Source organism: Pezoporus flaviventris, unplaced genomic scaffold, assembly GCF_033815535.1.
Source record: "Pezoporus flaviventris isolate CSIRO_AGI_PZ_B2104156 unplaced genomic scaffold, CSIRO_AGI_Pfla_v1 ptg000030l, whole genome shotgun sequence".
NCBI lineage: Eukaryota > Metazoa > Chordata > Aves > Psittaciformes > Psittacidae > Pezoporus > Pezoporus flaviventris.
Window position 1 is genome coordinate 5,019,646 of NW_026892578.1, and position 115,804 is coordinate 5,135,449.

Genomic DNA, 115,804 nt, shown 5'->3' on the forward strand with positions numbered 1-115,804 from the left:
CGTGTTTAATTAGTTATATGACAGATGCTGTCTCCTTTAGTGCTGTCCTCTTTCTTAACGTTGCTGCCTGGCTGTTTCTGAAGGTATTTATTGGGGTTGTCTAGTTACAAGAGTATCTCTTCGAGACGTTCTCTTCTGCTACTGGATCTGGAATTGTCTCTTGTCACACATAGTTTTGTTTAGGAGACTCCTTTTTAGAAACATTTCAAGATGACAGCTATGTAAATCCACATTTTTATTTATATGCAGACCTTTTAAACATGGTATTTATGCAAACTCCTCAACAACCCTCAAAATCTGCTATAATTGTCTGCAATTACCTTTAAACGTTTGATAGTGCAGGGCTGAAAGTTTACATTGATAGTGCCGTCATTTGTAAACCTCTTAGAGATGAAAAGCAGTAATTTGCCCTGAAGACCTAGCTCTTAAATCTATGTGAACCATTAAAAATTCCTGCCTCAAGACTGCCTTATGTTTACTCTCACATTCAAAATTAACATTTATAGTATAATGAGAGCATTATACCACCAAATCTTTATGGTATATCTTCAGGATATACAACCTACATACAATATAATGCATATCTTTAGGATATAAAACCTACAGGCCTCACAGCAGACTACAGGTATGCAGTGCACTGCTAAGTACGTGTAATGCTGATAAAGTTGTAAAATAAAAAGCAGCTTGGCAGTAACAGGCTCTTTACTGTTTTTATTGCATGCTGCATAGTGCTGGGTAAAATCACTAAGGGTATGGTGGCTCTTTTTAGAAAGACAATTTCCATGTGTATTGTAATTTCATCTACCTCTCAGCTGAGCCCCAGTCAAGGTCTTAAGTTACTTTCTGCAAAGTCTTCCACCAGTAACTTCTGGTTTAGCTTGCAACATTCTCACAGTTCACTGTGCTGTGCCTGTTCCTCTCCAGCAACAGTGAGAAAAATCCAGGCAATTCTTTCAATAGTTAAGCATAATAATCCAGTTTTAATTATTTTTATTTTGTTAGTTTTATTTTTTCTTGCTGATCTGTATCATTTGTGGAGGAAAGCATTCATCTATAGTTTCACGCGTCAGTGCTACCATCAGGTTTTAAAACTCTTCATTCACACTTTCTGGTGTTTTCACTGCTGCCTTGCCCTTGTAGTCTGCACAGGCATCACCTTGTCCTAGGAACACTTGCACTGAAATCAATACTTCAGTAGGTACCATCTCAAAATCTTATTCCTGAATTAAAAAAAAAATACTAAAAAAAAAAAATCTTTTCTCCATTGTTGTGCACAAAATTGGGCACAACTTATCCTTACTTTGGACTATGTGGATGTAACTAAAATACATACACAAACTGGTGATGGGAGTATAATCATTTCTGTCCAGCTAGGGCAGTGATGCTCAACTGTTCTGTCTAATGTGTTGTTGCCAGGGAATTTGGTATGCACAGTGTGTTTGTTCTATACAGGCAAAATTTTGCTGCCTCTTTACATTCATGGATCAGTATCATGTTGTATTGATAGTTAACTCATTTAAGCAGGATCACCTAGAGCATGTGATATCAAATAAGAAAAAGCTAACAATTCGAGCTTGTCTCTACATCACAAGGCTGCATCCTTGTAAGCGAGCTGTGTTCGCAGAGCCCAGTTCCTTACAGCAGTGTAGATAGCAGATCGCTGTGGCATTTTCAGTCCATTAGAAACATCAGTGATTTCACCTCCAGGGGTAGCTCCGTTACTGTAATAGCCCTGCTGTTATTCTGTGCTCTGATCTTTTTCTCCCAGCCTCCACCTGCTTTCCCAAGCTGTTCTGCACTAAACCTTCTTCATGTTCTCTACAGGTGGAACCCGGATGTTACCTTTGCCTAGCAGCCACCACATATGTTGCAGAAGTCAGCCTGGCTGCTGAGCAAAACTATTGTTTTGTTCTATTCCTGCTTTCCTCCCATTTGCTATTTTTCATCTGGTCCCAGGCAGCCGTCTTTGAACCGCTCACTGTTTGAAAGGGCACACTTGACACGGAAACAATGAGGTGTGCTCAAGAAGATGGAAAGCAATGTCCAAGTGGGATCACAACAGACCTATCAAAGGCTTAAAACTAAAGCTATGAGATGGCACTGAAACAGAGCAAAGGACAGAAGTTAGCCATTCAACAGAGTTCAGCCATACCTGGAGGGATGCAGGAGGATTTTGGTATTAAATGCTAATAAACGTGCATTTGCATAGAGTTGATAGTTGACTCACATGATTGACTCGCACTAGTCTGATCAACACACCACAGAGAAAGATATGGATCAGCCCACCCCATTCCTTTTGCCTACCAGCCTTCTCTTATTAAAAAGTTAATCCTGCCAGAACCACCATCAGATAGTCTGCTCAGCATTTTTATAATTTCCTTTGTTATGGAAGCCATCGTTATCATGAACTGAGACATACCTGAGGTTTATTCTTGTTCCCAGAGCTGACTAATATCATGTCAGGCAAATGCAAGGTCCTATTTTCAAGCCCTGTTCTGCCTCTGAGCTATTGGCAGTAGCGCTGTCCATGCCTTGTCAGTAACACTGAAGAGCTTGCCCTCAATCAAGACCTTTTCTGTATCACACATCTCTGTTGAGACTGGCCCTTTGTGCTGATGCAAGCAACAGTTTTGAGATTTTCATTGATCTAACATGCCATTGTAGGACTGGTTCTGATAGGGAAAGACCTCACAGCTGCTTGTGCTTATAACAGACTTGAAAACCAAACAAATCCCTATCTCAATATGTGGCATGTTTATGCAGCTTCCCTTACATGCTCAAATGTTCTAGCACATTAATCTGGAATGCAGTAGTAAGTTGATTAGCAGACAGGTCAACCTTGCATAGCAGCTAGCATGTCAGCTGCTCTCCTTACCATCTCCCTCTTTCTCTTTCCTTCCCTTTTAAGCCAAAGTGTCCCATCACTGTGCTTTAAAATGGCAACCCATTTTGAACTGCTAGCCAGCTTCCAGCAATAGTGGGATCATCTTGTAGGCTACTCTCCCATGTTCATGTAAGATAGCCCTACACCCTGGGATCCCGCAAAATACGCCCTGTTGCAGATGTGAGTTTAAAGACAACTAAGTCTTCTGCAGTAAAATTATGAAGGACATGTAATATTTTTACTGTAAAAACAAATCTGCTTGAATCTCCAGCTTGTTGGAAGTGCCAGCAATTGTGACATATTTCTCTGTTAGTACCAGTTCTGCAGAGGTGTTATATATCCAAGAAAATCTCAGAGCTTCCATTTTCCATCAGTGCAAATGCAGAAACCAACAGTAGCCTTTCTCCTAAACATGAGTCTAGCTAGAGTAAAAGTAAAAGCTGCTCTGTGCTATTTGCAAGGTGCAAAAGTCACTTGCTGCACAGCCACATCTTACAGCTTTTATGTCATGGTAAACTTTCAAAGTGTCTGAGAGGGATATGACTAGAAACGTTATCTACGGAAGGGTGCTCTGCCGTCTCCCTCATACCCAAACATACTGCTTTCCCTTTCTAGCTGTATGTGATATCAGGAAGTGACATTCTGCAAGGGACAAAGCAGGTTTTCTCTTATTCCTCAGAAGGTGGCTGTTCATTACTCTTTGCAGGTGCAAATTGTGGTTATGAATTTCAATGTTATGATTGCTCAAAGAAGCAGCTAAGTGATCGCTGTTCTCATTACTCATCACTCCCCACCACATTTGCCATGAATTTTTAAACAAGTGAATATCTGAGTGCTGCTGCTCCACTTGTGCCAGAAGAATCTGAAAAGTTCTGAGCAAGTGAGCCTCAGTTGAAGCACTTGAATTATCCTGCACAAGATAAATCTTGTCTAGCCCTATGAGGAGTATGTGAACATCATCTGAAACTGCAGTCATGCACACAGGTGCTCTCTCATGGTCAGCTGTCAGGTGGCCACTACCAGAAAGAGTGCCTATGGAAGGTTTCTTTGAATGTAGTTCTAAAGTACAACGAGGAAAGATTGGGAAAAATGTGGGTACAGTGTTGTGGCATCGAATTTCTTATAAATTATTTCTATTCTATATTTTCGCAATTATTCCAAATCTTTTGACAAAGCTCTCCTGGAAAAGCCTGCAGATCTCTTCTTGATAGAGTAACAGAAAGTCAAAATGATGTTTGATGGAATCTTGATTACACTCAATATGCTATTTCTGTAGGCATTGCATAGCCTAGAAAGTGAATCGTTACAAGTAAAGTTATGCCAAGTGTCTTGGCTTTATCTGAATTAGGTAGCCCAGAGGCATGGCTAGGTATATGAAAGAAAAAGGTTAAATCTATCTTGATAGTGTCTAGAAGTACTTATTTTTGCTCTTGTTCCGGGGGGGGTTGGGGGGGGGGGGGGGGGGGGGGTGGAAATCAGGAAACTATTTTCTTCTACAGGAAAACGAATCCCTTCTACAAATATTAGATCTGAAAACATACACAGAGAAGGACACTTGGATGATAAATGGCTCCCATCATGCTGAACACTGCTCCGTAGCTTTGAAAGAAGCTTAGTGGTTTATCAAGAAGATGTAACTTGCCTGCCATATTTCCATAGACACTTCTTATGCTGAAAGAGCTGAATTATTACCAATATATTAACAAAGTCAATTTGTATAATCTAAGCAATCTCCTGCATAGATAATAAATAATTTATGAAGAGAGTGACAATAAGAGTTAACTGGCCAGTAACCATAGGATGGATGAGGTTGGAAGGGACCTCTGGGGGTCATATGGTCCAATTCCCCTTCTCAAGCAGGGCCACCTAGACCCATCTGCCAAGGACCATGTCTAAATAGCTTTTAAACATCTCCAGCAATGGAGACTCCACAGTCTCCATTGGGCAGCCTGTGCCAGTGCTCAGTCATCCTCACAGTGAAAAAGGTTTCCTGGTGTTCAAAAGGAACCTCCTGTGTTTCAGTTTTTGCCCTTTGCCTCTGGTCCTACCACAGGGCATTACCGAAAAGAGGCTGGCTTTGTCTTCTTTAGACCTTCCCTTCACGTATTTATATACAATGATGAGATTATCAGTGTATGATAAAATGAGATTAAATTATCAATGATGAGATTATGAATGTAATATCTAGTTCAGTAACAATACTTATCTCCAGAGTTTTCCAGACTGGCAAAAGTCTAGGAGAATGGTCCATCAGAAGGATGTGAACAATGTAATTGTAAATTCTTATTACTGTGGAAACTAAATAACTGATAGACTGTTACTGCTGTCATTTTGCAGGATCTGCCAAATTGTGTAGGAAATTTGGAGACATGTTTTTCAAAAGGCTACACAAGCTGCCAGTTCCCCACAACCTGGGAGAACCCTAATCAGGGAGGCAGAAGGGGCTGCCTAGAGAATCAGACAACAGTGCAGAATAAAGCAGGTGATGTCAGTGCTGGGAGTTGGTTGGGTTTTTAATAAGAATAAGCAAACTCAGGCTGGTGAGGGCAGTGTGGTTGGATAAGCTCTAGCTGCTGATGGACCCTGGCTAATACCAGTAGCACGCTCTAAGGGAAAACATGCTGGGTCCAACAGTTGAGCCCACTCACAACAGATCTGCATCTCATGGAAAAATTATGATAGTAGGACTGAGCAAGTTGTGACAGGATGTGAAGTCTGACAGGTCCCTAAAAGCGTGCCTATTCCAGGTGGAGATGAATGTGGGTGGTACAGATAAGGGTGTTACTGGCCAAAGGCAAAGAGGAGAAAGACACCAAAAGGCTTGTAATCAAAAGATAGAGAGCACTTGTCAGCTGCTTCAAGATACAATCAATATTATCTCAAACTGTACCTCCAAGATAGGAAAAGTCCAAGGCAGATACATTAGTGGAATCAGCATCATGGTAGTCAGGTCGAACACAATCCACCACTCGTAGTATTGTCTTTCACTGTTTGTTCCTTATTTTAGTGGATAAGATAGTTCATTTTATAAAGCAGGCTTTTCATGCTAACATTATTTGCATATTTCCAATTCCTCATCCTTCCCCACTTGTGTACTATTCAAGATAAATCCCAAGCTCGGGCAACAGAATAGATGGGGCAATTTATTGTGGCGTAGTTATCTACACGTGTACAAAGTGGGGACATCTAGAGGCCAAAACAGCGTCTGGAACTGCAGTCAGTACAAATTTATCCACTATTTGTGGAGTATTAGAGCATTTTTCAAAAGCAGCTTAGATAATAAGTACATTGCATGACCTCTAGTGGTATGAAGCCCAAGGCACTGTCAAAGTCACTCATACCAGTCTGATATGATTGGGAAAATGCCAAGGTTAAAGAGGAACCATCACACATGTGCTAGTTCTATGCTGCTGTACCCCACCTTACTGCCAGTGTTACTGCAGCCCAAATTTTGTCCCACTGCCACGATAAGATTGAGAAAAGTTTTTAATTCAGTAGGAATACCAAAGAGGAGAGCAAATGTGTTGCAGTGATGTTTTCATTGACAACTGATCACACATGGTCATTAATCTTTCCTGCTATCGTGGTTTAATCTATCATAAAAGTGGTAAAAGTGGGTAAAAATGAGAAAACTCGTGTTGAGATAAAGACAGTTTAAGAGGTAAAGCAAAAGCCATGCACACATGCAAGACATAACAAGAAATTCATTCACTGATCCTTATGGGCAGACAGGTGTTTAGTTGTCCCCAGGAAACCAGGGGGCTTCATCACACATGTTACTTGGGAAGAAAAACACCATCATTCCAATTGTTCCCCCTTCCTTCTTCTTCCTCCAGTTTTATGTGCTGAGCATCACGTCATGCAATATCCCTTGGGTCAATTGGGGTCAGCTGTCCCAGCTGCGCCTCCTTCCAAATCCTTGTGCACCCTCAGCCTACTCGCTGGTGGTGTGAGGAGCAGAAAGGGCCTTGACTCTGTGTAAGAACTGCTCAGCAGTAATGGAAACATCCCTGTGTCCTCAACACTGTTTCCAGCAAAAATCCAAATTATAGCCCTATACCATGAAGGAAATGAACACTACCCCAGCCAAAACCAGCACATCTGCTATTGTCTTCATGTAGACAAATAAAAAACCCAGCAACATCAGTGCAAGAAGGGACAGCAGTGAGAACTGGGACATAAAATTGTCAGTCTTCTCTGAAGTGACTTAGAAAGTCAAAGAGGAGTTAAAATTTTCTTTCAATATCAGCAAAAGAATAATGTTCTCTTTCCCTGGGTTTGTGAGTCCTATTCCCTTGAAGAGGTGAAGCTGTCATTGCTGACAATCCCCTTAGAGGGTCCAAGTCCCAACAGCAGGAGAAGGAGGGTAGGAATGACCTGCTGCCTGGGACACTAACTCTGGTAGCACCAAGGCTTCCAGAAAGAAGTTACTGGCAGAGATGATGTGGAAATGGCAACAAAGAGGACAACAGAAAGCATTGAGCATGACTGTGTGATTAGGAAACCAGTCTTTCCCACAGGACTGGTAGGAGATGACCGGTGCTCTCATGGGGAGTTGCTGGTGCTGGCTCTTGGCAGGACAGCCAGCAGATTGCAGGACACCCTGAGACAGACAAGTTTCCCATCAGTGGAATGTCAGTTCCCTGCCACAACTGAGCAATATGCATAGACATTTTGACCAAGTGTAATTGCTCTTTTTTTTTTTTCCTATTTTTTTTTACATCTATTTGTATTATTTTTACATAATTGCTCATTATGTAAAATATGCTCATATTTTTGTTTTACCTGTTTGGTTTGGTTTCGCTCACAGTCTGGGGTTTGGGACGTTTCTTTAGTGCACTTCTTTTACGTTCATGACACCTGGCTGTATTTTTGATGTTTCCTAATTATTTTATTGTCATTTTCTGTTCTTTGTTCTTTAGTCCTTTGGTGTGTAAATAGCTGTGAAATAGAGAGAGGAGCTTCAAAGCCAATTATTTTAAAAGGAAATAATTTTAAACAAGAAATATAAAAAAATTGACCACAATCCATCTTAATCCATGAAATCAACATTGTGTTTGCCTTATCTTACAAATGTATTTAAATTGGAGCCTCTTTTTGTATGCCTGAATAAGATTTGTAATGGATTTCTTTCAGGATATGATCCAGGGTTATTTACTCAGTATATTTATCTAAATAAATACCTCACCTTCATAATTAACATGAATATAATTTAGCCAGTTGCTTGAAGCTGATTTGCTGTAACAGGCACCTCTTCAATGTGTGTGAGGTCATTTGGTTTAGTTGCTTTCCAGATGTAAGCCCTTTCTGGCATGGAGTATGGTTTCATTTCTGCAAAGCACCTATAACATGAAGAGAACTGCTGGAAATAATCAATGATAAACAGTTCTGCATGAAAAAGTGTGATTTACCTAAAACAGCTTTGGAAGGTCAGTTTTAAACAGCTGAAGTTTTGATGTCCGTCTATTGTGTTCACCATTCTTTGTTGACCTTATAGTTATCAGTGAAAAACAGACAGTTGAGATAGGTTGGGCAAGCTACTATTCAAAAGTGCTTATCTGAGATGAACTGCCATCCCAAAGCTTTTTTTTCCACTGCCTACAAAGAGATTGCTCTAGGTGACAAACTCAGGGTTACATATCTAACTACAACAGGGCTAAGGAAACTTACCCTCAGATCTAGTTTGTTTGATAGCAGTAGACCCTAGTGAGTGCTGTGAAATAAAAAAAAAAGGGACTTTTTGGTAGTTTGCCTGCGCTGAAGACATGCAGTCACTTACAAAAGTAGAGGAGAGAGACATTTTTCCTTTTCTGATTAAAACCAGAGACAATTAATAGACTGTTCTGCTGGGGGCACAGATCCTGCTGAATAGGTCTGACCAGAGTAAAGCTAGAGTCCCAAAGTGAGCCATCATTATGCATTTTGGGTACTTTTCATTTATTTGGCTTTGTCCTGTTACCTCTCTCACTGAAAAATTTTTACAGAGGTTACTGCAGTTTGAGTAACTCCTGAGTTCCTGGAAAGAGAGGGACTGAAATGCATCAAAACAGTACAGGGTTGAATGAGGAGAGACTTCATTTGCCTTAACTCAAAGACATTTCCCATTTTCGCATTGCTCACCAGCCAGCACTGCTCCAGATTCTCATGATGTGGCTGTGATTCCCTTCTTTTGACATATAAATCAAGATTGATTTGCCTAAACTGTATGTAGGCTGCATGGACTGTACTTACCCCTGTACATGATCATGGAATTCCTTTGAGATTTCAACTTACAATATTAAAATCTGTATTTCTATCTGTCTGGGCTCAGAGGAAGTTTTTTCCACATGTCAGATTTTCTAATTCATACTTCTTTCTGGTGAATTGGTCTGTTTTGCAAGAGAGTATGTCTTTCATTCCACCCCATTTCCTTTCTGTCTGACCATCTTAATTGACTTCTAACCTGAGCATTTTTGCTCCTCCAGTACAAATTACATTATTTGAAAGCCAGTCTTAGTGCAATGAGTCTTCCTAACATGCAAGCAAGCTTTTGAGTTTAAACTCTCACGAATAATAATTACTTCTTTATTATTTTCTTTCCATCTGCTGTCTCTGCAGAATCCTTTGCTATTTTATGTTATCAACAGTTTAACTAATTGATTCCTCAGTCTTACAGTGACAGCAGTATTTTCAAAACCAGTGTCTAGAATGTTTATTGAACATTCTGCTGAAAGACAGGGAAGAAAAGGCAAAACAAACGGAATCCTGTTTGTTCGTTTTAACAGCAAGAGGTTTTTACAGTTAACACTGAATATTTAAAGGAGTAGTTTAGATATGATTCACTGGCTCATTAAGATGCTGATGACGTTTGATAAAAATCTTGACCTGTGTGGGGATTGTTCAGTTACAATGTAATTCCCTGAAGTTAATATAGGCAGAATCCATCACTGCTGCAGCCCTTGATTCCACCAAGGACCAGGTAGGTAATGTCTCCTACATTTTTGTTGGAGATCCTGCTTTTCTCACTTTTTGCCAGTCTCCCTGGGAGCACTGTTCTCACCCACAAGGACAATGTGCATGGCAGGTTGACACTATAGATAAAGCCACCCCACAAAATCAATGTTAAGAGCTTGAAATTGAAAGAGGACTGTGCCACAATGTAAAATAAGACTTCAGATGATAGACAAATTCTGATGAATTGTGCGATAGCAAATTAACATGTTGCTACCTCCAGCTACCTGTTTGTGATGGTCTGCTGCAGCCGAATGAAGAGGACAGTGTCTACCCCAGGCCTCAGCAGTCCCTCTCCTATGCCACAGCAGCAGCTCAAACTAATGGTGAAAGAGGGTTGATACTATGTTAGACACTAAGCAAGGTAAAAAACCAAACAAAACCTTCTACAGTCAAAAAGTTATCTAGGCTCTAAAATTGGTAAGGGAATAAGAGAAAACAAACTTTACTCAGTGAGCTTTTCTCTTTTCCTGTGACAGAGCAAAACTTTCTAAGAGCCCACGTTCGGAACAGTGCTCCACAGAGCACCCCAAGTACTAGAGACCTGGATGTACTGGAAGCAAATGCTGGCAGATTACCTTGTCAACTTTAATGAGGATACAAAGGGAATTGGAGTGCCTCTTCAGAAGAAAACAAGTCCTGTAAACTTAGGGAAGAAAGTAAGGGCTGCTGGGCTATGATGCAGGAAGCCATTAAAGCTCATCTCAATTTTAACTACGTGCCTAACTCTTTGCTCTTGATTAAATCCCACTGAAATCTGTGGGTTTTAGCACGTGCATATATGCCTTGCTGAATCAGCACTGTAACTTGTTATCTGAATTGCTGCACTATTAAACATAAACTGCAAAAGATACGCTCCAGAAACTTCATTGTCATTACACTGCATTTTCATTTAACATTAAACTGAAGAACCTGTCTGCCCCAGCTAGAGGCTCAGGTGGAACACCAGCTTTTCTGGCAAACTGGATGTTGGGCAACACCCTGGTTGTGGCAGCTGTCTTCATATCACCAAAAAGGATCTGGGATACAGACTCTTGTGTAAGATCTATGAACCTGTAATTGCTAAGCAAGAATGTGCTTTATAGACAAAAACTTAATTGTGCTCTATTTGAGTAAGTGCACTCATTACACTAGCAGCCCTTAAGCAGATTGTGATCCTCTCAGCCACAGAATTACTTCCACAGAGATGGCTTGCGGCGAATTTCAGAATTAATCTGGGGTTTATATCATACATTATGCTGTCTATTATGCTAATATTAGGCTATATGCATTAATTATACAGGATAAAATATATTATAACCTACTTTCAAATGATTCTTTCATTCGTTTGGCCAAAAATATTTAATTTATGTCTTTTTAAAATTATTGAACTATTTAGATTTTCAGGAAAGAAAAAAAACCTTCTGAAATGACTTGCAGTTCTGTGTCTTTTAAGAATCATTTTAAATAGTGTGCTCTCTGTCTGCGTCTCATGTACTGCACAGAACTCTGCTGATCTTTGCTCCAAGCACCAGCAACAGAAAAAAGGTGTGTGGACATGATGTAACTACTTACAGGGAAGTTGATTTATAGTGGGAATATGTGGAAGGTCATTTCTGAGCAAAGCAAATGTGAACTATTCAGTTTTACTGTTTGTGCTTTTCCTTGTCATATGGTGTAAATTCACAGTAACTTGAGACACAGTCACACTTATCCATTGTTCCCACTTAAATAATCCCAGCGTTAAAGCTGTAGATCACAGTTAGACTCTATGCTGGGAACAGCTGTCAAAAAAAAGCATTCCCTTGCTGACCAACAGTAGTGTGGTTCATCAAAGTTAGTGGTGACCAGGGCTAAGTTCTATATGCAAGGAGGTGCTGGAAAGCCATATATTGCTTGAAAAACAGGAGGACATTAGTCCAAAATCACCAACAGCAATGCAAAATAGATTCTAATACATTTTATCACAAAATTAGCCATATTATTTGTTCTACCTGGTCTCAAGCTCCAGACTAGCTTATGTTGGTGTTCAGTCTGGCAAAACTCTTCAGCACTAGAGAATCTGCTAGAGACATCAAAAAAAAGGCAAGCGTGATCCCAGAGCGTGTGATGAGCGCTGTGTGAAAATGCTGTTCAATATATTTGTTATCTACCTCTGCAATCTCTAATTCACAATTTTGTATGAGTATAGGTGAATCTAATCTTAACTAGGAAACCTTTTCAAAGCATTATACCAGTCCTAGATAATTTGCCAGGATCTCAAGTTCGGGATTTATAACCATTCCTGATACAAAATATGAAATGAGCTTTTAGAAAATATTTACATTCTTTTGTCGTTTTGGTTTTCATGTCTTAGAAGTGATATTTTCAAGACCTTCTCTGTAAAAAAAAAAAGAATTAAAAAAATGCTTTAAACAAGACACCCTTCAGGTTTTGTCACAAATATGTGATTTCAAGAGCTTTAAGAGACATGCACAGAAAACAATGAATATTGTAAGATGAAGGTTGTGAAAGTTTGGCTTTGTGTGTTTTGGCAAGCACTCAACACCACAAAGCAAACCTGATTCTGCCCTGGTTTAGAAGTGCAGATGCACACACAGTGAGCTTTTGCTTCCTTACGCTATCTGTTCCGCACTTGAGCAGACTTCCAGCTACTGATGCTTGCTGAGAACATCTCCCTCCCTGTGCCTCTGGGGGGATGCACAAGTGTGTCAAACAAGAGAAGGAGGAAAGGGAGTTAAGACCTTCTTCCCTGTGGGGAAGGAGGCACCTCAAAGCTGTGTGGGGATAAGAGCCAGCTCATACAGTGACACAGCTCATGCACACGCTTTGCCCAGATGCCTGAGAGAGACTTTTCTCCTGCCAGAACAGAATCACTGCCCTCCTGAGAAGGACAGCCGGAGGTCTGAGATATACATATGCCCTTGTGAGCTGCATATGACCAGAAGGTATGGATACAGCAAGCCTCTTTCACCAAATCCTTTAGAACATAACCTTTACAATGAAAATGTTTTATTTTTCAGTTACCTAGAAACTATTGTCTGGGGATCACAAAGCTCTGTATTAGACTGTAATTAGGTATGTTTCACAACATCCCCACGAGGTAAATCACTAATTACAGCAGTTTGTTGAAATTAAAGTAAGTGGTTGGTAGTGACTATGCAATCTTGTATTATTACACTTCAGGCTATGATTGTATCAAATCTCAGAAGCCAAAAGGGTTGGGTCTGGCTGGCAGAAAAATAGAGAATGAAAGATTGAACTAGGCATTTGCAATTTTTTAAGAAGTCATGTGCTTACAAACACAAATCATGTTAATCTGGTCTGGAATAAATATCCTGGTGCTTTGGTGTCAGGGGGAACCCTGGAGCTTGAGAGGCTGTATTGTGACAGACAGATAAATCCTACAGTCTGTCCTGATCAGCTGTAGCCATATAAAAATCCTGTATTTTTATTGAACTGATTGTTTTGCAAGACAAGTATATTGGTCATGGCAGCATGGAAAAAATCACAACTCAGAAATTTACATTTGCCTTGCATCTGGTCACTGCAAATGTACAAATTACTTTATTTTCTTGCATTGAAATACCTTTGTGATGTACTACTGACATCAATGATGAGGTATCACAGTATCACAGTATTACAGTCCCCCTGCTGGAGAAGGAACACCTAGATAAGGTTACACAGGAATGTGTCCAGGCAAGTTTTGAATGTCTCCAGGGAAGGAGACTCCACAACCTCCCTGGGCAGCCTGTTCCAGTGTTCCGTCACCCTCACTGAGAAGAAGTTTCTTCTCAAGTTTAAGTGGAACCTCTTGTGTTCCAGTTTGTACCCATTACCCCTTGTCCTATCATTGTTTGCCACTGAGTAGAGCCTGGCTCCATCCTCGTGACACTCCCCCTTTATATATTTGTATACACTAATAAGGTCACCCCTCAGTCTCCTCTTCTCCAAACTATAGAGACCCAGCTCCCTCAGGCTTTCCCCATAAGGGAGATGCTCCACTCCCTTAATCATCTTCGTTGCCCTGCGCTGGACTCTCTCCAGCAGCTCCCTGTCCTTCTTGAACTGAGGGGCCCAGAACTGGACACAATATTCCAGATGGGGTCTCACCAGGGCAGAGTAGAGGGGAAGGAGGACCTCTCTCGACCTACTAACCAACCCCCTTCTAATACACCCCAGGATGCCATTGGCCTTCTTGGCCACAAGGGCACAGTGTTGGCTCACGGTCATCCTGTCGTCCACTAGGACCCCCAGGTCCCTCTCCCCTACACTGCTCTCTAACAGGTCGTTCCTCAACCTATACTGGAACCTGGGGTTGTTCCTGCCCAGATGCAGGACTCTACACTTTCCCTTGTTATATTTCATCAAGTTATTCCCTGCCCAACTCTCCAGCCTGTCCAGGTCTCGCTGGATGGCAGCACAGCCTTCTGGCGTGTCAGCCACTCCTCCCAGCTTAGTGTCATCAGCAAACTTGCTGACAGTACACTCAATTCCCTCATCTAAATCGTTGATGAATATATTAAATAATACTGGTCCCAGTACTGACCCTTGAGGCACTCCACTAGTTACAGGCCTCCAACTAGACTCTGCCCCATAGACTACAACTCTCTGGCTTCTCTCCTTCAGCCAGTTCACAGTCCACCTCACTACCTGATCATCCAGACCGCACTTCCTCAGTTTAGCCGTGAGGATGCTGTGGGAGACTGTGTCAAATGCTTTGCTGAAGTCAAGGTAGACCACATCCACCGCTCTGCCATCATCCATCCACTGTGTTATTTCCTCATAAAAGGCTAAGAGATTGGTCAAGCATGATTTCCCCTTGGTGAAGCCATGTTGACTGCCCCTCATAACCCTCTTATCCTTGATACTATATATTTTTAATGGATGTACAGAAAAAGAGCTTAGTTGCCAAAAGACTGCATATATTAGATTGGCAATATTGCTAATCTAATGTAATAAATAATTGTATAGATTACACAGTGGTCTGGAAGGACTGTTAGACTTAAATAGCATGAGCTAGAAGAGGTGAGGGTGTGTCAGACTCCCTGCAGTCGCAAACTGCCTCCAACTGGCCTAACTGGACACTCCATGGAAAAACCTGGAGCACAGAGGACTCAGTGAAAGACTAGGATCCAGCCAGCCAACGGCTGACAATTCAGATGAGTGGCTCATAGGGTAAATCCATCTGGTAGCTGAGATGTAAACCTGTACTTTGTGTGGTAGTGCTGGCTGAGCTGTTGACTTGAACTACAGCATTAAAATCTCAGAGCAAAACCTGCCCAGGCGTAAGGTTTCACAGTTCAGCTGATGCCACAAAGGGTGTCAGCCACCCCCTTCCTTAGCAACTATTTCTAGCCAATTGGTCTTGCTTCCTCCTTTCTGCTGTCCCCAGGGCAAACCTTTCAGTCTGCTCAACCAGCAGGGAACTTCTCTACTTCTTTTCTGGGGCTTCTCCTTTCTTCTTCCTCTTCTGCTTCTACAGCAAGAGTGTCATCCTTTATCTTATGCAAAAGGCCTCCGAAGTATTGTAAGTAGCTATGTACTGCGTGTAGGTGGCTATGTGCTAGGGGCTGCAGGTGTGGCTGCTGTGAGGAGAGGCCAGGGGTTGCCACACTGGACACAGCCACTTCCAGATAGCTCTAACAGACCCACCACAGGGCAAAGCTGAGCCCCTCAGTGACACCAGTGACACTCTCTACCAAAACATGCTTGAGAAAGGGCAAAACCACTACATAGCAGTGTGAGAGAGAGGAGTGAGGGGTGAAAGTGAGGAACAACAGTGTAAACACCAAGGTCAGAGAAGAAATGGAGGGGGGGTGCTGGAGCAAGGGTTTCCTTGCAGCCATGGAGAGGACAACAGTGGAGCATATATCCACACTGCAGCCCATACAGAACCCCATGATGGAGCAGGTGGATATTTTCTGATGGAACAGCAGCCTGTGGAGAGCCCACACTGGAGTGCTTCTTGAAGGACTGCCGCCCATGGAAGGACCCAGGCTGGAGCAAAGCGTGAGGAGGAAGGAGCAGCAAAGAGAAGCAGGGACAGACTGATGGCAATCCCCATTCCCCAACTTCTCTGCACTGCTTGAGGTGTGCTGGTGGCTTGTAGGGGAGTCGGAAGTGCATGTGTGAAGTTGACCCAGGGAAAGTGTTGTTTTCATTTAGGCTTTGTTTCTCACCACCAAACTATTTTTAATTGGCAAACAATTAATTTTCCCCAAGGCAATTCTGTTTTTCCTGTGTCAGTAAATGGTAAATGATCTCCCTGTCTTTATTTCAACCCACAAGCTGTTTCATCTTTTTACCCCTGGTCCTGTTGAGGGGGGCAGTGACTGAGTAGATTCATGGGCAGCTGGCCAAGGTTGACCCACTACCAGGTAACAGAGCCTCAGAAGCAGTGCTAAAGTCTTTCCCCTCTACCCCAGGAATCAAATCTGCAAAATCTTAGGGAAAGTGTCTTTGAATGGTTGGATGGTCTGATAAAATCTGTGATTTTTTTTTATTATTATTATCTATTTTTTGAATTCTTTTTTTTTAATTTGGGGAAGGAGTAACTCCAAACAACAACCCACAACCCACAAAGAAGGCCCAACTACTTGCAAAGAAAGGTGCAGAGCTATAGGACAGTGTGGGTTCTCATGCTGCCACTTGCTGCTGGTACTTTGACACATTCACAAAGAAGCCAGGGAAGCTGAATCTTCTGGTGCAGTCCCCTCGGAAGCACTATCAAGGCAGCTATAACCCATCCAGAGGGTGAGGCACCTGCCTACTGGACGGGTTGCACCGGCAAAAGATGACTTGATGGGGTGGTTGGTTTGTATTTACATGCTGCACCTGACATTTTGCTTCTGGTTGGAACTAGATGATCTTTAAGACCCCTTCCAATCCAAACCGTTCTGCGGTTCTGCGACGTCCATAGGGGAACCCGCGCACGGCCTCAGCTGAGACACGGGCTCCCACGGGCTCCCACGGGCTCAGCCGTTTCCCCCCGTTAGGGCTGGCGGTTCATGAGCGGTTACCAAGCCCTCAGACCCGGTGCCGGGCAGGTCGGTGCCGTTCCCGCGGGACGGGTGTGGGGACACCCTCACCGCTGCGGGAGAGGGGGCAAGCAGTCACTGAAGACCCCCGTTTCCGGCGGGCCCCTCAGCTCGGCGCGGCCTTCCAGCTGCCAGACACGGCCGCGGCACTGCCTGGTGGCGGCTGGGGCAGGGCGGGACGAGCCGGGGAGCGGGTGGAAGTGTTGCGGTCGCTACGGGAGACGGCGAGAAACCGGAAGCGAGCGGGGCGGGGCGGCGAGGAGCTGCGCTGGCGCGGGCTCCCCCGCTCCCAGCCTCTCCTCGCAGGCCGGTCGGGTGGCGGCGGTGCCAGTGCCGTCATGGGTTGCTGCTTCTCCCGCCGCGGCAAGCCTGCCCAGGACCGGCAGCAGCAGCAGAAGCAGCAGCAGCAGCAAGAGGCGCCGGGGGGAGCCGGCCAAGATGAGGCGGCTGGAGAGGAAAAGGCGCCGCAGTACAGCTGGGACCAGCGAGCCAAGGTATTGCACCGGCTGTTGTCCCTGCGTTGGGCGGGGGTATCGGGTGCCGGGTAGTCGGGCAGCCCCTTACTCTGTTCTGCCGGCTGGGGTAGGGGAGGTGTGGGGCTGTAGCCGTGGCGGGGCCCCGGCGCCGGGCGGTGACCGCTGGACACAGGGCGGGAAGGGGGGGGGGGAGCGGTTAGGGGGTTCCCCCGGTACCGCTGTTACGGCTCGGTCCGCGCAGTTAAGTGCGTTTGTTAAGCAATTGAGAAGTGTTTAGCTTAAGGATTTTACCTTCGGTTTCGCAAGAGGAGAGGGCAGTGCTTTGGCCCCTGTGGCTCGCCTGTGCGCGCGGAGGTCCCGGTCCGGCTGAGCTGACCGCGGCGGTGTCGGCGGCTGCCGCGCCGACCCTGCTCCCCCGGGGTGGGACGCACCCCATGGTGGTGGCCGTCAGCTTGAGCTGGGACAGGCGTTGCGGGTGATGGGCCTGTGTCTGTCGGGCAGTAGCGGTCTTTGCCGGCCTGAAGTGAAGTCCCCGCTCCTGGTGCTTCAGTGGAGGTATAGAACTTGTGCCCTGGTTGTCAGTAATGTTTATTCTTCCTGCTTGGGTTGTTGGGATCTTTCTGTTTAGGATGTGTTTTGGGGGTATTTTTGGGTGTGTGTTTGTTTTTGAAAGCGATTGGAACTAGAATTACCCTATCAGTCACTGAAGTGATACATGAAGATAAATCCATCCCCGTGCTGTTTCTTGACCTGTTGAAGGCAGCAGGAAGGTTCAAGCAGGAAAGCACTGAAGTGCTGGACTAAATGTATTTCTCACCACCCTCATTTCAAGTTTCACTTCCTCATATGACATTATAGCACTGCTAGGTCTCCCCTCCTCTCCACCTGCCTTTGGGGTGGCAGGAAGGGGAAAACAGCTGTAAACTCGATGTGGTTTTAACAAACAAAATCCTCAAACCTTTAGGCCTCATTTTGCAAGTGTAGAAAAGAAAATGCGTTAACTTATTTGAATGCTTAGCTTGTTTGGTTTTTTAAACATGGCTCTAGGGTGTCCCTTAAGTCTTCCAAGTAGCTTAAGACAAACTGAGATTGAGAGAGCATGCACATGACCCTGGGGAATTGGTTCCTTGAGGATAAAGATGGTTGATCTGTGTAGGGCTTGTTGCTTTGACTTGCTAGTGGATATTTGCAGTGCAGCACTGGATAGAGAAGAGGAGCATGGCAACCTGTTACTTCTATGGAGGCTTCTCACAAGGAGTGGGCTGCATTGAAAGCCTGTCTTAGAGCAGAAGAAGAAATCTTAGTCCTGTGCAGAAGTAATTTACTAAATCAGCATTTGAAATATTTTATTTATTTTTTATTTTAGAGCAAATTCGTCAGCTAAAGCTTGAGAGATATGAGACTTTCAGTCCAATCTGCTTATATGGTGCTAACTTCTGAAACTAGGAGGAGGAAAGCCAGGACATAGACACACTTGATTTAGAGAACAGTCAGCCTTGTTGCTAGGGAGATGGCCATTGCTGATGTGCTAGAAGTAGGTTCAAGCTAACAGACAAAGCTATTGAAGCACCAATAATCCATTTCGGGGGGGGGGGGGGGTGAGCAAAGCATGTAATATATTGCATGTACAACAATTTCCTCCTTTCTGTAAAAGACTCTTAGAAACCAGAAGAATCTGTGAGCCTGGGCTGTGCTACTGAACTGGGAAAGCTGACAAATTAGCTGCTTGATTTAGTACTACACAGCTTAAGAATGGCTGTTTTAAACCCATTTTCTTTTGTTGTTTTCAGCTTTATCTTGCACTGGGCTTTGGGGGGCGTACGCTTAGTATATTAAACCAGGAAATCAGTTCTGATACTGTAAAAGAATGCTGAACACTTAGTGTGTTAAACATGTTGATCCCAGTTTCTATTAAGTGTTAGTATGTTAATGTGGTAACTTTAAGTATTGTCTCTGATACTTTTAATAACATATTGATGCACCATTAGGGTTGGGAGTGTGTTTCTCGTTTTAGGCTCTCCTACCCAGTGATGCAGTTCTGGTTATATAGTGCAGTCCTTCAAACAGGTCTGGCAACTGCCTGCTGTTCTTCTAAGCTATCCTCTGTACATTCTTACTGGTGGGTAAGCCTTGCTACTCAGACATTCCAGCTGTCTTCCTGTAAACTAGTGACCTGCTGAAACTCTCGCTGTAGTGAGACTGCTAGCTGACAGCTGTGCTGTAAAAAGCTCTGAACCTGAGTAGTTCCTCCAGTGAAACTATTTCTTCTGCTTCTGAAGTAGCTTTGCTACTGTAATATATTTTAATTATGTTCTGATGGCAAAAGGTTATTAGTATTGGTACTGTTTGCTAGCGTAGACCTAGCCAAAGAGTAATATGACGATATCCTAGTCATATTATGTATAATGTAACATATAGTCATATGTATGTATGTATGTATGACTATGTATCCATATATAGTCAAACAGTCTCCAGAGAATGTTGTAACTTAGTGCTTAAGGGCACCAAACCCATGCAAGTATTACAAGAGATTGTCCAGAAGGACCTTGACACATAACTCCTGTATAATAGTCCCGAAAATTGACCATGCGGTAGAAAACTTTAAATACAAAATATTATAAAGTGCTGATAGTTGAATTGAAATAAAGGCAAGTATATGAATTTGCATGGCCTTTTCAGATTACTACATGACCTCATTTAAGTGAGGACAGAAGCCTGTGTTTTTAAAGTATACAAAAATTAATCAAGTTTAGGTTGCAGTGCAAGTCTGTTGAGATCTCTGTAATGCTTGCTGACCCATGGGTTCGGAGAACTGAGTAAAGATTACTTGTGGTGCAGTGGAAGAATCAAAGGATCAGATATCTCAAACAGAAGGGAAAAGGATGAATATTCAGTTTCTCTGGGATTCTTAGACCAGGAGACTATGTACAGCACAGTTATTAGAGTTTATTGTTACTGCATTGCATTCTGGGGACTTGCTGCGTGTTGATGTCATTCAGCTGTTGAGAGAGTCTCCTTCTGACCAAGTGTGAGAGGAACTAGGTGGTGCTCAGCCCTCCTCAGTCTTCAGCTAGGTTTCCACCTGAAATGTAAGATTTTACTTCTGCTCCTGGACTCCCTTTTCTTTTCCTACCTGACTACCTTCTCTGTGACAAATGTTGTTTACATGTATGACCAGAGTGATGACTACAGAACTAACTGAATATGGGTACATAGAGATGGGAACGGGGGTTCATGTCTTATTATGGCAGATATACCCAAGTGCTATGACCTTTTCTGCATGAGAAGAAACACAAAAAGCTTCATAGTCTTTTTTTGCTGTTGTCTCATGTTCAAAGAAATAGGATTAGGATTGCAATGGTATTTAAAGCTTAGAGGGACTTTCCCTCCCAGATAATTTTTTCTTTCAGAAGGAACAAGTATGGTTTTGTTTTTTGTCAGTTGACTTGCAACTTGACTGCTTTAGTTGATAGGAAACACACAGCTATCATTGCTGCTTATGATGGCTGTATTTAAGCAGTTTTAAAACCTCAGAGGTTTAACTTTCTATATAAACCATGATCTTTTGTTATTAACCTTATGTTCGAGGACTGTGCTAAAATGGTCTGAGCTGATGTGGGCATTGTGAACTACCTAGATCTCATTTAGGTAGCTGCTTTATATCTTGTTTTGGAATATAAATAAAGTCACCTTTTTTTTTTCCTGTAACTAAACAAATATTTTGTCCTTAAATCCAAAGCACCTCCCTTATGCTTCACAGTGCACCAGAACTGCTGGTGTGTTTCTCAAAATGTAGACCATCAATTGAGAAAAGGTCTGTAGGTTCATATTAAACAATATTTCCCATGAAGTCAGATATAGGCATGTGGTAGCTTCCTTTCTTCTTCCTCTTCTATTTGCTGTATTTGGCAATGGTTTGCTGCTCAGAAAAGTATGAGTATGACCAGTTTATGCTATTACAGGTACTCTGGAAGAGAGGGAAGATTACAAAGAGTTGAATGAAATGTGCATTCAGACTGTTATATTTGCCATGTTTGAAGTCAGGGTGTGCAGGAGATGTTCCAAGATTAAAATCTGTATGCTAGTGACTGGAACTTGGACATGCTGTCCCTCATTCCACCTTTTCTTGTTGCATAAGAATCTAGAAATCTGCCAGAGGTGAGTAACTTCAACAGTCTCCAGAGAATGTTGCAACTCGGTCCTTAAGGGCACCAAACCCACGCGAGTATTGCAAGAGATCATCCAGAGGGACCTTGACACACTTGAGAGGTGGGCCAATGCCAGCCCCATGAAGTTCAACCAAGCGAAGTGCAAGGTCCTACACCTGGGTTGGGTTAATCCCAGGTGCAGCTACAGGTTGGGTGGAGAAGACATTCAGAGCAGCCCTATGGAGAAGGACTTGGGGGTGTTGGTCACCAGAAACTTAAAATGAGCCGGCTTCAGTGTGCATTTGCAGCCCAGAAAGCCAACTGTATCCTGGGCTGCATCAAAAGGAGCATGACCAGCAGGTCGAAGGAGGTGATCCTGCCCCTCTACTCTGCTCTCATGTGACCTGACTTGGAGTATTGTGTGCAGTTCTGGTGTCCTCAACATAAAAAGGACATGGAACTGTTGGAACAAGTCCAGAGGAGGGCCAAGAGGACGATCAGAGGACTGGAGCACCTCCTGTATGAAGACAGGCTGAGGAAGTTGGGGCTGTTCAGCCTGGAGAAGAGAAGGCTGCGTGGAGACCTCATAGCAGCCTTCCAGTATCTGAAGGGGGCCTGCAAGGATGCTGGGGAGGGACTCTTCATCAGGGACTGTAGTGATAGGGCAAGGGGCAATGGGTTCAAACTTAAACAGGGGAGATTTAGGTTAGATATAAAGAAGAAACTCTTTACTATGAGGGTGGTGAGGCACTGGAACAGGTTATCCAAAGAAGTGGTAAATGCTCCATCCCTGGTGGTTTTCAAGGCAGGGTTGAACAGAGCCTTGGGCAACATGGTCTATTATGAGGCATCCCTGCCCATGTGTGTTCCTTTATGTTGAGGGAGACAGTTTTACTTACTTCCATCAAAACAGTACAGGAACAGTTACTTCTCTTCAGAAGGAGAAGTTCAGAGGTACCAAAACTTACAGATTTTTTTAAAATTTGGCACTTAAGCATGTCCTTCTAAACCGCTCTGCTATAAAACGCCTCTGTAGCAGCAGTAGCTTGTCCTACACAGTGGCCTTTTGTCGTGCTTTAAACCCAGTCAGGTAACTCGTTCACTCACTCCCCCCCTTCTTTCCCTCCCCCTACTCCCAGAGGGATGGAGAGGAGAATCGAAAAGAATGCAACTCCCATGGGTTGAGATAAGAACAGTTTAGTAACTAAGGTATAACACAAATCACTACTGCTACCACCAATAATAACAATGATAAAGGAAGTAACAAGGGAAGAGAATACAACACCTCAGCACCAGCCGACCGATAACTCGCCCCCCCCAGCCCGACCAAGCACCGACTCATACCTCCTCCAACCCTGCAGACCCAGCCCTTCTGGATAACTCCCAGTTACATCCCGGGCATGATGTGCTGTGGTATGGAATACCTCTTTGGTCAGTTTGGGTCAGGTGTCCTGTCTCTGCTTCCTCCCGGCTTCCCCTCCTCCCTGGCAGAGCATGAGGCTCACAAAGTCCTTGGCCAAACCAAAACATCACTATCAGCTCTGTTCCCAGGCCGAAAGTCAAAACACTGCACTGCACCAGCTACCAAAAAGGAGAAACATGACTGCTACTGCTGAACCCAGGACACCTTTATAGAGATGTATGAAACTTCCCATCCACCTTGCAATTTTATTTAGGCCTAGGTGAAAAACATTGTTTAGTCAGCTAACCACAGCTTACAGCCAGTTTCAGATGAGAGCGCTTGAGAGAGTAGTAGTTGAGTTTAATGGTAAGACAAATAAATCAGCTTATTGCCAAAATCAGGAGCTCAATTTTATTTCCCTGCCATGAGCTGGGTCATGCCCTGACACGACTCTTACATCTCAGTTTGTTCACCATGTTAAGGAGTTTGCTGAATGCAGGGGAATGGTCACTTCCCTAGTCCTGCTGGCTATGCTATTTCCAATGCAAGCCAGGATGCCGTTTGCCTTTTTAGTTCATGCTCACCATCTCTGAAGTCTGCACTATCATCAGCAGGTTAGTATTAAATCCTTGTGTCCACCTTCCTTCCCCTGACAGTCAGCGCTAACTGCTTCTTAAGCTCTGTCTTTGCAGCGTAGCAAAAAAGCAGGCTAGAAAGACCAACACCAGCAGAAGAAAGTAACCTCTGCAGCCTCATATAACCACAGTCAGGGCTATGTAGATATCTCTGTCTGTTCATCTGGGCAACTAATGCTGTAAAATCATAAGCATGTGGCAGGTCAGCAAAAATCATCTATTTATCCTTTGCATTTGGATAAAGCTTCAAAGAACTTTGTCCAAATCTACCCATCCCACCCACACAGTTGCTTTACTCTCCATCCCTCAATACATTCCAATGTCTTTTCCTCAGGCTGGTATAAGTCCAAATGATGACAGTATTTATAGAAGCAACTTTCAATGCTTTCAGCTGAATTTAAGGAGTTTTTAGAGTAGATATGAGTCATGCAGTAATAGATATGGGCATAGTTCAAGAGTTGAAACCTTCTAACAGAAGTGCTATGTGCAGGTTCAAGAATTACTCCATAGAGGGACCTAAACTAATCAGATATGATGACGAAAAAGTAATCCCTGCTTGCACAATATTCCTCCCCCTCGACAGAGGTATTCAAGTCTATCTTGGTTATCAGCAATGTCACTGGTGATAAATTTGTTATGAAGGGCTGAAGGACAAATTGTAAGGAGCAGGGATTTTAAAGAACAAAGAAGGGAGAGAAGTGAAGGCAAAAATTTGTCATGGTTGCTTTGAACTCTAGGAAGCTCTGCTGCAGCAAGTGCAGAGTGTATTAAGCAGCTTTCCTTCCTGTAAACACTTGTCTTGCAAGAAGGTCAGAGGCCATACATGAAGGCTGTAGATAATGTACATCCCTTCAACCACCATTATGCAATTTACTGGCACTAAGACTAGAGAGCTCCCATTTGGAAGATGACTCAGAAGTACTAGACCTTCACAGTTACTGTACTTAGAATGGCTGAGGATCCCAACAGCTTCTTGAACTCTTTCTGGTACGGCTTCATGTCTTAACAAGACTTTTTCACTGGGTCCATCAGAAAAGGAGTTTCAGTCAGCAATGATATGTCACCACAAATATGAGAAGTTACTGCTGTACTTAAGGGATTATGGTTTTCCCCTAGTCATCTCAGTCTAGCTAGCTGAGCAAACAAGAATTTGCAGAGTCTTTCTAAACCATTTACAGGAAGGTCTTCTCTTTTAAATATTGTTCTCAAAAAAGTAATTCCCTGTCTGTTTAAATCACAACAGATGGTGGTTCAGCTTTGGACTTATATACAGCTGATGACATCCAAGAGTCAGCTGCTGACCCAGTGACATTAAAAGCTGCAGCTATATGGTAGACACACAGACTTAAGAGGCTTTATGTGCTATTTTTGTCAGTAGGGGAATTAACAGAAAGAAAACAAGCAAGAAAAGTGCATTCCCAGGCCTAGACACTTCTGCATGTTCCTACTTCATAGAATCATAGAATGGTTTGGGTTGGAAAGGACCTCAAAGCTCATCTAATTCCTAATCCCCTGCCATGGGCAGGAGCACCTTCCACTAGACCAGGTTGCTCAAAGCTCTATCCAACCTGGCCTTGAACACTGCCAGGGATGGGACAAAACTAATACAAATATCTTATATATGGATCAAATGTAAAACATTTCATGAGACTTAAGACCTTAGAGGGTCGGAATCCTGCTACATGGCTATCCTACTATCTGTACTATGTGGCTGTCTCCATGATGCATACCTTATCATTTGAGCCTCATAATTTTGCTTGAAATCCTTCCAACTAGCTTTCCTGGATGTGTTCTAGTGATATTAAGTATGATTGAGGGGAGATTCCTAGGAAGCCATCTTCATTGTCTCAATTTGCATTTTATTTGGAAGATTCATCAGCTGCAAACTGTCTGGAGGTCAGGTATGTTGTATATAAAGGAGTACATTTTAGAAGTTGGTGGAACTAGTATCTTAGCTTCCATTAGCTGTGCTGGACTAAAGCTTCACAGGCTGAGCTGGTTTAGTGGATGTCTGGCACTAGCCCATCCTGGTTCATGCCTTTTTTTGGTCTTGAAATCTCATGCAAATGTTTGAAATTCTGGGGAGGAGGAGTTTTTTTACAAGTTAGGCTATACAGAAACTTTTGTAATACATTAACACTGATTATCGTGCAGCAAAATTTAGGGCCCTCAGGCAGAAAATCAAAAGCAGGTTTGTGAATTGGTTTTGTGTTAAACTAGTTCAGGTACTTGTATACTTCTAAATGCTATTTTAATAAGCTTTCACAAGAGGGCAGAGTAGAATTTGCTCTGGGAATTATAGTTGTCTTGAGACTTAGGTCTATCTGGAAATGAACCAGCTCGGATTCCTTTGGTGTTACGACAGCAGGGGTTGTATTATTCATGCTCTCCACCTGTATTGCAGACCATCCTGGGCACCATGTGGCTCTTCAGTCCCTGCTCCCCAGTAGAGAAAGCCACAGCCTTTCTCAAGTGTCTCTCCTTGGCAGTGGGATGCTGGAGCATGGAGGAGGCGATGTCAGTAAACATGCCTCTGCACCACCACTGCCAATATTTGCCTGTTGGTTGTAGCTAAAACAATCACGTAGCTGTTGTTAGCCCAGGAATCCTGTCGTTGTTAGCACAAGATAATGCTGTGGCACAGATAAGTGAGGTCTTTGTAGTTTGCAAACATAATAAAGAAGATGCTGCTTGAAAGCAGCAGGGTTTCCTTGCATCATCTTGAGATGTGGTAAAATATGACTGAGAAAGCTACTTGAAAAGGGAATACTGTGTATCTGTATGAATCTGTAAGTTTGGCCATTTCATTTATTACAGTTATTGTATATATGAATATATATGTCTATATGAATATATATGTATATACATATATATGAATATATATGTATATATGAAACAGTTTAGAGGCCACAGAGAAAACTAGCTGCCCCTGCCTTCATTCTGTATTAGAGGACAAACTGAGTTAGTTGGGTTTCTTCCTGGAGCATCTCAGAAGTATAGTTTCAATTCTTCATTGTGCATTCTAGTAGTTTAGATAAAAGATCTGCTTCTAATCTTTCATCACTCTTCAAAGAGTTTTCTGGCAGGTTATCCTGTACAATTCAGTGCTACCTCAGTTAATACAAGTGAATTCACATTTAGCATTATAATAGTCTCTGTATGGGGAAGCTTTCATGTTTTCTGTTTTTTTTCTTCCTTCTTCAGATTGACCCCAAAGATTACACATTTTCTGGACTTAAAGATGAAACTGTGGGCCGGCTGCCTGGAAAAGTAGCAGGGCAACAATTCATCATTCAGGATTGTGAGAACTGTAAGATCTACATATTTGACAATTCTGCTACAATCACTATTGATGACTGTGTAAACTGCCAAATCTTTTTAGGACCAATAAAGGGCAGTGTGTTTTTCCGTGACTGCAAAGATTGTAAATGTATAGTGGCCTGTCAACAGTTTCGCGCTCGGGACTGCAAAAAGCTGGAGGTATTTTTGTGCTGTGCCACCCAGCCCATTATCGAGTCCTCCACTGGTATGAAATTTGGATGTTTCCAGTACTATTATCCTGAGCTTGCTTTACAATTTAAAGATGCTGGACTGAGTATCTTCAATAACACATGGAGCAACATCCATGACTTTACCCCTGTGTCAGGAGAAAATAACTGGGGCCTTTTGCCTGAGAATGCTGTAGTCCAAGATTATGTTCCTCTGCCCAGCTCTGAGGAGCTGAAAGCTGTCAGAATTTCTACCGATGTTACAAGGAGCATAATACCAGTAACTCGAGGGCAGAGACAGAAAAACAGTGATGAATCGTGTTTGGCTGTGTTTTTCGCTGGTGACTACACAACCGCAAATGCCAGGAAGTTAATTGATGAGGTGAGCAACCTTTGTCTTCATTCAGCTGTTTGAATTTCTAACTGAAGTTGCCTCTAGACAGCCTCTGGTGCTCCCTGAAGGGATAACCCAGAGGCCCTGCTTGTCTACTAACCATACTGGTCAACTGCACTGTTTAAAACCTTAAAGCAAGGTAAGAGACTGGATCTGATCTGTTGTTTTACATCTGACATTCTGGGACTAGCACTTCTATCCTGTAATAGTTCCAGTGTACTTTTCTGTTATGGCGCACACCAAAGCTATGTTCTGAAGAAAATGCTTAGTTGGTTTGGTGAACTTGGCCAAGTGTAGTGAGTGATAGGCAATGCCTGTGAAAGGCAAAGAGCCAATTAACTTGTTAGCTTGCTGCCCTGAAAGTCACAGCTAACAAAACAGCCTGGCCTGAAAGTTTCACCAGTACTAACAGGAACTTTAAAAAACCCCCAACGTGTTAAATTGTATTCCCCCTGCCACCCAGTATTGGATTTTTTCTCTGGAAAAGGCAGTGAGTGTGTGTCACAGCTGATCAGCTGTCTTCCATTACTGAAATAGCTGGTGCTGTCTCTTCCTTTTTTTTTTTTTTCTTTTTCTTTTTTTAACTTCGAGGCAGCAGCTCCAAGCTTGGCAAGATTTGGGGCTTTCCTGGGGCTAAAACCTGGGAGTGGCTGGCTGCTTTTAGCACCCTGGAGTGCCAGGGATGACAGAGCAGAACCAGTAACCATGAGCTACAGCTTCCAACAGAAGAGGTATCTGCAAAAGCTGCAGATCCCAGTGCTGTATGATCAACAAAACAACCGATGGAGTTCTTTCCCTTGTGTTTTAACTTCAGGGAAAGAAAGCTGTGGGGAGTTTCCATGCTCCTCCTTCCCCCCACTGCTCATTTGTTTTTTTATGGAACTGAGCTACTAACAGCTACTTGAGTGAAGGGAGATAATGATACTTAGGGTATCTGGAGAAGGAATACTGTAGTAAAGAGGATAATAGATGTGTTTTCTGTTAGTAGTTCTTTAGAAATTAGAGTTAAGACAACACTAAAAGCCTAGTTAGTGAAATTCTGTGGAAATCTTGCAGCTCTAGGTTAATGGACGCTGTGGAAGTACAAATACAGTTGCTCCTTTTCCACATGCTTTTAGTTTTGTATCAGATTTAAAGTAAAAAGCTGCATGTGTTCCAAAGTTTGTAACTATTTTTCCAAAATGGAAAACTGTAGCAGTGGATAGATGAGAGTTTGAGCTAACGCTTAACTGAACTATTGCACACTAATGAGAGCTAACTGCTTGACTCCAGATGTTGAATGCTTTTAACTTCCATTAGTTTCAACTTATGAGAGATTGTGAGGCAAAAAACACAACCCTGGGCCATCATATAAACCAAAACCATTTGCATTTACTCCTCTAGGTGCACTAGGCCAGAGAAGAAAATCTGGATGAATGGAATGAAAATAAACAGAAATCTAGAAAAAGCAATGGTTTATGAAAAAAAAATAAAAAAGGGACCCTTTCCTCTGTGGCTTGATGTGTGTGTGTGTGAAAAATAATCTGGATATTTGAGCTGAACTCTCTGCCTTAAAAGTATTTTTAACATGAATTCTTTCTCTGTTAACAGATGATTGGTAAAGGCTTTCAGCTGGTACAGACTAAAGAAGTTTCCATGAAGGCAGAGGATGCTCAGAGAGTTTTCCAGCAGTGTGCATCGGAATTCATTTCACTCCTTGAAAAAGGTGAGTTTGTATTATTTGCTTTCCCTTGATACAGGTATCTAGCTGTCACTAGGGAGTTCTGGAGAAGAAAGAGGAATGAAGGACAAATTTGTGTTTCAAGGGCGTAGTGTAAACCCAGTTGAGATGAGTTTTGGAAGCCTCAGTGAGGTCCTAAACTAGCCAAAACTCCTGAAGGCATCAGAAATGAGCTGTTCCACGTGTGATTTGTGGCTCTGCCCCCCCTCTAGTGGTGCAACCATATAGCTCAGGAGCAGTGGCACAAGCAGATCTGTCGGGAGTGGTGAAAGCTCACCCTTTTAGACTATTTCTAACTTTTCACCATTGCTGCTCAATACCCAGATGTTCAGTTTTTCCGTATATATATTAAAGCAAATAGGTATAGATATGTATAAAGCAGGCAAGTGTTAAATTCCTGGTTTAACTAGTGTACTGTCAGAGTATTTCAGAAGCCTTTTTATTGATCTGACCGTGATTGTTTTTTGTCTTTTCCTGCAGAATTACCGACATCTTGCCATCTGTTATATGCTAAAGCTCAATATATGCTCCCAAACTTAGTAACAACGTTCAGGTTTTTTCATAGTAACATAAGAGGCTTACGATGCTCATTGCAAGAACAGACCAAAAGTTACTGTACTTATCAGATGGCAGTCTAGTTTAAAGGCTATTTTGCACCCATGTGGGAAGAAATAACATGTTCAAAATGAAACCAGAGAAAGGGGATCTGCAAATAGTGGGTGAGAACAAGTCTAAAATTCAGGCAGTTTGCTATCTTGGGACTGAGGCAAAAATGCCTGAATGACTCAGTCCTACTCCAGATGTCAGTGAAATGGCTCACTACTTGAGCAGTATAATCTGACTCACTTCGATGATGCCCTGCGCTCCTTAGTGGTTTTCTGCCATTGCTGCTGTTCAAGGAGTAAAACTGGAATTCTGCCAGAATCTCTGCAAAAATGAGCATGGAATTGCAGATATTTTGTTTTCAGATAACACTATACTTTGAAGCTATGGTTAAGTGTTTTTAATTCTTTATCTTGCATTATGGCTGCTCAAGCAAAAACCATAAAATACCTCTTGCAAGCTTCACAATTCCCTGTGCATTGAAAAATCTACTGTTTCAATGCCAAGCTTAAAAGTAGTATTGATTCTAGATGAAACTATCTTCTAGGTCCAGTGATTGCTTTGGAGTTTAATGGAGATGGTGCTGTGGAAGGATGTCAAAGCATTGTAAATGATGTTTTCAGTGGGACCAAGGTAAGCTGTTGTATTGCTTTTTTGGCAAAAAATGTCACAGAATGTCTGGGGTACTTAATGGAAAAGCCATACTGCTGACATACTGCATGGTCTTTTTAGGTTTCTAAATAGTAAAACCTGAATATCTTGTTTTTTGTTGGTTTTTGTGGATTTTTTGTACTCCAAACTCAAGTTGATTGTCAGGGACAAGAAAAATTGCCCTTGAAAGAGAGTACTAAATCCCCATCATAGCAATTGAAGAATAGAAGATTTCCACTTCAAACTATTATTTCACATGATAGTGAAAACAAGTTCTATAAATATAGCAGGGAAAAGCTCTACTCCAAGTCTTATGCTGAAGTCTGCGTTGTGATGTTCTAGTCTATTAAATCCTGACAAAGATAATATGATGGGATTTCAGGATTTCATCCTTTTTCAAGGTTTACTTTTGCAGTGTAGGATATTGCAGAATGCCTTCCTTCAAAGACACCACACCTCCTCTTTGCTTGCTGTCCCCATTTCTCTAAATGGCAAAGGTTTTGAGAAAGTTTCTGGAAATGATTAGAGCACTCTTGGTAACAAGAAAGTGACAAACCCTTTGCTGTTCGAAGAAGACTAGAATGTCTTTGAGACATAATGTCCATACAGCAACTTCCTGTCTTTTGATTCCTTTGAAAGAGTTACTAGGAACTAGACAGCCCAGTTTCTGGAAAAGGAGTTATCTTATAATAAGTCATCTCAAATGCAGCTGATGTTTTTGCTTTTTTCATGTTTGCTATTGCAGCAGCAAAAGCCTGATGTGTAGCAGGCTTTGATTTGGCTGTCAGTCTGGATAATCCTAGAACTACATTCTGGGCAATTCTTCTGACTCAAAAGTTATCACTGCAAATTTTACCATAAAAACGGCCTCTCTAAAACAAGAGCTTACAGTGCTGGGTTTTTTTGTTTGTTTGTTTGGTTTTTTGTTTGTTTTTGTTGTTTGTTTGTTTTTCTGTCATATGGTTAGCTTGTTTCCTTTTTCCATACAGAACAAAGCTGATACTGGGTAGGTAACTCACTGGTTCTTCTTGACCTTTTTCTTGACTCAAAGATTGAAGTGATATTGATTACTAGAACAAATAATATTTCATATTTTCCTAATTGGAAATGACTGGTGTTTGTTTATAACAACACTACGTCCTGACCTGAAAACCAGAAACCTCAGCCTGTGTACTTCATGCTTTGAAGTAACCATTGTTCTTGGAGGTGATTGGTAGTGTTGGGGTTTGGTTTCAAGTATGAAATTACTTACTGCATCTGGATTTAAAACTTCTGTTTACAGCCTGGTTACATGGTAAAATCTGCCTCACTTATAAAACACTTGCTGCACTGAATTAAGAAGCAGAACTTTAGTCTTCCTGAGAAGTATATATCTTTCTTTAGATAAAATGTAAGTCCAAAGCTTCTGATAAAAACTAGGTTTGTGCATGGATCCCTAGATAATGAAATATTATGAGTATACATTCCTTAAAAAATGCATTTCTTCCTTGGGGCACAATCTAGAAACAATTTAGGGATTAACAAACTTCAGACTTATTGCTACCAGAAGGTTCAGGAATGCTCTGTAAAATGGTTTCACTTCATTCTTGGCTGCCCTTATCATGTTTGGGAGTTGTTGTAGCACTCAGAAAGAATTATAGGTATCCTTGATCAAGAAACAACAACAAAAGCTCTTAGGAAGACATGTATCCTGTAAGACTTTGCAGGAGCTTAATCTGTTTTTAAGCAGGTGGCTACATTTGCATTTGAAAACCACAGTTAAAAAATACCAATTCATCAGTTAATAACCTTAATTTCACCAGGTTTTTGTTCCTGAAATAAATCCAACTTTAGGTACTCCAGTAAGGGTAGAAAAGTTCTTCAGCAATAGTACCACCACAGTTTTTTGAGCTGTTTGCTAGAAACAACATGTTACAAGGAGAACTCTATGCTCTGCACTGAAGTAGACTTTCTATTTGTGTGGACTGGGAGAGTCTGCACTCTTTACCTCTGACATTCTTTCTGGTGTGACTTTTTTGGCATGCTTTCTCATATTGTTCCTCCATCTCATCAATTCTTCATAAAATACTGTGCAAAATGTAAATCACAATATCCTGGTATTGAGGGGTGCTGAAACAAGATATTTAACTGTTGTGACTATGGTACTGATTGCTGTTCACCAAACAACTGCCGAATAATTAGTAGGTATTTTCAAGTCCTGTCAAATAGAAGTCTACCATGCATTCAAGCAGCAGTCTAGGAAACTCCTTGCTTTGTGGTGATTTTTCTTTTTTTTTTTTTTTTTTTTTTTTTTTTTTAATTTCATTTAGAAATTTACTGGGCAACAGGATATTCATCTTAAAACACAATTTAAGTATGAACAAGTTTCAGGAATTGTCATCATTTACAGTCACATGGTGTTCTGAGCTGAAGCAGAAAAGTGGTGACTGCTGTAGCAGAGTCATCTGGAATGACCCATTCCTGCAGTCCCAGATCACTTTGAAATAACTCACTTGGCTCTGCCAATGCTAGTGTGCTCAGACAGTGATGATTTTCTCTGGAGGTATAGAAAATATAAGATAGTAAGAACTCCAGTTTTTGATTGAGGCTATCACTTGCATGTACAGATTGAGGAACAGCCACAACACTGTCTGTTACACTGAACTATTTGGGCATTGCCTAAGGCATTTTTAGTAGGTACGCTGAAAGCTTTCAAAGATGACTGTCATGGAGCTTGGACTTTCACATGTGTTGATCAATTCTGCAAAAAGCAAACGTAACTGAAGTTATATAAAAACAAGTAATCATCTGACAAAGAAGCAGCCAAGTTTTTGAGAGGAATAGAGTGCAAAGGAGTCTCTTACAAACCCTGACTTCTTGTTAAAGGAAAGCGTAATGGTAGTCTGAAGTTTTTGTATGTTTGTTTTCCCCGCTCTCTCCTAGACAGAGTTTGAATTTACCGAGCAAAATACATCTAAAAGGGGAATATCTGAAGCTGTGGCCCCTGAATAATCAAGCCCAAATTTTCTAATTCTCATCATTGGAATGCTAGGGTTACTGCAGCTAGCATGTCGGTAGGAACAGGTGACAGTAACAGTGTGCATGAGGGCTGAGAGAATTCTCACACTATTCTATCACACAGTGGAACCCAGCCTCTCGAGAAATGCACATATAAAAATAACAATTACTGGCTCCAAATGAGCAAAAAGTACTTGAATGTGTTTATTAGTGATGTGTAACTATTTCCTTGTTTAATAAAACAGGTTTTTGTGTCAGAAAGCAAGGCATCAGCATCTCAAGATGTAGACAATTTCTACAACTTTGCTGACATGCAGATGGGAATGTGAAGTTTAACATGAAGGTGTTCACGTACGGTTTGTCTCAGCACTTGGATGTCACTTGGCTTGAATGTTGCAGTAGTATCTGAGAAGTTTTGTCATTTGGTTTTGTATTACTTATATATCCTTTTATAAAGCTATTGGTGGTTGTCATACCACATTACCTGAACTGGAGTAAATGGCATAGCTTCCAATGTGTGTTGTGTTTGAAACTTACATTTCAACTCCAGAGACAATGGAGGTTTTCTACTAACTTTTTACAGTGATTTCTAAATTTCTGTTGACGCTTAAATATTCCTTATCAACATCTAATGGTAATACACACTTGAGAAGTGCAGTGCTCGTACAAATTTGATGCAGTAGTAATTGTTCCCTTTAATGCAGACATGTTGTTTAGAAAGTGCATTTATGTGAAACTCGCTGCTTAAAACTCCCACATGCAAATTTGTCTTCACTGGGGGCCAGGGAGGAAGCTGTAGTCGTTGACTTTTTCTGAATGCTATTTTGAAATGAATTCTCCTTGTAGCATGCTTTCAGAAGCAGTGCATGACTTATAAAATGTACATCTGTATTATTCTGCTTCAGCATCTTTCTTGAGTAGTTTGCAGCAGTATTTATGCCGAGAACTATCATAACAGTGTTGTGGTAAGTGAGCACTTGGCAGGCTCTTCTGCTTTGAGATGAATTCTGAGCATGAGTGCTCCACTGAAGATGCTCTAAGGTCCACTCAGGGTCTCTGGTGACACGACTGCCTCCGGTATTCCCAAGCCATGTATGGAATATACATGAGGTTCCTTGGGACTTGGAGCATGAAGTTTCTGGTACTGTTGTTTGCTAGAAGGGCCATATAGCAACCAGGAGTCAGAGAAGGGCTCTGATGGCATTAAAATAACTCTTTCTTGCTAGACCCCCAGGGGAACAGTGTTACACTCAGTAGTAGTACTGAAAATTTGGCTGCAAAGTACTACATACAGCTGTAGGGTTTATTTTGTGTTGATTCTTAAAACAGACCTGAGAAGTGCTACTAGCATTTTGGGAGATACATTTGTTCTGTAAGGGTGTTTATTGCTATATAGTACATATTAGAATGCAAACCTATATGAATATTAAATACATGATTGATTTATTTTTGTACATTACATCCTTACTGATTTTTCTATATGTACTTAAAGTTTATGTCAAAGTTTACAAGCCCTCTGTAATACTTGAACAGTTTGCATGTGCAGACACACAAAACCAAATTTCTTAATTAAACCAGTAGCTTGCCAGTTTATGTAGCCTTTACAATCCATTGAATGGACTGGGGCTGTATTGAGGTGCTAAAGCAATCATTTCCTTGTTATGGTCATCTGTCACAAGGGAAGATGTTGTGCATCTTAACTGAAAATGAGTTTTGACTCCTCAGTTTGTGCTCAAGCTCCAGAAGCGGGTGGCTAAAAACACATCTCTCTCTTTCACGTGCTAATTTTTTAGAATTAGCACGTGAAAGAATGTGTTGTTCTGAAGTCCATGATTGTCATGCCCAGGAGATGTTCTGAGCTGTTGTTTTATTGCTACTAGGCAAATGCTTTCCATTAGTTTATATATCAAGAGTATGTCCTTGGGACCTCTTGTTCATGTTATCATAGATGAAATAAGGAAGAATATCTCCTGAAGTCGATAAACCATTGGTGTACTGAAGATAAGAAAGATACTCACTTCTGGGAGATGCTTTTATTTGACAAAGCAAAATGAAATCAAACAGCCACCAGAATTTGACTGGTAGCAGAAATTACCACTTTTTTGCCCTTAGCCAGCCAGGATTTAATTTTCTTTATATATGTGTGAGCAAAGGCTGTGAAAATACCTAAATACCTAAAAATCTTAGGTCAGTCTCCAAAGTACACCTCAACAAACACTTGCTGGAATTAATCTAGACACACACAGTAAATGTATTTTTTTTTGTATGGACAGAACATTGTGTCATGTACTTCAGAACTATCATTGTGTAAGTTGTCTAAGCAGTGCGTATTGGACCACCTTGGTCTCTAAATTTCTACATATAATACTTCCAAACTTATATGCTGACGCATGGTTATATGTATGTTCATAGTTTATTTTTTATATCATCAACCTGCTCTGGAAACAAAATGCCGAATTGATTTTTGTGACTACTTTTCCTGGGGGACAGGATGGTTAGTTAAAAATTAATCTAGGCTAGAATCAGTGGAAAAAAAATTTAAATGCTAGGAAAGAGCAGGATATTGCTTTTTTAACTTTTTTATTACCTTGATAGCCTGCTTACCAATCTGAAGTTTTTAATTAAAAAAAAACTAAATAATGAAGGACTTTCTTAATCCAATTATTTATCTTTTGGTTTCAGTTTCTTGCTAACAGGTGTTAAGAACACTTCTAGCTTAAGCATCAGGTACTGTATGCATTACAGAATGGTACATGCTCCATGTAGTCTTTATATGTTTGTTGTATAGCTTTTTATGTAATTTGTATTGCACTGTGAATGTGATTCATAATAAACATTGTACATCTAAACTCTGGATTCTGGAAGACTTTTTAAAGTTATAAAATATTGCAAACCGTAATTACATTATATTAAGTTTACAAACTGAAATCTGTGTTTAAGTGGGGACTTCAAATAGATACAGCTAATTGAAAATAAGCATTAACTCTGCGGTCAGCCATCTTCCAAAAAAGGTGAATTCTTGACAGCAGAGATTTCCCCCCAAAGTCACTGAGGATGTGATTAACTTTACACTGCAGTTTTTCCTAATAAAATGTGGAAGAAGGGTTTTGATAGCAAGCTGTAGAGAGTCAAGTAGAGAGATTCGTGGCTGGAGACTGTTAAAGTGCTTCTCCCTGATCTGTGTGTGCATGGAGTTGTTTCTTTTTGGTTTGTTTTTTAGCTTGTAAAAGTCTTGTGCTTTTAACCGTGCTTATCTCTTCGGTTATTGCATGCATGCGAGTGATGTGCTCACAGCAAAAACAGATTGTGGTGGTTATACTGGTAGAACTATTCATTTAGAATGCAGTTTCTTTGTAAATCCCATTTAGTGTCTGAAAACAGGTAAAAAGTCCTGAAAACAGGTAAGCACTAAATACATTCCCAAACTTGGCTTTAAACTGGTCAACATATATGAGAATCTTCTGTCTAGAGGTGGTCTAGGGCAATTTTATCATAGATCATTGAATGATTTGGACTAGAAGGGGCCTTAAGACCATCTACTCCTCTGTCATGGGGAGGGACGCCTTCCACTAGACCAGGTTGCTCAAAGCCACGTCCAACCTGGCCTTGAATACTGCCAGGATTGGGCAGCCATGGGTTCTCTGGGCAACCTGTTCCAGTGCCTCACCACCCTCACAGTAAAGAACTTCTTTATATCTAACCTAAATCTCCCCTGTTTAAGTTTGAACCCATTGCCCCTTGCCCTATCACTACAGTCCCTGATGAAGAGTCCCTCCCCAGCATCCTTGTAGGCCCCCTTCAGATACTGGAAGGCTGCTATGAGGTCTCCACGCAGCCTTCTCTTCTCCAGGCTGAACAGCCCCAACTTTCTCAGCCTATCTTATATGGGAGGTGCTCCAGTCCCCTGATCATCCTCTTGGCCCTCCGCTGGACTTGTTCCAACAGTTCCATGTCCTTTTTATGTTGAGGACACCAGAACTGCACACAGTACTCCAAGTGAGGTCTCAGGAGAGCAGAGTAGAGGGGCAGGATCACCTCCTTTGACCTGCTGACTGTGCTCCTTTTGATGCAGCCCCAGAATACAGTTGGTTTTTGGGCTGCAAGCACACACTGCCAGCTTATGTTAAGTTTCTTGGTGACCAACACCCCCAAGTCCTTCTCTGCAGAAGTTCACGTCATGAACTTGCATGAAGTGTAAATGTTTGCTAAGAACATGAAGTACTGTGTCAATATAATTTTTTTAATATCTAGAGTTAAATTGTGAAGCTTTAAAGAATCAAAGATTTTTGTTTAAACTTAACTGTTATTGTCTGATTTTACAGTTTAAAAATAATCTTATACCCCAACTGGATCTGAGTTGCCTAATAATCGGGTTTTTTTACATAGCATGTAAGTAATAGCAAAGCTGTCTTAAGTATTTTCACAATTTTTACCAATCACATCCTCGAACAGTAAGATGCAGAAGCTTTGTATCTGTGTCCCAATTGCTAGGAAGACACCCACTTTCTTGTATCGTACCTCATAGTCATGCATAAGATGCACGGATTTAAAAGTAAGCCACATGCCAGGCTGCACTTACATAACTGGGACAGATGCTTTTTTCATTCCAAAAAGCAGCCGGAAACTTTTTATTTCAAAATATGTGTTTCCATCATTCTGACTAATTGGAAAAAAAAATGAGTTTTACTGACTTAAGTGTGAGCAAGAATTCTGTTGCGCAATATTTTCTCTTAAATGTTGGCTTTTGAATGTTTAGGGTTTATTCATACAGCAGTCAGCTTTCTGTACATATTGAAATGAGCATTGCTGATAACATAGTCTAGAAGATACTGATTCCCCAGGCTTTTTGCCTAAAGATTTAATAAAAGCTGCTGAGAAATGACTCTTTCAAGACCTAGTATCAGCCCCGGTGCTTAAATGAGTAGCTCCTAAACAGTAGGATTTTTGCCATCAACTTCCTTGTTGATTCCTTGTGACCTTTGTGCCATTTCTTTTTTAAGTAATGAGTAAGCCTTCTGAATTCATAAGGATGACAAAGGCCTTCGGAGGTTTGCAGAAACAGCTCTTCCAAGGCATGTTTAAACCTGACCTAAAACGTGTACATCCTAGTCCACCAGTACTAAAAGCTGTGAGTGATGCTCATAAGTAATGTCTCTAGTAGGGATGGATCTGAGTGGGATAATGCAAGCAGGCTGTAGCACTTCATTAAGTTGTGTGTTGTAGGACTGCTTTCTTGCTGCAGTATATGCTGGAAGGAAGCTCTGCAGTGGTCCATCCCATTCCCTGGACCTGTGAAGCTTGCAGTATAAATTATAGCAATCTGCTGAGGATAGCGTTTTCTGGAAAATAACAACTTGCTGTATTACCAGCCTGGAAGCTTTTCTTAAAACTATCTAGTCTGAGCTCTGTCTCTCAACACAACCACCTATGTGTGGGAAAACCTTACAAGCACCCAACCTGGTAAAAGCAGGATGTACTGGAGGTGTTACTGCATGGCTGGGAGTCACAGTGTCTCAACAGGCCAGACATTAATGTCTTGGTGTCCACTTTGATAGAAGAATGCTTTTTACTGCTTTCATCTCTCCAGAATGCCTGGTTGCCATAAGGCTGTTGCTGTTAATATTTGTGGTCATGCAGTCTTCCTGGTGCATATGTAGTCATTGCTGGTTCTGAGTAAGAGAGAAGAAAAGGAGGGGGAAGTGAGAGGATCTTTTGAAAAAGCTCTGAAGTTTTCTGAGTACATGAAGAAAAATGTGCAACTGCTCATTCCTTTACTTTTTCTGCAGCTAATGATAATCCCCAGCTATGTCCAATGTCATGTCTAGAGTATCTGAGTACCGTCCCAGAATGTGTTAAGCAATGTGACCAGCATCTGTCAACTACGAGTCATCCTCTTTCCAGTTAGACAAAGCTTTAAACTTGCCAGTGTTGTCAGGGGTCTAAGAGGTCTTCCAAAGACATGAATTTTCCTCACATCCTTCTGTTAAATCCACTATAAAAAGTTTGCCCTTAAAAGGATCAGGTAAAGCTGATAGGCAGGAAATGATGGTGAGGTTAAGAGGCTCTTGGACAGTGTTTCAGTGAGTGAGTTTCTGACATTCCCAAGCTGCACAGGCTAAAAGCAAAGCAATGTGCTACTACAGGTTCTACCCACGTGATGAGGCTAAATTTAAGGCTAGGCACTCCTGCAGTACTGGGAGCTCAAAGGACTCTGTGTCTGCATGCCAATAATGTGCATCTTTTTGCTTTACCAACTTCATTTTATCAGAAGTGTTGTGGTGATGAAGTCCCAGCTCATACAGTCACGTGAGAATCTCCATTTCATTTTAGGTGCCTTTTGTCCTGGTCATAGTGAAGAAAACTTACAACCACTTTTTCACTATGCAGAAAACTTTGTGGCTGTTTGAGCCATTGAACTTCTGTGTCTCAAAATTAAAAAGACAGAAACTTTGGAGGGGTGGGGAAGGGTGGAGCAGCCACTGACTTGTGATTTCTGGGCAGTGGAGAAGCAGCCTCACTTCCCCCTACTCACATGGATGCTGGGTACTGTAGGTGGGATCTTCCCCCAAAACTGCATGCATGTCACCACAGAAGAAACTAACTCTCCAGCTCTTTTAGGCAAGGTACAAAATTTGTTCCCTCGCTAATACAGGCATAAGATACATTTTTTGATTCTTTTTTTTGTTAGGTACTTACCTGCTTGAGTCTAAGTACAGAGCCATAGTACCGATAGGGTTTGAAAGCTGCTGGCAGCGCTCTCCATTCTGTGTTACTATCTTAGAAGGAGAAAGATAAACCAAAGATCTCCTACAAAACTTTGAACTTGTCAGATCCTGGGAAGTGAAGCTGGCACATTTTGCTCTATAGAAAGTAAATGCTTCACTATTGTGGAAGTACTGTTTTTTTCTGAATGTGCTGATCTTTCTATGAGGGGAGACCTTACCCCACTCCCTCCCCCCCCCCCCCTTTTCCTGAAGTTCCTCCATGAAAACCGCTTCAGGGGCTTTTTTTTTTTTTTTTTTACGTGTTCTGGCGATTAAATGGAAGGGCTGTGCGATGACCTGAGGACGTCTTTTGATAGCTGCTCCAACAGGCGCTAAAGGACTGGATTCAAGTGTTAAAAGACCATCTTTTGAAGCTCTGAGCACTCTTTGCTTCTATTTCGAACAGTATCAGAAACAGTTTTAGTCATGAGAGAGTTTAAAGACAACTAGCCATCCTTAGATGAGATTCTGCTTTGCATTTTTTTCCCACAGATGAATTAAAGTTACTCTTCAGTGATAATCAGCTCATTGTGGAAAGAAACGAAGGGAGTTTAAGCTGTTGTGTCTCTCGCTGGTAGCTGACAATGCTTCTTCTGGTTTCAAGGACAGCGTATCAAGATTTCACCCATGGTACCTGTTCTACCGTTGAAGTGAGTTTTATGCAGCTCTGCAAGTTTCAAAAAGAGTCAGTGTATCAAGTGTTGGGATCTGTGTATTTTAACAGAGTCAACTAGAGCAGATGCCCATGAAAGCCTCTATGTGCAGGCTGGGTATGCTGCAAACACTTGGAGGTAAGCAGCATGAATTAATCCTCCCAGGCCTTTCCAATTCTTATTTCTTCTCCAGGATACCATGGCATGTTTGTTGTCTTTTTCTTTCCCAGCATCTGATCTGAGATAGCAGATTTAGTAAAAAAAATGCTTTTGTCCTGAAATTCACTGCCATACTTCTAGGTATTCTCAATTAGAGATGATGCTTCTGGGACTCCAGTCCCTAAACTCTGTGTGACCCTGCTTCTCAGATGTTAAACATTACTTGACTGTAACTTTCTCAATGCCTTCATACACTATGGGCAGCCTTTGCACAGCTGAATAATGACCTGGTTCAACTTGAGTATGGTATACCTGTAAACGTTATTTTATCTTCACCATATATCTTATACTTCTAGTTTCCTGCACATTCCTCCCTTGGGAAGACTTCATGTTTGTACTATATTTTATCAACGTGTTAACATCTGGCTTTGTAAATTCTTTATATTCTCTAGGTGCATAAGAGCATCTGTAGTTCATCCTTTCCCAAGAAATGTGGAAACTGTCTTGCATATGTCTCTTAAAAACACAACAGTGTACAATCTGCTTCTTATTTATTCATCTTGCTCCATGTTCCTTCCTATAGAAATGCATCTGAATGCAAATACAATTATGTGTAAATTATTATCAAGTTGTAAATAGTTTACCAGGACTTATAGGGGATCAGATTAAAAAAAAACCAAAAAACTATTTGCACATAAAAGCATTTCTTGAAATTAGAAGCCCCACAGTCTTTCTGCTGCGAGTTTTTCCATGTCACCTATGTTTTAGCGCTGAGCCCATCATGTACAGCTGCGGATTAGAAATAGGGATTTGGATGTCATCTTGTCATCTTCTCCTGACATATAACAGACAGTGCATGAGGAGGGGAGGAGTGGTGTGTGATTCCAGGCATGGGAAATGAAGATAGCTGTGCAACACCTTTTGTGGGCTGGGCTGCATCTGCTCCTGATAAAGTCATTGCGTATAAAGTAATCTGGCAGGAAACTTCTCATTGGAATGTTTCCTTCACTGATGGGAATGTACATTTGTCATTGTCCTTCAGAATGACAGATACTTTAAATGATGTAAATCTCCACTAAGCAGATTCATGGACATACAAGAATAGAAAATACAAGTGAAGACATTGCTACTTGAAAATAGTTTCTGTTTAAATCAATCAGGCTTCAAATTCCTTTTATGATTAGGAAACAGATCTTTTTCTATTGCACATAGACCTGGTTTTATCACTCTGAATTCTCTTAATTTTGAACTTAACATCTGTCTCATGGCTCTATTGCCTTCCCTGCTGCCTGGACCATCCGGTTTGATAGACAGGATTCCACAAATGATGATGATCAGAGGAGTGTTCTTGGTGTTTTACTTGAGACTGTGGTTTTCAGAAGCTGCTCAGAGTGGTTTCCTGGCAAGTATATATTAATGAACAGAAGGGTGATCACTGGTGCGTGAAGGAAGTCACACATGTCGGCATTGCTGTTTGGTTGCAGTCTAACTGTATTTGTAAAAAGCTACACTATGTATTACACACAGAAATATTAACCAGATAGTCAAAAGAAAAAAGAATACTGGGTCGTTCAGGGTTGTTTGTTTTTTGGTTTTTTTTTGTTTTTTTCAGCAGCAAAAAAAAGGACTTCTATGGAAGTCTTTGGATTAGCCAGCTGTGATTTACAATCAGAAGCCTACATGGATTCAGTGAAAGCTGACTTGGACAGGTTGGCCAGGTACTTGGAGAAGTGATCTGTTGGGGGCTACTGAACAGATGTGCCACACATCCTGCTTGGGAATCTGAGTAAGAGCTATTGGAGGTTTGCAGAGTATATAAGGAAGATTCTTATTGTGGATGCCCACTTGGACCAGGAGGAAGTTGATGCAGGGGGGCTGTGATTTTTCTACAGCAGGTAGGAGGATGTTGAGTTAGGCAGAACAATTAGCTTGAACATTTTGCCTTTCTCGTGATCCATTTCACCTCATCCTTTGGCTGGCATCTGGGAACACCATAGAAGTGCAGCTCAGGCATGCCAAACCATCCCTTCCACAGTTGCTGCTTGTCTCTTCATTCATAGAATCATAGAATGGATTGGGTTGGAAAGGACCTGAAAGATGGTCCAGTTCCAACTCCCTGCCATGGGCAGGGACACCTCACACTAAACCATGTCACCCAAGGCTCCGTCCAACCTGGCCTTGAACACTGCCAGCGATGGGGCAGCCACAGTTTCGCTGGGCAACCTGCTCCAGTGTCTCACCACTCTCACCTAATATCTAATGTTAATCTCCCTTCTGTCAGTTTAAAGCCATTCTCCGTTGTCCTGTCACTGCATGCCCTTGTAAAAAGTCCCTCTCCAGATCTCTTGTAAGTCCTCTACAAGAATAATTTTTCTTTGTACTCGTTACTATATTTTTGTTGTTTCTTCTCTGTGCCTGGCCTAGGCAGGAGGGCTGTATCCCATACTTGAGACCCCAGGTTTGATTTCCTTCTCTGCTGAGTTTCCATAGTCTTTCCATGCCTCAGTTACTATACACAGACCACAGGGCTGCAGCAGCTGAAGGATGTTCTGCAGTTACATCTCTTTGAGCCAGTCCTTCTGGTAAGGAAGGCAAAAGGGTTTTGCAGCCTGTTTGACGCAAGTGATACTTGGTAACAGCAGTTTGGGAACTATGTGTGGGTGTGGGGCCTAATAATGGAGGAGGTTTGCCAAATTTCTGCTGTTGCTTCCTTTATTCTAACTGATGCAGCCTACTGTGCTATCAAATACTGTTTTGATGTGGAACTCTGTCATGGGCCAATTAGCACCAATAACTGGCTGAAAGCTGCCCCAAGGCATACTTTACGACCACCATTTTACAAGCTGTGCCACTCACATAAACTGTTCTCAATTTGGTGCAGGACCGGGCGAGGATGGGTGCGTGATGCCCTCAGAAGCTGTCGGAAGGCAGGTGGGATGTGCCGGCGTGCCTGGCCACCTCAGCTCCGCGACCAGCCGTCCTGCCCAAAGCTGGGTCTCGGCAGCGGATGGCTCTGGGCCCACGCGCCAGGCACTGCCACTTGCTGATCACCTGCGCTGGACATCCCAAAGGGAGAAGCACCGCCTGAGTGCGGCGGAAGCCAACTGCCGCTCTCACCGCGCCCGGGCACGGCTTAATCCCCTCAGCCCTGCCGCCCGCCCGAGGAGCTGCTACTGAGGTCTCCCCCGCGGACCTTCCCCCTCAGGCCCTTCACCGCCCGCTCGCCGGGGCGGGGGACGGCTCAGCCGGCGCAGCTGGCAGGAAGGCCCGGCAAGGGAGGGAAGGGAAGGGGAAGAGGCGGGGCCTGTAGCCCAGCAGTGTCAATAATACAATAGGGCTCTTGTGAAGCTGCCGCCGGAGGAGGAGTGGGGTCTGACTGCGGGTGAGCGGGCCAGCCAGCCGAGCAGCCGGCACGCAGGGCGGGAGCCGCCGCCGGCCACGGGCCCGGGCGGGCGGAGGCGATGCGCGCCGGCGCGGGACGGCGGCACCACCACCACCAGCAGGAGCAGGAGCGGCAGCGGCTGCCGCCGTCGTCGTCGCGGCGGGAGCGCCAGCCCTGACGGCCGCGGCCGCCCACGCCGGCGAGCAGAGGAGGAGCGGGAGAAGGCGGCGGCGGCGCGCCGGGCCGTGCCGCGCCGGCGGCGGGAGGTGAGCGCGGCCCGGGCTGCCCGCATGAAGGCGGGGCGGGGGGCGGGCGCCGGGCCGCCGGGGCCGCCGCGCCGGGCCTGTACGCGGGGGAGGCGCCGGGCCTGCGGCGGGCGGGAGGCGGTGGCGGCGTTTGGCGCCAAGGCCGGGCAGGAGAAGGGGGAGGAGGAAGCAGCGGCGACCGGGGGGAGGCGGCGAGTCCTGCGGGTACGTGGGGCCGGGAGTGGTGGTGGGGGCCGTGCCGTGCCGGGCGGGCAGCGTCCCTGAGGTGCTGTGGCGGGTTGCCCGCCCGTCCATCTGTCCGGCGTGGGCGCTGCGGCCCCGGCCGCGTCCGGAGGGAAAAGTTGCGGCTGTTCTTCCGGGCCGCCGCTCCGACCCCGCGCTTGGGAGGCCGTGCCCGCAACGTGCGGCAGCGGCTGGGCGCCCCCGGCGAAGCGCCCTTTTGTTCGCCGCAGCCCGGAGAGGCGGCGACCCGGCGGTCCCCGAGCCGGCGTGGCCCTGCGGAGCGGAGCGGGTCTGGGCGTGGCGGGCGGGCGGGCCGACACAGCCGAGCGGTTGTCCGCTGCCGAGCAGCGCTCCGCCGGTATGTCGAGGAACTTGCTAGAACTGAGTTTGACAATGAAGAGGTAGCGCTGCCCGGCCCGCAGCTGCCAAGGTAAGTTTTGTGATGAGCAGCAGGCGCGGGTAGCGCCCAGGAGCACCGTGCACTTGTAGGGATAGGAACGGGAAGGGCCCGTCTTCGGCTTTCCTAATACAACCTTCTTCCGCCCTCGCACGATGTTTGCTGGGATGTTGCCCGTCTTTCTGCAAAGGACGCACAGCGCCCAGTACGGTTAGCAGTAGGGGATGTAGCAAAAGTGGCACTTGCAAGTAATTCTGTAGTGATTGGTGGGAAGAATGGGGCACAGGCACCTCAAAATACGTCTTGACAGGTAGAATAAATGCTGCTTTTTCCTGTTTTATTTAACTACACTTTATAAAGAGCATTTATAGTTATTTGAAGAGTTCAGCTATTATTCACAAATTGTTATAATGAGCAGCTACGGACTTTAAAATATCACTAAATTAGTGCAGTGCTTTAAAGGAGACAGGATGCTGAAGACAGCATCCAGTTGTGATTAAAATACACTAGGAACAACTTGGAATCTGTTGCGCTTCTCTGAAAGTCTTAGCACTAAAACTGAAAGGTTAAGAGGGTTGTATTTTGTCTTGGTGCACACGGAACGTTTCATCTGCAGCCAACTCTTTACGTCATGTTGGTGCTTATTGTGGGCTGTTCTGTAGAGCATCTCGAGCACACCTGCTTATCTCTGCAAAGCAAGGCTGTATCTTGGCCACAGTTAGAGCTAACCTGTAAGTGTGAGAGCTGGGTGGGTTTATAGAGGAAAGGACCCACCTGGATGAAGGCATGCTAGTGTAACTTTCAAGCCTGCCACAGAGTTCCTTAGCAGGACGTCAGAAGCTTTCACCTGCACATACTAAAGGGAAAAAATGCAATTTTAGTTAAGAGAGTGCATTTTCAAATTAAAAGCAAGTTAATGCTCTTAGAGTCCAAAGTTATGTTGGGTTTTGTTGTTGATTTTCAGTTTGGCTGTTTGGGTTTTTTTTTTTAGCTGAACTTCTAACCTCTTTTCAGACTGGACATGACATGCCCTGTTCTTAGTGCCTAGGAGGAGCAGAAAAAAAAGCTGTCTTCTCCAAAAGTTGGGCTTGAGATGCAATAGAAGTCATCAAAATAACAAGAGCTGTTTCTATTGCCTGTCCTTCATTTAATGTTTCCTCTTTCTAGGTTCATTTTGCAGAACAGACCTCTCTCCGCCAGCAGTAAAATTTCCCCTGAGTTCGGTTAGTCAGTGCAACTGTGGGTTAGTTTTTTTTTTTTGTTGTTTATTTGCATTTTTGCATTGTGTAGCAGGTACCTGCAAAGATTTACTAGAGAGCTGATGCAAGAGCATCCGCAGTGGCATTTATTGGCAAGGATGTGTGTTAATTTGGGATCTCGTTAAAATCCTGAAAATCCTTTGTGAATGTAAAAGGCGCAGCTAAAGGATCTCAGTGTAAGTGTTAGAATGAACCCAGCTTTTTCTTTCACCATGGTTCTGTGGGCTTCCTCCCTGTGGCAGAAAATCAGGAAGTTTCCATGTGGAATTTATTGGGATACCTGAGGTTGCTGTAGACTTGTAGTTTTTAAAATACATGTAGTTCTTGTAGAGCTGGGTGGCTTACTTAGGACAATTTCCAAAGGCTGCTCATTTACTTGTCCAGCTCTATGTGTACACCTCAGCAGGCACACATGCGTGCGGTTGCTGTAGTAGCTGCCACGTGCTGAGTGCTGTAGAGCATTTATCCCAAAGAGCTTGCTGTGGCTCACCTGTGGGGTGTCTTGACTGGTGGGAACTCTTGCCTGGCATGATACGATGGCAGGTGCCCAAGGCCATGGCAGAAATGGCTGGATTTGTTAGACCTGCTGGTGAGAAGTGAAGTTAAACCCAGTTCAAGCTGCTTCGAGTTTGAGTTTGAAATTGATACTCCTATGTTGCTCCTTGGGGGCTATTCAGGTAGCTTTTTTCAATCTTTGAAATTGTTTTCTGGCCATTATGCCCAACAGGTAAGGAGCATGGTTTGGAGTCTGTATATTTTTGTTTAGCTCAGCACAACATATCCAGACCAGGAGCATAGACCCATGTTTGTAGTGCAGCTTTTGTGATCCATGGATTAAAATGTTATATAAACCTCTGTTTCTGTGGTGCATCTTTCTCCTTTAGTCCCTAGAAGTCTCCTTTAGAATTGGCTCAAGGTTTTGAGAGGTCTTACCTGAATAGGTTTGGTAGTGGAATGTTTTGTACGCTTCAGAATATGCAGAGCAATTTAGTAACAAAGAATTTGAAAGTTAATATTTTATTAAGTGTGGAGATCATTCTCTTGATATATTTTATAACCAAACCCTTGCTGTTCTGTCTAGGTCAGTGGTGTCATTCCTTCTTGCATTATAGCCAGAAATGGATTTAGCCAAAACTTGCAGTTTGATCATGCCAGCTTAATTTCTCACTACTCCCACAACTTTTGTGGGAGCCGCAGCTAAGGGTTCCCAGGGGCTTCTGAATTTCTGGAGAGGGGAACCCTTCCTCTGGAATCGTGTGGTATTTCTCTGAAGATTTGAAAGTGGTTATGACACTTGAGGCTTCATGTAATTTGAGACATAAGTGCAATTTTTACATACTTTACTTAAAATGGAAACTAACAAGTTAATAATAGCACTTATCGGGGGATATTTATGTAATGGAAGCCAACAGATGCTATTTGCATCTTGAAGAGCTGGTGTATAACATGTTATGTCAGGGCCCTGGCAGGTTTTGTGCTGGCGGAGGCTGGGTCAGGTGGGAGTGAGAGATGCTGGAGATCCGTAGTGCTTGATGGCACCTCTGAGAAGTGAGATAACTATATGAAATTTTGCATTTTAGCACACAGTTGATTTTAGCTTAATGCTGCTATTTAAAATAAAAAAGCATGTGAGAGGTGATTTAAATTTATCCATGTTAAATGATCAATTGTACTGTCACTTTAAAATGACTTTTCTTTAAGCTGTCTTCTAGCTACAACTGCACATCTGATGTTCAGAACCCCTGAAAAGTGTGCTTATAGATACTAATTTTACTGATGCTTCAACTTCAGCTGTAAGATGATATCTGGCAAAGAAGTATTAGAAGTGTGATGTGACAGCCTGGGTGTTGCCTTCTGTGGAGAGATGTCTGTGTAATTACTAACCACCTCCCTATTTCCTAGGCTGTTCTCTCTTTTCGTATTTATTTACTTCCCAGTCACCCTTTTCTAGATGGCATGTGAACTTTTCTAGCATTTAAGATCTTGTTTCAGTGGGTAGGAGACAAGGAATTTTGGGATTAGAGCACTCTGGGACGTGTGATCTTGGGCCTAATGAAATCTCCTGCGTTTGCAGAGCTGTAATACAAGCTTTAATGGGATTTAAAGAGATGGAAGAGACCCTGAGCTGTGAGTGTGGATGCGGAGGCCCCACTGGCACTTGTTAAGTCGCCCTGTTAGGAGGAGCAGGAGAAGGTGGGAGTATAAGCTTGTGACTGCTGCTGCTATTTGTTATAACTTTCTCCTGGATGAAACACTGGGATGCTTGCTTTAGCTTGTTAAAACTTTGCTTGAAAACTTTGGAGTGTTTTCCTTCTTTAACATACACCTGCTACAGCATTAGATTACAGAGCTGTGTTTTCTTGCTTATTGAATTGAATGCCGAACATAACATATTGTGTCGTTAATGCCTCCTTGTGTTTTAATTAAAGCTGTAGGGAGATGTTAAAAAACAGGTTTATACACATGCCACACTGGTTGCTAAATTGAATATGCTTGTCATATGGTCTTGAAGGAATTACGTACTATTTTGCTAATCTGCTGTCCAGGGCTCTCCCAATCCTCTGCTCCTTCTTTATCCTTCCCCCCACCATTGTTCTGAAAAAAAAAAACCAAAAACCTTCTCAAATGTTTTCTGACAGCCTCTCATATTTGCTAAGAGTTCCTGACTGTGTGGTTGGCTTTGCTGTGGCTCTTGTTCATGTGCTAGAGAGCAGTTTTGCACCTGCGCAAGTGGTTTGATGCACAGCAGGTCCAACAGCTTCCAAGGGTGAGTGCTGTGCAGTAGTAGATGCTGGGATGCCAAAGGGAGGGGTGGCACCCTGCCTACCAGGCTGTGCCAAGCGAAACAACTGACCAAGAGCATTTACTACACATGGTTAATTCTGTGCGACTGTGTTACGAGCTGTTTTCCAAGCTGTGTTTTAAATTTACAGGTAGTTCTTGTTTATGGGTAGTTTAAATTTACAGGTAGTTCTTGTTTTGGAACATTCTGTTGGGTAGATAAGAAGTTGGAGGAAAACTTCTGGATAGGACATGTCTGCATGCTAAATAGCTTTTAACTGTGATAAATTGTTTATCATGTAGTACTGGATGACTGCAGTTCTTTAAATGTGCAAATGACATATTCTGCTACAAATGTTAGACTGAAGTCTTCTGCTAAAGTTATTTTGGTTGTTAGATGCAGTTTGATTATTAGGTTAATACACTACTAGGTTCATAACATTGGTGTTCACAGGCAATTGAAAAATCATAATGTCCTGGGTTCAGCAGTAGCAGTCATAACCAAACTGTGAGCTTTCATTCATACTGCTTTAAAAAAGTGAGTATTGGTTTAACAGACTGGACAATTTTTAACTAACACTTGCTTTAAAGAGCGTAAGATTGAGAAAGTTACTAGTTTTATCCACAAATATTTAAATCTTCCCTGTGTATCAATTATAGGAGAATAAAATGGCAGTGTTTTTGTTCTGCTGCTAGATAGAAAATGCAACATCTTGAACTGCTGGATACAAAAACATAAGGAAAAATGTGTGTCCTGTCAAGGGAAGGAAAGAGTGTCCCTAGTGGGATTACTTGCAGTTTTTAATTCTTTGTTGTTCTGCTTTTAACTGCTTGTATTTCTTTAATATTCTTCCAGTGTTAATTTGCAAGATTTGATATCAAAGTGGCTGTCGAGAACTCACTGTTGGAAATAGTGCCATATCTTCCCCCCGGTTTTGACTTTATGAAAGAATCAAAACCAACAACCAACAAAAAATCCCTGAAACACCGCGTGGAGCTGAAATACAGAGCATGTGAGCATGTTAGGGATCCACACGAGAAAATGGTAGGCTCAGCAATTATCTGGTGAGAAGGTGCCTCAGCGTAAGAGGTAGCAGAAATACCTCTCCCTCTTTTATTAGTACTTGCAAGGGAAGAGGAGTAACAAACTCATACTCCTATTCCTGCCTTCATGCAAATAGGTTCTTTTTCCAGCAGGTAACTGACTGGAAATAGTGATAACGGGTGATTACTCTGCAGTGCAAAGTAAACCTTGTTAAATGCTGTTTGATAGGAATGAGAAGAAATGCTCATTTCAAGCACAGAAAATAGTTTATTGTTTGTTTGTTTGTTTTTTTTCAAGAACTGCTGACTGGTGGTTTGGCAAGGGAAAGGTTACCAGTCAGTCATCAGCATTGCTGGGCTTTGCTAGTGTTAACCTTGTTGGATGGAGTTTTAGCAACTCTTCTGCTTAATTCCTGAGCAGTTGTATTCTTCTGCAAAAATCAAACTGACTGTCATTTAAGCAACTGAAAGGCAGATACTTAAACCTGATAATGAAGTTGCAGTCTTCCTTATGTTAGCAACATAATCATTTCCAGTGTAGCATAAAATGAGCAAGCTTAAGAAGTAAGTGAAGTGTTTTGTCTGACAAATTTGAACTTGCAGTTCTGCAACAGAATGTGCTAAGAGTGAGGGAGGAGCTACAACGTTGATCTTAATACAAGGTGCTTGTTAATGAGCTGCAATATCGGAATTTTGCTGTTGGCATACATAGGAAGTAAAGTTCACTCCTTAAAGGTATTGATTCTTATGGAATTTTTTTTTTTTTTTTTGCAAAATAGTTTGCCTGTGTTACAGAAACTAATTTTCTGCCCTGCCCTTCCTTTGGTTTGTGCTTCTTCACTTTTGCTGTCCAGGAGTGAGAAAAAAAAAAGGTGAAAAAAAACTCTGGAATGAAATAATTCCACATTTTTGTATGAACAAAACCAATGCAGGATAGTTTTGTGTGCTCTTTGGAACTGGTATCCATCAGTTTAGGTAGCTTTTTTTGGGTTTTGTTGCGTTGTTTGTTTGGGTTTTTTGTGTGTTTTTTGTTTTGTCATACTATAGCTTCCCAGTGACGTTTTGTGAAAATTTTAAAGTTTTTCTTTATTTGGGTATTTTTCAGGTGTTTAAATCTGTTGAAGTTGGTAGTACGCATATTTTTGATCAAAATGAATTTTCATACAGCTTAGCATACAAAGGGTTTACTTGCCCTGGCAATTGGACATCATTTTGCCAGTGACTAGCAAGTTATATCCATGTATGCTCCTGCAATTTTGATGAAGATCTGACTTTGTGTAATCTGATCTGTGTGCCTGTACAGAGGTGAAATAGCTGTGGTACAACTGTTATCAAATATAAAGTCTCTGGCCTGAGCTCAGTGAAAGAGGAGGTGGTTAAAAATGACTTAATGTGTCGATACCTTGTGTATTCTGTCTTTCCTCTATTACTTAACACTGGATATATATATATATTTCTTTGCTAGGCATGTGGTGTTTTCATTTTTCTTCCTCTATCAGTGCCATAAAACTTAAGAAGGTGGGACGTAAGTTATTAGAAAGCTTGTGCTCCTGACAATTGGCTCAGTATCAGTCAGAGCCCCGTGACTCCCATTACGTGGATTAATCTGGCTTAAGTGCTTTCTTAAATCTTTTGTTTGGCGTCTTCTGTGTACTTGTTCTAGATTTTTGGAAGCCTCTACATGTAATAGCAAACAGGGATATGTATTAATTTACGTTGCTGAAGTCGAATAGCTTTTGCAGGTGCCATTTCATTTTCTTTCTAAGATCATTGAAAAGATTATTAAGATTATTCTGCTTGTTCACTTGTGCATGCTTGACTCCCACATTTCAGACAGTCCACTTCTGAGGTACCGAGCGTGTTAAGAGCTGGAAAAAACATCTAAACTAAATTTAAAAAGGGGAAGAAAAAAAAAGCCCCAAGTGCACGCAACAACTTGAATGTGATTTATAGTTCCTACTTATCTCTCCCAGCCATGTCTTTGATGCCTTTGTGGTCTCCGGTTGGCTGTCCCCTTTTCTTTTTGCCTTGACTTCCCAGCTTTTTCCTTGTCATTGGAGAAAACAGTGTTTCTAGCGAGTGGCTCTTGGTCATCTTGGGACCCTATAAATCAGGTAGGTCAAACTAAAATTGTCTCCTGTACCAGACTCCAGGCTCTATGGACTTCCAGATTATTTGTAGTTGGCCTGAAAATATTTTAGCAGACCTTTAAGTTTGGTTTGGTTGGTTTGGGGTTTTTGTTGTTGCTGTTTTGTTCGTTAGGTGGTTGTTTTTGAATAAGATTCAAAAGGTCACAACAGTAGGTTTGCTAGGCCTGATAAAGAGATGCTTTTCCCTTGTCAGGGTTTTTATGTGAGGTTTACTTTCTGTGGCTGGTACTTATGTGTGGGTTTACATATGTATAAAAGCATCATCCACTGAAAAATCAAGTGGTTTTTTTGATATTCGTATAAAAAAATGTATTCATGATATAACACTTCTCAGTGAACTGTTGTATTGATGTGATGAGTGTTTTGCTTATGTATTTAACAAAAACTTCTGTCGTCTTTATGCCTGTACATATGTAAGTTGTGCTTGGTTAAGCAAGTTGAATCAGTGTGATTTAAAGTAAACACAATTGCTGATATGTGTTTTGTACTGATAATAAGTATGTTTCAAAAGCAGGTATACTTTTAGGTATCAAGAGGAACTGCTGGAAAAACAGGACAGTGGTAAAGCATTGGGGTAACTTCCAAAGCGCTTAAAAGTAACAAGGATGCAGGTATCAAATCCTTTCTAATAATCTGATAGTTTTTTCTGTCAAAGTGCTTTTTTTTTTTTTTTTTTTGACTTCTTGAAATAAGCTCATTCTATTGAGGAAACTAGTGTTTCTAGCAATTCGAAGGTGTTGCACTAGCTTAGCTGTGTTACAATCATCAGGCTGGTCGTACATGTTTAATTCTGAATAAAAGGCGTTAGTTCAGCCCTTACACAAGGCCTATAGAAGCTGAGCCTGCTTCGCTCTCATACCAGACTTTGGCCATAATGAACTATCTTTAGATCTGTGACTTAGAGGTCTTAATGCCACATTAAGGTATGCTGTACTACCTCTGCCTGTTCATAACCTCTTACAGGCTCGTAGAGATAAAATCGTTAAGAATTGTGGGCTTAACTGCATGATGGCAATTCCCAAAGGAGGAAAAGCTCAGCTCCTATGTTTACTTTCTCTGTTGAGCTTTCCAGGTCTGACAGGATTATAGCAGGATTATAGAAGGTTTTGTGCTCCAGGTGAGCAGAAGCAGTGCAAAACTCTTGAGGAGCAAGCCTGTTAAAGCAAGTTGTCTTTATTTTTATTCTTCATCCCTCTGGAGGATCATAATGGGGTTTGGCAAGTTCACAGGGGGCATTTGTGCTGTTTGCATGCCTGAAGTGCAGATATACCAGTGTGCTGTGAGGAGCCTCAGAACTGGTGGAAACCTATTCATGCAACCCATCCATACCAGTGCAAGTGGCAAGTCTCTCTATGTCTAGTTTAGCCCCTTGCTAAGCAATGTCAAAAGCTTGGCCTCTGCAAACGTGATAACTTTATATAGCAGAAATCTTACTAAACTACTAGAAATCATAAAGGTCTGTGTATTTATAGACAATTTTATTAAAGGTCACATATTTATTTTTGACAGCTCTTCTGGCAGTGGGTGCTTTTAAATGAGTAGTTCTCTTGCATTGCAACTCCATCTTGCAAACTCCCACCCTTCCTCAACATATTTGCATCAGGAAACTTTGAGAAGAAATTCAAATTTTGTTGCTTGGGAGTTCTGCTCACAAATTTATCAGATAGATGCTCTGCTAATTCTGTCTTTGTTTTGGCACTGTCCTTAATTCCTGTTGATTCCACCAAGGCCAAAATTTCTTTGCTCGTTACTTGGAGCTTATCATGTGTTTTGTCTGACTGAGCAGGAATGGCTTTGGGAAAGGATTAGTGGTTGACACAGGTTTCTCTTTCATGGCAGTAAAAAAGCACCAACTCTTTCTGACCATTTAGGATCATCTTCAAGGAAGGAGTCTTTTGGTTACTGCTGTGGAATTTGCAGCCACAAAGGATGAAGTTGATGAAGTCTTGTTTACTGTGTTTTCGTGTCTGCTGCTTCATTAATTGTCATTTGATTGTGCTCCAAGTCTTGTGTTTTGCGGTCTAAGTGTAAAGCTTGGGTACTTTATTTATTTATGGAGTTTCTTTGCAGGAGGAAGTGAAAATTTGAGTGCTAGTGTGCTATTGATGATCAGCTGTCTGACTGTGAAAGAACGGGGGGCTTTTCCTTGTGAAATCTCACAAATACCAATGTACCGACTTTGAAGGATGTCAAAAGTACTCTAAATGATCGTGATGAGCAAGTGAAGTTAACACTGTTATTTTTCTCTTGCCTTTCTTTTAGTTTCTCTGGAAACTGACCATCATTCAGCTGAATACTGACTAAATGTTTTGATAGGAGGTGAGCTGTTTGAGGGTGACTTTTCTGTGGCCACTGAGACTGCCTTCAAGTCCAGGAATGCACAGTATATTCACTATTCACTCAAATTCCTAGTAGCCACAGCAGTTACAGAAACTTGAAAATGCCTGTTCTGTAGTCTGTATGAACCCCTCTGTTGTACATTGGTGAGCATTATAACTTAATGTAGCCAGAAGAGGAGGCACAGTCTTTTCTTGACTGCTGTCAACTAACTGTGATCTAGCTTTCCCCCTGTAATCCAGATGTAAATTATTCTGAATCTTTTCTTTAAACTCGCTGATGCCAACCAGTTGTGGGTGGGTTTGGTTTTGGTGTTGTTTTTTTTTTTTTCCCCTTACTTACATTGACCACAATAGGAACAGAGGCTCAGCTGGCTCATTTGGGTTATAAAAGCTGGTGGTGGCTTCAGGCATGAGCTTCCGACCAGCAACTGGTGGCCATCCTGCATGTAAGTGGTCAGAGCTAAATGGCACAACATAGGTAGTAAAAGGTTGCGTGGGCTGGGCTTCCCTCAGAGCAGTGGGGAATAACTGCGGGTACTTGCATGCTCCATTTAGCAGCAGCAGAGTCCTGTGAGGGAAAGGGGCCTGGGGTCTGGTAGCTGGGCTTGGAAGGTTGGAGGCATTGAGGCTGAATCTCGATGGACAGAGGAGGGCTGAGAAGGCAAGGTGCAGAATGTGGGATGGCCTTTGCAGGTGTGGCAATCATTGAAGCCTTATGCAACCCTGAATTGGATATTTGAAGAGTGCGAGCGAGGGGAGGAGGAAGAAAGGTCTAAGCACTGATCTGATTCCTGAAGGTATCTGTTTACAGGACTGCAAGTCAGCAGTTGAATCTGCAAGAGGAGAGATTTCTGGCATCATTTCCTCTTTGGTTTGTGAGCTGACTGTCCTGAATGTGCTGGCACTTTGAGTCCCGCCATAAAGACCTTTTCATTTGCTGCATGGGGAGTTAAAACATTACGAGGCTTGTTGTTTCTTGTTGTTTCAGAGATGTAACTTGAAGGCATTGAAATGCACAGTTTGATATTACTTCAGTCTGAAGTCTAAATCTGGCCCTTCATCTTTTATGTTGTCAGTGCGTGGAGGATCCAGCAAGAAACAGTGATGTTGCTTTTAGCATTTGTGACTCTCGTGTGTGTGGTGGGGTCATGGGACTTGCTGCAGGGTGTATGAGAATGGCAAGGCTGTGCCATCAGAAACATAACATCTGTTACCATGCTTCAGAGGTTCTCACACTTGGTGAATAGTTTTATTTTTTATTTTTATTTTAAGATCTTCACTAAAGATATCCATAACTGTGCACAAATATAACTGCATTAAATTATGGAAATTATCTGTGGGAAAAGATGCTTCTAGGTCATCTAGATCATTGCTTCTGAAATGTTCCCTTAGACCTCCCTTCAGCACACGACATGAAGTAGCTATCACTCAGCTCTAGAAAATGCACATAAGCGCATCTGTTTAGGACAGGATGTACAAGTCAAATGAAGTGGGTTGACAGTTAAGATCTAACTGGCCAAAATGTGACTGTGTCTAACAGTGAGACATGTTCCCTTTCCTCAAGAACTGGCTTTGTTTTTGTTGTTCCAGATCCTCCTAAATAGGCTGGTTTTGCTGGTCAGTGGCTCAAAGCCCTGTTCTGCAGCTTCTCGTGGTAGGTAGCACCAAACTACATTTGTTTCTTCTGGATTCAAGAAGCCTCCTGCCAGTCCCTGATATTTATATCCCAGTTCAGGTGTTTTACTGCAGGCTTCTGCCATGTGCATTTGTGGTCTCCTGCTGCAGTCCTCTGCATTGCAATGTGACTTGCCATGGGGAATACCCACTCCTCAGAGAGATGCATCTTGCAGCAGGCTTAAGTAATACATCTCAACATTTTGGCGTGAAAGAGGAGCACACACCTGACCTGGTGTGTGGACTGCGGCATTACTCACTCTATATTAAAGTATTATAGAATAGTTTGGATTGGAGGGGTCCTTAAAGATGATCTAGATCCAGCCTCCTGTCACGGGCAGGTACAACTTCCACTAGACCAGATTGCTGAAAGTCCCTTTCAACCTGGCCTTGAACACTGCCGGGCATGGACAACCTCAGCTTCTCTGGGCAACCTTTTCCAGTGATTCAGCATCCTCATAGTGAAGAATTTTCTCCTACTGCTTAATCTAAATCTACCTTCTTTCAGTTTGAAACCATTACCCTCTATGTCCCCTCAGTCTCTGATGCAGGGAGGAGAGACACATGGGTGGAACAGCTACTTGGAATTGCTTTACTCTCACCAGTGTGCAGCGATATGCACATGTGCTGTGCAGTAGCTGATGCACAGTACTTGCTGCTCCACAGTAACATGTTTGCATGGCTAGGTGCAGTCCTAGGTGCAGAAAGGCCAAACAAACCACTTTGTGCAGTCCTCCTCTTTATACTTGAGTCCCATTTGTTGTTGTCTTGCCCTTGGGCTGGTTTGAGGAATGCTGAGCTGGATCATGTTGTCTTGGCAGTGTAACTACCAGGACTCTTGTCCAATCTTTGTTTAGACGTCCAAAGCTGCAGCCTCCAATCTGTCCCCTGGGGATATGGACCAGCAGTTCTGACTGTCAGCATGTTTCCTTGATGCTAAGCCTAAAGTTTTGGGTTTCAGTTTGGTGATTTTTTGTTTTGCTGTTTTGGTTGCTTTTCCCCCGCTTTTCTTCTCCTAAAATTTATCCCGTTACCTCTCATCTTTTACAGACCCATGCCTACCATGTTTCACTAATGTTAATATTCTGCTGGACACATGAAGACTATAAACAACTTTGTGTGCACCTTAGGTTGGGTGGTTTAAGTTAAATCCTGTGTGTATGTGGATCTCGGTAGCTTTTCCCCATAAGGGCAGTTGTTTCAATCCCTGACTTTTTTTGCATGCATATGTTAATTATATTGTGTAACAAGTAATTTCAAGGGAGTAATAAGTTTTGAGTATTTTGCAGAGTGGCTGGCACTACATATGCACTGAATAACTGCTGCATTGGGTCACCATCTGGGTGCCTACAGGCCCAGGACTTCAGAGCATTTCATAAAACGGCTTGATGTTACTTGTTAGTTGCCTTACGAAACCTATCCTTCTAGGCATCCTGCTGCATTGTTTGTCTGAAATGGGGTAAGCTGCTGTGGGAAGTTGTTTTCCCAGCAATTTTGAACTGGTTGCTGGAATTACTAAGGCATTGGCTATTATTAAGAATAGACTTGTTGCTGTGTAAAGGTGTAATGAAATACTTTTGTGACAGTGGAAGGAAATGAAGGTGCTAGAGAGTTGCTGGCTTTTCTAGCTGCTTTCCGCATCTCTAACCTGCTTTAGGATGAGATGGGCTGTCTTTAGATTTTTACAATAAGATTGTGAATTTGTACTGAATTGCAAGCAAAAATCTAACCCTGTTCGCTATGAATACTTAAAGATTTTAGAAGACTATTCTTAAAGCTTAGTGACTTTTTCTTTTCTACCGCCTCTAGGATAAGTATTGCCTGGAAGTCTCTTCAGTTAAATACGATGGCTACTGTTTTGGTATTTGTATATTTGTTCCTGTTATGATTTTTCTAGAACTATAAGGGGAAAGAATACCATTACCTTCTTGCTTCATACTATGATTTATTTATAATCTCAAACTACTGGCCTTATTTCCCATGCTGTCTTAGTAGTATTAAAATCTTCATGTGCATTTTGTAAGAGATCTGTGTATACTGGCAGTCTGTGGGGAGCCAGATACATGTGTTAGGTAGCTGAGACAGTCTGTAAGAAAATTAGGTGGTAAATAATTATAATTTTCTAATACCTTTCTCACATAAACAGTTGTTACATCTGTGGAATTATTTATCGTGATGTAGACATGAAGCATCGTAAGACCAGCTTTCTAATTCAGTCGTGAAAGTTCATTTGTGAGCTAAGAATTCCACAGGAGATGATGCAAGTTATCAGAAAATGAATGTTACCAGCATCAAGCGAAGGAAAAATGGATTAGGTGAAATGCTCATAGAAATGTTTGCAGTTGCTTAGAAAACGGAAAGGAAGTTGCTAAGCCACTGTCCCTCATATTTGAAAAATCATGTCAGTCAGGTGAAGTTCCCAACAACTGGAAAAAGGGAAATATAACCCCCATTTTCAAGAAGGGGAAAATGGATGACCCAGGGAATTACAGACCAGTCAGTCTCACCTCTGTGCTTGACAAAATCTTGGAGCAGATTCTCCTGGAAGGCATGCTAAAGCACATGAAAATCAACAAGGTGCTTGGTGACAGCCAGCATGGCTTCACTAAGGGGAAATCCTGCCTGACCAATTTGGTGGCCTTCTATGATGGGGCTACAGAACTGATGGACAGGGGTAGAGCAGTCATGTACCTGGACTTGTGCAAAGCATTTGACACTGTCCCACACAACATCCTTGTTTCCAGATTAGAGAGACAATTTGATGGGTGGACCACTCGGTGGATAAAGAACTGGCTGGATGGCTGCACACAAAGAGTTGTGGTCAATGGCTCAATGTCCACCTGGAGACCAGTAACGAGTGGTGTCCCTCAGGGATCGGTGTTGGGACCGGTCTCGTTCAACATCTTTGTCGCTGACATGGACAGTGGGATTGAGTGCGCCCTCAGCAAGTTTGCCAATGACACCAAACTGTGTGGTTCTGTTGATACGCTGGAGGGAAGGAATGCCATCCAGAGGGACCCTGATGTGCTCGTGAGGTGCCGGGCTGATGGCAACCTTAAGAGGTTTAACGATGCCAAGTGCAAGGTCCTACAGCTGGGTCAGAGCAATCCTGGACCCAGCTACAGGTTGGGCAGAGAGGAGATTCAGAGCAGCCCTGTGGAGAAGGACTTTGGGGTGTTGGTCGATGAGAAAATGAACCCTGGAGGGAAGGAATGCCATCCAGAGGGACCTTGACACACTTGTGAGGTGGGCTGATGCCAACCTCATGAGGTTTAACCATGCCAAGTGCAAGGTCCTACACCTGGGTTGGGGCAATCCCAGGCACAGCTACAGGTTGGGCGGAGAAGAGATTCAGAGCAGCCCTATGGAGAAGGACTTGGGGGTGTTGGTCGATGAGAAAATGAACATGAGCCGGCTTCAGTGTGTGCTTGCAGCCCAGAAAGCCAACCGTATCCTGTGCTGCATCAAAAGGAGCGTGACCAGCAGGTGGAAGGAGGTGATCCTGCCCCTCTACTCTGCTCTCCTGAGACCTCACTTGGAGTATTGTGTGCAGTTCTGGTGTCCTCAACATAAAAAGGACATGGAACTGTTGGAACAAGTCCAGAGGAGGGCCAAGAGGATGATCAGGGGACTGGAGCACCTCCCGTATGAAGATAAGCTGAGAAAGTTGGGCTGCTCAGCCTGGAGAAGAGAAGGCTGTGTGGAGACCTCATAGCAGCCTTCCAGTATCTGAAGGGTATGCTGGGGAGGGACTGTTCATTAGGGACTTGTCCTGTCCCCCATTAGGACAAGGGGTAACGGGTTAAAACAGAGGAAGTTTAGATTGGATATAAGAAAGAAGTTCTTTACTGAAAGGGTGGTGATGCACTGGAATGGGTTTCCCAGGGAAGTTGTGAATGCTCCATCCCTGGTGGTGTTGAAGGCGAGGTTGGACAGAGCCTTGGGTGACATGATTTTGTGTGAGGTGTCCCTGCCCATGGTAGGGGGGTTGGAACTTGATGAACTTAAGGTCCTTTCTAGCCCTAACTATTCTATGGTAGTTGCTAATTAGTTTAAACAGGACAGGTGAATGTGGTGAGATTTAAGTGGTCTTTGCTAGGTCCAGTGTTATTTGCCATTGATGATGGGGGTAAAGGAAAGAAGACTGCTTATTAAATACCCAGATGAAACTGAGTGGAGCTGTATGTCTGTTTGAGAAGATGCTTTGAATGTACAGTTGTTTGACACATGAAGAAGGAGTCTAGGAGGAGGGGTTGAACAGGGCTGAGCAGGGGGCTGAGAAGTAGCTGTGATGGGAGGGTCTGGTGTCTACACTGGCAGACTGGGAGCGATGGGCCCAATAGCAGTGATTGTTTATGGCCAGGACATGAGGCAGCAGTTGTGTTGCAAAAGCAGCCACACTGGAGTTCACTCACAGTATTATTATATGTGACTCACAAGACGGTAAATAATGGTTTTCTGTAACAAGGAAAAAATGTTTTACGTCTAGGGAAGGGTTCAGCTGGAAGACTTCACCCAGATTTGGGCATCACAACCTTGCAGTGGTTTTGTGCACCAGCACGAGAAAGGTGGTGGAGAGCAGCAACTAGAAGGATCAGAAATATTGAAAACGTGGCCTATGAGCAGAGGGTGAAAAATGGAGTTTTATTTAGTCTGGAGAAAAGACTAAGGCGTACTAATTGTTCAAGCATGAAGTTAACTGTGTAAAGAGGAAAGGGGTAATCTCTTCCAGGGTCCAGTGCAAAGAGAGACTTGGTAAAGGGCTTGAGCTCTGTCAGGGGAGATGTGTGCTATAAGTGCTGGAATGTGCTTTCTAGCAGTGGAAGGGGCACACCTGGAGAGGATGTGGAGCCTCTGCTATGCAGTCTGAGCTCTTGGTCCCATCTTGGTGCGCTTTTCCAGCACCCAGGCCGATCTTTTCTCCTGAGTCCCTCTCTTATTGAAAATGGCAGTGAAGCGTGCAGGATGGTTAAGGAGAGAAGCATGAAGCGCTGTTCCAACCAGCACGGTTCTTGTTTTGGAGGCTTGGCTGTTGGCAAGTACTATGGTAAATTACAGAGGGAATGATAGTATAACAGTAGTGATAACTGCAAAAATAGGTCTTTGTTCCAAATGGCTTTCTGTTGTTAAAAGTTGTGTTTTAAGAAATAAATCTTCCTGATGCTTTTTTTCCCCTGGTGATGCTTAGTTTCCAGGCAGTATTTATGAAAAGCTACTGTGCATTTCCAGGGTCTTTTTTTTTTTTTTGTCTTTTTTTCCTTTTTTTTTTTTCTGTGTCTGCATTGTCCTTTAGTTTCCTTAAATATTTTTTTTTCTCTTTTCTGTTTCTCCGCACCACAGTTTCTGGTGCTGCCTTCATGCTTTTTCAAATGCACACCAGGAGTAGAAATTTGGGGTCTGTTGACACAGTACGTGCAGAGAGGAGGGCGAGTGTCTCCAGCGTGATCCTTACCCTGCTCCTGAACTTGCTCTTGATGGAGAGATTTGGGGGGTTAGCACCCTTCTAGGCTGTGGAGCACTCTTCTGTTTGTTCTTTTCACCTGCTAGGGAAGAGTTCCCTGCTCGTTAACTTGAGGTGATTTAATTTAGTGTTTCAGAATCAATATGTTAAGACTGGCTTTCAAAAAAAAATAAAAGGAGAAAAGGGGGGAATGGTAATTTGTGATGTCAGCTCTATCTTTCATGTTATCTTGTGTATTTATATATGGTTGTGAACTAAATCAAGTTGGGACTGAAGATTGTGACTGTAGTGTAAGGGTTAGAGAAAGAAAAGATTTTTAGTTGAACCTTTTGGTATTTCAGAGTTCATCTTGGCATTTAACTGAGCAAACAAATGTGTTTTTAATGAGGAGTTCAAAAATATAATAGTTTTGTGGTTCAGCGGGGAGGCAAAAGCTGTGGTTTTGTTCACACTTAAAAGTTGTAGGCTGTGTTGCATTTTAATGATGTCATTTGGGCTGCCACGACCAGGACTTTGCTTGTGTTTCTATGGAAAACTTACATTAAAGGGCTTCAGTTGGGACTCTAAAAAATTAGGCCTTAATGAAACGTCTCATAAGAAGAATTTGTTCGAAGTCATGCTTGAAAATTTGATCCAGCCACTCACTCATTCTTTACTTTGTATCTTCCTTTGCTCTCCCTTCCCCAGTGCGTTTTGTGGGTGAGGTTCTCGGCATTTCTTAGCCAGAGGGTAGAAGCAGCATTAGTACCAGTGTTTTGTGGCAGAGCAGCAGTGGGCTTTTAGCACAAGTCCCTCTCGTCACCACCTCTCACTGTGTTGTGTGTCAGCTCAGCAAACCATGTTTCTGCTGCACACGAGCTGAGTCCCTCTGGATAGAGACTGGAGGCACCCATCGATGCCAAGTGCATTTTGTCTCCTGCTCACGGACCCTGTGATCGCTTCAGGCCATGCATGTGGTGGTGGCAGCAGTGGTGTATATCTGCTTATCTCCAGTTAAAAACTCGACCCACATAGTGTGATTCATGTTTTGGCAACCTTGGCTGTGGTACTGCTTTGATCTACAGATCTTCTAGCATTGCTCAAAATTAATTGCTTAATGTGGGTTATAGCCAGAGACTGTATAAAGGAGATGGAAAGAGGAAACTGGGTTGATACAAAAAAAAATGCTCAAAGATAAAAAACCTAAAGACAAAAAACTCAAAGACAATTTTGCCAAAACCTTACAATTTTCTAAGGTCAGCATACAGGAGCTATAATATACTGTGTGTTCCCCTACCCCCGCAATTGGAAGGAAACATTTTCCTTTGATGCCACAGCCAAAGTTGAGCAACAATAGTTGTACTAAGTAATAGAATCTGTGCCACTCCTCAGTGGATGGGTGGTGGTATCCTCTTCTTGTGCTGCAGATGGGTGGAGAAGCAGAAACGTTACAGCATGGTGCTGACGCTTGGGCCAGAAACTGCCTTATTTCAGTTAGAAAGACATTGCCATCCCCTCCTCCCCCTTTTATTCTTCTTCTGGCAGGGTTTGCAGTTATCAGTTCCTTGGTTTTTACTTGAATTTCTGCTTTCTAATACTTTGTTCCCCAGCTTGTAGCAGTCCTGTTTTTGTTAGCTTTTTATTCTAAGGCATGGGGTGGACTGCCTGCCAGGACAGACACTGGTCTAACTGCTGACATCTCTGAGGAGTGCTGCAACTAAGCTGTTGGGTGTAACGACTTTAATGCTTTTGCCATGTCCATTACAATAGGACACAAACCATACATGTGCATAATGCTGCAGGAGGTGAATGCGGGCAGTTGGTGGAGAGAAAAATTCCTTCTATTCCCATATTTGCTGTTGCTCAAGGCTGAGAACTAGATTAAAAAGGGCGAGTAAGCGGAATCCCTGCCAGGGAAGCTGAACTATCCAGGATTGTCAAGGAGAGGTTTGAAGGAATGTCTTGAGGAATTAAAGCAGGAGCCATAGGGAGCTTTCCCTCTATACTTGTCCTCCCCCTCCCTCCCCCCCATGAATTTATAAGCATGCTCAGTTCATAGAAGGCCCTCTAGAAGGAAGAAACCATTGGTGTATTTGGAGAAAGCAGCTCCTTAAGTCAGCTGAATAAGCGTGCAGCATCTACTTGAACTTTTTTTGTTATTCCCCAAACAAGATAGAGAAAATGCTAATTAAAGTTCTGTTTTGTTGGTATTGGTAAAGTTGCTTCCCATTTGTGTTAAGAGGAAGGCAAAACCAACTTTAAGATTATTGTTATGAATTTACTTTTAGTTGTAGTATGTGTATATATAGCTGATGTATTTCATTTTTTCATATATTAAGTTAGAATGATGGGATTTAAGGCTTTAGATTATGGATATATCATTTGCTTGAGAAAATTGCAGTAAAAATATAATACACCCTTCACTTACTTGCCAAAAATTAAGCTGTAGCTCAGACATGAAATGCCTGATGTCACTCCTGCTACGTAAGTAGCACTCCTTTCATTTTTTCAGGAGCTTGTGATGTCATAAGCTGAAGCGAAAACATCTACCTCATGACCTGGCATGTAAGTGAAGGAGGAACTGATACTTAAAGAACCCTAAATATGTGCGTGTTGGTGTTTACAATGTGTAAATTGAACCTGTATACCTTCAACATTCAGATATTGCCCTTTAAATGAAAGCTTTGTGGATTTTAAAGGAGTATAAAGTCCTTTTAAAGGAGAGGAAGTCATAAAAGAAGCTGTTAACAATGAGGTTCCAGCCTGCAGAGCTCCTTGTAATAATTTCAGTTAAAATCTATCTTTACGTATCCTGTAATGCTTGGAAGGCTAGTAGGCATAGACAGAGTAATTTTATCTTACCACAATATTTACATGTGCTGCTTCTAGTCCTTTTCATTCTGTGCTGCTTCTCTGGATATAAATTTTGATAGTTGTGATGAATACGTCCTGTACCCAGTGATACCCTTTCTAAAATTAAAAACCGCTTGTGCACAAGGTTTAGGTGCTTTTATGTGCTCAGATGCTTCACAGTAAACTTCCTGCAGCTTTGTGACACTTCTATATTCTTTTTTTTTTTCCCCTTAAGTAAGCAAAAATATTTCAATCCTCTGCAGAGGCATTTTCAGAGCCTTTTTTGTCTGCCCGCTTTCTGCTTTTCTTTTGTGTGGCTTAAAGGATTAAAGTGCAGTCATGGCTTTGAGGGCCTGATGTCAGCAGTGAGCTGGGTATTCCTAATTAGTGCTAACACCTGTACCTCATTATGAAGCCTTGTTCAAGCTGTCCAAGTGAACCAAGGTAGCCGGTCTCTGTTGCACGTCTCTAATGTGATTATAAAACCCTCTCCTGATGCAAGTTTTATTACTTATTCAACTTTGGGATTGATGTGGAAAGTGAAGCTAAGCTGAGCCATTTGGCTGGCTACCAAAGATCATAAGGAATGGCAAAGAGAAGAGATGCAGTCATCTCGGTTTCAAGACTTGTAGTTCAAAGCTTGCTTCTGCTTTGACTGTTAAAAAAGAAAGGGGGGGGGGAGTGTTTTTTTTCTAATTTTCAGTGTCAGATACTCTGAATTTAGAAACCAGATCTACAGACTCCAGCTGAGCTCTGAACATCTCAGTGCAGTTGCTATTGTGCATAACCGATTGATTTTCTGCAAATAGAGCTTTGGCCTTGACTACTCTTGCACCATCACTTTGTCTTTTAGGGGTCAGTGTTTAGAGATTCCTTTCTATACAAAACCAGCATCGGCCTCTCCTCCCACCTAATTCTGTGCTGTTAGCAGGGCTGTAATACAATGTGTTGTGCCATTGCAGTTGGAAAGTATGACCTCAGACAGATTTGACTAATAAAATTAAAGGCTTAGGTGAAACGGGTCACTGTCATGTTTGGGCTTTGCAGGCAAAATTTTAAGCATGGTTACTTTTTTTTAGGTAGTTTCAGTAGATTTTTAAGGGTTTAGCTTATAGAATTCAGGCACACAGTGCTGGCTGCAGGTTCTGGGTTATTTCCCTGTGAGGGAGGAGAGAGGGTAAGTTGAGATGTGTGTCTTGGAAAGGTTTTGGGTAATAAACCTGTAAGAATTCACATGAGAACGTTGTGCTAGTTATTCTGATTTGGAAAAATGAAAGAAAATGGCAGTTTAGTGAAGTCTTAAACTTCAAACATGGAGTTGAAAGTCTAGTTATTAAAGGGGTTGAAGCCTTGCAGAGTAGAAGAGAACCCAAAAGAAAAGCCTGAATGGATAGTGCCCTAAGGTGCGTGTAGGCTGTATTTGCACAGAGTGTTTATTAATTTCTCTTTAAGAAAAGAAAAAAAAGGCAGCAACTCCAACACACTGAGAGTGAGCTAATCTTATATTTAATCATTATGACCAAAATAGCTCTCTACAGTGAACAGCGATTAACAAATTCTTCAGGGAAACAGCATGTCGACTGTCAGAACCCCTGGTGGTTGTGCTCATCATAATCAATATCTTGTCTGATAAACACACTCATTTCAGTATTTACCATGTTCCTATGGACCATCTATCTGACCTGTAGTCCAGAGAGGTCAGGTTGGGAACTGGTAGATTAAGAAAATAAAATCCACTGCACAGAGGTGAATTGTTATGAGCAAGTCTGGTTTCGGATGAGCTCCTTTACTGAATTAGGCCAATTACTGTCTCTGATAATGGTCAATAGAAGACACCTAGGGAAAGAAAGCATTAAAAAGCTCATATAGACTCTGTTTCTTGTAAAATTTTGACTTTGGGATTTCCAGCAGATTGACATGACATATTGTGTTTAATAGCCCTTGTCCTCCATTTGCCTAATTCTCTTCAATCTGTTTATTTTTAAACCTCTGCAACATCCCATAGCATTGAGTTTCTCCAAGTAATTTTGTACTAAGTGACTTTTTTCTTTTAACGACTCTAGTTCAAAGTTTGTTCCATAACTGTGTATCCCTTGTCTTCTGCACCATGAGCAGCAGTGAGCGTCTCCATCCTGTTTGCTGTTTCTTAACCACTTATGGCAGCTCTCTCCTATTCTGCATCTTCCTTTCTCAGCTGGGAAGTCTCAGTTCGTTTAATCTTGTGCCCTAAGGCCATTGCATGCTTCTCTTGCAGCTGTAGTTGGAGGTTCATGTTCTGCAAATACTTTTTCTTCAGTGGTGCCCCTCCAGAAGGTACTTCCTTGCCCTTAGCCCAAATGAGTTACCTACTACTGTTGCTCGTCCATAAAGCTTTCTCTTATGTGGCTCAGCAGGTGCAGCAAATGAAATCAGACGGGCTTGTATTGATGTTTGTTGCTGCTGGTCTTGCACCTCTCTTGTATAGGTGCAGAGCTCTCTGTGCTGTTAGTTTCTGCTACAGCTCACCTTGGAATACCCAAGGACCTGGTTTTTAAAGGCATTTTATGAATGTGTTTGTTTTCACCACCTTAAGGCCTTTCAGAAGCATCCCATAGGCACTGTGGCATGGCTGTGCATGTTAACTGGGAGCCATAGTTGGTGTTGAGGTAGGCAGCTCAGTGTCCCTGGCAGGGGTGTCCGAAGGAGCAGATGGACCATGCCTGGGCTGCTCCTGGGTCACAGCTTCAGTGTGAACAACTGGTCACTGTTGCAGAGCTGAGGAAGTGGATGAGTAGTCTCAGGTGGCTTTATTCTGCCCAAACACAGGTTAAGACATGTCTTCTCTCAGTTGCAGACCCTTGATAACAAATACAGCTGCAGCCTGCCCTGTGCCCTGCAGCTGCACAGGGTAAGAGCCTGCAGAGAGGGGGACTTCTTTACAGGTTCATAAAACTTCACTGACCAACTGGAGTTGCATATACAAAACGTATTGACTGTGCAGGTTTTGCATTGTGTTGTGGAGTTTTGAGAGTGACTCTGCTGTAAAGGTGGTTTTGTTTTGTTCAATTTTATAGTTGCGCTTTTAATTGTAACCTCTCCCTCTTTCTCAGCAGAGACTTTATTACTGCTCTTGATAGCATGTGATTCAGTTGCAGCATGTTGTGGGTTCTTACCTATGAATAAAGATGTGGTGAAACACCTCCCTGCCTTCATGGTTTGTAGGCATTTTCATTCTTTCCAGTACAGAGGTGGAGAGTGGATGAAGTGACCTGCTTTGGAGTCAGATTCATTATCTCACACCCCTGCAGCTTTGGAAGGTCAGTTGTGATAGTTCCTTGTCCTCATAGGATGGAAAGGATAGTATTTTTCTGTACTTTCTCACTCCACCTATTCAAGTACAGCTGGTGTTTGTGATCCACCCTATGGGTTGGCACCTTTTTTCCTGTGCCAAAAAAAGCCACCTCCATCCACTTGCTTGGCTTTAGCACAGCTCAAGTAAGGACATGCTTTCCACAAAAGGGTGGGGGTCTAGTCTTACTCATTTTAATCTTGTTTATTTAGTCAAGAATGGGGGGGGGAAGGAGGGAGGAATTTGGGGTAGTGTTAATGGTCAGTGTGGCCCCTCATCAAAAAACCAGGAAAGTGCTTCAGCTTGGCTCTTTGGTAGGAAACTGAACTTTATGTGGTCTTTGAGAAAGCAGTCAAGTGATGCATCCTAAACAAGATGTGGCAATTTAGAAACCTTGGGCAAATACAATCATTCTTTAGTTCCCCTTTCCAGGGTGGTGTCAGCCCCAGTGAGTAAGTTTGCTGTCTATTTTGTCATTGCTGCATTTTGCGTTACAATGGGGGGGGGGGGGGGGGGAAGAGTAATTTTTCTTTTTGCCTCTGCTCTGTACATAAAAATGGACAAACATTATTTGGTCACAGTATCATTTTCATAATGTCTTCTCCCACCTCAGTTGGGTGATTTAGAGAAACCTGGAATTTTACTTACTTTTTTATAAAGCTGTTTTAAATCTGTTGGCCTAAAAGAGTCCTGAACATCATTGGTGTGTTGTAGTATTGTAGATTGTAGCACATAACATGAAATTAATTGACCTTCCATTAAAATTAATTTAAATTCATTACTTATTAAGGCGTTTTTTTGTCTCTTTAGAAAGTTTTTCAAACTAAAAAAGTGCTTTAACAAGTCTAGTAAATCTTTGTTCATGTTGTGATGTTTTGACACAGAGAATTAAATACTGCAGTTGCATATGTGTTGTGTGAAATGTGAGAAAATGTAGTAGGATGTTAGTATTCAACTAGTGATTTGGAATATTCCAAGTATTATTTTGAGTTCTGGCTGTGACAGTACTTCCCCTTTAAATGTTCCTGCCCAGTGATCCCCTTGGTGCCCTTTTTCTTACTTGAAGAAAACTTCAGCATCCAGATTGTTTATTTTCAGCTTGTGAATGAAAACCATTTCTTGTCCGATGAGGAAACAAGTCATCAACTTCATGTTTCCTATAGGAAAATATTTGTGTTCTTACTTTGTTATCCTTTGAGTAGAATATAAAGATGCAGCTTGCTGTTTTTTGTAATCCTTCAGGCTTTGTTAGTGATATAAAGCTTTGCAGCGAAGTTGTTAGCCTCTTCAAAGTATTATAACCAATAAATAAATGAGTCAAAAGAGGTAACATATTTAATGCATTCTACTGCTGTTGATTCTTTTATTGTTTGAGACTTAGGAGAAAACAGAGAGAATGGTGAAAGCTACTTACTTTATTTGCAAGTACCAAAAAAATAACCAATTATTTGAAGCAAATGTCTTTTGGGAAATGAGAACTTCTGCCTGTGCTATTAATAGAAAATTTGTTTTTTGGAATCCCAGTAATGCATCCATTTCTAGATCTTTCCTTCTCTGATAATATTTCCTGCGTGTATTCCTAGCTGTGATGCTAGTTTCTTACCTGTGTTTTGTCAGGAAAGCATGCATTAATACAGCTGGAGAGCAGAGAAAACAGATACAAGTGGAAAACTGCTTGCAGCATCAGGCAGATAAAGCAAAGTGGCATCTTCACTTGAACTAGTGTAATACTTGTTATTGCCTAATTTTCAATTAACCAGTGACTCTTTTGTTAGTTTCTTTCATTCTCCCCTCCGGCTGTGGAGCAATTTCATCACAGTACAACAGCAGGACAATACTTGGTGACTGAGTGCATCACAGGGATTTTTATCCTGTTTGTCTCCACGTGTGCATTAGCAGGAAGGGCAGCGAGCGGTGAGGCTGTGGGATAAGCACTTGGGAGACCTGTATGCAGCTGCCCGCTTTGCCAGAGGCTCCCTGCATGATGTGTGGCTGCTCTGTGCTGCAGCTCTGAAATGTCAGAGCTTTCAGTGCTTGCTTAACATGAGCCTATCGTGAGGGTGGATATGGTAAAGACTGCAAAACACTTAGAGCCAAGGTAATGTGAATCATACCAGGTCTTAAAATAGAAAGCCCAGCTAACTGCTCTCTGAGGCTTTTCTGCTCAGTGATACTGGAGAGGCGTGTGCATGCTGCTCCTGTTTCTCGCCAGCGCTTGACGTGCCCATGACTGCAATCTCCTTGCAGATACAGTGCATGAGGCTGCCTTTGGGTGTTGAATCCCCTCGGGGAGCCCCTGGGCAGCCATCTGCTTGTTTACCTGGCTTAGCACTGGGTGCAGTAACCTGCACCAGTCAAAAACTGTCTCGTACTGGTCAGTTTTTAGTAGCAGGATGTCCACACCAGTCTTACAGCAAAGACCTTAGCCTCATCTTTGTTTAGTAAGTACATATGGGCTTGTGGGGTTTTCTTTTTTCTTTTGCCCCTTTATTATTAGATGCTGCCTCAGTGTTAATGTCAGGTATGAGTTTTCTTCTGAGGGAGCCCTGTAAAACAGGCGACAAACCATTAGTAACTGCATCTTCCCTGCTGAGGGCTCTTGGGAGCAGATTAAGTCCTCCACGTGTGTGTACCTGAGATCGGCACTTTCTGCGGCATATGGTGCATGCGTGTAGTTAAAGGTCTGTATGTGAGCCAGCCCCTGCCTCCTGGGGGATTCCTTCAGGGATGAATTAGCTGCCCTGGAGTTTCCAGCAGCCTGACAAGAGGTGGCTTGTTTGTGTGAGGCTGGCCTGAGGAAGCAGGAACTGTGATGGCTTCCCTCTGGCAGCATGGCGCTCCTCCCTCCCCTGTGGGCCTGCCCTGCCTGCCTGCCACTTGGGCCTCAGGCACTGACCTGCTGTGTGGCAGCCGTGGTAATGCCTGCTGGGAACTTGTTCCTTGTTTCTTTGCATTGGGAACTTTGTCACTCCATTGGCCATGAGGTGGGCCCAGCTGGGTCAGGCAGAAAGAGAAGACACCATCAGGGTGTTGGTGTCCTGGTGAGGACGGTGGTTCCCTTTTCCTGAGGGCTGTGCCCTCATTTTAGCCTTTTTTCTGAGTGGAAGCAATGCTGGGAGGTGTTTGAGGAGCTGGGAGAGGTGGGTGAGGAGTGTTCACTGGGCTGCAGCCGGGCAGACGCATCTCTGGTGTTGTGATCATAGCAATGCCAGGCAGTGCCCGGCTGGTTGCTGTGTCAGGGGAGGAAGTGCCGCCTTCTGATTGTTTTTTATTTTATTTTAGAAGCAGGCTTTCATTCAAACTCAGTACGGTATTTTGAGGGAAATAATTTTGTGTGTCTTAATCTCTACTGCTCTTTTAGGAAAACGGTAGCTCTGTTAATAAACAGCTGGTATGAAAACAGCCTTGCGTTCAGGAGCAGAAAGTAATTATGAGGACTGAAGCAGAGAGGAGCAGCACTACGTATGCATTGGTGTATTTGCTCGCATTAATGGCAGTCTGATGTTTTTTATTTTTTTAAATTGATTTTGCTCAGGTGGTACCGTCTTTAGGATGCAGTGTTTAATGTGAAGAAATACTTCCATGTCAGCCTGGCCCACCTGGCTGCTCTGTGCACAGGCCAACACATGCAGCTTGCTTCAAAGCCAAAAATAAAGCTGCTCAGTCACTGCCGGGTGTCAGGGAAGCACAGGGAGGAGAGTGTCATTTAATCTTTCAGGCCTCTTGGAGAGTTGCTGTCGAGGTGGTGCTGTGTGTGTTGCTGGTGACTTGGTCTTCTGAATGACTTTGATTTTGAATGACTTCTGAATGACTTCGATTTTACCCAGCTTCTTGGTGTGAGGTGATTTAGCTGAAGGCCTCTGCTGGAAATCTGTCCCCACCTGCCCTCACGGTGGGTCTTCATGTGGATGTGGCACTGGGAATTAAAAGCTGCTCTTCTGTTTTCAAGGTAGGAAAGGCAGTTGTATTCCGGCTGTGCTGTATTTTATTGTATCATCAAAGCATGTTATAAATGTGAAATAGCATCACTTACCCTCTTTTTATACTCACAAAGCAAAATGAAGGCCATTAAGTGCTTTGCAGTAGACCAAATGATGAATCTTCTTTGTAGAAGGGCACGTGAAATGATGCCAGGGTTCCCTTTTGGCCCATAATCCACCAATGAATGGGAAGGGGGCTGGGGGGGGAATTATACTTGGGATTTCTTCATCATGATTTTATGATCTATCAGCTGACTTCAGAATTTTAACTATTTCAGGTGATAAATTGTGCTGTTAGATGATACTTTGGGTTCTTCTTTCTAGGTTTTAAACACACAGTATCCTTGTGGCAGGTGCTAAATGGCCTTATGTAAAAAGGTAATGTACAAGGAAAAGAGAGCTGGAGACTAGGTAGTTGCTATTGTGCTTCATACGGACCTATGTTGTTATCCAGATTCCTGTAACGTGTACTTCCTTGCCTACTAATGTTATTTCTTTAATTAATGACAAAGGAATTGACTGTCGCTGGTAGTGCTGTTTCTAAAAACAGGCTCATTCCTCCTTTGATTATTATGTTAACCAAGGCTTAGTTTGAAATAGTAGCAAGAAAAGGTTTATTTTGTGGTAGGCCAAGTATAGTCTTCAGAGAATAAATCAAGCTTTCATTTTGGGGGTGAGAGGAGAGTAGGATAGATGTGGTCACTTTATTAGGGTTCTTCAGTAGGGGGATATTACTAATCTTAAAATGTTCATTCTCTGCAGAATGAAATAAATTTATTTTTTTTTGCTGAACTTTTCCTGTGAATTGTTTAAGCTTTCAGACCTTTTTGTTGTGGCACATACTGCCAACCGAAGTCCGAGTAGGTGTTTTTTCCAGTTTATAAAGCCTTTTTGTGAGATTGGATAGGATATTAAAAAATAATAGTAATAAACCCAAACATGACTGATCTCTCTTCCTCTAGTTATTTGAAAGGTTGTATTAACTCTACTCATATTTCATAATTTCCCTGGCAGTTGACTATGAAATTTGACCTATTTAAATGGTCTTACTGTACTACATTTCCTGGAGACCTTTCAAGATAATTTGCTTCCTAATCTAAATTTAACAGTTACATAAACCACATTTTGGAGACTTGGAAATTTCTGCCTACTGCCTCTGCCTTTTTTTGTATTTTTTTTAATTTCTTTTTTAATGTAGACAAGCCATATTGGAAAACTGTAAGTACAGATTTTTTAATCTGAGATTTGCGCGTAGCTTGTCAGTTGGTTTGCATACATAGATGCTGTTTTTCTTTTTAATAAGATAATGAAAGTAGGTTATTTCTTTGTCACACTTGAAAGTTTCCGTAGTGCAGTGGCCAATTCCATTTTTTGTCAGTCTGTTTTAAAGCATGAAGAAATAAAATCTCACAGGTCTAGGTTATATTTGCCTTACAGCTCCTTGAATTTCTTTGTTGCCTTTTCCTTCTGTATAGGTGTTAACAGGTACTGAGTAGCGTATGGATATATTTAACCTTTCTCTGCAACAAACTGAAGCCAGGAAGAAATGACTGCTACTCCTTGGAGATACTGTTTTGTTCTGAAATCTGGGTTAGATTTAAGGATTCATTTTGTACGTTTGTCACTAGTGTCTTGCCTAATATGCTGGTGAATTCAGACTCTGTGAGATACCTCATCCTTCTTTGTGCTAACTCTTGTTACATTCTTCAGCATATAGTGCATCAGTATCAGAACAAGAGGATAAACTTAATGGCTTATTTGGTAAATTTAGTTGTTTACTCTGACACAAACTAAAAAGGGAAAATGTGTGTTGCTATTGTTTTCGCAGGTATTTGAGTTTTTATTTTGAATAAGGCTCTGAAATTTTGTTAACTGCTGTTTACATATGCTGCTTGACTAATTTTTTTTTTGAGTAATTCATGCTAACTAGCCCTTCAGAAAGGGGAAGTGCCATAAGTCAGTGCAGCTCAAGTTTTCCCTAGGGAGAGGAGATTGGTGGTAGAGGCAAGTGTTCTTGTTAGCTTCAGCTAACTGTAAATAAGCAAAAAGGAGCAAACATTATTTAGAAATCATTAATTACAAAACATCTCCCCTAGATTTTTGGCACAGAGCGTTTCATTTTTGTCAGATTCTTGCATGTGCTGGCTGATATGTTGATTACTGTTAAATCGGGATCCATGTTCTGTTTCAGCCAGGTGAGTGCATGGCAATTTTTTCCTAAAGTGCAGTGATATGTTGGATCCAGCATCGATTTTGGCTCCAGGGCAGAATTCCCAATATGGGCATCAGCCTTCCGGAAGCCAGGGAGATGCTGGCAGCATAATGTTGCTGCTTGTAGCTCAGGAGAGTGTGTTTCCTGGGGTTATTTTTAGTTGAACACCTGAACAGTTCAGGGCATTTTGACTTGCTTTTGAGGGTTTAGGTGACAACAGGGAATGAGGCCGATTTTTCTTCTTTAAGTTGTGGGTTTTATCTTTAGTAGTTGTGAGCACATCAGGGATATGGCCATGGCTTGACAAGTCACAAATGGGACAGGTGTGGAATATGGTTGAAGTTTAGGAACTGCTCTGGTAATTGATATTGAAAATGTTCCACTGCGGTAATTGCCTGGAGGATTGAGTATCTTTTTGCTTGTGACATGGTGATTTTGTAATGTCGCTTCTGTATTTTAATTTTCATTTAAAAGGTCCCTCAAGGTGAGCATCTTTAGAACTTGGATATGTTGTCATACGTGATAGATCAGTTGTTAGTCCTTCTGTGGATTTAAGAAGTGGAGAGGTGGGGGGAGAACTTTAGATCAAAACATGTTATGTTCTTATTCCTAATGATCATTTTTAAGTTAATCTGTGCTTGACTGTAATGCTTGAGCACATTTCAAATCCACAGCCACAGCACTTCTACTTAAGTTTTAAGGTAGTGGAATCATTACGCAGTGACTGGTAAATAATAAGGCTTTTCTTGGGGCTTTTTTGGGGAGCCACTTGCCTTTTTTTGCTCTGCAACAACATTTCTGTGTTGCTTTATGCTCCTTGTTTATCTTAGCTTGTACATTGGAACTACTGTAAAGTTTAAATGCTAAAACTAATTTCTCAAAATTCAGATAAAAAGTTCAACATGCACATTTGCAAAACATCTGTATGAAGAAAACTGAAGTGGAAGGAGGCTGGTTTTAGTTGTTTGTGGTCCAGCATTTCCATCATACTGCTGATAGCTCATCTTACTTTTTTTTTTCCCCTTTATAAACCGCATCTATTTGAGGCTGGTTTCTAAATTTATATTGTAACAATTCTGTGGGAAAAATATTTTTTATCTGTTCTAAAAGTTCACTAAATCTTTCATTTTGTATGTAAAACTAAAACTGTTTATTTGACTCTCTTGGTTTGCCATTGATACTGTGAAGTAGGAAAAGGGCACTGGTAATCTCGTTAGTTTATTTATTACCTTTCTAAGCTTCATGCATATGTTGAAAAAAAATTAATTGTGCTCCTTTATTCTAGGCTTAATTTCACCATAGTTTGCGGGGTAAAGTTAGAAAAGGGGCCGAGCTAGGATATCTGAGGGATTGTACCTGCTTGTGTGGGATTTTTTGGTTCTGCTTGTTTGGGCTTTTGGTATGTGTGGATTGTCCTTTCTTTCTACGTTTAACCCTTTCAGGGATATTTGTGGGGGGTTGATTTTTATTTTTTTTATTTGAACTCTTCACCATGCATTGCAAGTGATAACGCTAAATGTGATGGAAGAAGTAGGAACTTCAGCACAGGGTTGCTTGCAGCCTTGCTCTGAATGGTATCATCCAGCAGATAGTATCATCATCTGAAGCTGAGGGACAAAACTGGAGGGTGCTGGACTGCTTTGCGAGGAATTGGACTGAAGCTGGGAGAGGCTGACATAAGTTTCCATGTTGTGGAGTCTGGCTTTGTCGCTCCTGTCTTTCTGAACAGAGCAGCTGCTGATTCTCCTGCGTTCTGCAAAGGCAGATGAAGGAGTGAGGTGGGATCTTTACCACAAAGTGGGTGTTACTTTGGGACTCCTCACTGATGACTGAGGAAGTGGTATCATTGTTAGTGAGCCTTTTTGATGAGCCCTCACCGCACTTTGGGGTGGAAGTGAGCTGGAAGTTGTGTGCCAATCACAGTGTATGCAAGGGTACAGCAAAGGAGTCTCCTACCTACTAAAACCAGAAGTGAAGTCCCCTGCAGAGGTAGTCCTGTTGAATGATGCTGAGTCTTGTTACTCCTGCATCGGAAGGGAGGGGGGGTGGAGGGGTGGTGGTGGTGTATATAGCTGGTGTTGGTCACTTTAATAACCTCTCTTAGTGAATGCAGCACACACCTGTGACTTGTTGTAGCTCTTAGTGACTGTTGTGGTTAATACTGCTGAAAAAAATCGGTAAGGACTCCAGTGTTATTACTCTTTGGGGCTTTTACCCTGAGTGACTGCTTTCACTGTTTCTGTCTGCTGTGACAGAGGTGTAAATCTCTTGCCTCAGCTGCTGCAAATCCAGTTCTCAAATACAGCTTTTTAATTTTTTTAATTGGTTTGATTTTGTTTTTCCTCCTAGAAAGTTGTTTGCTGAGGTGTGCTTTCTATTCCAAAGTTTTGGTTACACTGTGTAAGTTGTCTTTGAAGTAGCTGTCACCTCTCTGCTTTTCCTAGTTGCCCAGGCAAAAATCCAGGCTTCCTCGGTGTTCTTTCCTGCAGTTGTCTGTCTTAGCCTCGTGTTTGACCCTGCTTTGGATGAATGCGCATGTTGTGCTCTGCAGATAGCTGTCTTTAGGAGAGAATGAAAAGGTTTTATTGCTGCATGTTTCTATAGGCTGTAAGAGATGAGAATCGCCTGCCATAAGCTTTCAGCACCTTTTAACAACTGCTCAAAAATTCATCTGAACATCAAAGCAAGCAGCAAGCACTTGAATTTCTTGCTAAGAAATGGAAGTGAGAAATACTGCTTGGCACACATAGATGTCTTTTTCATCGACTCCCAAGGTCTTGTAGCATGCCCGATGGTCTGTAAGCCAGGGCACTTTGAACTGAAAGACTGCCAGCAGAGAAGGTATTGCCACAGCCAGAATGTGCTGCATTTTAGAGAGTGTTGTATGCTCCAGGGGCTGGGTTTGGCTGCTTTAGCACAAGATCTCAAATAAGGCAATACCATTTTATTTGCTCTTGATTAAAGTCCGTGCATTTAAACTTCGTGACTGGGCAAGATGACAGTAGTCTTCTAGCCCTCCCCGCACTACCCAGAAGTTAACTTCAAGTCTGCTGCCCCCAAAACATGCAGAAAGACAAGCCCTTCTGGCTCAGGTGCCTTCTACCTGTCAAACAGCTTTTGCTAAGAGATTCACGGAAGTCCCTTCATCTGGCTGGTGCCTGCAGAAGCCACCTGACCCTGCTAGCTGGAAGTGAAGACCTGCGGTGTTTTGGGTACTTTGTTTTTGATGCTTCTCTTCTGTTGGATGCTGGTCTTTGTATGCGGGATGGCTGCCTTGCCTCCCCCAGGCTGTTTTGAGCTGGGAGAAGGTGAATTAATGTGAAATAAACTGCCATTGCATAGCAGTTTATAGTTTAAGTGATATGACACTTTTTTGATGTCCTGCCCTGTTGATCACTGTGTCTGTCTGTCCTCCACCCAGGTTGAATACCTGACTCAGAAGTTCTGTATCTGACTGCTTGAAAACTACACATGTTGCTTCCTTTTTTGACTCCCAGGAGTGTGGGACAATGTCTTCTTATAACAGATAGCTCAAAAGGGTTGTTTTAAACTTTTAGTGATTGATTATTGCGTTTAGATTCAGTAAACTCACTCCCTTAAATAGGAGTGAAAATTTCCACCAAATTAAATACTTGTGCTGCAGAGAACTCGGTTGCAATCAAAGTCTTGGGACATGCTCCTCTTACGTGGAAGTCTTGTTTATCCCATGGTCTTTGGATAATCTCAAGACCCATTGTACAGTAACTACCAATGAGGGTTTATTAAATGGGGGCACTTAGCTATGTTGCTGTTTTTAACTGCATGTGGTTTTGTTTAAGAAATGAAGCTGCTTATGTTTCAGGTGTGGGCAAGCCTGCGTTCTAATAGTGCAGGCATTTCAGGTTCAGCTCTCTGTAACCTACTCATGCCTAGCTTCTGCTTTGTCTGTTTTTGCAGAATAATTTTTTACTTCTTTAATGATTTCCTCATTCAATCCATTAATAAGATCAGAGCAATTTCCATTTGCTGTTATTAACTGTAAACTGTTACTGGTTCTTATTTAGCAAATGTAGCATTTAATATAGAATTGCAAAGTCTGGTAAGAATGTTTATGGATTTCTGTTGGCACTTGTTTAGAGCCTGTAACTGATCACTGTTTTGACCTTTATTAAGTAGAGGCCCAGAATTTTTTCTTGTGTGTTCTCTGTATGTGTTACATGTTGAAAAATCAGTTTCAAAAAGCTTAATACCTTTTTTTAATGGGACCGTGGAAGCGATACCCTCCTTCACTCCTCAGACTTCTGAAAACCACATTTCATGTGAACTAAGTGGTGGCCTGATGATTTCAATGGCATCAGGCATTATCTTCTGCGATTGTCCCTATTTAAAATGTGCCTTTTGTTTTTCATGGATGCCTTTGCTTTTTGCTGGCTTGTGTTTGTGTTGGGTTATTTTTAAGGGGAGTTGTATTTCTAAATCGTTGTCTTGCTGTGTGAATCCACCTTATTTCCTGGCCTCCACCCATCTCTCAGCTAGCGACTGCCACCATGGCAACTCTTCCTCTGGCTGAACAGATGGGACATTGAGTCTCCTCCAGGAGCAGAGCACTGCTCACGCCCTGCTGGGAATCATGCGGGTTGCAATCCTTGCTGCAGAATTCGGAGCAAGCTCTGGCCAGCAGAGGCATGCTGGTTTTGAGGGTGCTTGGTTTCACAAATCATACTGTGGTTGAAGAATTGCTTGCAGAAATAAAACATGGTGCCTTATTGTATCTGTGCCTGAAAGCTCTTCAGAGGAACTTTGTATTTAGTGAGAGGAGCTTGGCCTCAGCCAGCACCTGGTGATTTTTCTGATAGAATGGTTGCCATCTCAACTTTTCTTTTCTCTAGGATGCGTCAGGATGAAACGCCACAGGCATCTAAGCACCAGTGACAGTTCAGACAATGAGAGTAAGTAATACCTACTAGTTTTTCTTTGGTCTGTCACCCCCTTGTGGTTTCCTTCCGTGGTTTGAGGCCAAACTGTTTCACCTCTTAAAATTAAAAAAAAAAAATGTTTCTTGATTTCTTTTTTGCATTCTGTGGTTTTTGATGTTCTGATTCCTGTTATAGGAGGAAAATGAGGCAAACGATCCTTTAAACCTAGGGGAAGTTTTGAGTCTACTTAGAATGTAAAGAGAAACTTGAGTGTCTTTACTTTTCAATGTTGGGGAAATGAAATCTGTAATTCAAGAGAAAAATTTACTGTCGGGGGTCCTATTTTGTAATTCCTATTTTTTAAAAGGAGTTCTGTTGTCTCTTGTTATGCAGGAGCCTCAACTTCAAAATGACTGGGGGTGGCAAGCTATTTGAGCATTGGTACGTTAGAGTGTACATAAGACACAGAATTACAATAAGTATATTGATAGTTATCTTACATTACACTGGTCCTTGATCTATTCTACTTTGTTCTGTTGTACCACTTCGGATAGTTATATTTTAAACGTTCCTTGGCACACATTAGCCTGAGTTTGCTGAGGAAGGTGGGGACACCTTCCACTTGAGCAGGTTGTCTTCGCCCCCCTGCCCTCCCCAGACCTTCCTCTCTGCTTTTTGTTTTCCAGGACTTGCAAACTCTGTCTCAGTTTTGCTCCTTCTTCCACTTTGTTAGAAAGAAAGCAAAGGAAAGTGGTCTGCCTGCCTCTTTCTGTTTACTCCTGCTTGCATCAGGCAGATCAGAATGTACCCATAAGCTGTGTGCTGTGGCTTTACAAAGAAGGAGTGGAACAGAAGGAGCTGTAATTAAGCCTACAGACTGCCTAAGAGTTTTTTTGCCCACATCTTGTCAAAAACTTGTGATAATTCAGGAGACTGGAGCACCTTGTGTCTTACTGAAAAATTAAATGAATTGAAATGAGCTATAATGTTTTTGTTTTTGTTTTTTTTTAAACAGGTCCTTCCACTTCCTTTTCATCTTGTTCTAAATACAGGAGCAAGTCAAAAACACCAGCAAATGAACAAAAGAAACCTGCTGAGGTAAGAACCAGGGTTAAAGATTGGTTGCTGGTAATTTTTTGTCATGTAGTTTTAATGTTTCTAAGCCTTGAAATCAGGAGCTTTGAACTAGTGCCAGTGAGTCCTTTTGTCACCTGTCAAATTCTTTATGAAACTCTGTTTTCCCCACTGTGCGAGTATTATGGGAGCTCTAGTGTTTGATGTCCCAGAATGACTTTGGGCATTTGCAGACAGTATTGTGTAGTTCTTTCTTCCCCTGAAATGTAGTCTTCTTTTTAAATTGGAAAAGCTGGGATGGTTTTAGGACTTGAGCGTGCCACAGAAAAGTGGTTCATGTGTATGGGAAGCATACTTTCTTTCTGCTTTAGGATAAAGCAGTGGGCCACTTAAGTGGGCAGGATATGCATGAGGAGTGCTTACTCATCTTCTGTCACTTTCTCACTTTTGGCTTTTTACCTTCAACAAAGTATTTTATTTTATTTTTTTCCTATTCACTCTGCTGTCCCCACCATTAGGACCTCACCTACTGCCATTGTCACTGGATCTGTATCCACCAGTTGAATAAACTGGCCTATATGCACAGTCCAGTGCTCAAATCCAGTCTGTCAGTCATTCCACCAGTAGCCCTTCTGCGGGAGAATTTGTAGGCTGCCTTCTCCAGATTTGATGCTTGCTTTCTTAAGGGATGAAGTCAGATAACTGCTGCAAATGGGAAGAATGTTTTTCTTTCCCTTTACCTTGCTATTGCATTCACTCCAACTGAGTCCTTCAACATGTTAGTATGAACTGTTGATGCCTGAGGTTACTGAAAAAAAACACCAAAAAAATACAAAACCCACTTTGCTCAACAATTTAAAGCTGAGATTTTTTTCCCAGAAGTAATTTTCTGTACTATACCAGCAGCTTTTTACCTGCTTTAGGTGCTACTATGAGAGATTGCATGAACTAGAATGGATTGTGCTCATACAGCAGAGCTGTTTGGCAGACATACTTCATGCTTCTTTTCTAAATGCTGCTAACCAGATGAGTTTGGTTTGGTAAGAGCAAAGTACATGTTGCAGAGCATGTTCTTTCTTTAGAAGCTTAATTTTTATCACAAATTAATTGAATAAAACTCACAGATTCTTTTCTAGAACAGAATCTTTTAGGAAGGTTTCCATAAAAGGAAAATTGGCCATCACTAGCTACATAGTGTCTTATTTACAGCCATCAAGAAGGTTAAGAAGAGTTTACTTACTTTTTACCTTTAAAAAAGTAAGTCTGAGGTCTGAGGGTAATGGTTCTGTGAGAATTTTAATCTTAAAACAGCGCATGGCTTCTGAGGTCTTGTAGTTATTGCTGATGTCTGCCTTGTTACTAGCTGAGCTAGTAACTATGAGCTAGTAACTAGGGCAAATGGGAACTGAAACGCGCATACCCTGCCAGACTTCTTGTGTCAAATACACCTCAGTGCTAATCCCTTACCAATCAATCCCTTGTTTCTTTGCAGCCATCCAGCTTTACTTTTGTGTCTCTTCTTGGTGATTGTCCTATTACAGTTTTCTTTGCATTTGTTGCATGCTGTCATTATGGTGTGTATGTACATTATAAATAATTATGAAGATTTAGTCCATATGTATAGCATACAAGTATTCTGTTTATGTAACTTCTAGGAATTAAAATGAGCAGTATTTTCAGTTCCTCCTCTTGGGATCTTTGCTGCTTTCTACCTGTTTCAGCACAGAATCTTGAACCCTTTACTGCTTGAAAATATGAAACTTTGAACAACAAAATCTGAAATATACAGTTTGAATTAAAAAGTGTATTTTGTAACATCATCTTTCCAATAATAATGACATCTTTTTATCATCTTTCATTTAAGATCCTGCTCCTGGGAATAAAAGAAGGAAAAAAAAAAAAAGGAGAGAAATCTTAACCCTTAGAATATGTTCTCGTCTGAAGGAGTGTCCCAAGTATAGTATTTAAAAGAATGCTGTATTTCCAGGGGGTGGGGGAGGAAATCAAGTCCCATGGGAAAAGGGAATGAAAGGGAAGGTGACAGTAATAATCTCTACTGCTTGTACATAAACTCTTGGCTGTCCTTCCAGTTTTCCTTTCCTTTTGCTTCCTTCTGCTGGAAGCAAACACTTCTTGCAAATCCTTGAAAAGCACATGCTGGGAGAGTGTGTTACATGAAATGCTGTTGTCTGCAAAGCCTTGAAATTGATTATTTATGCACCAAGTGGTGACAAGTGTGTAAAGCAAAGACTGAAAAGCGACCCCACCACCCACCCTTCCAAAAGTCATGTTGTAATCCCACAAGTTTTTTGTAGCAATAGTTGTCTAATAACTGTCAGATAGAAATTTAAAATTTCGGGCTGACAGGATCTGTTTAGCAAGGGCTCTCTTTAACAAGTTGGCATTCCTCTGCTTTTGTTCACCTCTGCTTGCCAGGCAGCAGGCTGTTTCTTGAGTCAGTGATGCAGAAAATCTAGAAGGTCAAAGCTATAAATAGCTGTTTGGGAATATTTTTGCTCATGGTCTTCATACATTGATTTTTCTTTCATGCCAGTAAGTCTGGCTTTCTCAATTAGATTGCATGTGAATACATAGGGTTTTTTTCCACTTCTTTCACCGTGTTCAGCCCAGCCCAAGTACCTGGGTTCTCTTTCCAAATACAAGCTTGGTTAGGGCCCTGTGACCAACAAGAAAGTTAGTGTATCTGTAGATTGCTTCACAGGACTTGTCTGTACATGCTATGGTCCTCTGTGCTCACCTCTAAAAAAAGATGAATGGCTGCAGTTGAGGAGAGCTCTGCCTTGAACTACCTCCCAGGTCAGTCAGTATCGAGGTGGGTGCAGATGGCCTCAGTGGAGCCATGGAAAGGTTATCTGGTGTTTCTTCAGGGCAAAAGGGCTCAGTGTCAGAATGCACATGTCAGAGTTCATTCCCAGAGCCTAACTTACCCCAGAGGTTTGCGTCAGTGCAAAAGGGATGTTACTGAGTCAGACCTGGGTCTGCTTACTCCATGCTCCTCCTTGGAGGAGAACAAGGCAAGCCTGTGACGATGCTTCTTCAGACCACCGTGTTTCTCTATGTAATTTAAAAAGCAGGACTGTGGCTCTTTCTCTGTGCTCCCCTTCTGGATTATTACAATCTATCACAAACTACTGAAATGTTGACTTAAAAATTCTGCTGTCTGATTAGCTTTAGCATTTACTTTGAATAAATACTGTTAAGGCTACAGGTACTTCAGTAGTATAAGTCAAAAGTTTTTCAGGCCTTTATGGTGATGTTGGCTACGTGCCATTTGTGGTGTTGCCCCTCAGGGGTTTAAACATAGACAGGAGGGGCTTGCAGGCTGGAGCAGTAGGCTGTGTGGGAGTAGCAGAGTAGCAGGCATTTGGGTGTCTGGCTCAGCATGAAGCCTGTACTTTGCAGCTTCCTGTCTCTGTGGAAGCTGCAGAAAAAAATGATGGCATTTTTGCAGGGAAAACCTATTAGCTGGGCTGTCCGGAATGAATGTGGCTGTTTATTTTCTCTTAGACTACTGGGGTCACAAAAGAGCCTAAGAGATCTTTATGATGCTCCACACTCAAGCTTCTATATGCATAAAAATATGTATATATATTTTAGTCCCCTCTCCTTTTGAAACTGTAAAGGAGTTAGGTTAGCATTGTGCTTTTTTTTTTTTTTTAACCTTCCCATAAAAGATGGCAGTATTTTACCTTTCTTTACAAATAGGCTTTTGAGTCTCTCAGCAATAGTAGTTTTTAATCCCTCATTGATGATAGCGACAGCTGAGTTATCATGTGAAATATGGCTTGTCTTCTACAAGTAAATGGTCTGCTTTCATTACTTGGATATGTGAAACTTTCTTTAGTGGCATTTAACTGCCACATAAATCGTAGGTCTTGATCCTGAAGAGCACCGTGTAAGACCAGACTCTTGGCAGAAAATGGATTCTTCTTGCAGTTTGAAAGTGGTTGGTTTTGTTCTATGTATGAATAGACAATGTGGTTGAATTATATTGCTCTGCATGTACCATGCATAATAGAAGAGGAGGCTGTTACTTTTATACTCATGCTACCTCAGAAAATTCTGAATTAACTTGGACATCTGCTCAGGTTTCTCAAGACCTCTGGCAAACATGGCTTAAGCATTTCAATGCGCAGCTTTTTAGCCTGCTTAGGTTATGATTTTTTTTTTTTAAAAGTGTTTTACAATACTTCTATGTATGTCAGAGGTGCAACCTCATTGGTTATTTTTATGCTTTCAGATAGTCTCAGGCTATTTGGTCTTTTTAGCAAGAGGTGACCCGGATGCATAAGTGCATGGAAGAGCTTGCTTATGAAAAGGCTGACCTGTTTTACCTTTGGAAGTGCATGAGCAGGTCTAAGAGTTAAGTGTGAGTGGTCTGGAAACAGCAGAGCTAGAGCTTCAGTCCTGCCTGTCCTTGTGATGGAAGAACTGGGGAGGAAAGCTGGGAGGGAGTGAGGGGGTGGTGAATGAGGCCAAAAGTTAAGAAATCTGTAGCAATTAAAAGGATATGCTTTTCCATGCATCATGTAATTAGACTGTGGAGCTCATCTGCTACAGGAAGTTGTTGAGACTGAGAATTAAACAAGATTAAAAAAGAAATGGGGCAGATGATAATGAGCACAGATTTTTCTAAATATCTGTATAAATTAATACCACTTAAAACAAATTGATTATTCGGATTAATCCCAAAATCTGAAGCTTATGTCTGATGGGCAACCAGAAGGAAACTTGACGTGTTCTTGCACAGTCTTCTGGCTCATGAGATACTGTCGGAGACATGACGTTGGGTAGGGATGATTTAGTATCCAATTTCCTGGCTTTTTCTATACATGCTTGTAAAAGAGCCTAGGAAGATTCATGGCTACTTAACGGCCAAGTACAACATTTTATTTGTTTGTGTCCTGGATAATCCATAAAAATGGTTTTTAGGGAGTAGGGGTTCCACATTAGGATTTACTGCAGTGTGTGTCCAAAGTGTGTGGATGTTTTGAGAACTACAGATTTTATGCTATTCTTACTCCTGTTTGTCCCAGCTTTTTTTTTAACACTGAGTTTTTCAGTCCAGTCAGTATACATGCCTGAAACTGTACCTTCACTTCCATGTTGAAGTTATGTTGTCTTTTTTGGCTACTTTACTACCAAAAAACTACCAACCAAATAAAAAAAAATCTTGTCTCAAGTCTTCAGGCTTCTCTGTAGTAAGTTGTCTTTATTCAGAAACTTCATGCCCAGATTGCAGTGTATTAATGAGAAAAAAATCTACCTCTCCATGATGAGCCTACCAAATTTTGTCCTTAAAACTTCATCCTCTATAAATGGGAAGTCTTTTGCACATGCTCTGAAACATCTATACAGAGATTAAACTATGCTCAGATACTATGTGGCTGTTTACATTTGTAATGGCTCATATTACAATTTGGCTTTTTTTTCATTATTTATGAGGTAATTTTAGGTGTACATTGTTTTGTAAGTGTAATAAATTTTGTTGAGGGCATTGTACTTGAGGGCTACAATAGCGAAGGAAGCTGTAACACAGGAATAAAAAAGTTACTATATCCTTTCAAAGTTGAATAAAAAAGTTTATTTGACCCCAAAGATGATGAAAAATTGTGTAATTTACCATTGTTTGGCACCTGGCCTTTCCAAGTTGGCCTTTGCAATAGGTTGTAAAGGAGACCAGAAATCCAAGAAAATAACTAGTTCTTTCAGCTGTCTCTGGTTAGAGAGGATGTTCCACATGGTTTTCCATAAAAGATTCCTGAGGGTATGCTCTTGTGGGGGGACAGGATGAGACATAGTAGTTCTGTCTTGCCTTTTAAAAATCATGGTTCTGTCTCTGGAGCAGTGAGTCTTCTGACTACCTAAGCAGTGGGTACAAGGAACAGAAGCTAGGTGCAGCTGTCATGCATGGGGCTTTGCTGGGCGCAAGGGAAGCCTTAGGGCTGAAGAAATTGAATGCAATCCAGCAGAAATCCCACTTGGATTGTAGCAACAGAGCAGTTAACCCATAATTTACTTAACACTTTGGGGTGTGGTTCCCAGCCATGGACCTGTGACAAGCAGTTTACCCTTGGGGGTTTGTAAGTACCCAGAAGGTCAGTGTGTCAAAAGAAGAAACACTGGGTTTATTTATTTTTTAATTTTTTTTTTTTTCCCCCATTTGCTTTCTCTTACACATTCATTTGGGCAAGACAAGGTGAATGAGCAATGGCATCAGTCAGCTTCAGTGATAGCTTCCTGAGGGGTCTTGGAAAAGGTATTTAACTTGTTTGTTTGTTTTCATCTTTGTTTTTTTCACTGGTTTTAGGTTTGCAATGGTCCTTAACAAATGGTGCCTGGCAGTCTGTGCAGATCTGATGTTTGAATTGTTCAGCCAAGATGGGGCTTGTGGTAGCCTACTCTAGTGTCAAGACTCACGCTCTCTGTGTTGCTAATATTTTCGTGTAATCCTCTATAGCATTACTTGTATCCTCCTTGATATCTCTAGTGGATAAGGATACTTCACACATAATAGTATTCTTTGTTTCACAGGTTTCATTTATTCACACAGTGAGCACAGGAAGTTCCTGTGGGGAAGATTACATACTGAATTGACATAGAGTGCTTCCAGAAGGAGTCTGGATTAAAGTTATAGACAGCTTTTGGTGAAGCATTTATAAATGGATTCCAAGAAGTTAATTTTCCTTGGACATAATCTTCTAACATAATTTCCAAATAGGACTCAGAAGTCTGAAAAACAAATAAAACATATGATCCATATCTTTCCTTCCAGAGCTCCACGATATCTCTGTTGCTTGGTGTGTTACTGCTGTGGGGGAGCAGAGCATCCTTATTTCTTGAGATTTTTTGTAGAATTTAGGTTTTAAAGGCTTTAGAGACAGCAGTACATCTCTGCAGAGGTGACTAAGATGTTCTCATTGCCTCAGCAAGTCCAGGCAGACTTCTACTGCAGAGCAAAAAGCTGATCTTCACCAAAGAACAAGATTTCCTCTTCTAGATCTAAGCCCCAGCTCTAACACATTAAATAATTGTTGGGAGTTTCTCCATAAAATGGTGGTGATGATGATGAAGGTGTAAGCAAACACTTTTTTCACTAACGTCATTCACTCAAAGCACTGCACCATTTTCAGCTGAAACTTAAAATTCCTGGCAGCAAAATGAAATTGCAAGGTCAGACTGAACAGCCTTGCATGGTAAGCAGGGCTTACCTCATTTCTTCTTTCATGCTTTCAATTGCTGAAAATACTTCTTAAAACCCCCCAGTCAGACCGTAATCCCTGTGAGCACTTGGCAGTGGTGGGGAGTACCCCATCTCTGTGTGAACATGCAGACCTGGCTCTGCTGGCTCCAGGTTGTTGTCGCCCACCTCTGCAAAACGCTTCTCTGTTGTGGTAAAGATACGCAGCACTAGTTGAGTCTACTCTTGAGGAGTGATATGTATGTCTGTATGGGAGTACTTTACTAGCCTAAACCTGGCATACTCATTTTTCAGGTTTTCTCAATATGGATTATATTGAAATAAAGTTGAAGGGTTGTGTTTTATGTGTGGTAAGAAATAGAGCTGCTGTTGGGTGACTGAAAGATGACAGCCACACTTCATGGGCTAATTGTGGAAGTGAAGGTGGTCCTTGCCAAGAGAAGAGCATGTGCTGTGGAGTGGACTAGCTTTTGCTTAACGGGTACAGTTAGTAAAGGAACTGCAGTGTTTTTCAAATAAGTGTCCAAAAAGGAACAGCCACAAGGAAAAGCTGTCTAAATCCTGAAGGTGTGTGTTGGCTCGTCATTGAGTTGGCTTAGTTCATAGCCTTGAGGCTGACTGCTGAAATATACTTAGTTTGTCAGAAAACTCTTTAAGTCTCCTGGGTGTTTTGGTTTACTTCCACAAGAAAGGAAATACAGAATGAGTGTTCTCATACATTGTCCTCTTGAGTGTATTTTACTGTTGGAAGACCCAGCTTGGCCACACGTGAAGCAGCGAACAATGATGAGAGCTAGATATTGTAATGATTCCAAGCATTTGCAGGAAATACTCAATTGCACTCATCACAAGTATGAATAGGCAATTCTTAGGAAGTCTTGGTCAAGTTTTGGCATCTCTTAAGTTTTCATCAGTTGTGTTTAATCTTCAACCTTCAGTGGTCAAAATTTTAGAAAATTGAAGCAGAGAACTTAATATTGTGGTGTGGTGATGGTGTGGTCAGTACTGTACAAGAGTCAAAAAAGCAACAAAAAAGTCCATGTTCCAGCAGATTTGTACTCTAAAAATAGAGATGATACAGTTCACATACATAATGGATGATCAGAAGATGAATTTGCTGCTAAGCAATGTAGTTAGAATACTGATGCCTTTAATAGCATTTTTCATCTAGTGTTTAAAAAAGTGGGCTTGACATGAAGTAGTCTACTTCTGTATTCTGTTAGTAGCTTAAAAGGTAGCTTATAAAGCACTTACCCTCAGATGAGGTTTGAGAAATATCTTTTCTGATAGTTAAGCTAGTCATTGCCCTTCTCATTTATTGGATTATTTTTTCCATCTGGAGTTCTTTTGGAATTGTACCATGTTAGTGTTTCTCATTATCCTGGTTCTGTACCTGTAACACGGAAAATGAAAATGCCTTTTAAAAGGCATAAATAATTTTATATTTTGGTGTGTGCACCTGCTGCTTGGAACAAATGAATGCTTGCAGCCTCAGTGCTTTCACTTCTGTCATTCAGATTTTAATACAGCCCTGTTAGGTAACTGAGAATCTGGGGTTTTACACAGAAGACAACAGTTAACAGTCTGGACTGAACCAAAGCAGACTGCACATCAGGAGCAAATAAGAGAGCCTTGAGTCTGTGGTTTTGAATTCCCTTGGTCAGTTTGCTCTCCCAGCAGTCCATGTGAGATGTGCTTGTAGGACGTAATGAAGTAACACCGATGTTCCAAGTTATTGGCAGCCTGTTTCAATACCTGTTTTTAGCATAGAACCTTTTTTAATAATGTTTTCTTGATGATTTCCAGGAACAGCTGAGAATTTTTGTAGTATGCATAACCGGTCTGGTGCTGTCAAATTGAAAAGGGTACACAAAGATACTTGGCTCTCAGATATTTTATTACTCTTCTAACTATAAAACTGAATTAATAAGAAGAGAGTTCAACCTGCCACAGCTTATTGCAGGGATATTTTCTGTCTTGTTTTATTGCCCTTGGAGGATTTGATTTCTCATTATGATAATACTGCTAATTAGTCGTGATGTCTCCCCAACACTAAGCCATAGTCACTGTTTTGCTGGTGCAGTGTAGCAGTAGAGGAAAAAAAACCCACAAAGCATGCATATGCCCTTTATTTAAATTGTATGCACCTGTATTTGACAGACACTGCCATTAAGTAAGCTTTGAGATGACTGATAACAGTGTTTGTATGTTTGTAAAAACTTAATCCTCTTGAGCCAAGAGCTGGATGTTATGGCTGAGGTTTGTCACTGATGGGTTTGCTTTGTTTCGCAGTAGCATGTTTCATCATCTAGGTTTGCAAAGGATGCCGAGGTTGTGTTGCTGTGCCTGCACTGCTGGTGTTCGGACACAGAGCAGCAAAGGTCTTGTGTTTTAGCAAAGGCAGCTGTTCATCTTTGATCATGGAATTCCTGACCAGTAAATCTTCAAGTGGTTTTAAGAAATGAACAAGTGCCTATGCATCAATTTTGCCATGGCAACCTTCATAGCCCGTGATGAATATGACAGTTTAAAATAGCTAAACTGGGTGAAAGAGAAGGATATGCTACCTTGCATCTAAGCTGGGGTAAAGCCTACAGACTGGCAAGTAAAATAAGCTGTTTGAAAGTGATATGGTGAGGAATATTAAATCAGAAGCAGGCTTCTTGTCCCTTCTCCCTGGTCACCTCTAGCAGCCTTCTTCCGTCTGATTAGCCTTTAGGCATCAGCGTGGTTTTGAGTTAGCATAAACTTCTTGTCATACTGCATGTGATACACTGAACTGCTAATCTGAGTAATTTCAAGCCTGTTTGTGTCTTGGTACTCTTTTAAAAAAATTATCAAGGTATATGCATTGTTTCAATGTAGATTAAGAAAAATACCTACTGCTTCCTTTAGTGCAGTGCACTTTCTCAAGCCACTCTTTTCCCTGGTGTTTCTTGCAGGTGTTCCGCAAGGATCTCATTAGTGCCATGAAACTACCAGATTCTCACCATGTTAACCCTGATGAATATTATATCTTTGCGGACACATGGAAACAAGAATGGGAGAAAGGGGTTCAAGTTCCAGCCAGTCCAGAAACTATTCCACAGCCTTCTCTCAGGTAATGACAATCAGATGCAGATCACGTACACAAAACGCAAAACAGCAACTTGGAGAAGATGCTCTCTCAAAAATAGGTTGTCTAAATGCAGTCAGCTTTTCTGTATTCTTATATTTAAACCTCCAATGCAGCAGCCTTCAGGCATGTTCTTAAACCAAGCAAGTACCAATTTGGAAAACATTTCTGTGGCACTTCAGATCTGGTTCTGTCTGTACACTGTTATAGCATCTACACTGTGAATTTAAAAAGGTTTTTTTTTCTCTCCTGAGTCACACAGTGTTATGGATTAAAAAGTTTCTCATTTGAGTATGGCAGGTTTAATAAATTAAAAATAAACCCAAATCTTATACGTGTTATTTGAAAGGCTTCCATATAAAGCATGATGATAACAGAGCAGGAGGCATGCAGTAGTTACTGATACCCTGTAAAGTTACTCGTTCATGTAATTTTAGTTATTATTGCCAAAGCCTTAATCCTTCTGCCATCTCTTGCCAAAAATTGCTGCTTAACATTATAGAAAATCAGTGATCTTGGTAGATAAATAACCTTAGACTAGGAAAACATAACAATAGTCCTGCAACTCTTCCTGGGGCAAACAGAGTGTGTTTCAACACAGAAATGTTGTTGCCAGCATGGTCTTTGAGACAAGTGAATTGTCCAGTGAAAGCACTGATGCCAGCATAATTTAATTTCTACTGGGCTGTTGTCAGTACCAAGTTATTAAAAATAACTATATTGCATCTCATATCAGCAGTATTACATTAGAAGAAAAAAAATGCTATAGATTTGGCTGGACCAGAGAAAAGAAAAGCTCACAGGGGAACAAGATGAAAAAATGAGCAAGGTGAAGGGGGAGGAAGAATGGCAGAACACTGTACTGACATTGACAACTCTCATTGTCCAGTAAGAACTATGTAGGATGCTGTTTGAGTGCTGCCTGTTCCCTCTTTATTCTACTTGCCTAATTTCCCACTGTTTTTTCTTTTTTTCCTTGTCCTGTGGAAGGTTAGTGCTAGAAAGCATGCAGAGTTGCTCATGCATGGCACTGTTCCAGTCAGTATCTCCCTGGCTTCCTTTCACATGCAAGTCCTCTTGCATTGAAGTCAGGGAAAGATTGACCTTATCTAGGTAAGGTCAATTTTTCCATTTCCATAGGTTAGTTTACTGATCAAATGCTGAGTTTTATCTCTTAAAATAATTGAAAGATTGAAAACAGCAATATTTTTCTTCCTTGCTTCCTGGATGATTTTTAGCTGGTTTTTCCCCCTTTATGTTTTTTCTTGGCATCAGGATGGTTCTTACATAACAAAAATAATGCTTTAGTAATGTGGATAAAGTAATTTACAAAATACGGGTAGACTGTTTATCCCAAATGAAGAGCAAGCATTTCTACACACTGCAGTAGAATAAATTAAGCTTTTGTGAAAAAGCTGTTATTTTCAAGAAATCAGTTGGCAAGACTTCCTTCTAACGTTTAAGAAGAATATAGAAAAAAGATTGTAGCAGGATTTTATGCATTATACTTTCTGTGGGTTTCAAAAGGACTTGCATCATCGCTGTAGTAGCATTTGTTAAATTCAAAATCATATGCACAGGCTTACATTTTAAGAAGGATTCTGTGTACGTAGCAAACGTTAACACATTTTGTGTGAAGAAATGACATTTACAGACTCTCATCTCTGTAGCCTGTCTATGTTTACTGGCTAGTTTAAAATCTGTGAAACACAAGGTTTCTTTGCACTTCTAGCAAACATTTCATGTCTTTCAAGGATGAGTCTTAAAAAGCTATAACCCTCTATTTCTGTTTTGTGGTGTTGTTTTTTTACTTTCATTCTAGGGTTGTAGCTGAAAAGGTGAAAGAAGTATTGTATACACGACCCAGGAAATACATCCACTGTTCCAGCCAAGAACCCACAGAACCAGGTTACATCAACATTTTGGAACTGGCAGAATCTGTCTGTCGCTATGACTTGGATGACATGGACATCTTTTGGCTTCAGGAGCTAAATGAAGAGCTTACAGAAATGGGTAATTTTACAACATGTTCTAATTTTAAAAGCAGTGGTTAATTTCTGGTGTTTGAGTTGTAGTTGGATGTGTGAGATCTCTTAAAGATTGCTGAATAAGAGTTGAATGGAAAGGCTGAGAAAAACAGGAGGAAGAAATGCTTAAAGTAATTACTTGCTTCATCTGTTAATGCTTTATATTTTACCTGTTATGCCGAAAAACTTCATCACATCCAAAATCATGTGCAGCTTCTGCAGGCTGAGGCAGGAGGAGATTATCCCACACCAGATGGAGTTGATTTTAGGACTTCAAAAGTTAAAAAATTTAATGTAGTAAAAGCAGATGTTTTCATTTCTTAAACTTGAACATATTACTGCTACAAATTCAGAGTTCTGAGGAGCTTGCATGCTGGGTTCTTAACAGAGTAATTAAGTTTCACACATGTTAGCTCATTTAAAATCAGCTAAGTAAACTTTTCTTTTTTCCATGCAAGTGGCGGTATAGAAGGCTATGAGGTCGAGTGAGCTGTGTAAAATAATCTTGGAATTATTTCTGGAATAACTGACTTGTGTTGGAATAGCATGTGTGGCTGACATTCTTCCATGGGTGATTACAGGTCCTTTAGGAAGGACAGGTGGGCAAAAGAGAGGTATTTGGCATGTCGTGGATTTGCTGTTCACAAACAAGGAAGAACCTGTAGGGATGTGCTAATCGATGGCAGTGTTGGGTGTAGTGGCTATGAAATTGTGGTGACTGAGATCCCGAGGGAAGTGAAGAGAGGAAGTAGCCTTGTGGTCCTGGATCTTCTCCTTATTTGGTTAACTGGCAGATGGGATCTGGGAGGCAGCTTTGAAGTTGAAACTGTTGAAGAGAGCTAGCAGGACTTTAAGGACAGTCTCCTCCAAGCACAGGAGAGATCAATCCACATTGAGGAGAAAAAGTAGATATGTCAGGAGACCAGTTTGTTGAAAAAGGGAACTCATGACTGAGCTCCAGTGCCAAAGGATGTATGTAAGAGGCAGAAGCAAGAACAAGCTTCCCAGGCATACAGGAATGCTGTTAGCAAAAGCTTTTCTGGGGGCCAGATCTCCATCCGTGGAGATTTTTCAAGATCTGGCTAATACATCTCTTGAGCAGCATCCTTGTCTAGATTCACCATTGACTGCTTGGAGCCAGGGACTAGGCTGGAGCCCTCTGAAGGTGCCTTCCATCTGAACAGTTCTGCAGTTCTTTTTGTTCAGGGACTGAAAAAATATCCAAGCATTGGGGAGAACAGTTTAATAGTAGAAGATACTTTTTATCAGCAGTCATTTATCTTTTCCATCTCTGTTTGTTTGTGACAAGGAGTTAAAATTAGTAGCCCTATTCTTGTGCATAGTCCAGGAGTTAAAATGTTAGCCTCTGACAGCAATGTCACGTGAGTATCCCAGCCTTTGAAAGTCTGAGTAAATAGTGAACTATGGGCAGCAGCATCATTTTTGAGTGAGGATTTTGATATTTTGAGAGGATGCAGTTTGGAGGTTTTTTGTAGCTGTAAACATTGTAGAGTTTTGTATTAAGCGTGTGTCCTGAAGCTGCAAGCTGAAGGCCAGTCTCATAGCAAATCCTTTCTATGTGGTTCTGTTTACACTGTGTTAATTAGTGGTAAGTGTATAGAGCATGTGTAGTGTTCAAGTGAACAGAGGTAGTATGGATTGCAAATAGTATATTTATCTGCTATTTTATAAAAAAAATAAAAAAAAAACCCTAAGAAACAACAACAAAACCCACAAAACAGCAACAAAAAAATATTAGTGTTTCTTAGTGATGGAGATGAAGGAAAGGTTGTATGGGAGCAGTTAGGAGTTAGAGCAACTGCTGTCTGTCTCTTGTGCTGTTGTGTTTTCTTCAAGGTCCCAGTCTTGTGTTATATATACAAAAACTTTTACTCAGGTAGTAGTTCTTAGCTTATTTATAAAATAAATCTGCAATTAACCAGTAAGTGGAAAAGGTTTTCTATTTTTATTATTTTTTAGTTTTAGTAAGAGTGATGGGAGAGGATGCCATGTCTACTGCTGTAGCTGCTAGAAGTTATCCTTCTCTCTTCATGCATCTCGGACTCTGTCAGAGGCACCTGACTGTCCTTTAATTCCCCTTCCCTATTCTGTGTTGCAGGATGTGGGCCCCTGGATGAAAACACAATGGAGAAGACGATTGAAGTGTTGGAACGGCATTGTCATGAGAACATGAATCACGCTATTGAGACTGAAGAAGGATTAGGTATTGAATATGATGAAGATGTCATCTGTGATGTGTGCCGGTCCCCTGACAGTGAAGATGGGAATGACATGGTGTTTTGTGACAAGTGTAATATCTGTGTCCATCAGGTTAGTAGTGCCTGCAGAAATGTTGACAGTGTCCTAGGGTCCTGGGATCTTAGTTGATGTTGGCGAATGTGGAATTTGAACTGGTATTAGATGTTTTGGGGACTTGCAAGTACTCTGTGACCATAACAGTTTTCCCCCTGTAATTAAACCTGCTTTTGAAGGTAAAACAGGGCAGGAAATTCTAGCTTGCCTATTTGTGAAGAACCTAAAGATCATTGTTTCAGAGCTGGGGTTTTTCCTCCTTGACTGACTAGTTAATTGTTCAGATGGGGGGTATCCAAATCTAGCCATCTGAAACCACATGTATGTGTAGGCACTTTAACAGACTGATCTTTTTAGAAGGTGTAAGCACCTGCAATAACTGTGCTCTCAGTCTGAAAGTTGCTCACGTTTATAATGTTTCATACGTAGCCAAGACTTTACACTGACTGGGCTCAGTATAGTGAGGCAGAGGTATCCTTGTAATCAAAAAAGGAATATGAATCCTGTAGTTTCTGTTCATCTTGTTCTGGAAGGGACTTTTGCTATAAATTGAGACGGGACTGTGAAGGTTTTTTAGTGTATTTTTGTACCAACTGCATGTAATACCCAGTAAACATACCTGGCTGAAAAAGGAGCTGTCATCTTCCTGCTTGCAGTGGGCTGGCTTCCAGCCCAGCTGCTTTCCTGATCTGATTCACTGTGTGTAGCTGCCATATGAAACCGAGTGCCAGTAATGTGGCCAGTGACAGGAATAGGGCTGGCAGCTGGGCTGCCTGCTTCAGCCTCTGCTGATGTCTGTTCAAAAGTAATGATGAATTTGCAGTAGGAGGCTTGTGGTTGCCTGCTGGCAGCTGAGCTTGATCTCATGGCCTGCTGCCTCCAAGCTCCTGACCTGTGCTGGATCTGACTGAAACTAACTGGGGAGCATGTCTGGGCTAAGGCTAATCCTACCCACAACAACAAAATCATTTGATTTTTAATCTGGATTGGCTCTGGTTCACCAAATAGCCTCAGGTCTGTTTGTCATTGCACAGTTAGGAGGGAGGGGGGAGTGTGAGAAATTTCCTCCTTCATGGTACCTTCTCGTGCTGGCTCAAACACATTGTGAAATTACTGGTTTAGTAGTCTAGGCCTCCTCTGCTTATTAGTTGGATTAAATCAGAAAATAGTTTCTGTTCATTTCCAACCCCCTAAATGTGATCTTAGGTGTAATGTCACTTCTGCTTTAGTAACAGAAAGGATGCTGGTAGGAATGTGCTGCATAAGGGAGAAAAAAATTATTTGTAACATTTAGATTACAGCTCCCCCTGTTGATTTTTGCAGCAGTCGCCACATCAAAATAGCTTTTAGACTAGTGAGTCTTGCAGAATTTAATTCAGGAAAGTCCCCCTCTCTGTGAGCCTGACATAATGTGCAATGTTTTATGGTATCTCCTCATATTAAATACTTGGCTCTTACAATCAGAAGGTTGGGAAGTCAAGTGTGGAAATTTTATACTAGATTTGAATCTGAAAGGCTAGTTGCAGTTAATCCTGTTCTACAGAGTGTTTCAAGTTACTGCTCTCAGAGACAGTGTTAGGAATGGTGGGATTTCTTCTGAAAGCCACCCTTTTGACAGAGCTTGTATTTGGAGTGGTTAGGTAGAGTTAGGCCTTAGTGGCATCCATGATTTTAGATCCACTCAGCTTGTTATGCGTGTATATATGTACAGCAGGATATGTATAGGTACATGTGTGGTTAGCCATCAAGAACCGCTAGGAATTTGAATTAGAAAGCAGGTTTGTTTATTCTGTTTTTTTTCCTTTTTTGTTTTTAATTCTCAATCCTAGGAAAACGTAAGCCCTTGGAAAATGAGAAATGTCTCAAGTGCAGTACTCAGGAAATAGTCATAAAACCCAGCACCCCATAATTTCAGTATATGCTGTAGTTTTTTTGTTGTGATACTATATAAATATTTAAAGTAACAAACAATTCACAGAACTGTAACCACAAAGGTAATTTAAGGTTGCAGGAAATGGTCTTCAGTCAAGCCACTCATATCCCATCACATCTAAATAGAATTTTATGTTACAGTGTAAAGTTAATAGCAGTAGGAAATTGTGATTTTAAAGAAGTAGTTGATGCAGAAGCTAATTTAAAGAGATGGCAACAGTTTTTGTTTTGGAAATTTAAATCTCTAAAAGGAAAGATGAAGGTTCTTAAAGCCAGTGGTGTTTTGCAGTCACAGTGGGTATGTTTTACACCATAACAAATATTGCAAGCACACTTGAAAAGAAACCAGCATAAAAAGTCTTTGCTTTATAGGCTGCTTGCTTATCTCTTTGATCACTTGACTCATTTTAAGGTAAAGAAGCTAGAGAAGGATTAAGTAAAGGCCAAACAGTGCCTTTACTATTTGAAAGCTTCTTTCTGTGTGAATATTAATGCTCAGTGTGAAATCATTTCAGCATAATGATCTCAACATTTAGTTTTCATTATTCATATTATCTCAATATTTATGTTTTCCTCCAAGGCATGCTATGGAATCTTAAAAGTACCTGAAGGGAGTTGGTTGTGCCGCACCTGTGTCCTGGGAATACATCCTCAGTGCCTCCTGTGTCCCAAAAGAGGAGGTGCCATGAAAGCTACCAGGACAGGAACCAAGTGGGCACATGTGAGCTGTGCTCTCTGGATTCCAGAGGTAAACACTTAATTTCTGCCTCTTCTTTTGCGTTACAGACTCCTCTTTTGCGTTATAGACTCCTCTGCGTTATAGACTCCTTCTTGTTCCTTCCTCTGCCTTCATGTCATGATTTAAGATATCTCTCTGGCTTAATACTGGGCTTTATTCTGATGAGCCTGCACAGTCTGTGAAGACTGGGAGAGAGTCCAGCTTATGTTCCCATTAATTAATAACTTTGTCCCCTCCATTTACTCGGCAGTCACTTCTTGGTGTCGTCATGGTATCAGAGCTACCTGCTAGAAAGAATTACTGATGTAAGCTAGTGTTAACCACACAAATGCATCTTTGTTTTTTCTCTTCTGAATTTGTGTATTCAGTTAGGTGTATGGTTTGCATAAATACATCATTTTTGGTTTCGTTTTTGTTTTTTTGTTTTTTTGTTTTTGTTTTAAAGAACCACCTCATTGCATTATCTGCAGAGGATATATTAAAACATTTATAGTTAGGGTTTTTTTGTGTTTTTTTGTGTTTTTTTAAACTAGATTTGGTGGGGAGATAAGTATCTATCTTCTATGTCATATTTTATAAGAAAAGGCTTTTTAAATATATCTGTGTATAAATATGTGTTAGAGTTTCATAATGAAACTTTAAACTTCTTCCTCCATTTTGAATCAAGTTTAGCATAACAGTATTGTTCTGTAAATCGAATGTTCATTCCTGTATAGTTGGGGTTTGTTTAATTTTGTACTTGGAATATTTCTGTTTTCTCTCTGGTAAGATCCACAAATCCATTAAAGGGTGGTTTAATATGAGGCATTAGCCAAGTCTGTTGGCACCATGACATCAGTGGGATGGATGCTTTCTTTTCTGAGCATTCTGCTGCCAAGAGCAGCCAGGCCTCCTGTTTGCGAAACTTTGAGGGAGATGATAAGATTCTAGGGTTTTTTTTGTTTTTTATTTTTTTCTAGCATAGCAATCAGATGCAATGTGTAGTTGTTCCTAGCTCTGTCTCAGGCACATATCTGCTTTTCAAGGAGGTTATCTTTGCAGTTGCACTTTTCCTTTAGGCCTGCTTTGGTTTTTGGCACCTCTTCAACCTCTAAGAAGAGTGGAGTTGAAGAAAAAAAAAAAAAAACAACAAAACCAAACGGTTTATTTTGGAGTTAATAAAATATATAAGTAAAGCAACCTTCTGACTTCTCCTCCTCTGCTGAAGTGTCTTAGCTGGAGGCTCTTTTGGATTTGAGCAGATGGTTTTTCCCAGGAGGTCCTTCCTGCATGTGATTGCCTTGATGCTCTCACCAGCAGATGTGTAGCTGGTAGGTTTGGGAAGCAGGTGATGGCAGGGCAGGAGCCTATGCTGCCTGCTCACCTTCCCTGCGGCTGAGGGAGAAGCTGCTTGGGAGAGACCTCACATCCAGCTGCTCCCACAGCCTTTTCACTGGCTCTAGGCCTCGGCCACCTCCTCCCCTCCACACCAGTGCCTAGTGTGTCAGGCATAGCAAGAAAATGACACCTGGCAGTAGGGGTGGGAAATGCCTCTTGGATCCATTCTGTCTCCTGGTGTTCTGTGTTGTCACTTGTAAAACAATTCAGTCATAGGAGAAGCCAGAAAAACCTTTGGGAATCCGCTAAAATGGCAGATCAGTTCCTTCTGCAGAGTTGTGGCCTCACATGCTACAGGGGACAAGAAAACCCAGAATTTGAACACCTGGGGATAGATACTTTAGGAAAGAATGTGTATTCTCGTATGCCTGTTTCTCTTCTGCGAAAGACAGTAGCACACTGAAACTCCCCCAAAAGAAACAGAGAAATTCTAAAATCACTGCCATTTCCTCTTGTGGCCCTAACAAAATAGAGTAAGACAGAATGAAGAGAGGAATAGGTCATAAACATGTCTGTGCCTTCTGGTAGAAGTTTCAAAGAGGGACTTCCTGAGTCACCAGGTACAGGCTAGCATTGTTGCAGGCAATTGCACCAGGTATTTTCCTTCATTAGCTCATTCAGCACTGTCTTAAAATGCTTTTCCCTCCCTTCCTGGTGAGCTAATGCTGTTGAAAGACTTTCTTGACCCTCACTTGACTGATGGGGAAGTTGGAAGGGTGTACTCATTGCTGGTTTAAAGGGGTCTACAAGAAATCTCGAGAGATGTTTTACAAGGGCATGTAGTGACAGGACAAGGGGGAATGGATTTAAGCTGGAAGAGGGTAGATTTAGATTAGATATTAAGAAGTTCTACACTATGAGGGTAGTGAGACACTGGCACAGGTTGCCCGGAGAAGCTGTGGCTGCCCCATCCCTGGCAGTGTTTAAGGCCAGGCTGGACGCGGCTGGGAGCAACCTGGTCTAGTGGAAGGTGTCCCTGCCTGTGGCAGGGGGTTGGAACCAGCTGGTCTTTAAGGTCCCTTCCAGCCCAAACCATTCTATAGTTTTGTGATACTCTTCTGCCTCTGGTGTAAATGTGTAGTCTAATTCATGTTTTCTTAAAAAGCATTCTTTTTAAAAAATGGGAACATTGAGACCGGAAAACTGTGATGAGCGTTTTGAAATTCAAGGTCCTTCTCTGCCTTAGACCACCCATTACAGTTACGTCCTCCCTCAGTCAGTGTGGGGTCAGCTGAAGCAGAAAGTTTTTTTTCCTTGCTACAACTGGATGTGTATCAAATTGACTATCCTTAGCTGCTGTTTGAGTGGCTGTGCTCCAGCCACTGGTGCAGATCATTGTGCACTTGTGTAGCTGCTTGTGGCGGGTTAGCAGGGGAGCAGAGGACAGGATGGTGGCAGTTGAGATGGCAGCGGATATACGTAGCAGTCACAGAGAAGAGATTTCAACAGCCCCTTGTCTTCACCCTATCCCACTCTTAACACTTCAGAGTACAGCAGTCAAATGTAACAACAGATACAATGTGCAGAAACAACAGGAAACAGCTACATATTACAGCAGATGGATAATTTCTGCCTTGGCATAGAAGGTTTTGGAGAACGATAAATGTTGGCCTCTCTGCCCTCTATATCCCTTGGGAGCAGTGAAGTTAAAACAGACTTTGCCTTGACTCTTCTCTTAGGAACATCAGAAGCATGCAGACAGCATGAGGCCAGTATAAATAAATCACACCTGACTCTGTAAGCTCCTCTTTGTGCTTTTACAGAGTAGGGTAATATAAACAGGCAGCACTACAAGCTGAATGGACAGTATTTCCAACATAAATGTTTCCTGACCTTGAGTCCCCTCTGGTGAAGGAGCTGGGAGAGCATTAAAAGGGCAGAGAGGGACAAGAAGGTCTGTGTCAATTCCCAGATCCTGCTGGGAAGCATGGTGGAAAGTTGGTATTACCCAGTCTCCATTAAAAAAAAAAAAAAATCACTGAAGAATCTGTTTTGTTTTTGAAAGGAATATAGATAACCTGACAAGATGATCAAATCCTTTAATTCCCAAAGTCTTGCATCCTTGTGTAGTGGTAACCACAAGGAGAATTCTAGTCAATCTTTGTAGAACGTTTCAGAAATACCTGTGCAACTTGGAACCAGCTCTGGTTCAAGGAAGGTCAAGTTAGGTTGATGAAGTTAGGCTCACTTTGGAAGTGAAAAAGCTACATTTTATGATGTTTGGGAGTGCTAGGCATAATATTGTGGAACCATTCAAGCATTCCAGAGACAGCTTTGTCACCCACCAATTTATAGGAAGGCCACAACAGATTGTCATCTCTGTCTGATGGGGGCATCACATATGGCCTGCTTATTCTCCTTATCTGATAAAACCTGGGCCCTCTCTGAAGCATCTGTCTTCCTAATAAAGACTTCTGGAAATGAATACAGGAGGTTGACCTCAGTATATTACAAAAGATGTGGCTTCAGCTGGGGGATCTAAAGGGTGAAGTACTATAATAAAACCAATGAGAAATCCTGTTTGAGTCAATATATGTTATTCGTTCATGAACTGCTGATAAACTTTTTAAAATGTTGAAATAAACCAGGTAATCTCTTGCAAGCCTGTCTTCCACCTGGTTTAAGTGATCCTTAGAGCAATGCAGTGGTACAAAGAGAGTAACAGAATTACTCAGCTTGAGCATAGCAACTATGACACTTGGACTTTATGAACTTAGCACTGCTATCTTTGAATAGTTCAGCCTCACCAAGGAGGTCTGCTGAAACAAATCCTTCCCTTTTCAGGGATTAAGCAGGTTTTAAAATTAATATGTGCATCATTATTTTTTTTGCTGATGTATCTCCAGAGAGGAGCTAGGAAATTCAGCTTAGTCTGCTGGCTCTTGTGAAGTCAACTAATTATCACATGCTAAATCAATTCATATAACCTGGATTTCCCTAGGGGAGTCATATTATGGAGTTAATCTTTGAAAATTATTGCAGCATAATGCTCAAGTGTTCTAGAAGAAGAAGAAAAAAATTGCCATTCAGATCTCAGCCTTAACTGTTCTCTTAAGAAATCAGTGTTATACTGGCCTCATAGTGCCATGGGGTATGACCTAGGAACCTCTCTTCTTTGAATTCTTGGATATGACCCCTTTGAGAATAGGCCCCTGTCCCACCATTGGAAATACAGGTCTGTTCTATTCAGGTGAATTGTTCATAAAAATTATGATCTTCCCAACTAGAATCTGCATTTTCTTTTCTGCTTCAGGCAGGTAGCTCTCCAAAGCATATATTCAACTCTCCAAACATACAGTCAGCTCTCCAACTGCTATATTCAAAAAGTGCAGTGTAAGCATCAAAATCCAAGCTTTTGGAGACTGGAATTCTTGGGACAGAACAGTTCCCTCACTGAAATCTTCTGCCATGTGCCATTCTCATACTGGTCCAGTTCTGCATGTCAGTCATTCAGAGCTGGCCAGGTTTTTGTTTGTGCTCTTAGTTAAACTCTGTCTGTCAGGAGTGGCTCAAGAGATGCCCACACAGCTAATTTATGTCTGTTTTGGTGTCCGCTTTATGGGGGACAGTCCTTACTTCCCAGTATGGACAACAAGCAACTGAGAAATTTGTCACAAAGGATATGTGGACGTTAGTGTAACAAAGAATAGGAAAAGGTATCCTGTGCTTATCTGTTTTTCTTTTAGTATTAATATCCATAATCTGGTCTACCAGAGACAAATGGATCATCCAGACTAAGTATGTGAAAACTTGAACAAGAGAACATACTGTGCTTTGCAGTAAGAGAAGTTTGTTGTATTCTTTCTCAAATAATATTTGATGCAACCTGTAGTGAGGAAAGTGTGTTTGCACTGGGAGTGCTCAGAGTAGTGGCAGAACTGGGAAGCAAAGCCTTCCCTGACTGCTGGCTGGTAGATCTGGTTCTGTCCTAAACTGTGGGCTGACGGGAGTAGCTACTGTAGCAGATCTGTGGATCATAAAAAAGAAACTATATGGGTAAGTATGAGTAAGTGTTCCTATTTTGTTCTGATAAGCTTGCATTTTGATACTTTTAAGTTAGACCTGTAAAAGTAGCACAGGGGAAATAAGCATCACTTATTGCAGTCTGTCAACTGATTCATAACAGGACATGCTACAGGTGCCTCAAATGTTTTGAAGAGCCTCAACTTTTAGCCACCAGGTTAAACTAGTAGGATTCCACAGTACTGTTTTCATGTGGGATCTTTCAGGGTCCCTTGCTGAGAAGTATGAGCACATAGAGATCTCTCAGTGAGATAAATGTGTGGTCATATTTCTTCATCTGGTATTAATTGAGAGCTTGTTTCTACTGCCTTGATAACTGCTTTCTACGCTGTTTTGTTTTGTTTTGTTTGTTTTTGGTTGTTTTTTTTTTTAATGTTTACAGGTTAGTATTGCTTGCCCAGAAAGAATGGAGCCAATCACAAAGGTGTCTCACATTCCACCAAGTCGATGGGCTCTAGTGTGTAGTTTATGCAAACTGAAAACTGGTGCTTGCATACAGGTATGTACTTGTCCTCTGGTGACTCTATGTAGTGTGTCATCTATGTGAGAAGGGCAGTTTTGGTTTTGCATTTTGTTCTTTGTGTGTTCAGAGATGCTTTATAATGCAGATGACTGTGGATAGTATGCATACTTCTTCATAGCTGTTTACTATCAAATTAGTTCACTAACACAGAGATTTAGGAGTGAGTTTGAGTTGCCTTCTTTTAAAGAAGGCTGAGATGTATAAGGACTGCTACAGTGTGGGTCAGAGATGGATAGAAAAGTTCTTCTGTTGAACATTGTTCACAAACAACAATATACTGAATTGGGTGGTACCAGCTTCAAAGAGACCAACAGAATGTTTAAGAGTGCTTAGGAAATAAGTTTTGTAGGGATGGACTTTAGTTAAGATAATTCTGTCCTTTTTTCCTGGTTTGTTGCTACTGTTATTGATCAAGGTTTTTTGTTTTGTCTGTAGTGCTCTGTGAAAAGCTGCATCACTGCCTTTCATGTCACCTGTGCCTTTGAGCATAGCTTAGAGATGAAAACCATCCTGGATGACGGTGATGAGGTCAAGTTTAAGTCGTACTGTCTAAAGCACAGCAAGAACAAACAGAATTCGCTACCTGACATTGATGAGCACCCTAAAAGCATGTCGGACCAGAAGCAAATAGAGAGTGAGAAAACCAGTTTGCGAGCCCAAAAACTCCGAGAGCTGGAAGAAGAGTTTTACTCACTAGTTAAAGTGGAGGATGTTGCAGCAGAACTGGGCCTTCCTAAACTTGCTGTAGACTTCATCTACAATTACTGGAAATTAAAGCGGAAAAGTAACTTTAACAAACCATTGTTTCCTCCCAAGGAGGATGAAGAAAATGGCTTGGTGCAGCCAAAAGAAGATAGCATTCATACTCGCATGAGGATGTTCATGCATTTGAGGCAGGACCTAGAGAGGGTAAGAAATTAACTGGTACAGTTTTGAAAACCTGTTTGCAGGTGAGCGAGGTCTTTGTTCGTAGAGAGAAGTGGGAATGGAGGGAAACATAGGGAGATGATTTCAAAAATTACAATAAAGAAAACAAAGCTTTCAACTCAGATCTTCAGTATGCTGCCCTGCCTGCTGCAGAGACTGTCAACAGCGGTCCCTTCTCAGTCCGGTGACACCTGCAGTTTTCAGGTGCTTAGAGATAGTGAATATAAAAAAGGTAACAAATAAGGTATATGTGATAACTGTGATTCAGAGATGTTGGAGAGGAGCGGGGAAGGAAAATCAAAAGAGAGAAAATAGTGTTATAAGAAAAGGGAAAACAATACTGGGGAGAGAAGAACATGAAAATACAGGGAGATAAATGTTAGAGCCAAGATTTCCCCTTCTTGATGTAACTGTTGTCTTGAATCTAGTCATTATCAATCTCGATCTCCTTTTCCAGGACTACTTCAGCTATGGATCTTTATTTAAAAAAAAAATTTAATTAAAACCCCATAACATGCTTCAAATGGAGGGTTGTGGTTTTGGGGCGTTTTTCTTCCAAGAGGCCGTTTCAAACTTTTTCTTCTTGTTTTTGCAAGTAGTTTGTTTGCATCAGGTTTTGTTGATAATGCTTATTCTGAGTGGAGGTAATTCACAGTTGGAAGCATCTGTCTCAGTTTCTGAACTTCTCATGCCACAAGGCTGTACTGGGTTACATTGTGGGATGAGTATGAATTTGGGGATCTTGGAATTTCCTTTCTGGGGAGAGAGGTCCCAGTTCTGAACAGATGAAGTTGAGTGATGGGGGAGACATGCTTGGCAAACGTCTTTCAGCCAGCCCTTAAACTGTTTCTGTGTTCTGAAAGCTTTTTTAACTGTGTATCAAGAACTTTCAGTGTCTCTTCCTGTTCTCGTTACATTAGGTGGAAATGCTGCTGTTAAACAAATAGTGAAAGCAGAATTATGTGAAACAGAATCACACAATGGTTTGGACTGGAAATAACCTTTAAAGATCATCTAGTCTGACCACCTGGCCACAGCAGGGACACTTTCCACTAGAAGAGATTGTTCAAAGCCCCTTTCAGCCTGGCCTTGAGCACTGCCAGGGATGGGGCAGCCACAGCTTCTCTGGGCAACCTGTTCCAGTGCCTCACCACCTTCATAGTGGAGAATTTCTTCCTTGTATCTAATCTAAACCTACCCTCCTTCACTTTAAAGCCATCCTCCTTTGTCCTGTCACTACATGCCCTGGTTTCTCTTTTCCTTATAATTCCCTTTCATGTAACAAAAGGCTTCTTTATTGTCCCATGGAGACAGCAAGGTCTCTGCAGAGCCTTCTCTTCTCCAGACTTGGTAACCCAAACTCTCAGCCTTTCTTCAGAGGAGAGGGGTTCCAGCACTGACCTTTCTTGTGGCCCTCCTGGATTCACTCCAACATGAGTGTCTCCATGTCTGTCTTGTGCTGGGGGCCCAAAGCTGAACACAGTACTGCAGGTGGCATCTCACCAGAGTGGAGCAGAGGAGGAGAATCACCTCTCTCAGCCTGCTGGTCACTCTTCTCTTGATGCAGCCCAGGATACAGTTGGCTTTCTGGGCTCCATGCGCACATTGCCAGGTCATGTCCTGTTTTTCAGCCACCAGAATTCTCACGTCCTTCTCATCCAGGCCTCTCCAATCCCTTCATCTGCCAACCAGATGGGTATTGCCCTGACCCCGGTGCAGGACCTTGCACTTGGCCTTTTTGAGCTTTGTGAGCCTGCAATGGAGTCAAAAACTAAATTGCAAAATGGGTTATCCAGAATGTGTGTATTGCACAAGAAGCCAGAGTATTCTTTTAATTTTAGGAGAAAAAACATAGTTTAGCTGTTAAAAAGCATTCTATGAAACATTTTGCAGGGAAATTCTGGGAGAATCCAGTATTGCCAGCAGTAACATCCCCAGCATTGTACACAGTGGAAGCAGGTTGCAGACAAGCAGGTCTTAGAAATGGCTTACTTTTCTTTTGACTAGAACTCTGCTTGCTGTTCTTATACATGAAAACGTCTTCTACTGTCTTGCTGAATATATTCAAGGCATTCATTAAATTGGCAATGAAAAAGAAAAAATCCAGGGTATTTTTTTTATTCTTAGTTACATATGCTCAGTAATATTCACAAGAACTTTGCCAAGGGATTTACACATAATGTTGTTTAAATTCTGTTGTTGATGCACTTTCTATAACTATGTTGGGATTTATTTTTGTATTGCCTATTAAGTCTCCTATTATTCCTCTGTAGGTAAGAAATCTCTGCTACATGGTAAGCAGGAGAGAGAAACTGAAGTTATCTCACAGTAAAGTACATGAACAGGTCTTCAATTTGCAAGTCCAGCTCATTAATCAGGAAATTGCTGCAGGTAATCACACAAATGTAAAATTTTTACACATTTTGTCTGTATTTAAACTAAAAAAAGTGTTCCCTTTATGTTCCTGCTTAGTGTTTTTAACACTGTAAATCTGCCTTTAAAAACTTTGTTCAATTACGCAGTCAGTGAAAGTAGCAACACACACAAGACTCTAATTTCTTAAAATATGTACTTCAATATTTCTTGATTTTATGGCTGTTTGTGGTATATTCCTATTACTTATCAATCACTGTGGCATCCAGATGGCAGAAACAGCCTGGTGGCGATCTCTAGGTTTTTGCTTCCTTTGGCCTCTGGTTTATGGTTATTTCCCCACAGCAAGCTCTGCCCTGCTCTTTGGTCCTCCAGCTGAGGCGGCTTTTTGCTTGCTGTCACGCTTGGTTCCTTCAGGCAAGAGAGAAGAATGACTGATGGGAATCACTGTTCTCCTGTTGCCTCGCATGCTTGATGAGCACTGCAAAGAGGCATTTCTTAGATTGCCATCTGCAGTTACTCTCCTTCCTTCAAAAAGAGTTTAAGTTCTCTGTTTTTTAAGAGTGAATGGTAACTGGTTAGGAATGCTGATGTACCAAACCCCGCTCTGCCCTTTGTTCTTATAGCGACCCTTTTGAAATAAGGAGCACACCATTTGGAAAGAGGAAGAGTATATATTACAGTGCAGTTACTTTTTTTTAATTCTTTCAGGGTACATATTACGTTTTAATGAGTTAAGAATGAAGTCTTCGAGGTTTTTTTGTTTGCTTGTTTTTTTTTCTCTACCTCTGAAACACAGATAGGTTTCATTAGTACTGACAAGGTGGGTTTTTTAAACTGTTTTAGATCAGACTGGAACTTTGTGAAGCAGCAGTATTCTAAAGCACTTTGGGTTTCTGTAACTGCATTTACAGTGCTGGGCCTGGAGAACAGAAGGCTCCAGGGAGACCTTAGAACAGTCTCCCAGTACCTAAAAGGGGTCTACAAGAAATCTGGAGAGGGACTTTTTACAAGGGCATGCAGTGACAGGACAAGGGGAAATGGCTTTAAACTGAATGAGCAGAGATTTAGATTAGATACAGGGAAGAAGTTCTTCACTATGAGGCTGGTGAGACACTGGCACGGGTTGCCCAGAGAAGCTGTGGCTGCCCCATCCCTGGCAGTGTTCAGGGCTAGGCTGGGCGGGGCTTTGAGCAGCCTGTTCTAGTAGAAAGTGTCCCTGCCTGTGGCAGGGGGTTTGGAACTGGATAATCTCTAACGTCCTTTCCAACCCAAACCATTCTATGATTCTGTGATTTCGTTAGAAATGTCTACTAAATTTATTTTATGACTTTTCTAATACAAGTGCTTTTGTAATGCTTATTGGACAAGCTTGATAGCTGCTCTGCAATGGGTTCTGTATGCATATAATATCATAAAGACTAATATAGTGGGGTGAAAAGACTTTTAAAGTGTAAAGAATTGTATAATACAAAGCAGAGAGTTGAACCAAGTCCAAACTGGAACTCAGTTTGAAGCATTGTTTTTTCTCCATCCAAAACTGAATATGAACCTTTTTTATAGCTTTGTTGGAACTACTTCAGTCATATCTCAAAACTGGTTCGATTCACTGGCTTAAAGCCCTTTAAAAATGGCATGCTGTTGTTTTTAATGGAAATGCTAAAATGCTTACCTAAATTCTGAAACGGTGAATAATTTGGAACAATTTTCATTATCCCAGCTTCTCTTTAATGTCCTAAAATAATTTCACTCTAATTGCTTGCAAATGCTTCTTATTGTTGAATGACCTTCTAATGGACTGTAAGACTTGTTATAGATAACAAAACAATTACTCTCTTCTAAAAAAAGCTTTTTTTTTTCTTCTCTCCCCTTGTGTCTTTCTGCTGTAGGCCATACCCTGACAAGTGCACTAGAGAATACACTGTTCTACCCACCTCCCAGGATCACCCTGAAGTTAAAAATGCCCAAGTCAGCACTAGGAGATTGCAAAAATAACTCGCTGAAGCCTGGCAACAGACCGCTTTCTCCTGACAACAACAGCACTGTTTACAGCAAGCGGAGCGTGCCGATGTCAAAGGAATCATTTGAGATTAAAGCAAAATCTTATGCCAGGTATCAACATGAGAGCAGAAGTAATGGGTTGCTGGCAGGGATTGGAAAGCCTCGGGGTGAGGCAAAGGATTCTGGCCCCACACAGATGCTGGAGTTTCACCGGGGCCAGCCGTCCGGGAAGCCCTTAGCCCTCCAGGCTGCTTTGCACGGACAGGGTTCCATTGGGAATGGGCGGGTGCAGCAGGATAACTCAAGGCTGGCAACAAAGTCTAATGGCCTGATGGGCAGGGCTGGAGATGTGAGCCAGAGAGACAGCTCCAGCCAGACGCCCTATGAGCAAGAGTCCGTGCTCACGGCTCACTTGGCCAGCCAGAGCAGTTTCAGAAAGTCCACCATAGAACATTTTAGTCGGTCCTTCAAAGAGGCTACCAACAGCCTTGTGAGGACCACAGAAGATCTCCGGTGCTGTGACAAGCCAACAAGAAGACTTGCAACAAAAGACCGTTTGTGGAACAAGCAGACACTGGAAGGTGCTCCGTACCAGGACAACGATGGGTACTGTCCTGACTTAGAGCTGAGTGACTCTGAAGCAGAAAGTGATGAAAACAAAGAGCAAGTGAGGTTAAGACGAGGTAGCTCAGAGAGAGAAAGCCCAAGTAAGGACTTTGGAAGAGATTGTCACAATAGAAACAAAAAGAACATGATTTCTCACAGTTCCGTACAAAGGTGATTAGAAGCCCCCACGGGGTAACTCAGCCTTTACGTATTCCAGTGTACCAGTGCAAAGCTCAGCATCAAAAGGTTCCAGAAAATAGTCCAGGACCTACATTAGGAAGATTTGCGATAGGGGATAGGGGAAGGGGAGAGAAATCAGTAGTTCTGTTCAACTGTGAATTGGCTTGCAGTCTCCGCAAGGTTGACTCTGTTATTGCAAAGTCATGTGGAAGTGGATGTGTTTTAATTAGACGGTAACATCTGGGAGAGCACAAAGCAGTTACTCTTCGTGTAAATCCAGGGAACTGCTTCCCCCTTGCCGGTTTATGTGCCAGACAGTGTGCTCGTGTTATGTCCATCTCGTGGTAGTGGACAGGTATTAAAGAAGTCCTTGCATTGCTCTAATGTGTTGCAAAAAAGTGCAGACAGAGACACTGAAACTGCATTCATGTGGCACGTTCAGTAAGGCTTTGATCCAGCAATGCACATGCAGATGCGTTGGGAAGTTAAGCATGTGAAAAGTCCTGCTGGTTTCCCCCTGGGAACGTTTCTACTCCGATCTCTGAGCGCATGCCAGTGTGCTCTGCTGGATCAGGCCCAAAGTGACTACTAAGTGATGATCCTGTTCTGCAGGAGACTTTGAGCTGCAGTGGTGTGTGCAGGCTCCTTGCGGAGGGTGGAAGCAGGCGTCGCTTGTGCTGCCAAACTCGCTGACCTCTAGCCGTGCCCCTGTTCCTTGCTCTTGCTGAAGGTTGTGTTTCTCTTCACAATAATTTGCTTACTTTGTAAATATACAACTTCTATTACTTCAATTTTTTTAATCTCTGTACATACTTGCTTGTTGTGGGATGCACTTGTAAATATTTTACCCAGCTAACAAGTACAGATGGCTAATTTTGTGGATAGTGTTTACAAAAGTAGATGTACTACTTCAAAGAAAAATGCTATTTGACACTTACTCTTAGGCAATCACCGGTGATGCCAGGTTCCTCTTGAAACTGAGATTTCATGTCCAGAGGTGTTTGTACCTGGTACTTCTTTTGCAGGCTCAAATTTTCAACCCTGGTTGCCTGAATGCAGGCATAAGAACCTTACTTCTGGCATCGAGGTCTGTAAAATTTTAGCCAGTCATCATTTGGAGTAGCTTTTTTTTTGTTCTGAAAATCTATCCTGTTACTAAACTACTTTTCAACCTCTGGATCAGTTGCTGTTTCCCAAACTAACACTGTTTTGTCTGTCCTTTACAATTAGCAGTTGTTAAGTAGCGCTTAAATTTCAGCCAGGACTGGAGAAGCAAGAAGGGAAGGGATTTTTTTCCATTTGTTTCAGTGTCAGGGAATTTTTGTTCAAATGCATACAACCTTCTTGCTTTCCAGATGGCGTCCTATCAATCAGCAAAGTAACTGTGCTGTTTTTCTCTGAAATGCTGTACATTTCATAAATATGCCATATCCTCTGTCCCCACACTGCTGGCTGAAACAGGCCGTAGGTTGTGTAAGGCACGTCATCCACCTCCTTTCTGTTGAGGGTTTTATTTTGTGTAGAAACAAAAGGTGTTGCCCACCCAGCATGAAGATGACTATGCAGAATCCAAACCACAACCTGCTTTTCTTCATCATCTTAATTTATTGCTTTTAGCTTGGGAAATGGCAACGACACTTTCAGATTTGTTTTAGACTTTGAAATCTCCCTAGTTGCAATAGAACTAGCAGGTCAGGGGCTGCAGGACTTCTCAGTTGTGAAATAATAATTAAGAAGAAAGAAAAGCATACTTGGCAGTTCTGCTCTGTTTGCTTCAAGCATCTTAATTTTTATAATTTCTTTTTCCACTTCTTGATTTTATGTATATTTGTGTAATTGATCTTTCTAGAGCTGTATCTTCAAAACGATTTCTTTGGTGTAAATATGCAGTAGCATTTTAGGTTTCCACATATTTTATTTTAATGGGAAATGCTTTGTGTTCTAAGCCATGGGTCATTCAGAATAAGTAAACAAATGTTGCTCATTTGTATTCCAGTTCTGATTCTCTTAGTTCTCCTTCGATATTTATTAGTAATCCTTTCTCACTGGTCATGAAATTTTATGAAGCTTGTATTGGGAACACTGATCTGGGAGGTCAGCAAAGTGTTCCTCTTATTTTGTGACTGGCAGCGTATGACAGAGGGGAGGGAAAATGGTGCTTCAGCAAAACTCAGCATTTCTGCTCTTCTGGGCTAATTAATTCAGTTGTTTCCAGTCTGGGCAATGGTTTTGCTAATTTTACATGATTTTAATAGATATATGAAGGAGCCCTTGGTTATGTAGTTCTCAAGTATTGTTCCCAAAGTGCATTTGCTAGTTTTTATTGTGTGTTCGGTGGCTAACTGTTTGAAGTATTACCTCTTAACCTTATTTGTCAATTTTTTTTTTGTGTTTTTGCATTTTGTTTTATATATATAAATATATATATATTCAATTTTCCAAGATGGACTCGGTCTTTTTCAGATGTCCCCTTTTTACAAGTACTTTTTCATTAAATTATGAAACTGCTAACAGTATTTTCATTTGTTGTGATTTATTTAGGGCTTTACCCCTTGTGTCTGGCAGGTTGTTAAACTCATCAGTCCAAGTGCAGTTCTATGTCCAGCAGGAGTAAATTATTTCTGCAGAGCTGGCAATACTTGTAACAAGTTAAGTATCAAAGAAAACCTTTCCCCTTCAGCCTCCCAGAAAAAGTCACTGAACCACTAATTTGCTGTGGATAGCAAATAGCCCAAGCCTGGCATTTGTTTCTGCCTAGCTGAGCAAATGTAACAGACCGTTTGCTGCCCTGGCCTCACTCTATTTTCTTATGCTGTGGTATGACTGTATTTCCCTGGTTGGACAAATTAAGTTGCAGAGGAAGAGCCATAGCCAGGCCAGCTGTCTCATCCTTGTTCTTGAATGCTCACATGCATGCAGAAATACCTAACAGTCAGCTTTTGTCTCATGCGTGCTGCAGACAAATCCATGCAAGCAAGTTCCTGGTTTGATGGTTTATGCTGGTTCTCCATGGCCTTCAGCTGTAGTTCCCCTTGTTCCCACAGGCCGGTGCTGTGCTATACCTTGCTGGCAGAGAGGAGCTGCTCCCTGTTGCCTGGGTGGGGAAGGTGGCAAAACCAAGGAGGAAGATGGAGAGAAAGGAGCAGGTTGTGGCTGCACAACCGATCCAGTTGCATCCCTCCTGCTCTGGCTGGCTTGGTAGCTTGCAGTGTTCAAGAGGGATGAGGGATCTGCAGCGCGTATGTTGGAAGCAGCAGTGACCTTCCTGCCTGTGGTGGCTGAGCAGTGGCCCCAGGCAGGTGGGAGTGGAACTGGGAGTGGGTTGGGTGAAATAGAGCAAAAAGTCCCTTGGCTGCAAAGAAAACAGGAGACCAAAAAAGGGGAAATGCAGTAAAGGTGCATATAGAAGAAAGGGAAAAAACAGCACTAGGAAGAAGCAGTGAATGTTGGATAGTCAGCTGTTTTTCAGGACCAGGATTTCTCTTTCCTTGCTAAAGGCATCCTTGCAGCAGATTCCTGCACTGGACTTCTTTTTGTGACTTTCTGACTGGCAGCCTCCCATTCCGTTTGCAAGTACAGTCTGCTTGTGGCTGTGATGTGGGAAAGACAGGGCCAAAGAAGGAAACTGGTGTCCTCATTATTTTGGAAATGGCTGCTATTGGTTTGTAGAGTCTTTACAAACAAGAAAGTGTGGTTAGTTGTTGACAGTAACTTGAGCCAAGCTCTCACAGGGGCTGTGCGGTGATTCCCAGCACCCTCACTTCCACATTTACATCTCTGTCCAAAGAGAGATGTTCCTCAGCTATAACTTGCATATATCACTTGTAGAATGTTTTCTTCGCACCATGAATCACAAACCATAGAAGGAAAAATTACAGATGTTTAACTACTAAATATAAGCTTGAAACCTTCACCTGATTTTGATGTGGTACCTCAGTGCTGACTAAGCCCAGACACACGGGCTGTACTGCAGACACGTGATGTGCATCTGGTACCTGGGAGGGACTCGGTGTTCAAAGCCTGCCTCTGTGAGCTGCAGAGATAATCCAGCACAACCTGTCATTTTGATCATTGTGAGTTTTGATGATCCCAGTACTCGGGAAGATGTAGTACTGCACAGAACTGACACATCTATTAGGAAGACATGCTTTTGATGTGAATTAATGAGCAAAAGGAAGCTGCTTGCACAACCTGAGAGCTTGGCATGGAAGGGAATAATCCTGGGGAAGGGCAGAGATGTAGAACAATGGAGTGCCTCAGTGTGACTTCTTCAGGAAGAAGTGAAGACTCGGATTTCTGGGCTCTGGTTTCATGAGAGATGCCCTGCTGCTGCTGCTCTGACTCTTCCTCCATGCCAGCTTCATGGCTGAACAGAATTTTGCCCCTCCTGGGATGTATTCCTTTTGCAGAGACCTGGGAGCCTGGAGTAACTGCTCCCAGGCTCCGCTCCAAACCACATCAGCTCATCTGGTGGACTCTTCCAGCACAACTGCTGGACTCTTCCAGAGAGATGTGACACAAGTGGATTAAAGCGACTGCAAGCACAGCTTTCTGAAGCAAAATCTTACATAGCAGTTGGGTAAGTTGCTTGAAAATAGCAGCTGTGCATGCCTGTTTCTGTTCCTCAAGTCAACCCTGGGCAGACAGCTTGGATGAGTTTGTATGACTACCTCATTATGTAAGGAGAAGCAGCCTCAGATAGTATTTTCCCTGCCTCTGTGTGTGCAGCTTCCAGATAATCTTTCTCTAGTAGGCTTCTTTTGGCTGGGACAACCTCATGGTTCCACCTTGCCCTGCCTTTTCTCTGGGACTCTTTTTTTTTTTTTTTTTTTTTTTGTTTCAGGCTGGGCTGACCTTCCCAGCCTTCCCATTGCTTTCTCAACAGCCCTAAAGCTGGCTATCACCAGCTAGCCTCACCTAGGCTGCCTTATCTGAGACATTGTTTTAAATCTTGCAGTAGGCTCTGGAATGACATCTTAATGGTTTCTTTTGGCCTAGCCCTTCTCAAGACATTTTTCCTGGTTTCTTTTTTTTTTTTTTCCGCAGGTGCCTGCCCCCTCTGCCCTCACTTCAGGGAAAAACACTGGGCAAGGCAGGGACACAAGGTGTATTTTGACTTATTTGAGTTCTGTAATAGCTCCAGACATGTTCTGCTAGCCAAATTGGTGGGCCAGTGTCCTGATGAAGAATTTAAAACCTAGCACAACAGCACTGTAGAAAGGAAGATGCCTTCAAGAAATCTGGTCATCCAAAAGTCCTTGAGGTTGTGACTGAATTCAAGATTTGTCACTCTTATTTTCTGTGGTCTCAGCAACCACAAGGAATCCAAGTATAGGTGCTACTACTGGAGTGATACCTCTAAAATTAAAATGTATGACATGCCATTTGAGAAAATGGCTCTGGTTATACCTTTTTGGAAGTGCAAGCCCTAGTGAGGTACCTAATGAGGTACCAGAGAGGGGAGGAAATCATTAAACTAGCCCATCCCCTTCATCTGAAATCACAGTGTCTGGCTGCATTCCTTTGGAGTTCCATCCCTCTTATCTCAGAAGCTTATCTTAGCTCAGTAGTTTGGGAACCTCTGCCCTGGCATAACTGGCATTTTAGGCTCCATTTACATCGGTTGAATAGAGCCTGACCAAAGCACTTCCCCTCCCTAGAAGTGATGGCTCAGCCGTTGTTATGTTATCTCCTCTACAGTGGAGTAGGGGCACTGCCTCACCCTCTCCCTTCAGATTATTCCTTCTACAACAAGCCAGCCATCTCTCCTGGCTTAAGGAAGCACAGAGGCCAAAAGCTGAATGTGCCAGGTGATGTAGATATCCATAAGCAAGTTGGAGTTTATACTTCGTACGAATGGCTGATACAGAAAACAGGCTTCTCTCAAACTGGTTGAAATGCTAAATTAAGCTCAGAGCAGTCACCCCAAACCTGAAGTTTGCTTCTGATTTGGGCCTGAAGAAGGTCTGGTGTGCCTGAAAAGTGCAAACCCTGAAAGCACTATTGCTAAATTACCTCCTCGAATGAAAGATGCTGGCTCCCTTGCACAGCCTTTGCTGTGGCTGTAATTTTGCAGCTGCTGTAGCACATATCAATGCTCTTTTTTTATCCTGAGGCAAGCAAAATGGAAATGCAGGTCACGTGGATTATGAAGACCAGAAAAGTAA

The 115,804-nt window shown here is 41.9% G+C and overlaps 2 protein-coding genes across 10 annotated transcripts; both read left to right on the forward strand.

Annotated features, from left to right (window-relative positions):
- Positions 1–17,106: 17,106 nt before the first annotated feature.
- RP2 (RP2 activator of ARL3 GTPase) lies at positions 17,107–34,998 on the forward strand. 3 transcript variants are annotated; one of them, XM_061459780.1, is made up of 5 exons: positions 17,107–17,387; positions 26,759–27,424; positions 29,027–29,141; positions 30,307–30,392; positions 30,812–31,284. In XM_061459780.1, the coding sequence occupies exons 1-5, from the start codon at positions 17,232–17,234 to the stop codon at positions 30,896–30,898; spliced, it is 1,110 nt and encodes a 369-aa protein (XP_061315764.1). In that variant the 5' UTR covers positions 17,107–17,231; the 3' UTR covers positions 30,899–31,284. The 3 variants fall into 3 exon arrangements, with proteins under 3 accessions (XP_061315764.1, XP_061315766.1, XP_061315765.1); XM_061459782.1 differs by having other exon boundaries at positions 30,831–31,284; XM_061459781.1 differs by lacking the exon at positions 30,812–31,284 and adding an exon at positions 33,653–34,998 and having other exon boundaries at positions 17,109–17,387.
- Positions 34,999–44,294: 9,296 nt separating this feature from the next.
- Positions 44,295–112,153, forward strand: JADE3 (jade family PHD finger 3). Of its 7 annotated transcripts, none has more exons than XM_061459772.1 (12): positions 44,295–44,631; positions 64,450–64,502; positions 79,179–79,238; positions 80,221–80,303; positions 90,444–90,601; positions 92,439–92,629; positions 94,763–94,974; positions 97,469–97,636; positions 103,410–103,526; positions 103,986–104,459; positions 106,751–106,868; positions 108,740–112,153. In XM_061459772.1, the coding sequence occupies exons 3-12, from the start codon at positions 79,190–79,192 to the stop codon at positions 109,630–109,632; spliced, it is 2,463 nt and encodes an 820-aa protein (XP_061315756.1). In that variant the 5' UTR covers positions 44,295–44,631; positions 64,450–64,502; positions 79,179–79,189; the 3' UTR covers positions 109,633–112,153. The 7 variants fall into 7 exon arrangements, with proteins under 7 accessions (XP_061315756.1, XP_061315757.1, XP_061315760.1 ...); XM_061459776.1 differs by lacking the exon at positions 44,295–44,631 and adding an exon at positions 44,818–44,835; XM_061459774.1 differs by lacking the exon at positions 44,295–44,631 and adding an exon at positions 45,100–45,283.
- Positions 112,154–115,804: the final 3,651 nt, after the last annotated feature.

What these genes read in the sequence shown, in the direction of transcription:
- RP2 (XM_061459780.1), top strand. Translation starts at nt 17,232, where the DNA reads ATGGGTTGCTGCTTCTCCCGCCGCGGCAAGCCTGCCCAGGACCGGCAG. An exon ending in CATTTCACTCCTTGAAAAAG is followed by an intron (nt 29,142 to 30,306) that starts GTGAGTTTGTAT and finishes ACTATCTTCTAG; the next exon opens with GTCCAGTGATTGCTTTGGAG. An exon ending in ATGTTTTCAGTGGGACCAAG is followed by an intron (nt 30,393 to 30,811) that starts GTAAGCTGTTGT and finishes TCCTTTTTCAAG; the next exon opens with GTTTACTTTTGCAGTGTAGG.
- JADE3 (XM_061459772.1), top strand. Translation starts at nt 79,190, where the DNA reads ATGAAACGCCACAGGCATCTAAGCACCAGTGACAGTTCAGACAATGAG. An exon ending in ATTCCACAGCCTTCTCTCAG is followed by an intron (nt 90,602 to 92,438) that starts GTAATGACAATC and finishes CTTTCATTCTAG; the next exon opens with GGTTGTAGCTGAAAAGGTGA. An exon ending in TGAGGCAGGACCTAGAGAGG is followed by an intron (nt 104,460 to 106,750) that starts GTAAGAAATTAA and finishes ATTCCTCTGTAG; the next exon opens with GTAAGAAATCTCTGCTACAT.